General features: G+C 29.1%; 26 protein-coding genes and 1 pseudogene across 26 annotated transcripts; 18 read left to right on the top strand and 9 right to left on the bottom strand.

Annotated features, from left to right (window-relative positions):
- Window positions 1-4,157: 4,157 nt before the first annotated feature.
- Window positions 4,158-4,936, top strand: LOC128954789 (uncharacterized). The gene is made up of 2 exons (XM_054300388.1): window positions 4,158-4,263; window positions 4,339-4,936. The coding sequence occupies exons 1-2, from the start codon at window positions 4,218-4,220 to the stop codon at window positions 4,923-4,925; spliced, it is 633 nt and encodes a 210-aa protein (XP_054156363.1). The 5' UTR covers window positions 4,158-4,217; the 3' UTR covers window positions 4,926-4,936.
- Window positions 4,937-8,615: 3,679 nt separating this feature from the next.
- Window positions 8,616-11,149, top strand: LOC128954781 (kelch-like protein 10). The gene is made up of 6 exons (XM_054300381.1): window positions 8,616-9,302; window positions 9,378-9,681; window positions 9,747-9,946; window positions 10,036-10,508; window positions 10,594-10,724; window positions 10,796-11,149. The coding sequence occupies exons 1-6, from the start codon at window positions 8,700-8,702 to the stop codon at window positions 11,080-11,082; spliced, it is 1,998 nt and encodes a 665-aa protein (XP_054156356.1). The 5' UTR covers window positions 8,616-8,699; the 3' UTR covers window positions 11,083-11,149.
- A 2,569-nt stretch (window positions 11,150-13,718) lies between these two features.
- LOC128954704 (serine/threonine-protein kinase STK11-like) lies at window positions 13,719-15,261 on the top strand. The gene is made up of 2 exons (XM_054300301.1): window positions 13,719-14,640; window positions 14,742-15,261. Exons 1-2 carry the CDS (start codon window positions 13,772-13,774, stop codon window positions 15,259-15,261), a joined length of 1,389 nt encoding a protein of 462 aa, XP_054156276.1. The 5' UTR covers window positions 13,719-13,771.
- A 618-nt stretch (window positions 15,262-15,879) lies between these two features.
- LOC128954705 (uncharacterized) lies at window positions 15,880-18,810 on the bottom strand. Its single transcript, XM_054300302.1, has 6 exons — window positions 18,765-18,810; window positions 18,316-18,663; window positions 17,860-18,237; window positions 17,467-17,781; window positions 16,207-17,371; window positions 15,880-16,102 (listed from the first exon to the last, which is right to left on the bottom strand). The coding sequence occupies exons 2-6, from the start codon at window positions 18,518-18,520 to the stop codon at window positions 15,880-15,882; spliced, it is 2,286 nt and encodes a 761-aa protein (XP_054156277.1). The 5' UTR covers window positions 18,521-18,663; window positions 18,765-18,810.
- Window positions 18,811-21,001: 2,191 nt separating this feature from the next.
- Window positions 21,002-21,744, top strand: LOC128954788 (deoxynucleoside kinase-like). The gene has a single exon (XM_054300387.1). It carries the CDS (start codon window positions 21,045-21,047, stop codon window positions 21,699-21,701), a length of 657 nt encoding a protein of 218 aa, XP_054156362.1. The 5' UTR covers window positions 21,002-21,044; the 3' UTR covers window positions 21,702-21,744.
- Window positions 21,745-21,985: 241 nt separating this feature from the next.
- LOC128954706 (zinc finger protein 271-like) lies at window positions 21,986-23,857 on the top strand. The gene has a single exon (XM_054300304.1). It carries the CDS (start codon window positions 21,986-21,988, stop codon window positions 23,855-23,857), a length of 1,872 nt encoding a protein of 623 aa, XP_054156279.1.
- A 12,939-nt stretch (window positions 23,858-36,796) lies between these two features.
- Window positions 36,797-37,663, bottom strand: LOC128954707 (uncharacterized). The gene is made up of 3 exons (XM_054300305.1): window positions 37,238-37,663; window positions 36,907-37,173; window positions 36,797-36,853 (listed from the first exon to the last, which is right to left on the bottom strand). Exons 1-3 carry the CDS (start codon window positions 37,661-37,663, stop codon window positions 36,797-36,799), a joined length of 750 nt encoding a protein of 249 aa, XP_054156280.1.
- A 437-nt stretch (window positions 37,664-38,100) lies between these two features.
- On the top strand, window positions 38,101-39,957 carry LOC128954784 (serine protease HTRA1-like). The gene is made up of 4 exons (XM_054300384.1): window positions 38,101-38,881; window positions 39,009-39,046; window positions 39,449-39,675; window positions 39,740-39,957. The coding sequence occupies exons 1-4, from the start codon at window positions 38,326-38,328 to the stop codon at window positions 39,954-39,956; spliced, it is 1,038 nt and encodes a 345-aa protein (XP_054156359.1). The 5' UTR covers window positions 38,101-38,325; the 3' UTR covers window position 39,957.
- Window positions 39,958-40,928: 971 nt separating this feature from the next.
- LOC128954708 (serine protease HTRA1-like) lies at window positions 40,929-42,579 on the top strand. The gene is made up of 4 exons (XM_054300306.1): window positions 40,929-41,778; window positions 41,890-41,927; window positions 42,023-42,258; window positions 42,366-42,579. Exons 1-4 carry the CDS (start codon window positions 40,959-40,961, stop codon window positions 42,577-42,579), a joined length of 1,308 nt encoding a protein of 435 aa, XP_054156281.1. The 5' UTR covers window positions 40,929-40,958.
- Window positions 42,580-43,885: 1,306 nt separating this feature from the next.
- LOC128954709 (uncharacterized) lies at window positions 43,886-45,946 on the top strand. The gene is made up of 4 exons (XM_054300307.1): window positions 43,886-44,886; window positions 45,095-45,147; window positions 45,312-45,625; window positions 45,760-45,946. The coding sequence occupies exons 1-4, from the start codon at window positions 44,013-44,015 to the stop codon at window positions 45,944-45,946; spliced, it is 1,428 nt and encodes a 475-aa protein (XP_054156282.1). The 5' UTR covers window positions 43,886-44,012.
- Window positions 45,947-46,408: 462 nt separating this feature from the next.
- LOC128954710 (uncharacterized) lies at window positions 46,409-48,397 on the top strand. Its single transcript, XM_054300308.1, has 4 exons — window positions 46,409-47,355; window positions 47,489-47,541; window positions 47,698-48,023; window positions 48,211-48,397. Exons 1-4 carry the CDS (start codon window positions 46,503-46,505, stop codon window positions 48,395-48,397), a joined length of 1,419 nt encoding a protein of 472 aa, XP_054156283.1. The 5' UTR covers window positions 46,409-46,502.
- Window positions 48,398-48,861: 464 nt separating this feature from the next.
- LOC128954712 (serine protease HTRA1-like) lies at window positions 48,862-50,805 on the top strand. The gene is made up of 4 exons (XM_054300309.1): window positions 48,862-49,835; window positions 49,930-49,982; window positions 50,140-50,465; window positions 50,619-50,805. Exons 1-4 carry the CDS (start codon window positions 48,971-48,973, stop codon window positions 50,803-50,805), a joined length of 1,431 nt encoding a protein of 476 aa, XP_054156284.1. The 5' UTR covers window positions 48,862-48,970.
- Window positions 50,806-51,334: 529 nt separating this feature from the next.
- LOC128954713 (uncharacterized) lies at window positions 51,335-52,936 on the top strand. The gene is made up of 4 exons (XM_054300310.1): window positions 51,335-52,169; window positions 52,257-52,294; window positions 52,412-52,689; window positions 52,753-52,936. The coding sequence occupies exons 1-4, from the start codon at window positions 51,335-51,337 to the stop codon at window positions 52,934-52,936; spliced, it is 1,335 nt and encodes a 444-aa protein (XP_054156285.1).
- Window positions 52,937-53,544: 608 nt separating this feature from the next.
- On the top strand, window positions 53,545-55,249 carry LOC128954714 (serine protease HTRA1-like). The gene is made up of 4 exons (XM_054300311.1): window positions 53,545-54,353; window positions 54,506-54,543; window positions 54,630-54,892; window positions 55,063-55,249. The coding sequence occupies exons 1-4, from the start codon at window positions 53,588-53,590 to the stop codon at window positions 55,247-55,249; spliced, it is 1,254 nt and encodes a 417-aa protein (XP_054156286.1). The 5' UTR covers window positions 53,545-53,587.
- A 311-nt stretch (window positions 55,250-55,560) lies between these two features.
- On the top strand, window positions 55,561-57,174 carry LOC128954715 (serine protease HTRA1B-like). The gene is made up of 4 exons (XM_054300313.1): window positions 55,561-56,326; window positions 56,435-56,472; window positions 56,577-56,833; window positions 56,979-57,174. The coding sequence occupies exons 1-4, from the start codon at window positions 55,561-55,563 to the stop codon at window positions 57,172-57,174; spliced, it is 1,257 nt and encodes a 418-aa protein (XP_054156288.1).
- Window positions 57,175-58,928: 1,754 nt separating this feature from the next.
- On the top strand, window positions 58,929-60,200 carry LOC128954716 (stearoyl-CoA desaturase 5-like). Its single transcript, XM_054300314.1, has 3 exons — window positions 58,929-59,621; window positions 59,728-59,824; window positions 59,920-60,200. The coding sequence occupies exons 1-3, from the start codon at window positions 58,929-58,931 to the stop codon at window positions 60,198-60,200; spliced, it is 1,071 nt and encodes a 356-aa protein (XP_054156289.1).
- A 180-nt stretch (window positions 60,201-60,380) lies between these two features.
- Window positions 60,381-62,013, bottom strand: LOC128954717 (uncharacterized; annotated as a pseudogene).
- A 6,374-nt stretch (window positions 62,014-68,387) lies between these two features.
- On the top strand, window positions 68,388-69,931 carry LOC128954718 (uncharacterized). Its single transcript, XM_054300315.1, has 5 exons — window positions 68,388-68,622; window positions 68,723-69,158; window positions 69,264-69,301; window positions 69,385-69,614; window positions 69,739-69,931. The coding sequence occupies exons 1-5, from the start codon at window positions 68,404-68,406 to the stop codon at window positions 69,929-69,931; spliced, it is 1,116 nt and encodes a 371-aa protein (XP_054156290.1). The 5' UTR covers window positions 68,388-68,403.
- A 900-nt stretch (window positions 69,932-70,831) lies between these two features.
- Window positions 70,832-72,502, bottom strand: LOC128954719 (piggyBac transposable element-derived protein 4-like). The gene is made up of 4 exons (XM_054300316.1): window positions 72,316-72,502; window positions 71,845-72,240; window positions 71,505-71,663; window positions 70,832-71,109 (listed from the first exon to the last, which is right to left on the bottom strand). The coding sequence occupies exons 1-4, from the start codon at window positions 72,500-72,502 to the stop codon at window positions 70,832-70,834; spliced, it is 1,020 nt and encodes a 339-aa protein (XP_054156291.1).
- A 7,502-nt stretch (window positions 72,503-80,004) lies between these two features.
- LOC128954796 (uncharacterized) lies at window positions 80,005-80,997 on the bottom strand. Its single transcript, XM_054300396.1, has 2 exons — window positions 80,595-80,997; window positions 80,005-80,471 (listed from the first exon to the last, which is right to left on the bottom strand). Exons 1-2 carry the CDS (start codon window positions 80,829-80,831, stop codon window positions 80,076-80,078), a joined length of 633 nt encoding a protein of 210 aa, XP_054156371.1. The 5' UTR covers window positions 80,832-80,997; the 3' UTR covers window positions 80,005-80,075.
- A 949-nt stretch (window positions 80,998-81,946) lies between these two features.
- Window positions 81,947-82,935, bottom strand: LOC128954802 (uncharacterized). The gene is made up of 2 exons (XM_054300402.1): window positions 82,503-82,935; window positions 81,947-82,371 (listed from the first exon to the last, which is right to left on the bottom strand). The coding sequence occupies exons 1-2, from the start codon at window positions 82,737-82,739 to the stop codon at window positions 81,964-81,966; spliced, it is 645 nt and encodes a 214-aa protein (XP_054156377.1). The 5' UTR covers window positions 82,740-82,935; the 3' UTR covers window positions 81,947-81,963.
- Window positions 82,936-83,113: 178 nt separating this feature from the next.
- LOC128954720 (uncharacterized) lies at window positions 83,114-84,551 on the top strand. The gene is made up of 3 exons (XM_054300317.1): window positions 83,114-83,596; window positions 83,713-83,989; window positions 84,538-84,551. Exons 1-3 carry the CDS (start codon window positions 83,153-83,155, stop codon window positions 84,549-84,551), a joined length of 735 nt encoding a protein of 244 aa, XP_054156292.1. The 5' UTR covers window positions 83,114-83,152.
- A 2,766-nt stretch (window positions 84,552-87,317) lies between these two features.
- LOC128954721 (neuroglobin-like) lies at window positions 87,318-108,492 on the top strand. The gene is made up of 5 exons (XM_054300318.1): window positions 87,318-87,436; window positions 89,424-89,518; window positions 102,011-102,242; window positions 108,125-108,242; window positions 108,455-108,492. The coding sequence occupies exons 1-5, from the start codon at window positions 87,371-87,373 to the stop codon at window positions 108,490-108,492; spliced, it is 549 nt and encodes a 182-aa protein (XP_054156293.1). The 5' UTR covers window positions 87,318-87,370.
- A 1,356-nt stretch (window positions 108,493-109,848) lies between these two features.
- LOC128954723 (prolyl 4-hydroxylase subunit alpha-1-like) lies at window positions 109,849-111,673 on the bottom strand. The gene is made up of 3 exons (XM_054300319.1): window positions 111,277-111,673; window positions 110,780-111,204; window positions 109,849-110,682 (listed from the first exon to the last, which is right to left on the bottom strand). Exons 1-3 carry the CDS (start codon window positions 111,671-111,673, stop codon window positions 109,849-109,851), a joined length of 1,656 nt encoding a protein of 551 aa, XP_054156294.1.
- Window positions 111,674-114,839: 3,166 nt separating this feature from the next.
- On the bottom strand, window positions 114,840-116,158 carry LOC128954846 (protein phosphatase 2C 1-like). Its single transcript, XM_054300448.1, has one exon. It carries the CDS (start codon window positions 116,046-116,048, stop codon window positions 114,960-114,962), a length of 1,089 nt encoding a protein of 362 aa, XP_054156423.1. The 5' UTR covers window positions 116,049-116,158; the 3' UTR covers window positions 114,840-114,959.
- A 3,046-nt stretch (window positions 116,159-119,204) lies between these two features.
- LOC128954838 (zinc finger protein 39-like) lies at window positions 119,205-121,308 on the top strand. Its single transcript, XM_054300441.1, has 3 exons — window positions 119,205-119,815; window positions 119,875-120,480; window positions 120,545-121,308. The coding sequence occupies exons 1-3, from the start codon at window positions 119,425-119,427 to the stop codon at window positions 121,135-121,137; spliced, it is 1,590 nt and encodes a 529-aa protein (XP_054156416.1). The 5' UTR covers window positions 119,205-119,424; the 3' UTR covers window positions 121,138-121,308.
- A 1,019-nt stretch (window positions 121,309-122,327) lies between these two features.
- On the bottom strand, window positions 122,328-123,841 carry LOC128954848 (F-box/SPRY domain-containing protein 1-like). The gene is made up of 3 exons (XM_054300450.1): window positions 123,200-123,841; window positions 123,016-123,095; window positions 122,328-122,927 (listed from the first exon to the last, which is right to left on the bottom strand). Exons 1-3 carry the CDS (start codon window positions 123,666-123,668, stop codon window positions 122,565-122,567), a joined length of 912 nt encoding a protein of 303 aa, XP_054156425.1. The 5' UTR covers window positions 123,669-123,841; the 3' UTR covers window positions 122,328-122,564.
- Window positions 123,842-126,548: the final 2,707 nt, after the last annotated feature.

Below are 126,548 nucleotides of genomic sequence, written 5' to 3' on the forward strand. Positions count from 1 at the left end.
TCCAATCTGTTAGATCAGGCGCGCAATGCCATCGACACACTCAAGAAGAGCGGCAAATCTGAAYTAAAACAYGGACTCGAAAAAGCTATTGAATTGGCAAAGAGTATCAATGATAAACTTAAAGCACTTAATCCAACCACAGAAGTCGGTAAATCCATATTCAAAGGCGTGTCAGTCATAGCTTCAGAGGCTGTAGTCTGGTTGGAGTCGGAGCTGAAGAAAGTTCCGCCAATGGATGACATCAACGACGATATCAAAGATCTGGTTCTCAAACAAGTCAGTGATAGTATCGATCAAACGCGTAAAGCAATCGATGATTTGAAAAATCTGGTAAACCAGAGCTCATTAACGGACTCAAGAAGACTATTGCTTTCGTTCAGGACATTGAAAAACAATTACAAGACTTGAAGCCAACCACTAATATCGGTAAAGCATTGTTAGAAGGAATCCAAAAGTTGGCCACAATTGGTGAGAATGCTCTACAAAATGAATTGAAGAATATTCCTCCATTCGAAAGCCGATCYCTCGATGACGACGTCAAGAAGCAGATCTTAGCCCAGGTATCCAATCTGTTAGATCAGGCGCGCACTGCTATCGACACACTTAAGAAAAGCGGCAAATCTGAATTAAGACACGGACTCGAAAAAGCCATTGAATTGGCAAAGAGTATCAATGATAAACTCAAAGCTCTTAACCCAACCACAGAAGTCGGTAAATCAATATTCAAAGGCGTGTCAGTCATWGCTTCAGAGGCTGTAGTCTGGTTGGAATCGGAGCTCAAGAAAGTTCCGCCAATGGATGACATCAACGACGATATCAAAGACCTGGTACTCAAACAAGTCAGTGATAGTATCGATCAAACGCGTAAAGCAATCGATGATTTGAAAAAGTCTGGTAAACCAGAGCTCATTAACGGATTGAAGAAGACTATTGCTTTCGTTCAGGACATTGAAAAACAATTACAAGACTTGAAGCCAACCACTAATATCGGTAAAGCATTGTTAGAAGGAATCCAAAAGTTGGCCACAATTGGCGAGAATGCCCTACAAAATGAATTGAAGAAAATTCCTCCACAATAGACAACATTTGTTATCAATAATTATAAATTATTTGTACAATAAAATTGTACTTTAAATTCACTTTTTTATAATATAAATAAATAAAAACTGTTTTGTTAAATACAATTTACTAAATTTAAATTATGTAATAATTATTTAAAAGTAGTCAATAGATTGTAATATAAATCTTCATCCACTCGATAACAGTTCACAGTCTTAGGTCTCTTAAAAAAATAATTTCCTATGAATTCAATGTCTAATAAATCGTAAACATAAAAGCAAAACGCAATGCATTTTACTTATTTATTGAGAAATACTGGGTGTCTATTAGTAATTATTAGGCTATGATTTTGTATTATAAAAATTTTCAACATCATTATAAAATTTTATAAATTTAATCTAATTAGTAATAAATTAGTTTATAATAATAACAAAACATTGTTTTAATATAAAAACAGATTTTTTTTAATAAATATATAATTTAGATAATAAAAAGTATTAATTCCTGTAACTAGACTTTTAGTCATATTAGTTAGTTATATCTATAATATTTCATAAAACATGCTAGATAGTATATTGTATAAAAAATAAATCTATATGTACTGAAAATAAATGCTACTAAAAATAATAAATCTATAAAATCTATAATAAAAAATGTTATTAATCATAGTATAATTTAAGTACAAATGTAATAATGTATAGTATTTGATAACCTATTGATTGGAAATATATTGTACGTTGACTTTTGAGTTTTATATAAACTTTGAACAATTGATAAAATTAAATACATTTTATATAATACAATATAAAGTAATATTAATTTCAATTGTAAGGAATTAATTGATATAATTGACAGGTATTTTATTATCCATTTTATTTATATACAGTATAGTAATCGTTGTCTATAAAAATACTGTAAATTATATAAAAATCTCAACAATTATTTAGTTATAAATTATTTGAAATATTGAATTCAATTTATAAATATAATCAATAATAAAATGAAACTAATTGTATTAAAATTTGGTATCTTATTAATAATTTTTATTTATACTATGAATTATAAAAAAAAATAATAGTAATAAACTTTTTTTTAGTGATTTATGAAATTTTTAAAAATATTATTAATAAATAAAAAAAAATTAAATTCAAAATAATCTATTTTTTATTCATTATACAGTAGTATACATTATTTAATAATAAATACAAATATTTATTACATTATTTAAAAAAACAATTTACAAATAAAATAAAAAGTTATAATTTTTTAGACAATTATTTTTACAAATCAACTATAAAATACTAGTAAAAACTACARTATATAAAAATTTAAAGTTTCAAYATATAAATTATTTGAAAATATTGAATTCAATTTATAATCAATACTAAAAATTACTGTTATTTAAAATTATTAATAAAATACATTTTGTTATATTTATTCGAAAAAATTATTCAATATTTGATTTCTGATTTTAACTATAAGTTATATAGAAAATCATAATAATAAAACTTTTTGATTTAAAATGTTTTTATAGTGGTTTATGAATAAATTTAATTTAATTAATTATTTATTTTAAATATTGATGAATCAAAAAATTGTTAAATTCAAAAAATGTATTTTTATGTAATTTATGATACAGTATAAAATAATAAATAAAAATATTTTTTTTAATAACATTATTTGAAAATATTTTTTTCAAAATTATGATTACAATACAATGGCCAAATCACATACAACGATACCCGAGCTGTCCATCTCTACGGTTCCCAATACTATCGATAATTTCCGAGTCATCTCTTCAATCAGTCGTATGGCTCGTGAGCTCCACTTGTTTTTGTTGTCACATCTCTTGGTTTTTACTCMCTTAAGTCGGCACTCAAAACAAACAACGGTTGAACCATTGTTTTCTTYGGCAATTTAGTCGGTCATATACCGCAAGTTTCCCACTGACACCACATCGACATTAGATTAGTCGACTACCGGACGGTTATATCTGTCGTCGACATAAAAAAACGGAAAACGATTGGTAGTATCGCTGGCGATATAATGGTGGACACAATACAGCACCGACACCACTGTTGATAAATTACTGATTAAACTGTAGATTTAAAGCACAATTTACTTTACTTAATAATAATTTAATGTATTATTTTTTTTATTATTTCAAAAATATGTGTAAATTCCAACAACAAAATTATTATCTATATTAGAGACTGAAAACTGACCTGATTTTTCAGGTCAGGTCAGGTCGAAAATAGGCTCAGGTCAGGTCAATACGGGTCCGAATAAATATTTTGGTCAGGTAGGTCAGGTCCGAAAATTTTTCTTCATTATTTAAACGACAATTATTACAAAATATGACAATCAAACACAAAATTTATTAAATTATTATTTATAAAATATTTGTATAAATTAAACATAAAATATTACAAAAGATGATGGTTTTGATCTAATAAATAATAACATATTAACTTTATTAGAATCTAAGTTAGATCTACAATCAGTTATCGTTAATCCCGAGTAATTAAAGTTAATTTAGAGAAATTTGTTGCGGGTATAGAATAAATAAAATTGTTTTTTGATAAAATTATTTTCGGACCTACATAGTCAGGTCATATAGGTAAAAGGTAAATTTGTACCCTATGTTAGGTCAGGTCCGAGTCCGAGATTTTAGGTATCAGATCAGGTACGGGTCAGGTACGGGTCCGAAACTTTTCGCTCTCTAATCTATATTATTTTATCAATATTACAGTATTAATATTTATAGAAAATAGACTATTAATAATATAATATAATATTAATGTAAACTATAATAATAATATGTGATTTTTGAAACATATGTTTGACAGTAGATTAATGTTAAACACAATTTGTATTAAAAAAAACTTTACTCTTTGAACAATTGGTGAACTTTAAACTAAAGAGATAACAAAAAATCTAACAATTGTTAAGTAAGAACACAAGTATTATATAATAATTATATAGTTTTATTGATAATCTATTTAAGTATTTCAATATCAGTATTATTACTACTGTTTTACAGGTATTTGTTTGGGTATATAAAGAGTTGTAGTCTCAACACAAAAGTCATTGAATATATTGAATTCAATTCAAAAAGTCAATCATATAATTAAAAAAACAAATAAGAAATACTTAAAATGAAATTTCTAGTCTTCGGTGTCCTATTACTGACTGTTGCTTACGGTATGATATTTTATTGTAAACTATTTTACTGAATATATTTATTAACAAAAAAAATATTACTTAATATTTCTATAGTTTGTGAGTCGGCATCAATCGGAAGCCGATYTCTCGATGACGACGTCAAGAAACAGATCCTAACCCAGGTATCCAATCTGTTAGATCAGGCGCGCAATGCCATCGACACACTCAAGAAGAGCGGCAAATCTGAACTAAAACATGGACTCGAAAAAGCTATTGAATTGGCAAAGAGTATCAATGATAAACTTAAAGCACTTAATCCAACCACAGAAGTCGGTAAATCCATATTCAAAGGCGTGTCAGTCATAGCTCAGGAAGCAGTAGTCTGGTTGGAATCGGAGCTCAAGAAAGTTCCGCCAATGGATGACATCAACGACGATATCAAAGACCTGGTACTCAAACAAGTCAGCGATAGTATCGATCAAACGCGTAAAGCAATCGATGATTTGAAAAAGTCTGGTAAACCAGAGCTCATTAACGGATTGAAGAAGACTATTGCTTTCGTTCAGGACATTGAAAAACAATTACAAGACTTGAAGCCAACCACTAATATCGGTAAAGCATTGTTAGAAGGAATCCAAAAGTTGGCCACAATTGGCGAGAATGCCCTACAAAATGAATTGAAGAAAATTCCTCCACAATAGACAACATTTGTTATCAATAATTATAAATTATTTGTACAATAAAATTGTACTTTAAATTAGTTATTTATAAATATAAATAAAATAAATTTTTKTTAAATACTATTTACTAAAATTATTACAGTATTTTGTTAGTATTGATAAATATARTTTAACTAAAATCTAATAATTCATTAATTTAACGTTATTTTTAATATCATTTATAGTTTTACTTATTTAATAATTTGTATAAAATCTTTTATAGTACTTGAAATATACTTAAACTTATTAAWTATATTTAAACAACTAATATAAATTTATTTATTTATTGGTATATATTAATTTYTATTAACTAATTAATTAATCTCTATTATATTACAATATAATTTTGCTAATATAAATATTTTTGTTTAARATAATTATAATTATTTATATCAAAAATAATTTTAATTATAGAATTGAATGTCAAATRTTGAAAAATATTTATTTATAATAAAGTTTTTTTTTAATTAAATTTTACAAAACATAATAAATTCAAATAATTATAAAATGTTTAACAAACGAGTAATAAAATTTTGTGATAYAAACTGATTTTTCACAGTTTTTTTCAATAAATAAAAATAGATATAACATATAATTCTACTAATAATTATCAAATATTTGAAAATATTTTTTTCCTATAAATATAAGCTAAAAAATATATGTAATTGAGATTAATATATTAATTTTTATATTTATWTATAACTTTAATATACTGTATTTATATAAGTATTTATATAATATCTTMTATTTATAGTATTATCTAAAATATTGTAATACTATATTTTTAAATAATTTAAAAACTACAAAAATTAACAATAATTTAAATGTATTAATATTTTTAACAATATTAAAATAGTATTCATATTTTTTCAATTTTTATCCAAAGATAAATTGCTATAATTGCTAAACTGCTATAATTTTTAAAAATATTTATAAATATATATATTTATATTAACTATCRATTAAAACATTAATTTGTTGTCTTTATATTTGTCGTCTTCTTCATCATCATTGTCTGAATGCCATTCAAAGTCACCATTGGTTTCGTGATCAGCGCCTTCATAGTCGTCGGGCAATAGTTTGTGATAGAAATCTTCGCCCACACGATAACAGACAACTCTTTGGTCTGTCAAGAATTGAGCCGTAGATCTTAGAGTATGATTGTAGTCATAAAAAACTAAATCAGCGATAATGACACCCGAACTGTCCTTCTCTACGGTTCCCAATGTCATCGGAAACTCACGAATCAAGTCTTTAAACGATTGTATAGCTTTTGGACCCCACTCTGGACTATCGCCTCTCGGCTTTATCTTTGGCAGTCGGCATTCAAAACAAAACGACTGACCATTGTTTGCTCCGATAATTTCATCGGTCGATTGCCGCAAGTTGGCCAACGAAGACACCACTTCTACGTTACCGTAATCAACAACCAATACACGGACGCCTCTATCAGTGTTGGCGGACATAATTTGTTGAATACGACATCGACACCATTGTTGATGAATTGTTGAATAAACCAACAGTTGTTGGCCGGAACTGATGTCGTCGACAGTTAACGGCCGACTAATGTCTAGTGGACGTTGAATATGTCCATCAATTTCTGTCATCATTGATTGAAATGGTTGGTCATCGGACTTAAGTCGACAGTAAAAACGTTCGGGATTTTCGACATACATAATGACTACCGGTTCGGCGGACATATCCGACAATTGAAGCGTACGATTCACAAGTCTATTGTTGGACGACTCACGGCTTCCACTAGCGCTGGCCATTGTGTTGACMGAAGTTGACACAAATAAATTGAAAAATCAAATATTTATCACAAAAAAAAACAAAACAAAATCAAAATTATWACTATCGATAATAGTTAGCATCAATACTACTAAACTGAATGAATAATAATTCAATTGATTTCAATGTTTTATTGCATTTTTTTTGTTWGTTTGTTTGTTTTGTTAATTTCCAGTTAAATCTATGGGATTAGTAAAAACATAAAAGTATACCGCAATTTCATTACAATTATGAAAAAGTTTTATTACTAATAATCACAATTACTTAGGATATAAATAAGTTATTTTAACTMTTTTTTTTTGTTGATTAAATATATATTTAAATTATTTTTGTTTGTAGCTATTATTTTAAAACACCGACGGCTTCTTACGCTATATTATCGGACATCATTACAGTTAACTTATTGCCATTGAAATGCTTAGGGAAAGGGACGCCAATTGGCAATTGTTGTTATCATTGATATCCAATCGGATCCATCAGATTGATGGACAAAGACAACAACAACAGCGTCGTTGCCAATGATGACAACTATTCTGTAGATTTGGTTTTTTTAAAAATCTATTTACAATACATTATATTTGCCTGTCTTTTATAAGGCTAAGTCGACAACAACAACAACAAAAAAACTGATTTTATTTCTAAATTGGATAAAAAAAATTTCCTACAAATTAAAATAAAAAAGTTTTACGACAAATGTCTGGTTAGTCAAAACTTGGATGAGATTTAGATTAGATTTTATAGTAAACACAATATCCGTTTCATCATTAGTTTATCGAAGTTATAGACTGTCGGATATTATCACAAAATATTTATTTAAAAAAAACAAAACAATTTTCAGTTCAGTCAGCTATTTGTGAATTTTATTATTAAATAAAAAAATATATTTATACTAAATAAATAATTTAATATTTTAAACACAATATATAAATTTATCAACAATATTGAGAAAATATACAGTAATGTAATGATAAAATATTTTGTAATGCAGTTTATTGTACAAAATTATGATATAATAATATTTTTTTTAAATATAATAATTATTTTTTTTAGTTTACATTTATTAATAAATTTATAAATATAATACATATTGGTATATATATACACACATATTATAAATGATAACCAATGAATTAAACTAATAAAATTGAGATAAAATTATATACACTATATTTTATAGTTTTATAGTAAATAAACTTAAAAAACTGCTAATAAATTTAAACTATAATTATGATATACAGTACATATGTATGTGTTATAATAGACAGCATCTGACGCACAGGTATATGGCCAGTGCCGACACAATGAGTACAGCAAAAACAATGAGTGAACTAAACCAAAACGGAAAATGACATTTCCAGCTATGGTAGGTATAGTTGGAACAGTTATCAAATTCAATCTTTTTGTTGATATCATTGAACACTTTATCGACCATTTCGTAGTCCTTATCATCGCACGTGTCCTCTACTGACTCGACAATACAGTCGTTCAGATCCCAGGCCTTACAACAGAAAGACTTTTCTGCATTATTGCCGCTTTTCTTGCCGTTTGTTCGCCAAACCTGACGAACGGTTGTCACACACGATATGTAACGGGAGTTCATCTCCGATAAACCCAAACACGACTCTATGCCCACAATGTCGGCCATCGTATAGTAATAGTAGTGGTGGTTGTGGTCAACGATTACGACCAACATTAGTATAGATAATACAATTGACGACAAATTTAATACCATTTATTATGTTTGTTTGAAACTTGAATTCACAAAAATAATTGTTTTTTTTTTGCAATCATTTACTGTAAAAATTACTATTTAATGTTTAATGAATAAATAAATTGTTGGCACGTTTTTGATAAATAATTCAAATTTGATTTTTTAATTTTGTTTTTCATTATACAGAAAAAAACAGTTATAAAGTTTGTATTTATAACTGAATTTGATTTGAATTTAAACTGTAAATTTCAAACATGTCTTTGAATGAGTTGTCGTCGACTGATGAACAACCGTCCACTAGTGGTAACCAATTGACAGCACCGGTAGCCGATTCGCCCGATGCGACCACCACTGCGACAGCATTCGATTGGGATGTGTTTGCCGACAGAGGAAAAGCTTTGCGATACTTTCGGCAAACACGCGAAGCCATCGATGTAATGATAGTGACCAACGATGACGGCGAAGAGTGCGTCCATTTGCCAATTGTGTCGACATTGGGTCCACAGTTTACAAAGACTTTGGTGACGGCAATGAGTGACAGTAACGCCGAAACCGTACAACTGGACAATGGATCGGAAGTCAAGAAAATTGTTGTCAAAGATATGGACAAACAGGTCTTGAAGTCCATCATCGATATGACATACGAGTCGACACTTTGCGTCAGCGACGACACAGTTTGGCCACTGATTAGAGCTGCCATTGACTATGAAATGACTGATGTATTGGACGCCAGTCTCTTGTTTTTGGCCACAAGACTCGATATCGACAATTGTGTCCAATATTTTCATTTAGGTATTCAACACAACCACCGACTGTCAAACGCGTCATTCAATTTCATTAAAGCAAACTTCTGTGATGTAAATGACTGATTGAAATACTTCTTGTAATTGATTTAATTTGACAATCATTTCTCAATCAATTCATTTTCACAGGTGATCTACAAGTGTATGGATTTTCCAGAACTATCGGCCGACGAGTTGACAGTATTGATAGCCAGCGATGACCTGAATGTCAAATCCGAGCAAACCGTTTACGAAGCGATCATCCATTGGATCCAATGGTCAGCTAATGAACGAAGTGGTCATTTGTATCCATTGCTTAAAAATCTTCGTTACGCACGACTGGACATTGAATTTATCGAGAATACAGTGGCCAAGAATGGTCTTATCGTCGAAGATCAAGACAGTCAACAATTGGTCAACAAATTTGTCGACACTTTTCGTACATTTACTAAAAGTATTGCTTATAAAAAATTGTGTTTTAAAATTTAAAAACAAATTAATAATTGTTTTGTTGGACAGAGAAAGACGGTTACGGTCTGTATGTTGGCCTCCATCCCGATCCCATTAGGCCGCGCGTCCCGCACGAGATTGCCATAGTGTTTGGCGGCTGGCAGGAGGGCGTACCGTCAACTATGCTCGAAGTGTACGACATTAGGACTAACCGATGGTTTGACACAAAGATATCTCACAACAGCCCCCGCGCTTATCACGGAATGCAAGTACTGTAAACACTACCCGTCCTCTCAATGTTATCTAATTTTGTTGTTTTGTTTAACAAACTGTATAACCTGTTTATATACACTATAAGATAATCAATGGCCTGGTATACGTGATCGGCGGCACCGACGGTATCAACATTTTGAAGAGTGTCCAGTGTTTCGATACCATTACAAAGCGTTGGTATGACAGACAAGATATGAATGAAAAACGCTGTTATGTCAGTACGGTTGTAGTCGACGGTAATATCTATGCAATGGGCGGTCATAATGGCCAACATCGGATAAAATCGTGCGAGAAATACGATCCGCAGACCAAAGTGTGGACAAAAATTCAGGACATGAATATGTCTCGAAGCGACGGCTCGGCTACCGTATACATGGGTAAGATCTATATCGCCGGCGGACTCAACGACCAGATGATCGAAAGTTCGGTCGAGTTTTACGATTTGACGGCCAAGACGTGGTCACTAATTATGCCAATGATTACACCGCGAACTAGTCTCGGGTTTGTTGCTCTGGACGACGCTCTATACGCCATCGGCGGTAACAATGGATTTGAAAGGTATGTGATAGCTATCACTTAATAGATCTTTCAGTATATCACTTGTTTTTGTCTCTCTCTCTCTCTCTTTCATATATCACCACAGACTACAATCAGTGGAGAAGTACGACATCAAACTCAAGTCATGGCAAATGGTGGCCAATATGTTATCAAAGCGAAGTACATTTGCAACCGCTGTCATTGAGAACAGTATTTATGTCATCGGCGGTTATAATGGTATGAATCAATTTGTTAATATTTAAGAAAAATTAATTCAAATCTCTTATCAAATGTTAACGACATTTCAGGTCAGACACCCATCTGTTCGGTAGAGAAATACGATTCGTTGTCTCAGATTTGGACGCCGGCCCGAAGTCTGAATCACGACCGCAGCGGTCTAGCCGTATGTGTGGCCAGCGGACTGTCCACTGCCGTCGACTTTACGTTCATCGGACGCAATGAACTAAAACTTCGCAAACAACTCGACAGCAAAGACATCGACAACGGCGACGCTGACGACAAATGTGCAAACAGTGATAATATAGGAACCGATGGCCAGACAGACGAAGACAACATCACTTTTGGATCTGTTTGAGTGAATGCTATTGCACTTAACAGTCATATTATTATTATATCATATTATATCGTAGTATTAAATATATTGAAAAATATTGATTAGTTTTTTTTTATTATTAAAACTTATTAAAACTGTGTACTGATTGTATATATTATTAATTATAGATTTATTATACAGTATACACAAAAAAACTATATCAAAAACTTTATTTTTTGACAATAAATTAGCAAAAAAAAATAATTATTTAATTAATAAAAAAATAATTATTTAAAAACTTTATTAAAGATTTGTATAGCAATAATTGAATTCACTGAAAATTTTGCATAAATAATAATGCATAAGATATTGATACACCAATAACCTAAAAAATAGGTGAAATTATGAAAAATAGATTATTAAAAATAAAATAATTATATTAAATATTATATTTTTTTTAAATTAAAATGATTTTTACTTACCGATAGAAATAGTGATTTACTAATATTGAAAAAGTTTGACGCATTGAATGTTTGCTGATTTAATTGTATACTTAATATGGTATTAATCTAAAGTATTAGTTGTATGTGTTTTTTAATGTTAAATAAAAAATTGTAATAATAATTACTAAATAATTACATCAATTTTATAAAATAAAGTTTTAGTTTACACACAAACAAACAAACAGTACATATAATAAATACCTGAAATTGTTTGTTATAATTATCGGCCAATTTTGCGGACAACAACTCAAAGATTAATTTATTCTGTAAATTAAAAACAATTTATTACTTTTTTAAAGATATAATATTATATTTATATACAGTATATATAATAAAAATATTTTTGTTATTAATGTATAACAAATAAAAAACAACCAAAAAAAACACACCAAAAAACATTAGTTAATTTTAGTTAATATTAGTAATACTGTACCTTAAGATTCATGTTGTCGACAATAAGACACCACAAAAACATACGGATCACCGAAATGATCAATAGTGGCCACACGTTGAGCAATGCAAACGAGTTGTCCGCTAATGAAAGATTTTGAATGAAATAACTGAACGACACTATGAAGAATATGTTTAACGAAAAGGCGGCCAATAGACAGGGATTAAGCAATTGGTTAGCCCTATGGATCAGCTTCTGTATGCGAACAATACGACCGATTATGGCCGACATATCCAACTTGTGTTGGTGGTGCTGGTTGTCATTACTATTATCATCATCATCATCAGCAGCAGCAGCACCATCCGCGGCCAAATGCAGTTTGATGTCATCGGTTAGTTCATCGATAATTATACCGATATATAAGCTGATGTATACCAACAGGAAACCGGTAGAGTCTAACATAACTTCACCGAAACAATCTTCGATAATACGTATGACTGTCCAGGTGTCCAAGTGATCCAATTCAAAGATTACGGTCCGACCGAACATCAACACAATCGACACCAGTATATAGACGTAGATCAGCCGACGCTGACGTCTCAACGATTGCCGACTGACAACTGATTTATTCAATCGGCCAATCAGTTTGCCAATAGCCTCACCTCTTATACTGTAGACAATCGACTGGTAAATGTTGCTGACGTTAATGGCGACAAACATACTGTTCAGCAGATAATAGCTTAGCTGATTGGCAAATGCGTGTCTGGCGGTCGGACACGACACCAGACACGGTATGTTGACCAACGAGCACAGTATCCATACGAACAGGGCGTACAATATTAGCAATGATTTGCAACAGTTTGTTAGCCGCCGCCGCTGCTGCTGGACGTGTCCGCGCCCGTAGTTCATGTATACTATTCCGGCCATTCGGTGAAAGTTGACAACAATATTGAAGCCATCGTCGTCGTCGTCATCGGGATTGTTGGCCACAATTTTGTCGGGTTTTTTGACGACATTTTTCTCGATAGCATTCATCGTCTAAATTATTGCCTTTAATTAAAAAACAAGAATATTCTGTATAATAAAAACTATTCAATTGTATGCAAGTATTATATAATTAAAAATAATAATAAATAATATCAAATACAATTAACTTATTAACAGTTACATGTACTTACAGTATATTACAATTACTAAAATATCAATATTTAATAATAAAAAAATAATAATAAATCAATATTTTTTAATTGTATTTTTATCACAATGTTCACAATGTAAATATCATTAAAATCTATATAATGCTAGTTATAGCTATAGGTATAGTTAGCTAACGAAACTATTAAATGTAAATATTTGTTATTGTTTTTTTGCTGTATATTTAATATAAAGTATTTTTATAGTGCTATTAATATAAGTGCACAAAATAAACATTTTTAGTATTATATATATATATTTTTTAATTATATACCATAATTGATAATTGAATTAGTATTAAATATATTATATGGATAAATTACAATGTACAGTAAACGTAAAGTAAATAAAGTTTTATTATATTGTATACTGAATAAATATATACTGTATATATAAAGTTATATTATTAATATTGAAATAACTAAATAAAATATTTATAATAAAAATTAACTATAATTTAATAGAAAAATATAATTAAAATTACAATAATTAAAAATAGTGACACATAATTAATAATAAAAACACATTAATAACAACATATCTAATAATAAATATAATTATAACGGTTTATACAATGATTTAAAAAAAATTGAAATTAATTTTTGTTATTTTTTTGTTGAAACCAAATACAATTGAAAAAAATATGACAGAAAAAGACAGTAATGATAGCCATAAGACAACATCTGATGATAAAATCAATGATAGTTTGAATAATAATAATAAGATTAATAATAATGACAGCAATACTAATAATACTAATAATAGTAATGATAACAATAAAAGCAAAAACAATAGTAATAATAATAGTAATAATAATAATCAGTTATTTAGCGATTTGAACGACACTAATACACATATAGTTATCGACGAAGAAACGGGTGTCATATTTATCGATACTGACAAACAAGTTAAGTATAAAGAGTATAACGGTTATATCAAAGGCGAAGTGTTGGGTAAGGGAGCCTACGGTAAGGTCAGGGAGTTTGTCAATAAGCAGACACTGGTCAGGTGTGCGGCAAAGATATTCAAACTCGAATGGATCAGTGAAATCAAAAGACGTCGATATAAATCAAATATCGACGACTGTATCGATACGGAGATTGATTTGTGCGGAAAATTATGCCATAAAAATGTTATCAAATTTTTCGATGTTTTCAAACGAAACCGAAAACTCTATATATTTATGGAGTATTGTGTCGGTCCGCTCAGCGATCTGTTGCCATCAGTGGACGATTCATCAAATATGCCAAAGTTTAAGCCACTGCCCAAATGGCAATCGCATCAATATTTTTGCCAATTAATCGATGGACTCAAATATTTGCATAGCCGTGGTGTCTATCATAGGGATATCAAAGACGATAACTTGCTATTAGATAACTCGCATGTCATCAAAATTGTCGACTTTGGTGTCTGTTGTGTTGTGGATCCGTTTGCCGGGGACGACATGATTACCGGTTTGGAGGGTACGCTATGTTATATGGCACCGGAAGTCGACTCGGCTGTCCCGTACAGGTAGAGGACAAAGATATACATTATATTATGTAGTTGTCATTTAAATGTAAAAAAATAATTATTTTTTTTACAATATTTTGATTCAAAAAAAAACAAAACAGTGGTTCAAAAGCCGATATTTGGTCAGCCGGTGTCGTCTTGTATAAAATGATCACCGGATCCATACCACTGATAGACGGAATACCCGAATTTCCCGACTCGATTACCGAAGACAAACCGTTGCAACAGCTGTTTGTCGATATATTTCGCACCGATTTTCGCCAAAGAATTACCATTCGTGGCCTAAAAAATCATCCGTGGATTTGTTTGAAGCATCCGATCAACGATAATACAGCCGCGGGTAACGAACCTCGGGTAGAAATACCGCCGAAAACTAGCGGCGATATCTATCGTTGTTTGACTCTATTGGAAAGATTGCGGATCCGGTACGAGATGAATGTGACCGACATTGTGGCCAACGCTAAAGGACCAAACGTCCGATCAGATCGGGTACGCCAGAGACGTCGCCCGTCGCCTGATAGCCAACGACGTAGTGTAACACCATTGAGACGATTAATACGTTTAGGTTTGTGGACGACGACGACAGGTACTAATGAGGAGGTGGCGGAGGAAATGAAATAAATGTTTTTTTTTATATATTAATATATTTTGAATTTGTTGTTTTGTTGTTAATTAATATACAGTTAGATAATGACAATAATAATAATAATACAGTAGTTTTTTTTCTCAATGTTTCAGTTATTTATAAAGTTAAATGTTAAATAGTTTATTGAATCTTTATATTTATTTGGTGTATAATATTGTTTTGTAATAATTTAGTGTAAATATATATATTAATTTATTTATGTAATAATAAGATTTCATATTTATTTATATACTAAATTTATTTCGATCTCTAATTACGTAAGTATAATAAAATTAACTAATAATTTACAGATATTTTTATTATTATAAAATTTATTAAAATTAGTTTTTTTCTAAATTAATTAAATGGAGTTTTCTTTTTAATTTTACAAAACAAAAATATCATTATTTCAATAAATTGTGTATAAAATTGCATTTCCTAATGGAAATATAATTTATTTTATCTAATATTATAATTACATTAAATTTTGATTACATTTACTGATTATATAATTACAAATAAAATTTTGATAATAATTATATTAACAATAACTATACAGTAGTAATATTACAATAATTTTTTTTAATACAAAAAAATAATAAAATAATTTAAATCTAAAATTTAGTACTAATTTCCATATCCAGCAAATTTTGTTGAGATGATGACAAATAGGGATCAATACTACTATTAATATTACTATTACTACTACCACTACCTGTTGTATTACAGTAGGCTATGTTTCGTACCGACACTCTTGGCTCAGTTATCGCTACAGATCTATGATTATAGTTGTTGTTATCCATCATAGCTCGGGAGGTTTGGACCATAGTTTTAAGTCTATGCAAACAAATAATTCAAGTCAATCAATCAATCAATCAATTAAAACAATTAAAATTAATTAAATTACTGAATAAAAAAAAATTCTGAAAACAAATACTTACTTTAAAATCAATACAAATGCAAAAACCAACGAAAAGGCTAACAGTGCATTGAAAACGATACTCACAATCGCAAGTCTACTACCAGTGTTGTGGCCATTGTTTGCTGTTTTAGAGGAATAGTAGTCGAAACCATTGGATCTATCGTTTGTCGACAATGTGGCCGCAATTGTTTCGTCAGAATTTATTACTACATTTACTGGTAGACTATACGATGGGACAGTTGTCGCCGACAGACACCGATATGATTTTCCACTACTTGGCAAATATATGCCCTGGCAGTTGGCCGCCGCCGATCGGTACCTATTAACCGATCCTTCATCGACATCGGGCTGTAGTCGGATATCAATAATCTTAAATCCATTGAACTCGCGTCGGTCGATGTCGACAGTGTTGGCCATAAAATATTCTTGGCTATCAATAGTCGGATATCTGTGTATTTTGTAGGCTACCTGTGCTCTGTTTATCGACAGATTTACATCAGGTATTCTATACAATAGATATTCATTCATAAAATATAGATCGTTGTCTATTACCGACATCGCCAGTATTGGATCCAACAGTTCTCTGGATTTCAGATACAACTGTTCGTCGTTGCCGTCAAAGTCGATAGAGTATAGGCAATGGTCTTCAATGTCGACAAAGAAATACCGATCGAACTGATAGTCTATTGTCAAGTGAAAAGCGTGCCGTGAGTTTCGGTAGAAAATTGTCTGATTGTTGCCGTCCATCTGACTCTGGACAAGATTCGGGTCACGGCTGCCGACATTACTCCAGACAAGTACCGAACGTTTGGCATTGACCACCAAATCGCGTGGATTATCGCTTCTCAGCAGACAAACCGTGTACTGGTGTTTGGTGTTGTCGTCCAGCGACACGACGTTTATGGATTTAGGCTGTATGTCCAGCCAGTAGAGTAGGCCGTGTTGCCAGTCCAGTGCCAGACTAACTGGTCGCCGGCCCGGTTGGACATAGATTTCGGTAAACACTGTCGACTGGATACAGAAGCGTTGATGTTGTGGATCATACCAGACAATCAGCTCTCGTCTGAGATCATAGTCGACAAATCCCGATACTTGTTGGCCGCCAATAGACTGGGTTTCGATACGCGATGAATGAACTTTCAGTATTGCATTGTAGGCCGATATGAGAAACGTTATGTTGGGATCTAATGTTTTTTATTTAAAAAAAAAATCAGTAATTAGTTATACATTTCCCGCACTTAATTCCCATTTTCCTCTATATAACCCCTTTTTATAATACCTAATGATTTGGCTTTGTATGTAATTTTGAAGCCCCGATCGGTTAGCGATTGATCTGTTTTGAACTTCAAGCTCAGGGAGTTTGTCGACGACAACAAATTGGACGGCTTATGCGGACCGCTGTGACGTAACGGTGTATATGTGTCGATTGTCAACTGATCGTTATCTTCGGTACAAAAGTCATCAAATGTGAGGACAATTATGTGATCGATGGGCACAGTTATCTTCCAGTCGCACTGTATATTGTTAAAATAGTTTCCGGGATAACCGGGACTATAGATGACACCCTGGGTGTTGTTCAACTGTAGACCACATCCTAACCAAATAATAGCAATAATAATAAGGGCAGTTAGTTAGCTTTGAACACATTGGTATAAAATCTAATCTAACTAACCATGATCAATGGCCTCCCAGTGCAGTCTAATTGTAATGTTATAGATGGTGTTCATACGAAACGGTAGATACAGTTTGACGTCCGAATGAAATGTTACTAACATTTTATTGCTGGACGATATTACGTTAACACCGTCGCCGTAGGCTTGCATACCGTACCCGAACTTTGTATGATACAGTTGTCTATCCGATTCACTGTTACCGTCGTATATCCGAAATCTGTCCGGATATTTAACTTCTAGTGTTTCGATCAGCAATCGTATACTTTTGCCGTTGGGCACCGTTATGTTCCAGTGACACCCGATTGGTACTGTTTGTTCATCGGGTGTCCTCAATAGACTAATCTCACCTCTATTGCCAGTATATATACCGTTGCAACCTATGAACAGGAAAAAAATAACAATACTAAATACTGTATATTATTTAGTTTACATAATAATAATAATATAGCTCATACCTAATTTGACGGCCCGGTATCTCAACTTTACAGATATATTGCGGCCAAACCGATCGGATTCGGCAACAATTTTGACAAACACCGTATTTTTTGTCGACACAATATTTTTGATATCACGCGAACCGTAATGTTTGACCAACAGTTCACCCGACGATTCATCTTCGCCGTCGTAGACATAGTAGTTGTCATAGTATTTCATTTGCATTTCATCGGTTATCAACAGTATCTGTTGGTGCGGTGCCGGCACACGTATCAGCCAATGACATACCAGTCCGTCGATAGTTTCATTGCCCGACAATTGTAGATCAATGACACCCTCTTCGCTGTCCGTAAGCGTTGTGTTGCACTCTAATAGATAATAATAATAAAAATTAATTTTTTTTAATTATTTATTTATTTTAGTAGTAAATAGTTAATAAAATAGTTATAATTTTTTATGAGATAATTACTAATTGCTGTATTACAGTATACATTGTTAATGATAAATAAAATGATAATTAAAATAATTATGAATTTTAATGTCATTTTTAAAAATTTATTATATAATATAAATTCAACTTGGTATGTATTTATTTAATTAATATATTAATTTATTAAATAATTTTTTTTAATTACAAACAAAATAATAATAGCAAATAAAAACTAATTTATTTTTTTTTAAATTAAAATTGCAATAATAAAATAGTATATTATTTTTTTGTAAATATCAATATAAAGTTTTTTTTTGAATGAATAATATATCAAAATGACATTCAAAAAGTTGTTTACATAGAGTTTATTTAGATTTTATTTTAATGATGATATGATATAATCATAATATTGATATTAAAGTAGTTTCAAAAATAGTTTCTATTTTGAAATAAACTATTTTTACAAAAATAACTTCAGTATACACGCAATAGACATAACATTACGCAAACAGCATACCATTCCTTGAATGGTATGAATGTATGAAACCCCACCCGTACTGGTTGTCCAACAAAACTGTTTGACTCACAAGTTCCCGATCGAGTCGGTTGTTAACAGTGTATGAGTGAACATCAGAAAAGTGTTTTTATATCAGAATAAATGAATTTTAAAGACAAAAATATGTGTTTTCATTATTGATTTAATTTAAAATTAAATACAAATTTGATTGTTACTCCCGAACTGTTCTCAAGAGATAACAACAACAAAGAGTCGATCACTACTACCGAACTGTTCTCAAGAGATAACAACAACAAAGAGTCGATCACTACTACCGAACTGTTCTCAAGAGATAACAACAACAAAGAGTCGATCACTACTACCGAACTGTTCTCAAGAGATAACAACAACAAAGAGTCGATCACTACTACCGAACTGTTCTCAAGAGATAACAACAACAAAGAGTTGATCACTACTACCGAACTGTTCTCAAGAGATAACAACAACAAAGAGTTGATCACTACTACCGAACTGTTCTCAAGAGATAACAACAACAAAGAGTTGATCACTACTACCGAACTGTTCTCAAGAGATAACAACAACAAAGAGTCGATCACTACTACCGAACTGTTCTCAAGAGATAACAACAACAAAGAGTCGATCACTACTACCGAACTGTTCTCAAGAGATAACAACAACAAAGAGTCGATCACTACTACCGAACTGTTCTCAAGAGATAACAACAACAAAGAGTTGATCACTACTACCGAACTGTTCTCAAGAGATAACAACAACAAAGAGTTGATCACTACTACCGAACTGTTCTCAAGAGATAACAACAACAAAGAGTTGATCACTACTACCGAACTGTTCTCAAGAGATAACAACAACAAAGAGTTGATCACTACTACCGAACTGTTCTCAAGAGATAACAACAACAAAGAGTCGATCACTACTACCGAACTGTTCTCAAGAGATAACAAAGAGGCGGTCCTAACCGTTTACCACAAATTTAACCGTAAGCCTAAATTAACATTTTAACTAAAATAGTTCAATACCCTTGAAGTAGTGGTACGCTACCCCTTTCGGTAGCCAATTACCGAATATACCCCAAAGTAGTGGTACGCTATCCCTTTCGATAGCCAATTACCGATTATACCCAAAGTAGTGGTACGCTATCCCTTTCGATAGCCAATTACCGATTATACCCAATGTAGTGGTACGCTATCTCTTTCAATAGCCAATTACCAACTATACACAGTAGTGGTACGCTATCTCTTTCAATCGCCTCCCTAGACCGTTACATGAGATCAATTTTCAGAAGTGTGGGATATTAAACTCCCAAAAGCCCCACATTTGATTTATTTGTTTTAATTTAATTTTAATTTGAAATTTATATTTATTTAATTCAATTAAATGTATTTTGCTTATGTTTTGTCTTTTTATTTGCTTCCCTTGACTGACCCGGGCAGTTGTGCCTTGGGCCGGGTGCTTGATCCCGGTGGTCGAGGTGTTTCCAACACAATAACCCTATCCTTTTATTTTATGTTTCAATTTTTTTATCAATTCATTTACTAATTTTATAAACAAGTGTATGTAATCGTGAGTCACGAACGGCCGTAGTAACTCACTTTTGATTTACTTGTTAAACATTAAGTTAAAAACACTTGAGCATAATTGTCTCAATCGAAACTGACCATTCCATGATTTAATTTTAAAATCAATCAATTAAGTTATTTAACCGGTTTATTTCAATTATTTTACTATTTTAATTTAGTAATCTTTAGGGCCTAGTGGTATACCGTTGTTGATTTTGGGCTATAATGTATAAAACTATATTACTTGAGGGGAATATAGGGTCAGGAAAGACAACCTTTAGTCATTATTTGAAGCAATCTCAGATAGCGAACAGACTTTCAATACATAATGAACCTATAGAAAAGTGGAGGGACCTAAACGGCCTTAACTTATTAAAAGCCTACTATAGGAAACCTGATAAGAGAGCCTTTTTATTTGAAAGTTATGTTGCACTTACAATGATTGACCATCACAGAGCATTGCCTTGTGACGGGACAGACATTAAGGTTATGGAGAGATCGTATTTCTCCGCGATTCGCGTGTTCAAACCCACACTTGTTGATCAACACCTCATGTCTAACTATGAAAGTGAGGTATTCGATGCTATAGTTAATGAACAGTTATCTCAATATGCGGACGCCTTGAAATACGATCTGGTAGTTTATATCGAAACCCCTATAGATAAACTCACAAACAATATATATTGTCGAGCGCGGGCCGAGGAAAGTGGTTACATACGTGTCCCTTACCTCCTTGAGCTTAATCACTATTATAATCAATGGTTAGAAAACCTACCAGAGAATATACCGGTTATTAAGGTTATGAATAATTCAACAAGAAAACAATTAGAGTTAATGACCCCTACTTATGCCGAGTCCATTGTCAGAGCACTTGACATTTAAGAGGTTGTGGGTAGGCGACCCGTGTGACGGCACTGCTGGGCGTCCGCGTTACAACCTAAAAATGTTAGATGCAATTTGTAGGTAGTATTGTGTATGGTATTGTATGTCTGTGTGTGTATATGTAGTAACTGAATATGCTTAATTCTAAGGTATACTTAGGTGTTTTCGGTGAAGTCAAAGCCGGTCACCCGATGTTATACCTAATATTTTATGCTTTAATTATTTTATTTGCTAACATTTACCTATACACCAACTAACATAATCTTGATATTCAATAGTATACAATGTCGGGCCTATATGACGATAGTAGCTACAGTAGGGATTCATTGTCCAGTGTTGAAGAACTAATACGTGACAAATCAGAAAAGACAAACGTGATAACCTATATATTTACACCTAACGACCGACGTTGTCTAGAAGCCATCGAATGCGTGAGATGTAGAGGGAAATTTATTGAACCGGGTTTATATTACAAACATTTGGTCTACAAACACGATTTTAGCGCTTTCCAAGCACGCAAATTCATTGACGAAATGATACATCACGGTTTTGAACCACCAATAATCTGTAACAACTGCAATGAAGAATTCTATGATTACATAAAACTGCATAATCATCAAGTTGAAAGTAGACACTGCAATGATGAGCTAAATGTTATGAAATTACCGGACAAAAAAAGAATAAGCAGTCCCTTCTATAAAAACAAAGTTCCCATTGTCTGTCATCAGTCCAATACGACTGGCGGTAACACTTTGCTTCAAACATTTACGACTACTAAGTATAGCGGCGACAAGAATTGGCCAAAGCTAATCCAATCTTCTTTCACGTGCAAAGACGAAACCTGCAGCAAATTATTTCTTAATCTAAGAGAATTAAATCAACACGGCAAACTTGAGCACGGTGTTTGTCACAAATGTGATGAAACTTTTATAAATCAAGAAAAACTTGATCATCACCTGGTATATAAACACAATAGGGAACCTAAGTATCATTGCATTACAGGCTCATGTGAGCAAAGGTTTTGCTGGCAAAACGCATCGTTTAGACATCTCGACACTTACTCGGCTGACTGTATCCGTCAGCTCAACAACGGCAGGCCCAAATTACCACCTGATCCTTTAGTTGAACGGATTAAACGTTTGACAGAAAATAAAAATACACCCAAACAACAAGCAAAACCATTTTATTGTTTATTATGTGAAAGAAAGTTCTCAAGTGGCTACGATTTATACAATCACAAGAAAGCTATGCATAACCGAAAGCTCAAGTCGGCAAGGAAATGTGACCTATGCCCCGAATTTTTCACTGAAAAGGGAGATCTTGTTCTACACCGCCAACGTAATCACAAAATTAAATTTCGAAAATTTCCAAACTCATATAGATGTTGTGATTGCAACAAAGACTTCAGATCACCCAAAACATTACGCGATCACAAGGAAACTCATCATGGGTTGGATTTGTTTGATTGCATATATTGCGATGAAAAATTCAGTACAAAGGAAGATTTAGATTCACATAACATAATTTGTAAATCAGTCCGGATAAACCCCGAAACAATAACATTAGAAGATAGTGACACATCGCGTGAAACATTATTTCTTACGATGAACAACGGTCATAGATCCCCAGATTACTCTCCGGTGGAATTACAATTAATAAAATGTCAAAAAGAGGGTTGCGTCGAAAGCTTTTTAACTGATGAAGACTTGAACATACATGTTTATCTTCGACACCATCCTAGATATCCTTGTGTTATCTGTCATGCGAAATTCGAGTCGATCATCTCTTTAAACGAACATGAAAGACGACAACACGGAACTAATAATTTCGACTGCGTGTTTTGCATAAGATCTTTTGACTCCTTTAACGATTGGGAAAAACATAATAGTTCATGTAACCCATTGGCCAAAGACACCGACACCATAAGTCTTGATGATATAAGTGACTCGTCAATGACGCCATATGTCCCGACACCTTCACCACCTCTAATCACGAGATTTCGAGTTAACCAAGTTCGGACATTATCAAGTGTTAATACGTGTACCATTAAATGCGATCACTCAGGCTGTCCAATGATGTTTTCATCAATTAGAAAAATGGTGGAACATTTTAACACTCATAATTCGTCGTCTATTCAGTTGCCATTTACTGACTAAAACAATTACCTTTTTACTTGCTTATCGACATTAAACCCAGATGTAATACTGAATATTGAGTTTTTGTGCATGAATTAATGCTTTTCTTTGTTTCCACTTACCTACCCTACTAATAGATGTCGGATAACAAAAGCCAGAATATGGATATCTCGGACAGCGATAACGAAGGACAAGTCGATCCCGACGAACCGTTTATCCCAACACATAGAGGATCACGAATGATTCAAAAAAACAACAATAAGCTATATAGACGTGTCAAAGCCAGATTAGAAGCCATCGAGAATTATATTGCTGCAAACCCGAACCCGACTAATGGCGAACAAGGCAGAAGAATAGGAACGTTAAGAGAACAGTTGAGATTACATCTAAAAACGATAGCAGATTGTTCACATTACATCGAATTATATCAATTTGCAAGACCTGAAAAACGACCTGAGACATGGAAACATTACGACAAGTACAGAAGTTTAAAAAGACTCCAAGTTCGAAATCTGACTTCACTCGAACCACGGCTACGTCAGATTTGTCCCTTTAACACCGATCATTCTGCAATTATACAAAACACAAAATGTTTTATTTGTTTTAAAAAACGCTCAGTTAAATAATAAATTGTTTTAAAGCTGCTTATTTAAATAATTACTTTCTAACTAATGTATGATTTTATCAGTATAGTTAAAATAAATGTTTTATGCAAATTAATTAAATTGTTTTTTTTGTTGTGTGGATGTATGGACTCGGATATGAGAGGTCATTACAGTAAGCTTAATACAATAGTGGGAAGGTCTACCAAATAAATAGAATAAGATTTTGACTAGTTAGTTTAGAATAACGTTTAAATAAATAGATCAACAATTAATGTAGACTTTGATAATCAAAGCCCGCATTGATTTTATATTTACATTAGATGTCAAACCAAACAAAACAAATTATCAGCGAGATCGAAAAGATTTTTCCCGACTACCGTCAGATTAAAAGAGAAGTCACTAAAGAAAGAGAGAAAATTACTTACATCAGAAAAGAGTTATACCGACAGGTTGAAAAGGTTAAGAAAGGGAAACCAACATTCAATGTAGCCGTCAAACCTCAGTTTCCTGTAATTGTGTTTCCCAAACCTATTCAATTCAGATTTTCTGAATATTGGTTAACTACACTAACTAATTATTATATACAAGCTATAGAAAGATATAACGATTGTCGATTAAAATTAGAATACTATAAACACGAACTATCAAGAATAGCTGATTATCATGATATCAATTTAGACTCAATAATAATTGAATATGATAATCATTTTAGTATACCTGATAAAACAAATTGTAATGAATGTAGAAAATCGATATTCGTTTGTCGAACTCATATTAGACCGGAGGATACTATAAGTAGGCCGGAAGTTATAGACGAGGAGACACTTAAGATGTTGCCAGACATGTCTGCTGTTGCCGTAGATGTCGAGTCAGCCGAACTTATACCCAATAACGCGAAAAGGGGTAAACCAATCGCAATACGCGTAGCATTAATGTGTGAAGTGCCAAAAAAAGATAGAAAACATTTGAAGGGACGATCACACGTACCCGACTACAAACTGCTATATCATTCATTCTGGTCACCCCCGTCGACAGGTCGCATTAACTGTTGGAAACCAATAACTGGTTATAACTTCAGAGACTTAATGGAACATTCAGATCAGATGATGGTGCGATCACTGGCTAAAACAAATTTCCTTAAAATAATTCAAAACAAAATTTTAGTCACCTGCAATCATGAAAGCGACCTTAAAGCTTTAGAAATAAACCAATCTGAAATTAACTACAAGGACATACAAGACTATTATCGTCGACCAATGGACGCCGGCATTCAGTCAGTAAAATTGGAATGGCTAGCCAAATACATATTGGATACAGACATTCAAAACAACAAAGCAATTAAATCTCACAGTCCTGTAACTGATGCATGCGTTACCCTCCAACTCTATAAATTAATCCCGAGTGATCACTGGGTCGACCCGACTAGACAACCTTTGGGGATTACAATTAGATGCCCTGACTCTCCTCTAATAAGATTTTACGACAACTTTGAACCTGACTATGAACCCGATTGTTAGATTAACTTTACGCTACTTTATACTTTACAGTCAATGTTTTCGAAGATTATACTTTTACTGCTCTGCTTCACTCTCGCCAATGTTGTTTCACGAGGACCTCCCTCACTACCAAAATCATGGTCACGCAGAACTTTCGGCTCAGAAGATAAGAGTTTAAACCTCGACAGTTATATGATAGCGGAAGATTACAAAGACCATATACTATCTATGCACACGTGGTGTTATAACGAAACAAGGCATTTTATACGAGAGCCTTTCGATACGTATTTTTTAAACATAACTGGAGCTGATCTCGAAATATTGAGTTGTCCACCCACCCCGGTGGGCTGTGATGAATCCGTATATAAAACACACTGTAAGAAATGTATGGATGGTCTTGAAGTGATTATATATTTTAAGGCTTGGCGAATGTTGTTTCTCAAAGACGCTCAAATAACAGATAAGGAATTACGAGTTTATAACTTATTGGGTACTACTATAAGTACAGACCCGACTCTGTATAAAAGTGCAGCAATACTAACCATCTCCAAAACCGAATTTGGTCCGGAACCCGAAGCCGTATATTTATTAGAAAGTGACCCGAATAGATTCGATAAAACCAAAAATTTACAAAGACTTCAAAGCACTTTTTCATATGCATACACTGACGGTGATTATCTCGTAACCATGGATGATTTACCATTTGGTACCTACGATTTTGATCGATTCCCTAACGTAGGCGTGTACGATGAGATACACAAACAAAGATTTATCGAAAGTATAAAGCAAAGAAAAACCTCACGAAAACTCTTAACTAAACACTTAAACCAATCATTTATTCCCGAACAATTCAATAACGAATCGACAATAATAACAACAAAGGATGAACTACTTACTTATAACCCATCCTTTCTGAGTGAAGACTATGTTACCAAAGCAGGAATATTTGGAGTACAATTTATACGCAATGGAGTCGGATACGTCTTTGACTCAGTTTGGGATCACTTTATACGTGTCGAGCTACCGACTTTCAGACCTCAACTTATTAACACAGTTATGCCAACTGACTGTTTAGATTTTCTTGCATTACTTAATGACAACATTACTAAAAAGATATTTGACGAAAATTCGAAAGATCTGTATAAGCAGCTAAACGAAAGTTGTAACCAACTTGAAAATGAGGTTAAAAGCATAATGGAAACGACAATATTGACATTAAAGTCAGCTCATACACAATTTAAAGAAAGACAATTAATAAGGGTGCAGCGATTCGAACCGATAACAATGGCGGTTGTGGGTGCTGGGGTTGCGATTGCTTCCGGAATTGCATTCTTAGCCGGGTGGAATGTGAATCAGGATTCTGATATCAGGGAATTAGAAAACGACTTTAGAAAACTAAAAGGACAACTTGATCTAAACAAGCAAAACATCGAAATTTTGAGAGATAAACTAAAAGGGATAAATAATGTGTTGGACGAAAGTAATAGACTTCTAAATCAGAAGTTAGAAAGTTTGAAGACTACTACGGAGAATCAACTGAGGGCTCTCTCAGACTTTGTTGAAAGAGAGATTGATTTGCTTAATGAACAGCAATATCTATTAGTTCTACTCACTCACACAAATATGTTTAAAATTTTAAAATTAAACGCACTACAACAGCTATCATTGCTTATCATGGATATGTTTCAAAACTTTGAAAACATAATGGCAGATCTAAGAAGATCGGTTCTAAGTCATCAACTAATTCCTTGGACAAGTTTAAAACCGATACTTGATGGAATAAAAGAACATATACAATACACATATGAACTTGGAATCGATTATGAGGATTACCACCTATATTACGTTTTGCCCCTCGTAACTTATCGAATTGACTTGACTGAAAATGCCTTATATGTCCACCTACAAATACCTCTTCGGAAGCCAATCAAGCCAAATAAATTTGATATGGTATCGCTCCGTTCAACCGGATTTCCTTGCCATCAATCTATATGCGGCAATACAACCAAAGACAACAACAATCTAGTGGTCATAGATACCCCAATCAGCCTATGGCTAGTACATAATCAACGCCTACATAGAGAGACTTATAAAACTGACTTTGCGTGTAAAGCTACAGGTGCTAATGAAGTTTGTTTCACCTTTCAATCTCACACTCTTAGAATGCCCTCTGATTGCAGCCAGGCCCTGATGGACTGGTCTGCTTCATTAATTGTTCAAGAATGCAAACTCATGCAGCGAAATATAAAAACCTACTTACCTATTGCCATAACGAGCAATAAATTCATACTGCACTCAAAAATCATACCCAATTACGTATTAATTAACAAACGCGGGTTGGACACTGAAATAATAAACAGCGGATTTGCCGATGTCGTTACTATCCCTCCATTTAATGAAGTATTTATACCATCACTCAAACTAACACTTATAGGACCATATGATAAGGAAATGCGTTCGGAAAGCAACGAAACCATAAATACAGTAAATCAAGAGACAATTGATGACTTTGCAAAATACGCGTCTTTCACACCAGATCAGGATATTTTTTCGAAAATAAAAGGGAGGAAGCGAAATTTCCGTATCTTTGATCCAGATAGATACAAACTACAAGTTGAATTTGATAATTCTAAACTTACTGCAATTTCAAATTATTTAATGGAATCAACCAAAGAGCTGGAAGCGATGGTGATCGATATTGATGATAACTTTGTTTCACATGAAGAACACACCACATTCTACACCTATATAACCATAATTGCCGATTGTTTGAAAACTTTTGCGACTCTGATTGTGTTATTTGGAATAATGACATATACAAGGCCGTTTGGACGCATAGCTGGAACAGTGTTAATTATCCACAGCCGTCGAACTGATACGCTTTCTTTCGATAGTATAACTACATATGTTGGAAGCTTTGATCAACTTTCTATTCGTAATAACTTGTATAGTTATGTTAGGTCTATACGTAAAACTGGCCTACTTTAGGACAATACGGTTAGCATCTTATGAAGGACAGTGTACGGCACGCAGTACATCAAACAATTTTGCATTGGTTATCAGTCTCGAACATAAGGCCCATTATTTCAGATATAAGCTTTTTGAAACAATCAATTTAAGAATCCCGCTAATGAAAGGACTTAATAGCGAAAATTCAATAGTTGAAACTGATTTTGGACCGGATGTATGTCGTGTTGAAGTAGTAAACCTTTACAATCAATGGCTAATACGAAACAAACACCTGGAACTAGCCGAATTGGTTATGATAGTTGGGTTAGATAATTTGGGGAGAATTGTTAAGAAATACAACCTTAATGTCAAGTTACCCATTCACAGAATATCATGGCAACTACCTACAACAAATCAAATCAAACCTGACATAACCTGTCATACGATTTTGTGCGGACGATGTATCGTTAATGCGATACACGTCTAAGTCTATACACTCACTAATTAACCAATTATTTGCCTAGATGCTTAACCCCGACGCAATATTAGAAGAGTTATCAACTATCACCGCCGCCGCGCCTATGCCACACGCTATCGATTTAACAAGAGAATCAACAAGTAAAGAAATTCAGACTCCGCCACTGTATAATGATAAACCTATAAGATACACTAACCAATTCACGGACCTACACGGATTCAACCCACAGCAGACCGACTTGCCCACAGCTCCAACAATTTCTGACATAGACTTAACAAGATATCGGGCTCCTTATAGTCTTAATAAAAATAATTGTCCTCCCTATGATCCTTTCAACATTAAACGTTGGATTGAAAAATATGAAAACGAGACCGCGGGATATACCGACTATGATCGCCTTAACCACCTGTTTTATTGTTTTGATAAAACAGACTATTATGACTACTACTCAAAGCTAAAGAAATCTAATCTCTTAAATAACTGGCCGGAAGCAAAAGCCGTATTCCTCGCAAGACACACAGATCACTTCGAATGCAGTTTCGAACAGTTAGTTGACTTTAAGCAAACCAACAATGAAAGTGCAAAAAAATACATTATGGAGAAAGAAAGCATGATATCCTACTGTAGCCATCCTATACCAGATGAACTTGGCATTGAACTGATAAGAAAAGGCTTACTTTACCCTATCCGAAGCAAACTACCAACGCAAATAAACTCAATTGAAGAATTAATACAAGTCGTAGTCCCGATAGAAAGACAATGTCTAGAAGAAAAGCTTATTGGCCCCAATGCTATATCAAATATAGGTATAGACCACTCTCAAGAATTACAGACAATACGAATGGACTTACGACGGTTACGTAACGACTTGCGAAACGCTAGAACTTTTGGGGGAAGTTTGCAGAATACTATCCCCAAGACAGCCGGTAGCAATCAGAGACAAGATGTAGTACGACCATCGAACGTCGTGCGTGACACTCGAGGAAATATTCAATGTTGGAATTGCCACGAATATGGTCACATGTCAAATACCTGTACAAAAGACAAAAAGGAACCGGTATGTTACAGATGCAAAGAGGTGGGTCATAAATCCCCACAATGTCCACGAAGTAAACAGGGAAACTAGTCGCGAAGGTACAATCTGTAGGCGTTGTACCCCATCGAATTTATCGAAGTTCGCCTTCAAATACTTTACAAATTTATATAACAATTAACTCAGTTAAATATCTAACGCTTTTGGACACAGGCAGTGAGCGATCACTTATACCTATAGATACTGCACGCAACTCTAAATTACAAATTCACAAAACAAAAATTAACTATGTAGCTGAGATGATAGCCGGTCATAAACAAATCATTTCGTATTGGAGTCCATTGGTATTCACAATAGAAGAAGGCAAGAATATTTATCAATTTAATCAAGAGATGTTATTACATTTCGGTCAAAACGAAGAGATTCTGTTAGGAATGGACTTTATAAATAAACATATAGACATAATAAACCTTACAGAAGACGCACCAAAAATTACTTTTAAATTACCCGACCCTACTGATACCATGGATGTCAATGAGCTACTCACTATGTCGCCTTACTACAAACCTAGTGACAACTACACGCAAGACATCATTAGCTCAATGATGCTCACAATAACCGAAGAAAAAACAAAGTTAAAAATTATGAATATACATATGGATGACACTACAGATTATGAAATTGAAGAAAGAGATCTTATCGATTTACCTGAAGAAGTTGACATTGACAGCATGATAGACAAAACAAACGTCGATGAATTCAATCAAATGAAAGACTTCTTAATAACAAAAAGGCATTTCTTTGTCACCTCTTTAAAAGACATAGGCACGACCGACATTTTGGAGCATACTATTGAATTAACCACAGATGTGCCTTTCTATAGGAAACCGTATCACACAAATCTAATCAAGGCTGAATTTATCAAAAATCATGTGCAACAACTATTAAAAGAAGGATTAATTTGCGAGTCAAGAAGCTGTTATGCCGCCCCTGTAGTAGTAGCTTACAAGAAAAATGGAGACATGAGGTTTTGCATTGACTACCGAGAACTCAACACTGCAACCATTAAAGACCGCTTTCCGTTGCCACTTATAGACGATTTGTTGCATGCATTGGGTTCCAGTAATTATTACTCCAGTCTCGACCTATTTTCGGGATTTCATCAAATCAAAATAGCAGAAAAGGACAAACACAAAACTGCATTCATATGCAGCGAAGGATTTTACGAGTATAACGTCTTAAGTTTTGGTCTGTCCAACGCACCGGCTACTTTCGAAAGAATGATGCAGAAGGCTTTCGCTGGATACTTATTCAAATTTGTCCTAGTCTATTTAGACGACATAGTGGTTTACTCTAAGACTTTTGAAGAACATCTCAAGCACTTAGATCTTGCCTTTGACCGCCTCAAACAAGCAAATTTACGAGTTAATTCAAAGAAATGTCAATTCTTAGCAAAGAAATTACAGTACTTAGGATATATAGTAAGCATGGACGGTATCAGCCCTAACCCTACTAACGTCGAGAAGATAACAAATATGCCTGAACCAAAGACACTAAAACACGTGCGACGCTTCCTGGGATTATGTAATTATTATCGATGTTTGATTAAAGACTTCGCAAAGATAGCTAAACCAATAACGGATTTATTAAAAAAGACAATCGCTGCAAAGGTCATCAAAATTAATTGGACACATGAATGTGATATTGCATTTAATAAATTAAAAGAAAAATTATCTACCTACCCAGTTGTTGGTCATTATAAGCCTGATGAGCCAATAATCCTCTACACCGACGCTAGTAAATATTCTGCCGGATGGGTTCTACATCAATTACAGAACGGTATTGAAAGAGTATTATTATACGGAAGTTACAAATTTAGCCCGAGAGAACAGAACTATTGTGTCACGGATCAAGAGGCCCTAGCGCTAGTAAAAGGCATCAGAGCCGTACAACAATACATTAACAACGCCCCATTTACCGTTCGTGTAGATCATCATAGCCTATCTTTTCTCACAACAATGAAGAATCTTAACGGAAGACTCGGAAGATACGCTTTGGAAATACAACACTTAATCCCCAACTTACGCATAGAATATAAATCTGGGTCACTTCACAAGAACAGCGACTGTATGTCAAGACTTCCGATAATAGAACAAGAGTTAATCGATAGTAAAGCCATTAAGCCATCAAAAGCTAAATGTATTTCAATTGCACTGTGCAAGTCTAAGGAATGTATATTAAACGATATGGAGCGTGCAAGAGAGGAACTGATGCATTTTTCAGATATCAAATCGTTTGAGTATTTTGGGTGGGAATTCACTCTAAACAGTTTAACAAATGTCAAAACTGTTAAAATACACAATAATCAAATAACAGAGTCTAACGCTCAAGAATTAATAAACACCCGCGAAGAACAGCTAAAAGATCCTTGGACTCGGTCTCTCATCGAATCATTGGAAAGAAACGAATTAGAAACACAAAAAAGACATGTACTCATTGATGGATGCGTTTACCGAATATTCTATTTTGAGGGACACCCTGTTTATTTGTTTTGCCTACCGAAACACTTGAGAGAATTAGTTCTTTCCGATTTACACGGATCACTTACATCTGGACATATGGGAAGAGATCGTACTATGAGTGAAGTTTACCGTCGATTCTATTGGCCAGAAAGAAAGAAAATGTGGATAAATTCGTAAGGAGCTGTAATTGTTGCCAACGACGTAAACATGAGACAACATATCCGAGAGGATTACTACATTCAATCTCTATTGAACACCCAATGGACCTCATAGGCATGGATCTGGTCGGACCGTTACCCCGTAGCAATGACTATCGTTATCTCATTGTTGCCGTCGACTATGCTACACGATTTGTAATTCTGGGAAAAATCAAAGATAGGCAACCACAAGGAATAGCTGAGTTCTTTATAAAGCAAATTTGTTTAAGATTTGGTTGTCCAAGACGAATATTGACTGACCAAGCAAGGGAATTAATATCACAAGCAATGGAAGTAGTATTTCTAAGCTTTCAAACACAACACAGTCTATGTGCACCTTACAAGCCATCAACACAAGGACTAGTAGAGAGAACAAACAGGACAATAATAAACTCTCTCTCATTATATTGTCATAGCAATCAAGATAACTGGTCATCAGTCATTCCGTACATAGAGTTTGCCATTAACGCCTCCACCCAATCTTCTACGGGAAAATCACCATTTTATTTGATGCACGGTTTTCATGTTCGTAAACCTATAGATGTTGCCTTTGGTCTACCATTTGACCCCCCCAAACAAACAACTGGCGACTATTTAGCCGACGCCCGAGAAGTTGCTAGAGAGTTTCTAAAGTCAGCTCAGGACAAACAAAAATTCTATTACGATCAAAAACGAAGTCCACAATTTTTCGCTATCGGAGACACGGTTGGACGATACAAACTTTTACGACAAAAGGGGGTCAACACTAAAATGCAGTTAAAATATTTTGGACCGTATAAAGTGGTCAAAATACACGGTGACCCACCAAACAACTATACTATTGAAAGTCTTTCAGACCCAAGAGAAAGATCTAAAGTCCCCATAGAACAACTTAAATCATGGTATTTAAGAGAACCTATCGAAACAGAATATTTTGAAGAAAATAATAGCCCAAATAGCATAAAGCCCAGATTATGTAATCGATCGGGGACCGATCTCGAGGTCAGGATGCCAGTAAAGTAGTTTCAAAAATAGTTTCTATTTTGAAATAAACTATTTTTACAAAAATAACTTCAGTATACACGCAATAGACATAACATTACGCAAACAGCATACCATTCCTTGAATGGTATGAATGTATGAAACCCCACCCGTACTGGTTGTCCAACAAAACTGTTTGACTCACAAGTTCCCGATCGAGTCGGTTGTTAACAGTGTATGAGTGAACATCAGAAAAGTGTTTTTATATCAGAATAAATGAATTTTAAAGACAAAAATATGTGTTTTCATTATTGATTTAATTTAAAATTAAATACAAATTTGATTGTTACTCCCGAACTGTTCTCAAGAGATAACAACAACAAAGAGCCGATCACTACTCCCGAACTGTTCTCAAGAGATAACAACAACAAAGAGCCGATCACTACTACCGAACTGTTCTCAAGAGATAACAACAACAAAGAGCCGATCACTACTACCGAACTGTTCTCAAGAGATAACAACAACAAAGAGTTGATCACTACTACCGAACTGTTCTCAAGAGATAACAACAACAAAGAGTCGATCACTACTACCGAACTGTTCTCAAGAGATAACAACAACAAAGAGTCGATCACTACTACCGAACTGTTCTCAAGAGATAACAACAACAAAGAGTCGATCACTACTACCGAACTGTTCTCAAGAGATAACAACAACAAAGAGTCGATCACTACCACCGAACTGTTCTCAAGAGATAACAACAACAAAGAGTTGATCACTACTACCGAACTGTTCTCAAGAGATAACAACAACAAAGAGTTGATCACTACTACCGAACTGTTCTCAAGAGATAACAACAACAAAGAGTCGATCACTACTACCGAACTGTTCTCAAGAGATAACAAAGAGGCGGTCCTAACCGTTTACCACAAATTTAACCGTAAGCCTAAATTAACATTTTAACTAAAATAGTTCAATACCCTTGAAGTAGTGGTACGCTACCCCTTTCGGTAGCCAATTACCGAATATACCCCAAAGTAGTGGTACGCTATCCCTTTCGATAGCCAATTACCGATTATACCCAAAGTAGTGGTACGCTATCCCTTTCGATAGCCAATTACCGATTATACCCAATGTAGTGGTACGCTATCTCTTTCAATAGCCAATTACCAACTATACACAGTAGTGGTACGCTATCTCTTTCAATCGCCTCCCTAGACCGTTACAATATCTATTAGACATATACTGTATATGAAAAAAACGTATAAAATTTATTTTTAAAACACTGATATCTCAATCAATATTATAGTTATGTAAACAACAAAAAAAATGTTGTATATATATTATTATCAGTATAAAATTTTTAGTTTAAGTTTATCATGATAATAATTTTTGATTTAACATTTTTTTAAAAAAAATATAGATTATTACATATTTTTTTTAAATATTTGTTACAAAAATTTTCTATTGATATATGTGTTAATTGCTTAAAAATTACATTTACTAATACAATTAAAAAACCAATTTTTTTTATATATCATAAATATACAACTTTATTAGATAAGTAAATATAAAGTTTAATATACTGTATATTATTTATGTGTTTAGTTATCAATTTAAAAAAAACTAATAAACACTAGTTGAGTCAGTTAAACATTTAAAAAAAATATATTTTACATTTAATTTATAAATTAAAAAGCTTATTACAGTATTATGATATACTTTAGTATTAAAATGATTATATATAATAATACATATGTAAATTGTTTATTTTATATATATATATTTAATATGTGTTTTGTTTAAATGTTTAAATCTATTACCAAAAATAAATAAATATTTTAATTCAATATATAAATACACAGAAAATAGAAATATTATTTTATATTAAATTAAATTTCTGTTTACACTTTGATTATTTGACTTGACATTTTTTTTGGTAAAATTTAATAATTTATTTTTATTTTAAATATTATGTATAGATATTTTAATATATGTACAGTATTTTATCAAATTGTATTGAATAATAAATAATTATTTATTTATTTTTTTTTGTTAAAATAGTAATAAAGTTTTAATATTTAAATACATTTTTTTAGTTAAAAATAATAATTACAGGTAAATAATTTTTACAGAAAAGTCAATAACAACAACAAAAAATAAAAATAATATTTTTAAATTGAAAATATCTTACATCAAAAATAATAATAATAATTAATATTGAATTTTTCAAAATTGAGTCGACAGTCGTTTGCTAGACTTTGAAGACCTTTTTGAACTACCAGTCCTTTTTGAACTACCAGTCCTTTCGGATTTATTTGTTGACAAAATTATTGGATCATTGGATTGTCTTTTATAATATAATATGCAATCAATGGTCAACAAAATCATTGCAATTATCAATAATACTGTCAATACTATCAGTTCAATGTTTAAATTGTTTTCATCGGGTTTTTCTGGTAATACATCAATAAAACAATCCCTTAGAAGTGGTTTCAAGTTTTCAATTTTACACTAAATAAATAATTAAGTTAAATAAAATGATTATAATTATAATTATAATTATTAATAATTTCTATGATATTTAATAATAATAATTTACGGTTTCATTTAAATGGTGATCCTGTAGTTGCCAGCAATACATTGGCTGATTATTGATAAGAAAAATCAATAGATAATAATAATCGTTGCCATCGTCGGCAACATAGTCGACAATACTTTCAAGACGATTGTGTAGCCAAGGTATGAGCTGATCCAAGAATACCGGTGACCGACAACTGTTTTTATCACCAATCGGACATTGATTACAGCTTATAAATGACAAATTCACAACATATGTCAGCGGTTTGGCAAACTCTATGGCAATCAATTTCCGACATTTATCGTATTTATTGTAAACCATATGATATTTATATATTTTATCAAATGTCAATGTTTGGTAAACTCGTGGACTGATTAATATCATATTATCACTACTACTACTACTACTACTGCCACTACTATCAATATTGTAGTCCATGTAATATGTTTTTTGTTTTATATCATCGGAGGGATTATCGACAGCAATACAATCGATATTATAAGAGCCTTTGTTTGCCTATAATATTAAATATAATTAGGTTAATAATGGGATTACCACCCACCCCATCCACCCCACTCACCCCACTGATTGTAGTAGTATTAGATGTAATATCGCAATAGTATATGCTAGGCTTTTCTAACATTGTTCCCGAAACGCCTGTTAATGATAAACCAGAAAATCTATTGACAATCGGTTTGTCTATCGATTTGAATGTCGACTTATTTACCGATATAGTCATGTCCTGTCTATCGACCATCAAATGCCATTCATGTATAACCTTGTATTCACTAACTTTTGTATACAATACTAATCTACTTAAATGTTTGGTATGGTTGTCAACAGTTTCAATTGAATACCACTGTCTGTATATACGACTACCCAGGTATTCGCCATTAGGTGCAACCGATTTGCACACTGAACTGATTGAACAATTGATTTCATACAGTGATAATAATAGCTTAATCAGTATAACAGTTGATAATAGTTGTAGACAATTGATAAACATTTTTTGTTGTTGTATTAGTATTATTACCAATTGTTTTGATTAACTAATAACTTTTTTTTTTGAATATATATTTGAATTACTTTTGACACAAATAAAACAAATTGTAAAATAACTGAAAACAACAAATAATTTCCGTTATATAATAAACATGAAATTTTAACGATTTAATTTTGATTAATTAATTAATTGTTAGTTACATCTATTTAATCATTTAATATCAAATAAATATTAGAAACTAATTAACAATTAGTGATTTACGAGACAATTAGTTGAGACAACATCAACAAAATATATTAAACAAATTTGAATGAATTTAACATATATAATATATATACAGTATAATTGTTAAACATATAGTTGATCTTATATATATATATATATATATAGACAATAAATATTGTACATAAATGTCTGGGAAATCATTTAACTGGTGTTTAACTGGTTTACTAATAAAATCCTATCATTTGGTACAATATCATCGGCACATATGTCGACACCAATTGACGCCAACAACTAAAACAACAACAATTAGAAAATCATTGACATTACGGCCATTAACTGACTGGCATTTTGGCAAACTGTTTGACACCAACAGTCGTTGTTGTCGTTTTCGATGCGCCCATCAGTTGTCGACAACAATTGACCAGATTGTCGACAAATCCATGTCACAGATAGTGCAACTGTTAGTCCAACAGATCAGTGGTACCGGTTGTGTTGTCTACAATTATGACGGTATTGTGATTAGCTGTGCTCATGTAGTTGAAGACCAGCGCGACGCTATGGTATTGTTCGATCTGATTGGTTTTGGACAGGGATGGCGATGGGCACGGGTGCTCTATGTCGAGCCGTATAGCGATCTGGCAATTTTGCAGATCACTTATTGTATTAGTTTAGGCGATCAGCTGTCGAATGAATTAAATAATTTCGATATCTGTGCCGAAACTGTCGACTTTGGCGACAATATTGTCTGTTTAGGATATCCTGATATACACAGACTGTCAGTAACTACCGGTTATATAACTTGTCCGCAATCTGTACTATCCGATGAATTAAATGTATATGCACTGATGGCCAGTGGCCACATTGAACACCGAAGCGGTGCAACCTATGGTTATTCTGGTGGACCAGTTATCAATGAAAACGGACAGTTGGTTGGCATACATCACAGTTTATCCGAATTGTTTAGACTACGAGCCACTCCAAGCACTATAATTTACGGTAAACTACTACTACTACTACTACTAATACTACTATTAATAAATTATTTGTTTTTATATTTTATTTAAATTAACACTTATAATAACTACAATCAAACTACCTACCCCCACCCCCACACACATAAAAGAGTGTATGAATAATGGCATTCAATTCATTAATGAACAGGTATTTAAAAAGCACTTTTAGTTCAATAAAATATTAGTTTTCTTATTTTTAATATATATATATATATATATATATATATATATATATATATACACTAAACATTTTCAGAACAAACTCGGTACTTTTTTATTTATGTTACTTATGTTTTTTATGCTACATTTGATAATTATAAAAGATACCATATTGTCATGTGTTGTTTAAAAAAATGCGACATCATTTATGTAATTATATAATTATTTAATAGAGATATAGTTACACAAAAAACATATGTAATATACATAAAAAGGGCCCGAGTCTTCGGTAGATCATAATCCGTGTATATATATATATATATATATATATTTATACACATTTTTAAAATTAATTAATTTTAAACAAATATATATATATATTTCACTACAGCTGGCAATCAAACTTAACGATAAACATGATGTTAGTCGTAGGCATACATTTGATGGCCAACCGTTTGGACGCCAACTGGGACTTGAAATTTGTTGGTATAATTCAGCAAATATTAAGTACTATAAAAAACATATCCTTTTGGATGGACGCCGATTGCGATCAAGGCATGTCTACCTGAATGGAAACGGTATATTTGTTTATCAATTTTTCAACCATACACAGGGAAAGTAAGTTATTAATATAATTGTTTTTTTCTTCTCGTTTTTAATGGCATTGTTATTGTTTGTTTAGTAAATTATTAAAAGATTTTGACGTAATCATCAAAATCAATGACAGACCAGTCGAGTCTATTCATGATCTGAGTCGAGCACTGGTAATGATGGCCAGTAGTAGTGGTGGTGATAGCAGTGGTAACACTATCCGGTTGACTATCATTAGGAAAGGTAGAGATACTAAAGAAATCAGTATAAGTGGCCAACAAGTGATGAATGGTTTTAGTTTTATTTAATTTATATAATAAATGTAATTAAATAATTACATATATTTACTATTTTTATCTTGAAATTGAAATTTATATTTAAATAAGTTTTGTTATTATTAGTTGTATTCAAATGTAAAAATAATAAAAAGTATTTATTACAATATTAAATAAATTTTATAATCAAAACAATTATATTAAAACTATTGAAGTAACAACTCTGTAAATTAAAATTATGTAAAAGTTTTTTACTCAAATGTAAAAGTTATAAATTGTTTTTATAATTTTTTACATTTGAATGAAAACAGTTATATTAAAACTATTGAAGAAACAATTCTTTAAATTAAAATTATGTAAAAGTTTTTTTATTCAAATGTAAAAGTTATAAATAGTTTTTATAATTTTTACATTTTAATGAAAACAGTTATATTAAAACTATTGAAGAAACAATTCTTTAAATTAAAATTATGTAAAAGTTTTTTTTATTCAAATGTAAAAGTTATAAATTGTTTTTATAATTTTTACATTTGAATGAAAACACTTATATTAAAATTATTGTAGAAACAAATCGTTTAATTGAAAATTTAATCATTTTGGATAATAATTTTACATTTGAAAAAGTCCCATAGTCAAAAGAACTGTTTAAAGTTGTTTTAAGTTAACATTTGGTTGTTTATACAATGGGACTTTTTCAAATGCAAAAATTTTCAGTTTGTATTAAAATATAACAATACATTTTTAGATTTGAATTAAAATATGATTGTTGATGAAATGTGCACCCATACATATAGAACTATTATCTTAAAGTGTTATCTTGATGTAAACGCAAACAATTACTTTTAGCTCAATACAGTAGTATAATATTTAACTTTTAAATTCAAACATATAAGCTAACTATTATTTTTTTTAAAAAAAATCAAATCAATTTACTTTTATATAATTGAGTTTTTACATTTATAAAACTTTTTATTGTTGTTGAACATACTCTGTCATTATAGACTAATGTAATATACTGTACCCCAAAAAAAATAAATGTCATCACAAATGTTTAACTGGTGTTTAACTGGTTTACTAATAAAATCCTATCATTTAGTACAATATCATCGGCACATATGTCGACACCAATTGATGCCAACGACTAAAACAACAACAATAACAACAACATCCTTAACATTACTGTCATTAGTTAACTGTTTTAGCAAACTGTTTGACGTCATCACTAACAACAGTCACTACCGTTTCCGATGCGCCCATCAGTTGTCGACAATTGACCAGATTGTCGACAAATCCATGTCAAAGACAGTACAACTATTAGTCGATCAGTCCATTGGTACCGGTTGTGTTGTATCCAGTTATGACGGTTTTGTGGTTACCTGTGCTCATGTGGTTGAGGACCAGCGCGACGCTATAGTATTGTACGATCTGACTGGTTATGGACAGGGATGGCGATGGGCACGGGTTGTCTACCTGGAGCCGCATCATGATCTGGCACTACTGGAAATCAGTTACGATAGTACTATAGGGGATCAGCTCTGGAATAAACTAAATAATTTCGATATCTGTCGCGAAACTGTCAACTTTGGCGACAATATTGTCTGTTTAGGATATCCTATGGACGACCGACTGTCAATAGCTACCGGTTATATAGCTTGTCCTCAACGCGTACAACCAAACCATATGGGATATATTTATGTACCGATGGACTGTAGTGACCAAATTGAAAACCGAATCGGTTTAACCTACGGTTTTTCGGGCGGTCCAGTTATCAATGAAAACGGACAGTTGGTTGGCATACATCACAGTACTTTCAATTTGTTTAGACATCTGAGCACTTCATCGACTATAGTTCCTGGTTTTTACTACTAATTTAATACTAAATTAATACTATTAATAATAATATTTTTTTAATTATTACTTTTTTAAAAAAAACTATACCATAAATTCATTGTCTATTCCCGAATAGAGCTTATGATAAATGCTAACAATTTCAGTAGGAAACAGGTATTTGTAGAAAATTTAATAGAAATTATAATATTAATTATGTTTTTTTTATTATTTAATTTTTTTATTATATAAATTAATTTGTCTCTTATCAGAGAAAACTCATACATAACGGTAAACGAGATGTTAGTCGTAGACGTAGACGACATACATTTGATGGCCAACCGTTTGGACGCCAACTGGGACTTGAAATTTGTTGGTATAATTCAGCTAATATTAAATACTATAAAAAACATTGCCGTTTGGATGGACGCCGATTGCGATCAAGGAATGTCTACCTGAATGGAAACGGTATATTTGTTTATCAATTTTTCAACGATACTCAGGGAAAGTGAGTTTTTTAAAAAAAAAAACTAATTTTATAATATGTTTTTTATTTTAGTAATTTTTTTTTTATTAATTGCAAACTATTAACTGACTAAAAATTGTTTGTTTTAGTATATATTTACACGATTTTGACGTAATCATCAAAATCAATGGCAAACCAGTCGAGTCTATTGACGATCTAAGCCGAGCACTGGTAATGATTGCCAGTAGTAGTGATGGTGATAGCGATGGTGACACTATCCGGTTGACTATCATTAGGAATGGTAGGGATATAGAGATCAGTATAAGTGGCGAACAACTGATGAATGGTTTTAGTTTTATTTAATTTTATATAATATTTTTTTTATAAATTTATTTAATGTAGATGCTATCATTAATAATATAAAAATGTAATTTTATTTAGTGTTATTTTTTTTGATTGAGATTTATATTTAACTGTTTAGTGTTGTTATAATTTTTTTATTAAAATAAAATAGTGTATTAAAGTATCGTATGTATACTGTATAATCCCTATAAGTATTTAAGATTTTATATTTGAGATACTAATTACTGTATAAAAATTATTATTATATAATAACAAAACAACTTTGATGTTGTGTTAAATTTAAATGACAAATATATATGAAATACATTATATAATTTTTAGATAACATTATTAGCATTTGTGGCATTACTTACCTTAGAGGGCTTCGTTTTTTATATTGCTTTTAAATTATAATATAAAAGCATTAAACTTATTTTTATATTTGGGTTAGTTTGGGGGTGAGTGGGGTAGGGTGTGGGAGGTTAGGAAGTGGTAGTGGGGTGGGTGGAGTTAGATAGTAGTGTGTTTAAGTAGAGGTGGTTTGGAGTAATATTATGATTTATATATTTTTTAGTTTCTAATGTGAATAGTATTCACTGAATACAATCGAGTGATTTCGATTCATTTTGATTCAAAATTAAATTCAAATATAAAGCAAACCAGTTGAGAATGCTAGAAAGCATTTCCACACGAATTCCTAATCATAATTAAAAATTAAATTCAGTATGATAAAATAAAATCAACTAAAGTTATGTAGGGTATCAAACGATTTAGTATGACAAAATAAACAACTATAGTCATGTGGGGTATCAAATGATTCAGTATTACAAAATAAACTACTATTTTCCTAAAAAATAAACTTAAAAACGAAAAAAATAAAAAAATCAATATTCAAAAAAATTCAAAAAAAAATTCAAAAAAATTCAAAATTTTTTTAATTAATTTTTGGACACAATTTTCTTCAATTTCCTAAAAAATAAACTTAAATAAGAAAAAAAACAAAAAAAAATTCAAAAAAAAATTTGTAGCGGATAGTGGATTCGAACCTATGTCCTCGTGGGACAGACAGACCGACAGACCGACAGACCGACAGACCGACAGACCGACAGACCGACAGACCGACAGACCGACAGACCGACAGACCGACAGACCGACAGACCGACAGACGACAGACCGACAGACCGACACCGACCGACAGACCGACAGACCGACAGACCGACAGACCGACAGACCGACTTATAGAATGCATATACGTATTCCTTTCAGGAATTCGTGAAAACAATTTAGTGATTCACGAGTAATTTAGTCAACAAATAATTTTATTTTTTTAAAAAATTCAAATCAATTTATTGTTTAACTGAAAGATCTATAACTGTCTAAACATTTTGTTGTTGTAGTCGTTGATGAACATACTATACGATTATAGTCCAAAGTTTGGACCATACTTAACATAAATGTCTCGACAAATGTTTAACTGGTGTTTAACTGGTTTACTAATAAAATCCTATCATCATATGGTGCGATATGATCATCGGTGTCGATACCAATTGCTAACAACAACATCAACAACGATCACTTCATCATTACCATCACCACCATCACCACCACCACCACCACTACTACCAGTATTAGCTAATAGTTTTGGCAAACTGTTTGGCGCCATTACCACCACTACCACCACCGCCATCATCACCAGTCGTTTGCGATGCGCTCATCAGTTGACAATCGGCCAGATTTATAGAGAAGCACTGGATCAGACAGTGATTATACAACTGAATGGCTATACCGATATTCCAACGAACGGTACCGGTTGTGTTGTCTTCGTAGAGAACGGTCTGGTCCTTACCTGTAGTCATGTTGTAGATGATATGCGTCAGTCTACTCTATACTTTAATATGTTGAAAACTAATACAGCTGGCAGTCGTCTGGCTCGGGTAGTATATGTAGAGCCGTACCACGATCTGGCACTTGTGAAGATACAATACACCAGAACTACAACCGATATACTCAAAGAAGGGCTGATGGCCTACGATCTTCAAACTACACCAACCGTCGAGTTTGGCGACGATATTATCTGTTTTGGTTATCCCACGGATGTCAAACTGACAATGACCACCGGCTGTACAGCTTGTCCTCAGTGTATACAACACGGCTTCAGAGAATCAGATTATGTTCCGATGGCCAGTGGACACCATGAAAGCCGAAGCGGTGCAACCAGTGGTTTCTCTGGTGGTCCAGTAGTCAATTTAGACGGAGAATTGATTGGCATAACTCACAGTTACTTTGACTATATTAGAAAACGGTCCGCTTTACGTACTAGTATTTATGGTATTTATTTCAATACTACTACTACTACTACTACTACTACTACTACTACTACTACTACTACTACTACTACTACTACTACTACTACTACTACTACTACTACTACTACTACTACTACTACTACTACTACTACTACTACTACTACTACTACTACTACTAATACTACTCCTACTACTACTACTACTACTACTAATTTATTTTTATATCACAGCTCCAGATAACACAGGATTTATAAGAAATGCCTTAAAATACGAAAATGAAAAGGTATTTAACAGTAACAGTATTACCACCAAAAAAATATTAGTTATGTTTTCTGTTAAACTAGTATTTTAAAATATATATATATATATTTTTTAATCTGTTCGGAAAATGTATGGAAAATATGGCATATATTTAAATTTAGTTGTAATTTTTATTTTAATTGTCAGATTGATTACAAAAATAATCGTAAACTTTATTTGTGTCAAAGTAATACACTGGACAGTCCATTAGGTGGACATCAACCATCGAAACCAAAACAAACAAAAAAACAAAAAGGACCTAAAGTTCAGGTGACTGATGAAATCTGGAACCAACGGCGCCGTCGACGACTGCAAATAGAGGTTTGTTGGTACAGTCTATATCATCGCAACGATTTTATGATACGAACTTATATGACTGGCCATCCATTGCCGGCAGCCAATGTCTATCTAAGAGGATACGGTATATTTGTTTATCGATATTTCAACAAAAGAGAGGGAAAGTAAGTGTTTTTTTTATATATATATACAGTATTTTAAATATGAAATTTTATAAATGGTTTTTTTAAATTATAATTATTTATTTTTTATGGGGAGCATTAGTTTAATATTAAATTTTGTTTGTTTTGTTTTTCAGTGCCGACAGTCTAATGGATTTTGACGTAATCAGAGAAATCAATGGCAAATCTGTGGAGACTATTGACGACCTAAGCTTAGCACTGGTAGCCAACAATACTATCCGATTAGCTATTGTTAGGTCTGATCAACAATTGGATATCAATATTAGTAGCGAAGAATTGACGGGTAATTTTAATTATATTTAATTAATTAGCTATTTGTTTGGTTGTAATTTTTTGTTGTTGAACATTATATTATTATTCAACAAAAAAAGTTTTTATCTATTATTTATCAATTGATTTATATTTTAAAATAAATGTTGTTATATTTAAATAAAATAGTGTACCAATACTGTATATAAATTTTTATATAATCTATTAAATATTATTTAAGATTTTATAAATAGTTATTATATGATTAACAACTTTGATGTTTGTTTTTTTTATTGTTTTCAAATAAATTTTTTCAATTTAAATGACAAGTATATATGAAATACATTATATATTTTTTAGATAACATTATTAGCATTTGTTTTCAAATAAATTTTTTCAAAATTAAGATTAAATTAAATTCAAATATAAAGCAAAAAAACAAATTTAGTGATTCACGAGTCATTTAGTCAACAAATTATTATTATTTTTAAATTCAAATCAATTTACTTGAATTGTTTACCTGAAAGATATATAACTGTCTAAACATTTTGTTGTTGTAGTCGTTGATGAACATACTATACGATTATAGTCCAAACCATACTTAACATAAATGTCTCGACAAATGTTTAACTGGTGTTTAACTGGTTTACTAATAAAATCCTATCATCATATGGTGCGATATGATCATCGGTGTCGATACCAATTGACAGCAACACCAACAACAACCACTTCATCATTACCATCACCACCAGCACCACTACTGCCAGTATTAGCTAATAGTTTTGGCAAACTGTTTGGCGCCATCACCACCACCACCGCCATCATCACCAGTCGTTTGCGATGCGCTCATCAGTTGACAATCGGCGAGATTTATAGAGATTCATTAGCACAGACAGTGATTCTGGTAGGAAATGACTATTCCGATATTCCAATACACGGTACCGGTTGTGTTGTATTCGTAGCGGACGGCCTGGTCCTTACCTGTGCTCATGTAGTACAAGATTTGCGTCAGTCTACTCTATACTATAATAGGTTGCCAAATGTTTGGCCGGGAAGTCGTCTGGCTCGGGTACTATATGTAGAGCCACACCACGAACTGGCACTATTGAGGATACAATACTTAAGAACTACCAGCGATCAGCTCAAAGTAGATCTGGTGGCCTACGATCTCCAATTCACACCAGCCATCGATTTTGGCGACGATATTATCTGTTTAGGTTATCCCACGGATAACCAACTGACAGTGACCACCGGCTGTACAGCTTGTCCTCATTGTATACAATACGACAACAGAGAATCAAATTGTGTTCCGATGGCCAGTGGACACTATGAAAGCCGAAGCGGTGTAAGCCCTGGTTTCTCTGGTGGTCCAGTAGTCGATTTAGACGGAGAATTGATTGGAATAAATCATTGTGTATTTGAATATATTAGAATACGGGCCGCTTCTCGTACTAGTATTTATGGTATATATTTCAATACTACTACTACTACTACTACTACTACTACTACTACTACTACTACTACTACTACTACTACTACTACTACTACTACTACTACTACTACTACTACTACTACTAATTTATTTTTATATCATAGCGCCGGATAACACAGGATTTATAAAAAATGCCATAAAGTATGATAAGGAAAAGGTATTTAACAGTAACAGTATTACCACACAAAAAATATTAGTTATATTTTCTGTTTATTATGATTTTAAAATTAATTTTTTTAATCCGTCCGGAAAATGTACGGAAAATAAGCCATTAATTTATTTTTTTTGTTATTTTTATTTTTCTAATTGTCAGATTGATTACAAAAATAATCGTAAACTTTATATGAGTCAAAGTTATACACTGGACAGTCCATTTGGTGGACATCAACCATCACCACCACCACCGGCAAAAAAAACAACCAAAAAACAAAAAGGACCTAAAGTTCAGGTGACTGATGAAATCTGGAACCAACGGCGCCGTCGACGACTGCAAATAGAGGTTTGTTGGTTCAGTCCATTTCATAGTACCGATTATATGAGACACAGTTATATAACTGGCCATCCATTGCCGGCAGCCAATATCAATCTAAGAGAATACGGTATATTTGTTTATCGATATTTCAACAAAAGACAGGGAAAGTAAGTGTTTTATATATACTGTATATATAAATATACAGTAAACTAATATATATACTGTATATATATTAATATATATATAGAGTATTTTGAATATGAAATTTTATAAATGGTTTTTTAAAAAATTAATTATTTTACGTGGCATTAGTTTAATATTAAACATTTTGTTGTTGTTATTGTTGTTTTCCAGTGCCGCCACTCTAATGGATTTTGACCTAATCAGAGAAATCAATGGCAAAACTGTGGAGACTGTTGACGACCTAAGCCTAGCACTGGTAGCCAACAAGAATATCCGATTGACTATTGCTAGGTCTGGTCAACATTTGATTATCTATATTAGTAGCGAAGAATTGATGGGTAATTTTAATTATATTTAATTAAATAGTTTTTTGTTGTTGAACATTATATTATTATTCAAAAAAAAAATTGTTTATCAATTATTTATCAATTGATTTATATTTTAAAATAAATGTTGTTTTTATTTAAATAAAATAGTGTACCAATATTGTATATAAATTTTTATATAATCTCCATAATTATATAAGATTTTATAAATAGTTATAAAAAATTATTATTATATGATTAACAACTTTGATGTTTGTTTTTTTTTGTGTTAAATTTTATTACAAATAATAATAGTATTTAATATATTCATTATTATATTTTTATGATAATATTTGATTTTAACTAAATTAAAAAAAATACAATTATTAGAATTATTATTAAAAGTAAAATTAAAAATCACATTAGATATAAACAATTAGTGACTATTACGAGCCGATAGTCCATAAAAAACTAGTTTTTTTATTTAAATCAATTCACATTCAATGAAATATACTTGAATTGTTTAACTGAAAAATATATAACTATCTAAACATTTTGTTGTTGTTATTGTCGTTGTCGTTGATGAACATACTATACGATTATAGTCCAAACCATACTTAACATAAATGTCTCGACAAATGTTTAACTTGTGTTTAACTGGTTTACTAATAAAATCCTATCATCCTATGATGCCATATGATGATCGGTGTCGATACCAATTGCCAGCAACACCAACAACCACTTCATCAGTACCATCACCACCACCACCACTATTGCCAGTATTAGCTAATAGTTTTGGCAAACTGTTTGGCGCCATTACCACCACCACCACCACCACCATCGCCACCATCACCAGTCGTTTGCGATGCGCTCATCAGTTGACAATCGACGAGATTTATAGAGAATCATTGGCACAGACAGTCAATCTAGTAGTGAAAGGCTATTCCTGTAGTCCAATACGCGGTACCGGTTGTGTTGTCTTCGTAGAGAACGGTCTGGTCCTTACCTGTGCTCATGTCGTAGCAGATATGCGTCAGTCTAGTCTATACTATAATACGTTGCTAAATGTTTGGCCGGGTAGTCGTCGAGCTCGGGTACTATATGTTGAGCCGCACCACGATCTGGCACTTGTGAAGATACAATATACCAGAACTACCAACGATAAGCTCAAACAAGATCTGGTGGCCTACGATCTCCAATTCACACCAGCCATCGATTTTGGAGACGATATTATCTGTTTTGGTTATCCCACGGATAACCGCCTGACAGTGACCACCGGCTGTACAGCTTGTCCTCAGTGTATAGAATACAACAGAGAAGAAATTTATGTTCCGATGGCCAGTGGACACCATGAAAGCCGAAGCGGTGTAAGCTCTGGTTTCTCTGGCGGTCCAGTAGTCGATTTAGACGGAGAATTGATTGGCATTACTCACAGTCTATTACTCACAGAATCTATTAGAATACGATCCGCTTCTCGTACTAGTATTTATGGTATATATTTCAATACTACTACCACTACTACCACTACTACTACTACTACTACTACTACTACTAATAATAATAATAATTTATTTTTATATCACAGATCCAGATAACATAGGATTTATAAAAAATGCCATAAAGTATGATAAGGAAAAGGTATTTAACAGTAACAGTATTACCACACAAAAAATATTAGTTATATTTTCTGTTTATTATGATTTTAAAGTTAATTTTTTTTAATCCGTAAATCATAATGTATGGAAAATATGCCATTAATTTATTTTTTTGTTATTTTTATTTTTCTAATTGTCAGATTGATTACAAAAATAATCGTAAACTTTTTATGAGTCAAAGTTATACACTGGACAGTCCATTTGGTGGATATCAACCATCACCACCACCACCAGCAAAAAAAACAACCAAAAAACAAAAAGGACCTAAAGTTCAGGTGACTGATGAAATCTGGAACCAACGGCGCCGTCGACGACTGCAAATAGAGGTTTGTTGGTACAGTCCATCTCGTAGTACCGATTATATGAACTGCAGTTTAATGACTGGCCATCCATTGCCGGATGAAAATATCAATCTAAGAGAATACGGTATATTTGTTTATCGATATTTCAACAAAAGATATGGAAAGTAAGTGTTTTATATATATATATATATATATATATATATATATATATATATACAGTATTTTGAATATGAAATTTTATAAATGGTTTTTTTTAAAATCAATTTATTTTTTACGGGGCATTAGTTTAATATTAAAATTTTGTTGTTGTTTTCCAGTGACGACAGTCTATTGGATTTTGATATAATCAGAGAAATCAATGGCAAAATTGTGGAGACTATTGACGACCTAAGCCTAGCACTGGTAGCCAACAATACTATCCGATTGGCTATTGTTAGGTCTGATCAACAATTTGATATCAATATTAGTAGCGAAGAATTGACGGGTAATTTTAATTATATTTAATTAATTAGATTTTTGTTTGTTGAACATTATATTATTATTCAGAAAAAAAGTTTTTAGCTATTATTTATCAATTGATTTATATTTTAAAATAAATGTTGTTATTATTTGTTTTATTATTTAAATAAAATTGTGTATCAATAATGTATATAAATTTTTATATAATCTCCATAATTATATAAGATTTTATAAATAGTTATAAAATTTTTTTATTATATAATTAACAACTTTAATGTTTGTTTTTTTATTAATAAATTTTATTACATATGTATAATATTATTTAGTAAATTATATTCCTTATATGATACCATTTGATTTTAACTAAATTAAAAAAATTACAATTATTAGAGTAATTATTAAAAGTAAAATTATATACATTAGATATAAACAATTAGTGATTATTACGAGCCAATAGTCAATAAAAAAATGTGGTTTTTTTATTTAAATCAATTCACTTGAATTTTTTCTTATATATTGATATAAGTGTTTAAACTTTTTTATTGAACATATACTGTATATATAACTTACATAAATGTCTCGACAAACATACTACTGGTCTTTAACTGGTTTACTAATAAAATCCTATTATCCTATGTTGTCATATGATCATCGGTGTCGATACCAATTGCCAACAATAATAACAACAACAACAACAACAACAACCACTTTATCATTACTATCACAACCACTACTACTAGTATTAGCCGCTAACAGTCTTAGCAAACTGTTTGACGCCACTAACCGTCGTCTCCGATGCGCTCATCAGTTATCGACAATTGACCAGATTTTCAACGAATCACAATCAAAGATATTAAGATTGGATGTGATAGGCTCTTGTGGATATTTAGGTGGTACCGGTACTGTCATATTCAAGTCAGACGGTCTGGTGCTTACCTGTGCTCATATGGTGGAAGACATTCGTCAGGCTATTGCCTATTTTAATGATTTGCCAATTGTTTGGCAGGGAAGTCGTCGGGCTCGGGTACTATACGTCGAGCCATTTAACGATCTGGCATTATTGCAGATCATTTACGATGGTGCCTACGATCAGCTCAGGTATGTACTAAATCAGTTCGCTATCGGCCAGCAAACAGCCAATTTTGGCGACGATATTGTCTGTTTTGGTTATCCGACAGAACAACTGACAGTTACCGACGGCTATATAGCTTGTCCACAGTGTATACAATCCGACAACACGGGAACTACATGGGTTACGTTGGACAGTGGCCACAATGAACACCGAAGCGGTGCTTATTCCGGTTTCTCTGGCGGTCCGGTTCAAGATTTAGACGGACAACTGGTCGGCATATTTCACAGCTGTTGTGAAATTATTAGGCGACGGGCCACTCCATGTACTAAAATTCAAGGTAATAGTTCAATACTACTACTACTACTACTACTAAACAATTTTTTATAAATATAACAATTCACCCAACAATGTCTAACACACATAGAGTTTATGCAAAATGCCAGTACTTTCAATAGGGAACAGGTAGTTAACTGAAAATTTTATTATTGTATAATTTTAAGTTTATTTTTAAAATGTATTTGAAATATACCTAATATTTTTATGAATCTGTTGTTTGAAATATTTGTCTCAAAACAACAGAGACTAATCAAACATAATGGTAAACGTGATGTTTGTCAGCGAAATAGATTGGATGACCCAATTGGTGGACACCATCTCCATCACCACCACCAACAACAACAACAACACCAACTGCGCCGCCGACGGCTACAAATAGAGGTTTGTTGGTATAATTCAGCAAATAGTATCTATTATAGGATAGTTTGCGCTAGAGATGGTAGGCAATTGCGATCAAGGAATGTCTACCTGAATGGAAAGGGTATATTTGTTTATCAATTTTTCAACGATACTCAGGGAAAGTAAGTGTTTTGTTGTTGTTGTTGTTATCATTAGTTTAATATTAAATTTTTTTTATATAAAAGTGTTTCTCTAATAGAGTTTGACGCTATCATCAAAATCAATGGCAAACCTGTCGAGTCTATTGGCGACCTAAGCCGGGCACTGGCAATGAATACTACCGTACGGTTGACTATTGTTAGGTACGGTAAAGAAAAAGAGGTCGACGTTAATGGCGAACAATTGACGAATGATTTTAATTATATTTAATTTTTTTTTTTGATTTTATTTTTAGTTATAATTTTTTTTAACAGTAATTTTAGCTATTATTTTATCGATTAATTTGTTGTTTTGAATATTATAAATATAAGAGTAGTTGTATTAATTAATATAATTTAATAGTATATTTTAACAATTATTATTTTTATATATATATATTTAACAACTTATTGATTTAATTTAAATTTTATTATACAGAAGACAACATTAGTTAAAATAAAAATATTAATTATATTGTAGAAAATAATCATAATATAAAACAAACTTATATAATGCAAAAAAATATTCAACAAAAAAAACTAAAATAATTCAAATTATAATATAATTTATTAAAAAAACTAAACATTAGATAAATAAATATTTATTGTATGTTTTGATATTAATGTTAATTAATTCTATTAATTAAAATCTGAAATAAATTTTGATTTTATTGTATAAAAAATAGATAGATATTATATAATTTAATTGTATTTATAATTATAATTATGAAAATCTCGATAAGTATTCACACATATAATATGTAATTTTATAAACTCGAGATTATTAATAGTATAGAAAACATTAATTTAAAAAAAACACTAATTTTTAGAAAATTTTTATTAATTACTATAATTACTATTTAGTTAAACAAACTTTACAAATATGTCAGTCAGACATATCGCACGACTATTATGTTTATCTATTTTCAATTGCAGTGAATTGAAGTCATACCAACTGTTTAGTCATCATCATCGGTGTCGACATCATAACAACAACAACAACAGCCGTCTATCTATCATCCGATGTGCCCATCAGTTATCAATTGAAAAGATTGTCGACGAATATCAATCAAAAACAGTTAAAATATTTGTTGACAGTTATACCAACCGTGAGGGTCACGGAGTCGGCTGTGTGATTGACAGAAGCCGCGGACTAGTGGTCACCTGTGCTCATGTTGTCGAGGATATACATGAAGTGACTGTCGAATACAGACTGGCAGACCTAAAGTTAAGAGACGGCACCCGAACGGCACGGTTAGTGTATGTCGAACCGCAAAACGAGTTGGCGCTCATACAGATCCAGTACCAACCCTACGATAGATTACTGGCACTGAACGGACTAACCGATTATGGCTATAGTGCCGAGCGAACCAATTTTGGTGAAGAAATACTGTGTTTAGGTTATCCAGTGTCATGGGCATCAATAGTACCGATGACCGGCTGTATAATGTGTCCCAGAAGTTTGCAATCACAAAAATTATATGATAAATATCGGGAACCGGATACTGTCCACTGTGAACACATTAGCGGTTTGGTGGCCGGCTTTTCGGGCGGTCCGGTCATTGACGAAACTGGTCAGTTGGTCGGTGTTGTTCACTTGAAAACTGATTACTTTAAAAACTTTAGCATTACATCCACACAATTGTCGGGTATGTTATAGTTTTTTATATAACTGATAAAAAAAATTACTGTTTAAATCTAATACAGTGTTGAGAACTTGTATTGAGATTGACATTAAAATTAGTTATTTATTAAAAAATTAAATTTAATGTTAATTTATTTATATATATATTATATTTAGATTTTGTCACCAATGCTCAGGTGTTTCGTGAAAAACAGGTACCAAAACAGTTAGTCGATAATCATCCACAAAAAAACATATATATAAATAAATAAAAAATTTCTATAAACTTATTTATAATTAGTTGGATACCAGAAAAAGATGGGAATGGGTAAGGGATAAACAGATACATAAGCTGGTCACTGGTAATACTAGCCGTACCGGTCGTGTCAGTGGTGGTGGCGGTGGCGGCGGACAACTGGGCGTCGAAATCTGTTGGTATAATAAGCGACTGATTGATATGTATAGGACTTTATGGAAAACTGATAGTCGATTTGTTAATGTTTATCAACAATACAATCGAAACGGTATATTTGTCTATCAATTGTTCAACAAAACAAAGGGAAAGTTAGTTTTTTTGTTGATAATAATTTACATATAATATATATACAGTATTTTTAATATGAAATTTTCAAATGGTTTAAATTAATTATTCAATTTTTATGGGCATTATTTAAATGATGATTTAATAATTTTTTTGTTTAATGTTGTTTGTTTCCCTTCCTCCCTCCCCCCAGTGCCAGTCTACTGGATTTTGACGTAATCATCAAAATCAATGGCAAACCTGTTGAGTCTATTGACGACCTAAGCCGGGCACTGGTATCAATGGATACTGATATCCCGTTGACTATTATTAGGCGCTTTCAAGAAAAAGACATCACTATAAGTGGCGAACAATTGATTAATGATTTTAATTATATTTAGTTAATTTTTTTTAATAGTTATAATTTTATGACCATTAGATTATTATTTTTAAATTTTTTTAACTATTATTATTTGTCGATTGATTATTATAAGTATTATAAGTGTTGTTGTTATTATTATTATTACTTGTATTAAATAAAAATAGTGTACACAATCAATAAATATATATTATAGTTATTATTTTATTTTTGTAGACACGAGTTTATTAGTAGTATAAAAATTTATAATTTTTAGTAATTATAAAGTAATTTTTCAAATATTAAAATTTAATAAATATAATTTGTTGAATATATACTATAAGTATTACAAATATGTCGGTTAGACATATCGTACGGCAATTATCTTTATCTCTAATAAATTTTAATGAATTAAAGTCATACCAACTGTATAGTCATCATCATCGGTGTCGACACCATAACAACAACAACAACAGCCGTCTATCTATCATCCGATGTGCCCATCAGTTATCAATTGAAAAGATTGTCGACGAATATCAATCAAAAACAGTTAAAATATTTGTTGACAGTTATACCAACCGTGAGGGTCATGGAGTCGGCTGTGTGGTCGACAGAAGCCGCGGTCTAGTGGTCACCTGTGCTCACGTTGTCGACGATATACGTGAAGTGACTGTTGAATACAGACTGGCAGACCTAAAGTTAAGGGACGGCACCCGACCGGCACGGGTAGTGTATGTCGAACCGCAAAACGAGTTGGCGCTCATACAGATCCAGTACCAACCCTATGATAGGCTACTGGCGCTGAACGGACTAACCGATTATGGCTATAGTGCCGAACTAACAAATTTTGGTGAAGAAATACTGTGTTTAGGTTGTCCCATGTCGTGGGCGTCGATAGTACCGATGACCGGCTGTATAATGTGTCCCAGAAGTTTACAATCACAAAAATTATATGATAAATATCGGGAACCGGACAGTGTCCACTGTGAACATATTAGCGGTTTGGTGGCCGGCTTTTCCGGCGGTCCGGTCATTGACGAAACTGGTCAGTTGGTCGGTGTTGTTCACTTGAAAACTGATTACTTTAAAAACTTTAGCATTACATCCACACAATTGTCGGGTATGTTATAATGTTTTTTTTATGTAAATAATGTTCAAAATTGGTATTTATATTAAACTTTGTATTTTTATTTAATTTCAATATTATTTTTTGCTAATTTACTAATAGATTTTGTTGCCAATGCTCAGGTGTTTTGTGACAAACAGGTATCAGTTAATCAGCCAATCATTTAATAATACAGTATACTGTATGTGTATATATATATATAACTAATTAAAATATTTTATTTAAAAAAAAATAAAACTTTTAGTTGAATATCAAAAAAAGATGGCAATGGATAAGAGATAAACAGATGCATACACTGGTCAGTGGTAATGAGTATAACCATCCCGGCCGTGTCGGTGGCGGCAGCGGACAACTGGGCATCGAAATCAGTTGGTATAATAAGTCGCTGATGGATATGTATAAAAATTTATGGCAAAATGAGGGCCGATTTGTCTATATTTATCAACATTACAATGGAAATGGTTTAATAGTTTGGACAGTAGTTCACAGAACTAAAGAAAAGTAAGCAAAAAGTTTTTTATTTAAAAAAAAATTACATAATTATTGAATTAAATATTTTTTATGATTATTATTTAATTATGATTTTTTTGTTTTTCTTTTTGGTTTGTTTTCTCGTTTGACTTTTTTTATATATATAAAAAAATAGTTTTACTCTCAAAGAGTTTGATATAATTGTCAAAATCAATGGCAATACTATTTTATCAATTGATGACATCAATAGAGCACTGGTAGCCAATACTTCTAACAATACGGTTGTGTTGACAGTCTTCAGAAATGGTTTTAATATTGATTGTCCCGTAACTAAAACTCATCAATTGTTTGATGCAATTAATATTATTTAAATCATTTAACTAAATATATAATAATAATATATATGTTATTAGTATATAAAACAGAAAATTAAATTAATTAAATTTTTAAAAGAGATTTTTTTTTTATATAGATTTCATTATTTTTTGTTGATATTTTTTATTTAATAAATATAATAAATAGTAGTTAAATATAAAATCTATAAAATTAAAAATTAATTAATTAATCTAATGTATAGATACCGATAATAATAATCAGTACACATACACATAGGGGTCATTTCTCCTCGTTTTTAAGCTACAATTTTTCGAATTTGTTCAAAATTTTGGCCTTACCCCCCCCCTACCCCCTTTACTTAACCTGATTTTAGTATAATTTTTTTTTAAAAAAAAATATAAATTAACTTTAGATAACATTAGTTTTTTATTAAAAATATATTTTAAATGTTAAATTATTATTGTTGTTTATTATATAACTTAATTTAATATAATTGAATTTTTTTTTATAAAATTTCTAATTTTGTTTTTTTTTAAATTTATTGTATTTTTATTTTATTTTAATAAAAATGAGCTACATAGATATATATATATATATATAATGTCTTTTGTATTTTTTATGTACATTTGGTAATCCTATTTGTGATGTCACACTATTATCGGTAACTACACTATTACTTATTACACGAATTTCGGTCATAAATCTATTATTTGTTTTAAAAAAAAAAAAAATTATTATTAGTTTAAAAATATCACCGTTTATTTGGAGTGTGATGTGATATGCAAAGAAAAGTAATAAAAATTGAATTTAGTTATTTTTTTTAAAAACAACATTTGCAATAAAATCACGTTTTAGTTTTATTTATTTTTTTTTTTTAATTTAAAATCTAAAGTCTACTACATCATTATGGTATTATATTTATAGTTTTTTTTTAAATTAGTAATTATTATTATTAGAAATTAATTTAGTATTTGCAAATTAATAAAAAATGAATATTTAAACTAAACSATTATATGTTTTGTTTTTTTATATAATGTCTTAAATTYAATATATACAGTATATATATAATATTATAGACAAATAAAGTAATTATTATTAAAATTAATAGATTAATAAYYAAWAATTAATAATTATCTAGAAAAATTAAATTGAAAAATTATAAACTTATAATTTAATTAGTACACATTATATATTTAATTTATAATTTTAATAAATTTGTAGGMATAAAATWAWAATTAATTTATTATTAATTTATATTATAWAATATKATTTKATATAATTWCAATATATTTAAAACACATGCAATTATTATATTAATTATATTATATTAACTTTTTTTTCACAGAAAATAATTCATTCAAAACATATTCTTATTAATAAACATTTATAAAAATATCTATACATTTGTAATCTAATTTACAATCATATATATATATATATATATATATAATAAAACATATATATATATATGTGTGTGTGTGTGTACTTAGCTCTACAAATTTATTACAGTTTAATAATTATAAWATAACAAATTAAAATWKYAATTTAATTACTATTTAAACAGCCATCYATTCAATGTGCTAAATGTTTATTATTTTATTTATTTATTGATATTTTTTTGTTAAAAAATAATATAATATACTAAAAATATTATATTAGTTGCCAATAAAAAACATTATTATTATTAGTATTATYAATAAAATTTTGCTTAAACTAAAAGTTAAATATTATTTATTATTTTTTTTKAAAACTAATTAATTGAAAAAATTATTATTATTAATCAGAAAATATGTCGCAACAAAAAATCAAAGATATTGATGATAATGATAGTGAAAGTGTGACAAACAATAATAATAATAATAATAATCAAGAAATTGTTTGGTCAATGATTATAATCATATYAATTATCCTAATATCTGGACTGTACGGCCTGTCWATGCTATTGTATGCCAAATATCAGACCATTTTGTGGGGCTATTGTTACGGTTTGTTTGCCACGTTTGGCATACTGTGCGGTGCCCATCGACTCTGGTCGCACCGWAGCTAYCGGGCACACCCGACGCTACGYTGGCTTCTGATGTTTGGCGAGACAGCCGCCGCCCTACACGACATACACGACTGGTGTCTGATTCATCGTTTGCAYCACAAGTTTACCGATACTGATGGCGATCCGCATAACTCGAAACGTGGTTTTTTCTACGCCCATATGGGCTGGTTTCTGSTTACAGAGCACCGGCWGGTCAAGAAAAAGATTGAAACCATCGACATGACTGACCTGCTCAACGATCCARTAGTACAGTTTCAAACTAAATACTATACACCGTTAACAYTAATAATTTGGGGAATYATACCAACTATTATACCCATGTTTTTCTGGTCAGAGTCGCTGATGAATGCTTTTTGCATAAATATGGCCCGACATATAGTAACATTTAATCAGATAGTGCTTATCAACTCGTGGGCTCATACCTACGGYTCAAAAGTATATATACAAATATTTATTATTATTATTTTTGTAATCCAGTTGTTATATTTTATGATTAAATTAAAATTTAAWAATTAATTAATTTATTTGTTATTTTTAATAGCCTTACGACAAGAATATAGAGCCGCGTGAAAATCGWTCAGTCAATTACCTGACCTATGGTGAGGGCTATCATAACTATCACCATACCTTTCCATATGGTAATACAGTAGTATATATATATATATATATATACWGTATATACAGTTGTTTATAAAAATTACATTATATTTTAATTCAATCAATTATTGTCTAGACTACTCGGCCAGTGAATTGGGCTGGAAATCTAATTTCAATTTGAATACCGGTTTCATTGATCTGTGCGCCTATTTAGGACTGGCCTAYGATCTGAAACAGGCRTCCAATRATGCCATTGCTAATCGTAAACAAAGAACCGGTGATGAACTGATTGGAGGAAATGAYAAACTAATTATACAAAAGTATGATTATAGCAATCTATACGACAATTTTGTTGGCATAATTGTTGCTACCTGGCCACTGTGGTCAACATTTATAATWAGATCTATTGTTATGTGAAAATTATTAAATAGTTTAAAATTTATAGTTTCAATAACAGATATTTGTTATATATATATATATAWATAATCTGTAGAATTAATTATAATTTTTTAGGATAAAAYAATTATAATTTTTTAGGATAAAATAATTATATAAAATCTATAAATTATATATTTAAAAAAAATTATTAAACCAAGATTAAACTATTAGTTTTAATTWAATTGAATTTWATTTAATTAATAATATTWAAATTTATTATTATTATTATTATTATTATTACTATTCATTATWTATTTATTAACAACAAAACAATATYAAACAATATTAAAAGATCCSARCATTTGTTCCGTACTGACCGGTATTGTAAAATCCAAACCATTCCTGATTACTGTTACCTTGACTTTGCCATTACYGGCTACCAGTGCTCGGCTCAAGTCGTCCAATGTGTTGACATTTTGGCCATTAATTTTGACAATTATATCAAAATCTTGCAGAAATCGACTGAAAACAACAAACAAAAAATCAATAAATTAATTAAAATGATTAATTAAATCTATATTTAAGGAAAAATCAATTATTATTTTTTTTTWATCATTACATTCCTCCGTGCCAKATAATAATTGCCCAAATCAATATACCGTTCCCCCWATAGTACTGARCCGGTTTTGTAAATGWTTGGCCAGTTGTTTGACTATTGTCTACATAGATCYTAACATGTGATCGGCTATACCAACAAATTTCGATACCCAGATGCCGGTCGGCCAACGTATGACTCTCACTGAGATCCTCTTTCTCATTGTCTCTTATAATTGACTTAAATTTATATATAATATTTTGTTTTGATTGTTAATAATAATTATAATAATAATCATTTTTTAAACAAATTTTATTACATACCTGTTTCCTAAAAAACATAATACCATTATAGATGAACTCTAGATTACATAAAAATACATATAAATTTTTAATTTAAAAAACAAAACAAATTTAATTTAATTTGACAAATAATAATAATAATGGCTATAAAATTCATAGAAATACCTGTCAATTCAGTAGATGGTGTGTCACAATTTATGATACAGTCATAGGTACGGTGATGTATGCCAGCCAACTGTCCCAATTCGTCGACAACCGGACCGCCGGAAAAACCTCTGACCACACCGCTAATGTGTTCGCTGTGGACACTATAATCTGATCGATAACTATAGACGTTTTGCAAYTGTATAGCCCGGGGACATGTTATAGATAAGTTGATCGGTACTAATGTTGATCTCAGATGAGTATAACCCAAACAAACACATTGTTCGCCGAAATCAATAATATCGTCGTTAACCTTAAATTCGGTAAGTGTTTGGGCCAACTGGTCGTTCGGGTCGTAGCGTATCTGAATGAAYGATAGTTCGCGATGCGGCTCTACATAGACTACTGGCGCCCGTTTCATACCTAAGCTACCGTTTGCCAGTGTATAGATGACAGTGGCTTCCCGTATGTCGTCGACCGCATGGGCACAGCTGACTACATAGCCTTTGCTAGCGTTGATTATACAACCGGTTCCCATACTTGAACAGTCGTTATGGTCGACGATAAATATTTTTACTGTTTTTGTTAGACTACCGCTAAGAATCTGACCAATTGTTAACTGATGAGCACATCGTAGTAGACCAGTAGAGGACAGTAGTCTTAAGTAACGGTGGTTGCCATTGATGTTGTTGTTTTTGATACTATGATTTTTTGGCAAACGGTGTCCAAACCATTGATATCGCAATAGTTGATAGGATTTCCAAACAAAACAATTGATTAGCGATTGTCGTGTWATATATTGTAATAACATATTGTGTAATCAAAAAATAAAAATTAAAAAAATAACTAATAAATGTTTATAACTTAATCGTTAAATTTGATTTTTAATTTTAAGCAAACAAACAAACTAATCAATCAATTAATTATTTTTTTTAATTAAAATTTAAATCACAAGTAATTAATCTCGTTATTCAATATATACTTTCAAATTGTTTTTTATTATCTGTTAGCATAATATAGAAATAATAATTTATAGTACAGTATAATAAAAGTCCYTCAAATCTAAATAAATTTAATTTATATTAATWATTACTATATATTGAATAAATGATTTAACAAAATTTTGATAAGTAAAATAAAAATGTTAGTTCAATGCTTACCGGTAATTATTTGACATTTAAATAAGTTGTAATTGTATTAAATATGTAATAAATTAATTAAATTTGTAAATATAACATTGTTTTTACTGTAATATACTGTACTAATATTACATAATTATTACATAAATTTATGATATTTTTGTAAAAAATAATAATATTCATTTATCATTAAACAATATTAACTAAATTAAAATTAAATTTCAATATAAATATATTAATTTTGATTAATCAATTATTTAAGYTTATTTATGTAAAATTAATGAATATATAAAACTAATATTATAATATATTTCCGAAATAAAATTTTATAAATTAATAAATAAAATGTTTATATTTAAAATACAATATTCTTATAATTTTTTTAATATATAAATTGATTACAAATTATATGTTAGACATTAACAGAAATAATTAAAGAAAAATAAATTAATAATAATAACAACAATAAAAGCAATGAAAAAGTATTGGTTAACTAATGAATGGTTGGACGCATTGTTGGACTGTTTTTTGGTGGTCAGATCAGTGGTGGTGACGGCAGTATCGGCAGCTCCGGTATTATTACTACCACCACTACCAGTCGTTTTGGTCACTAATGAAACATTCGACTGGTTGTCATCAGCTGCCGATGTTTTTGTATCCGATCCGACATTTCTGGCCACAATCTCGCGAGTATCACACCGAAGAAACTTAAGTGTCGGCAACCAATCGCACGATGACTGTTGCCAACGATCGTTATTATCGGCAACAATCATAGGTATTACACAATAGAACGGGCCGTTGAATATCAACAGTTCGTGGCCCTTGTTTTCGGGACCAAATCGGGTGAATGCGGCCTCAAATTTAATTGTCTCACTGATGCCATGTTTGAGCAACTCTTTGTCGACACTGCTGGTCATCGGTCTGTCAAACTGATAGCCCAATTCAAAACTAAACCCAAATATCGATTGGTCACGAAAGACAAACTTTGTTCGTCTGTCCAGTGGATCGAAATACGAGGCAACAGTTTCKCTGGCCATYTGATTGCCGATGGTTTCATTGGTTGCCGATCCTATTGCCGATCGGTTATTTTTGTGCGGCATGTATACCAGATTACCCCATACTATTTCATAGGGTCTAAGATTACGGTAGGTCAGAAAATGASTGCTATTGAAATAGATACCGGTGCCCATAAACTCGGTAACCGAATCGTGAACCTGTACGGTAACTGCCGACTCGATTAAACCGATTAAATCCGARCCGAATAGTATCGACTGGTCATAAGGACCGTACAGTTTGTCCGGATTCAAGAGCCATACCTTTTCGGCTCGAAATATGGCTATCGATCCGTTCAATAGTTGAGTAATTGTCTCAATCACACCGTCTTTGCAGATATCGTTGTCTTCATTGTTGTCGCCGTCGTTGCTGTTGTCGCCGTCGTTTAATTTTGATGACCGAATTTCTGGTATCGGTTCCAGAAAACTTTGGTTAGCATTGATAGTGGTGTCATTTAAGACAACAGGTTTGTCATTATCATTGTCAGTACCATTGATACCCGAAATCAATGGCACAGTTGTTAGTAATAATAGGGTTAAAAGCAAATAACACATTAATGGCTTAATTCAAATTTTTTTTTGTCAAATAAATATTTATTTTAAAACAAATTTATCCATAAATGTAATAATAATATTAATAATATTAATTAAAGACAAAATATTAACAATAATTTTAATTTATTATATTAAGTGATAATAATAATCTCACGTTTTCTTAATTGAATAACATTTTTTTGAATAAATTTAATATTTGCCGTTAAATTTTGTCAAATATAGATTTACTAACAATTTGTTCACTTTAATAGTCAGWTATTTTTGTTTTGTTTATTGAATTAATATTAGTTAGTAATTGAATTATGAAATACTATTACTATTTGTTGATTWTTATCAATTTGTTGATAATAAGTRTCCCATCGAGTCTTATAAATGAATTAACAAATYTATATAAGTAAAATAAAAATGTTTGTTCAATACTARCCGGTAATTATTTAACATTTTAATAAGTTGTAATTGTATTAAATATCTAACAAATTAAATAAATTTGTAAATATAATATTGTTTTTTACTGTAATACTAATACTAATATACATAAATTTTCTGAAATTTTTGTAAAAAATAATAATATTCATCTATCATTAAACAATATTACTAAATTTAAAATTAATTTTCAATATAAAATATAGTAATTTTGATTAATCAATTATTTATGTTTATTGGCTGTTGTATAGTATAGCTGCCACTTGTTGTTCACGCGATTAATATTTAATACAATTTTAAAGTTAAATATACAAATATCGCGTTAATTACAATAGATTTTATTAAATATAAATATATTATTATGAAATAATATTTTACATTGCAAATTAATATATATATACCTGTATATACTGTAATTAAAATTACATTAAAGGGTTGTATAATTGTTTTATACAATCAATAAAAAAAATAAAATTATCTAAATTGTTGTGAAGTACGTGTCGGCGCCAAAGATATTCGGCTAAATGTAGATAAAGGTTATCTTGTGGTATACCCCCTCTTAAAAGATTGCGTTTCATAGCTCTCCATTGAGATTCAATGGTCTGTGTGTTTGCACCGGTATGTGAATTGACAAACTCTTTCGAATGATTCACAGTAAAATGGACAAAACCTAAAAATTAAAAAATTAATTAACTTAATAATATGTTTTATCTATCATTTATACCATTGTCTGTTAGTCTATAATATAGCCCAACAGTCAGACACAATAGTTGTCCCAATTTTTACATGCTTACGTATCAAAGGTAAAAGAGTGTCGGCATCTCTTTTATTTAGGGGACATATTTCTAAACGAAATCTACCTCCACGTCGACAATTAGCTCCTATTTGAATCTCAACTAAACCTAAAATCCACGTCCCATCAACTAGTCGACCTCTATTGTACTTTCTTTTACCAACTTTTGTTTCGTCAATTTCTACGACAACTCCTGAATTAAAAGTTATCAAAATATTATCATTATAATTAGGTTTAGGTTGCGGTCGGAACTCCAGGTTAGGTAACAGAGCAAACACTAATACACTATCAGTTTGGTATTACCATTATAATTAGGTTTAGGTTGCGGTCGGAACTCCAGGTTAGGTAACAGAGCAAACACTAATACACTATGAGTTTGGTATTACCATTATAATTAGGTTTAGGTTGCGGTCGGAACTCCAGGTTAGGTAACAGAGCAAACACTAATACACTATCAGTTTGGTATTTCCATTATAATTAGGTTTAGGTTGCGGTCGGAACTCCAGGTTAGGTAACAGAGCAAACACTAATACACTATCAGTTTGGTATTACCATTATAATTAGGTTTAGGTTGCGGTCGGAACTCCAGGTTAGGTAACAGAGCAAACACTAATACACTATCAGTTTGGTATTACCATTATAATTAGGTTTAGGTAACGTGCATAATTAAATATGTATCATATACTACCTTCTCCTCCTAAGAGATCAACTGATTGATATTTTTCGACCCAATCAAATACCACTTCTCGACAAAAGTTAAGCCAATCACTTATAGTGTTATGAGATGTTGTTTTAGTTAAATCACTTGTTTCTCGTTTAATGTCCTCATATTTTGTTGTGCCGACCGAAAACAGGTACGTCAAGATTATTATGTTTTCAATGCTAAACTTTGATCCAGAAAACCACGTATTATTCAAAGCACTTAGTCTATAATCATGAGGTTGTCCATGCTTTTGGTGGCACCGGTACGATAATTGTTTGACAATTATCTTCTACGAAAATAATTTTTTAATGTATTTTTTTGCAAATTAATTATTTACCATTTCGTTGTCACAAATGGGACACTTTTTAGTTGCTAATAATAAACCCATTGTTATACACCAGTTAATCATTGTCTCCTGTGAGACAAGTATTAGTCTAAATAATGTCTTTAGATTAATCATTTTGTTCACTAAATTTAAGTCATAGCTTTCAAAAGAAACATAACTTTCAAGAAAAACTTAACAAAGAAAATATTCTCTAATTTACAATAAAATTAATAGTAATTCACGAGACATTCATATATTTATCTTTAAAATTGTATTAAATATTAATCGCGTGAACAACAAGTGGCAGCTATACTATACAATACCCTGTTTATTTTTAAAAAAATTAATATTATAATATATTTCCGAAATAAAATTATATAAATTAATAAATACAATATTGATATTTAAAATACAATATTCTTATAATTTTTTTTCAACAAAAATTATAAATTCATTACAAATTATATGTTAGACATTAACAGAAATAATTAATGAAAAATAAATTATTAATAATAATAACAACAATAAAAGCAATGAAAAAGTATTGGTTAACTAATGAATGGTTAGACAACGCATTGTTGGACTGTTTTTTGGTGGTCAGATCAGTGATGGTGACGGCWGTAMCGGCAGCTCCGGTACCACCACTACCAGTCGTTTTGGTCACTAATGAATCATTTGACGGATTGTCATCAGATGCCAATGTTTTTGTATCCGATCCCATAATTCTGGGCACAATCTCGCGAGTATCGCACCGAAGAAACTTAAGTGTCGGCAACCAATCGCACGATGACTGTCGCCAAAGATCGTCGGAAACAGTCATAGGTATTACACAATAGGACGGGCCGTTGAATATCAACAGTTCGTGGCCCTTGTTTTCGGGACCAAATCGGGTGAATGCGGCCTCAAATTTAATTGTCTCACTGATGCCATATTTGAGCAACTCTTCGGCGACGCTGCTGGCCATCGGTCTGTCAAACTGATAGCCCAATTCAAAACTAAACCCAARTATCGATTGGTCACGAAAGACAAACTTTGTTCGTCTGCCCAGTGGATCGAAATACGAGGCAACAGTTTCTCTGGCCATCAGTTTGCCGATGGTTTCATTGTTTCCCGATCCTATTTCCGATCGGATATTTTTGTGCGGCATGTATACCAGATCACCCCATTCTATTTCATAGGGTCTGAGATTACGGTAGGTCAGAAAATGASTGCTATTGAAATAGATACCGGTGCCCATAAACTCGGTAACCGAATCGTGAACCTGTACGGTAACTGCCGACTCGATTAAACCGATTAAATCCGARCCGAATAGTATCGACTGGTCATACGGACCGTACAGTTTGTCCGGATTCAAGAGCCATACTTTTTCGGCACGAAATATGGCTATCGATCCGTTCAACAGTTGAGTAATTGTTTCAATCACACCGTCTTTGCAGATGTCGTTGTCTTCGTTATTGTTGTGGCCGTCGTTGTTGTTGTGGCCGTCGTTGTTGTTGTGGCCGTCGTTGTTGTTGTTGCCGTCGTTTAATTTTGATGACCGAATTTCTGGTATCGGTTCCAGAAAACTTTGGTTAGCATTGATAGTGGTGTCATTCAAGACAACAGGTTTGTCATTATCATTGTCAGTGACATTGATACCCGAAATCAATGGGACAGTTGTTAGTAATAATAATAGGTTTAACAGCAAATAACACATTAATGGCTTAATTCGATTTTTTTTGTCAAAAAAAATATTTATTTTAAAACAAATTTATCCATAAATGTRATAATAATAATAAAGCAAAAGACACAAAATATTAACAATAATTTTATTTTAATTCATTATATTAAGTGATAATAATAATAATAATCTCGCGTTTTCTTTATTGAATAACATTTTTTTTTTTAAATTTAATATTTTCCGTTGAATTTTTTCAAATATAGATTTACTAACAATTTGTTTACTTTAATAGTCATAAAACATAATTGAATTGAATTTTAAGTTTAGRGTAAAACAAAAATTAATTAATGATTAAGTTTAATGGTGTCATCAATTTCTATACGACTACTGGCCATCAATTTATATTCAATTAAGTGGTCAWATCATTGGTATGCAAATATCGACACATAATTTTATTTTTTAATAATTAATATTAGCCTACTTGTGCTAATCTATTTCATACCTGTGCTGTCCGTTCAAATCATTATTACAGTTGTCTTAGATATGCTCGGATGGCATCATCGTCATCGTCGTCGGATGAGTTGCCGACAACACCAGAAGCAGCTATTATGTCAAACTATCACCGAAATGTTTTCAAAATYAGATGCAAAGGTTATAGTGGTTCAATCACTGGCACCGGATGTTTAATTAACAAACAGTACGGCCTTTTAGTAACCAATATTCATATATGCAAAGACATTAGACAAGTGGAACTGGAGTATCATAATATGGTTGTCTATCTGTATAWTAMATTTGCACATAATATATATATAGCATGTATTTGATTRACATTATATAATAATTTAATATTATTATTGTTTTTTTCTACAGATCACATCAGATACCTGTGCCGATAGTGTATTGAAATTTAAAGGAMGAGTAGTATATGTCGAACCGCAATATGAYTTAGCACTTGTGAGGGTACAGTTTGAYAATAGTARCGATAAYAAWGATAATCAGCTGACTGRCCAGTTTGAATTGATCGATAAACTGCCCGATTTTGGCGACTGTCTGGTCTGTTTGGGACATCCCCTACCGGGAAACTATAGTATGACTGCCGGTATTGTTGGCTGTGGACACCGAAAGTTTGAAGCGATTAGTCAATTGTATTTTGCCGACAACCCGTTTGTAGGCCACACCTGTGGTACAGCTAATGGCTATTCTGGTGGACCGTTGATCGATGAAATGGGACGGTTAGCCGGTATACATCATTCCAGTTACGATCCAACTGGTAGTAGATGTGCAACACATGCGACAAAAGTTAATGGTTTGTTAACACATTTTTTTTTTGTTAATTTATATTTTTWAAAAACTAAAATATTTAGTAAATCATATATATTTTCATTAACTTTTAATTATTTTTTATGTCTAGAGTTTTACGAAACGGCAAAATGGTTTCACCAGAAAAAGGTAATAACTTATATATACATCCATACTGTCTATACAATTAAAAAAAAGTTAATTATTTAAAAAAAAACTTTATGTACTGATAGAGTAGGTATCAAAATGATAGGAAATGGCTGATTGAAAAACAGTCGGATTTGACGGACAGACTCAAGTTAGGYCTAGAGATCTATTGGTTCCGAAAATCGTTGGTCGAAAAATTCTGGTACCAAAAAATGGCCACAATTGAGGGCCGGGTATTCAATGTTAAATGTCAATTTGACGGACATATACTCRTATGGAATATATTGAAACCAATTGATAATAATGTTTTGGAAAAGTYAGTAATATTTWTTTAYTTATTTATTTTGTAAAATAATTATTTTTTTATAAATATWTTTTAWWATTATTTGTATATATAATCTAATATATAAATCATATACAATGCAATACTACTCTATTAGGGAAAGACTATTACAATTTGATATAATTATTACAATTAATGGCAATTTAGTTAAATCTGTCGATGACTTATACAATACGGTTGAATCAAATCCTTGGAAATCAATTGGATTGACTGTCTTCAGGAATAAGACTATAATTGATATAACATTAAATCCACAACAATTGCCATTAGAGTCGTTAGGATTTGCTTGAATCATAATTAACTATAAATTTAAATATCAMTACAACATAACTATACTGTATAATAGACATAACTGTGAACTTATTAAATCAATAATAATTTTTTTTTTTAAAATATATATTGATTATTTTTTCATTTTATTATTTAACGCTCTTGATCCTAACAAATATATCTATTTTTACCTTATGTTACTAAATTATTAAAGCCCGCGCTAGTGTTTTATTAATTAACCAATCAAATTAAAGCAAATTTTACTAATAATTAACGGTAAATTAAATATATTTAGACGTTTTTTATGGCATTTATTTTCAAACAAATTTATTTTCATTTTAAAATTAAAAATAATTAAAAAATCAATGTTTTTAAGTTATCATAAGACTCAAAGTATAATCGGGCTCTGAATTGACTATAAAACGACTTTAGTATAAGTTAAAATGTGTTCACTAATGTGTGCGAAATATATAGGAATTTGAGTCAATTTTTTGATATTATAGACACAATAATACGGATCCAATTGTTTCGTTTGTTTGGTGACAAAAACGTGTTGTTGTAAACTTTGCTATCATTTTCAACCATATATAGTATCAACGGGTGATTGACATTAATGTATAGTTTAATTGAATTGAGTTCAGTGGACATCACTATCGACTCAAAAGACGAATAGTCGAACTCGAAGTTGTAGCGAATATTTGTAAAAAAACTTCTTATTGTTGCCGCTGGTCACCCGAGATTGTCATGAATTTGCGGCAGTAATGACTCGACGGTCAAGTCATCTCTGGCCACATGAACTTTGCTGTTAAAGAGATTGTGATCAGTGCTTTCGTAATGTTTGATGAATTGAGTCAAATCAATAAGAGTTCCAAATTTGATCAAAAATTAAATCAAATGTTTCAATCAATTCATTTTCTGAGTTATTGTTTGTAGTGTTTGTGTTTGACTTTGAGTTTATAAACCACATAATTTCGTCGGCTATTGAATACCAGGTCTGTTTCAGAAACAAACTGTTTTTTTAGAATCAATTGAGCCGTATATCTGGAAACCCATTCTTCTTCGTAATAGTTTTTGTCTGTACTGTTGGCCAAAGTGGTTAATTCGAGTGCTGACAATCCGTACAATTGATTGTCACGAATCCAATTGATGGCATTGGATGTCTCGTCCGTATGAATACCAACAAAGTTGTCTAACTTTTCTTTAAGTGTTTGTTATGAATATTTGTTTCGTTTGTTTGGTAACGACGTATTATAAACTTTGATATCATTTTCAACAATATATAGTATCGGTGGGTAATTGACATTAATGTGAAGTTTAATTGAGTTGAGTTTAGTAAACATGACAATCGACTAAAAATATATGCTCTGGCCAAACAATGGGCGGCCGCGATTCCCAAAAGTTATTTAATATAAACTAATAAAATAAAAAAATTATAAATTATTTTAATAATTTTATTAAAAATATATTTATACCTATTTTGATAATTAACATGTAATTGAAAACATGTTCTATCCATCGACATAGCTTCTTTGCATAATGAATTTTTGCAATTTCCACACCAATATGTAGTTTGTGTTCTAATATGTTTCTTACGACACATGACGCAATCACGTTTAAGAGGTTTTGTGTCAATTTTTGTTAACGCCGAAGAACAACATGCATGTAATGAAATCGATTTCTCGCTTACTTGCAATAATCGTCGGGCCGTTAGATACTTGAAATCGCTTGAACTTATTGGTTTTGATGTCTTATCTTTATATACAATAAAAGAGTTATTGATGCTAACGCTGACAACCAAATGCCAGATGACTTGTGGCCAATACAATACTCTGTGAGGATATGAATGATAACTCAAGCGTTGATCATATCTGTCAATGCCACCCATAAATTTTTTGTAACTCGATAATATTTGGTGAATTTATTGTTACAAAACCAGTATCACTTTTTCTTGATCGACGCTGTATATTAACTTCCCCTTTGGTTAAATGTGTAGACAAAGCCAGAACTTGCTTGTTGTCATACCATGCCATACAACAAATCTTATCCTTTCTCATGTAAAAAGGTCCAGGTTGTTTGCGTGACAATTTAAGGGCAAATTTTTTAAAATTAAGTGGTAATCCTCTTCGGTTTTTTCTTAATGTTCCCGTTAAACTCATCCCGCGGTAAATCAATTCTTCGGCCAATTCAATACTTGTGTAATAATTGTCTGTATATATATCATGACCAGACATTTCACCCATACATTCAAGTAACTTCAAAACAATATCTTTTGTTGACGAAGTAGACTCATCACCACAATGACACAATAGGTTTAACATGTATCCGGTTTCTGATTCACATAATACGAAAAATTTTATCCCAAATTTGTGAGCTTTTGACGGTATATACTGTATGTGTTTCCAACGGCCTTTAAATGCTACCAACGATTCGTCAACGGATAACTCCTTTTTTGGTACATACAAATGTTGACTAACTTGTGTTATATGCGTTAAAAGCATTCGAACTTTGTAAATTTCATCGGATTTGTCACCAGTTTCTTCGTCACAAAAATGGAGACCTCGTTTAATAGCAAAATATCGATCTCGACTCATAGTTTTTTTTTATGAGATCAGATGAATAGAATCCCGAAGACCAGTGATCACGTTCACGTGGTATATGCTTTAGGCTAATAAGAATTTGAATACCTATGAAATGTCTTAATTCAGTCACATTTAAGTCAATGTTAGGGTTGCGTTTGTTTGTTAAATTCACAATAATTGTCAAAAAATTATCATCAAAAAATCTATCAAATATAAGTGTCGGATCAGTCGGTATGACAATTGTTGGTCCACAAGATTTGTCAAAATCTGGCATCCATTTGTTCTCTTCTTGTGTGTCAAATATCCACTGATTGTTTGGTTTTCGTTGTTTAAATTTTCATCATCACTATCATCAGTGTCACTATGATTTGTTTGCGTGAACTCGACATTAAAGCCATCATCGCTATCGTCATCAAACAGTAGCCCTAATTCGTCATTTATAGGATTCAAATCGGTCAACGATGGGAAGTCTTCACTGTGTATATTAAATTCATTTGATGTTGAATTGTTGGTCACATTGTTCTTAACCATCCCTACATATGGTTGTCGAGAAGAGGATGTGTTTTGGTTTATAAGCTATAAGTTATTGCAAAATAAACATACAATTAACACAAAATCACTTATAAATAATTACAAAGTCCATACACTGTTGGAATTGCTTCCTCCAAGTGTAGGAAACTCAGTCATGTCTAATGAAGGTGCGGGCGGACCACCAACTGAACCTCCAACCACACCAAAAGTATGCATTGAATTTCTATTACTCATTCCTAGTAGACTCGTATTGTTTGTGAAAGTGCCGCCACCGGTAATGTCTATGAGATCAGATATTCGGTTACGATTTGATATGAGTCGCGATGAAAATCCAGATAATGAATTGGGAGACTGTTGTGACTGTTGCGGCAGCGGTAGTGTCACTGGTCCTGTTGGCTGATCTACATTCTGGTCCAATGATGACAGTCCCGCAAAGTTATTATTGCTCTCTCTTCGTGTCGGAACAGAACCTATTAATGTCTGGCCATTGTTCAGTGGTCCGGTAGATGGACTTGACATTATGAATGTGATGAATAACGTATTACACAAATGGTTAAATCTTTGTTAATCTTCTCAATCAATAAGGAAATATCAGTCAATTTTTATGTTTTCAGACACCGTTATGAGTCATTTTTGTCGCTCAACAATGAATTGATTAGACAGATATGACACCTTTGAGTCCAATTCTTTGACACAATCAACCAGTTTTATCTTTTCTCGAGCAACAAACTCGGCTTTTGTCTTAAGATGTTTCTCAAAAACGAGACCTAAATTGATGATAAACTCGGGTTTTAATTGAGACAATGACTCGTATCCAATGAAAAACAATAGTTTGAATGTCGGCGGAAATGTAATAATATCTTCACTATCAGTCGGAGCGTCCGATTTGATCACAATCTTTGATGTGGTGCGATGTGAAGTCGTTAGTGGACACCGAGTAGGCCGAACTCTTACGTCGGCTATTGGTATGAGTGTTGATCTTGAGGTCGGCTTTACTTCTGTTTTGATAAGTTTCTGGATTTTAGCTCAAATGAGAGCCCATTAATGGTTATATAATCTTAACATTTGTGACACTTGTCTTAACACAAACACAATATATATTTAAAGCAAAATAGCAACAAATGTTTTTCTAAATCAATAATTAATTGATTTATTTACTAAATTAATAACAAAACTTTTACAACATTTTATACAATAATGTAATACAAAAAAGTTTTTATAATAGAATACAATTGTTATTGTTTTTACTATAATGCAATGCATTATGCAGTAACCATAAAGTACGTACAGTAAATAATACTGTTTAATAGTTAATTTAATTTAAATTATAATTCTGTCATATGATTGGCTATTTAGTTTTGTGCCGTCGGCACACTTTAGGATTCAAAGGTATACATTGTTTTGTGCCGACGGCACATATTGTTGTTAGCGCGTTAATGTATAAAAACGATAATTAAATACAATGTCTAGATTTTTCAATTAGTTTCAATTAGAAATAATATTTTTGAAATAAAAATACTATTAGTTATAATAAATTATTATTATATAGATATTACTAACAATTGTATAATTATGAAAAATTTATTATTAAAAATAAAAATTCMTAAAAAACCTATGAAATGCGAAATTAAATATAAAAATTCAAAAATAATAAAAACAAAAACAAATTATTTCATTTGCTTTTATCGTTTGTCAACAATTTTTGTCTGTATTCTTTGGTTATTGATTTTCATCGGCGATTTCGAAACATTGGCCACTAATTTGTTAGACTTCGGTAGCGTCGGCGGTGACTCAGATTTTCCCAATAGTGTATCGGACTTTGGCTCCGATTTGTCCGATTTTGTGGCCATATTAGATTCATTGGCCGACATACTGGACTTGGCATCTATGTCGAGATCTTCGGCACTGTGACCGCGTACAGATTTGTCGGCACTTGTGTCGCTTARGACACCGGCAACTATATACCAAATACCGAAAACTATAACACCGGCCAACAAACACGAACCCAACCARAATAGTGACGCCCAGAAYGACAGCTTGAGTCCAAAGTAGACAATAGCCAGCGTTRCCAATACGACTACCGCCAGCATAATGGCCAACACTGCAAATCGGCATAATGTGCACCCGTTGAACGGTTCTACTTCTTCATCCGTATCGATGTCGACTCTGGCACTGCCGCTGCCGCCGACCATCTTATGTTTGGCTTCGGCTTCCAGTTTCYTGAGTTTATATTTATAGATCCAATAGATCAGTGACGATATAASTAGTGTAATGGYAGCGCTTCCGAGGCCCGACATCAGCGACTGTAACAGTGTTTCGTGCGATTGTATAACAGAGACAGACATACAGATAGTGGCCAACAATGCAATCGAGAAAAAGATAAGCACTTGAAGATCGAGCCAACTGAGCGCCGGTACGGCAATATCTGGCTGTTTGTTGACCGATTCGTTTTGACCGGTTTTGGCCGCAAACAATTTTGGCCGATTTTTTATATACTGATTTACCGAACATTTTTGTATTAGTTTTCGGGCTTCTTTGTTACGTTTCGGGATTTCAACGACGGATACGGAGTAGAGATACAGTTCGGCTGAATCGCTGACCTGCGAATGATTGGCCCGAATATAGGTAATGACCGGCAGTGGCATCAATCGGCCCATAACTATGCGCATTGGCGACGATAGCGGATCGGGCAGTTTGCTGGTCGAAAATCGTACCTGATTGGCCACCGATTGGCGATTCGCGTCCAACAGTTCCAAGTCTACAGTGGTTTTTTCGATATTAAAATCACTCGAAGGACAGCCGACCATCACATCGATAATGTATTGGTAGGCAAACGTTTTGATTGAACACATGGACAACGCCACCTGGACTTCGGGCTCACCGGGCGGTTGTTCTCTGAGTTTTGTCCAGAAAATCCAGAAAGTCATCGACAACCAGACAACAAGTATGGCTATAATGACGATAAAACTCTGGATAAATCCCTGGGCTTTGCATCGACAGTATAGCTCTTTGCCGGCGATTTCAGTTTCGCATCGGAAGCTCAAATAGGAGGCGCCGTTATTATCGAAACAAAACACTAGATAACTATCCCGAAAACTAATTAGATTACTACTGTCATCAGCGGTCAGTTTGATGGTATCGTTTTTGCCGTACACGTTGCTGGTGTGCATCTCTTCATTATCTRTCACCTGATATACAGTTCCGTCGACTTTGACACTGACGGCATCAACTGATTTGTGGCCACCATTTCGTCGCCATCTCTTCAACGACGATCGTTTAGATCTTAACTCTTCATCGGTAATCGATGTCTGTTCATCTGATRCGACAGTTGCTATTGTTGTTGTTGTTGGACTCGTTATATTACTGGTCATCTCTACWRTTGTCACYATTGTTTCTGTGGTCTTATTASTTRTTTCAATGATATTAACAGTAGTTTCAGTKMTATTATCAGTTTCGGYGGTCTCAAGAGTTGTTTCATTGTTACCATCAGTTATCGCTGTGATATTACCAGTTATTACAGTRAKGACAACAGTGGTATCAGAGATTGTTTCAATAGTCTCACGAGTTGTTTCTGTGGTAATACYAGTTGTTTCATTGATATTACTAGTCTCTTGAKTTGTTTCTGTGGTAACATTAGCTGTTTCAGTGATTTCTTCTACTGTTGACGTGTCATTGYTAACGGAAGTTGGCTCTGGTTTCGTATGGTTTGATTCTTGAGTTTCTGTTGTCGTCATCGTTGGTGTTGTTGTGGTGTTGTTGTGGTCATCGTTGGTGTTGTTGTAGTTATCGATGGTGTTGTTGTAGTTTTAGTTACTGGAATCGGTGTAACAGAATCTGAACTTTTTTTATTCTTCACTATCAATCGTAACGATGAATCGGGAAACTGTTTTGCCAGAAACTGTCCGGTAATTGATCCTAACTGTACGTCTACTTTGTCAACAGTTTTCATCGATTCACGGATCTGTTGACTTAACGATGTAAAGACAAACACATGTGACGGTGTTTTGCTGACCGCCAAAAACGATAGCCGACTATCGGGACACAGTGTCAGTGAAAAACTGTCGCCTGATTTGCTATTGTCAATGATATTGGTTTTTATATCGATATTACTGGCCAAACACGACTGRCCATTACTATYACTACTACCGCCRMCGCCGCCGCACCAGACAATATGGGAACGGTATGTTAAAACTAGAAGTACTACTAACGGTACTATTACTGGCCATATARTTGTCACAATAAAATTGTTTGAAYTCATTTTTTTTAATATAAGAAAAAATAGATATATATAAAGACAATCAAATTACCGGTAAAATGTATGGTATTATTATTATTGACTTTAGTATAATTAAACGGTAAATCATAACCTAAAAAAAAAAAATAATAATAAATATAATTTGAATTTTAATAATAACATATTGTCAAAAATCATGCATTTTTTTTAAAAATAAATATAATTTACAATTACTGTAATATAATTCATGTGATAATTTTGATTGTTTGCGATATATTATAAAATACATTGATTTGGGTTCAATAAAAAATATTTTTATCAATAAATTATTAAATAATAAATTTTTAWACAAAACCACAACAACAGTTTATATTTAGTTTTTATAAATTAATTACTGGTTATTTAATATTACATATTTAATTTAATTTAATAAATTTAATATTATAACAAAATTAAAGTTATGAACAGTTTTATAAAAAAAATAAATTAAATTTTATAATAAGTTAATAATAAATAATAACAAATAATAGACTAAATACTAACTTAAATGTTAGATAATAATAGAAAATAATAGCGAAAATAGATTATAATAATTGTAACAAAATTTAAAATGTAAGCAAAAATAATGTRTTTTTTTAAAAAATGAAAAAAGTTTTCATTAATTAATTTTATATTCAGTTTAAGTTAAATAAAACAACTATTTTCTGACCGACAATTACGACGGTTTCTCTCTCTCTCTCTCTYTCTCTCTCTGGTCAACAACAACAACAAAATCGGTAATCAATCGATAGCCATATCACCGCTGGCAGTGGCGGTGGCGGCCGCAGAAGTGGCCATACGATTGGCTGTCGGCAGTGTATCGACAAACGTCTCGAACTGTTTGAGTTGACGGCAAAACTCGCGGGCTTTTGTCTCGTTCTGATGTTTGACGGCCACCGAKCGGTCAATCAGTCGATTAATTTGGCCAACAATTTGGCTTTCGTAGTGACGCGACTCGCGTAAGTATTGGTCACAATCGCGTAACAGTTCTTCCAGTTCGGGCAACAGTGACTCGAATGTCTGGACGACGTCGGTTGAGTTCGGCGGCTGAGCAGCTGATGTAGCCGTGACACCGATAGCCGCTGTGGTGGTGGTGGTGTTGGCCAGTATTGATTGTGGTGTTCGGGCGGCGGCGGCGGCAAAAGTACCGATAAGAGTATTAGCGGCGATCGGTGTGTTCGCGACGGCGGCGGCCGCTGTCCCGCCGATTGTCGAACAGGCAATTATCGAGAGGTCGTCGTTGTCATTGGTGGCCATATTGCCGTCGGCCGCGGCAATCGTTGGTTTGTTGTCCATCGGGTTATTATTATTATTATTATTCATTGTTTTTTATGTGTGTTTTTAATAATACAATTGCAATCAATTGATTGACTGATTTATTGATTGATAGAAACAAACAAAATATTTGTAAACAAATAGTAATAATAATAATAATAACTAATAATAGAAAACAATATTCAAAAAAAACAAAAAACAATCGAATCATATGTTATAATATAATTACGCAATAATTTTATTGCGTATACATATTGTTGATGTTGTGTCAAATGGGACCAAATTGTTTATTATTTTTTTATTGAACAATCAATAGTATACAAGTATTAAATATTTTAGGGAATATTATCGACGATTTTTTGGTACTATTTTTCACAAATATGTAAACCAATAGCCAATAAACAACAATTTTTTTTCAGTCCATTCATGGATTACGTAACGAATTGTTTTGTTTTTTATTTGAATTATTATTATTGTTGTCGTCGTTGACCACCAAAAGTGATTGAATTGTTAACACCCGTCGGGTGATTATCGCGGCCACCGTTATTATAGCCAGCCATTGGACGACGACAACGACGATATGACCAGTACTAGTGGCCACGTTTGGACCGGAGCCGCAGCCGCCGGTACCGTCGTCTCAAGCGTTGACAATACATACGATACGTTGTCCACCGAAAGTGGCGAATTGGTCGGCGAAATAGAGACAAAACGCCAGAAAGATAAACACTGGTCGACGAAAATAGGCGCCCAATTGGCCACCAAATTGGATACTATGGTCGACCAGTTCGAGCACGACCTGAAACGTGACTACATTGCCGATACGGTTGTTGGCCAACGATTGAATTGTTTTCAAGGACACTTGCTTGACCTGCGGGCCATTGAACGACAGTTTTTGGCTGTCGACCAATTGGTCGCACGACTTGCCGCCGGCCGACACAGTAGTAGTATTAGTAGTAGCGGTGGTATTGTTGGCGGTGTTAATGGTGGCGATTGTGATGTTGGTCAACAATAATTGGCTGATTGTCCCCTCGGGTGGGGTTTTTGTTTAAAGACAATTAATGTTTTTTTTTGTTTATTTAATTAAATTAAATTTTTGTTTTTTTTCTCGTTTATAAACATTTTATTTGTGTAACAATTTATTTCTAGTTAAACATTAACTTTATGTACACAAAAAAAAACAAAAATTATTTTCTTTAAAAACAATTTATTAGTTAATTAGTAAATTTAATTAAAATTTAATTACAAATGTTTTTCAGATTATAAATGTAATATTGAAATAACAATAATAATAACTAAAAATAAATGTAGTAATACAATATAATAACTAATAATAATAATAATTATATAATTTAAGCAAAGTTTGTGTAGTTTTTTTTGTTGAGATTTTTGATAAAAAGAAAAATTTGTTAAATTTTTTGTTGTTGTAAATAACTAATTGAATAAAAAATAAAATAATAATTAATATTGTATTTCACATTTCAGTCACAAAATGGTTCAGTCTATCCATCAATTGTCGTCGCAAAACCATTTGAAAACTACGGCTCCGGCCAACAGTACGGACAACAACAGTGTAGACACCGATTGTGGCACCAGTTTCGGCAAACGGGCGGCCGCTCCGTTCGGCTTTTGCGAACCCTGTGTTTGTGTGCCGGCCGGCGTTTGGCTACCATTACCGCCTCCTCCTCCTCCACCACTACCACTACCATCTGCTTCACCGCCTTCGGCGACCAGTATTTTGTCGTCAGGATTACACGGCAAATACTTTTTACAGTTGTCGGCCGTCGGTCGCAATTTTCGGCAGAATTCGGCGGTCGGATTGATGTTGGCATCTTTGCACGCTTCGTATGTGCCTTGGTAGTACTCGGCACTCGGAGAGACTGTCGTCTTAGTGCAAATCAATTGCTGATCAATTGAAAGAGAGAGAGAGAGAGAGAGAGAGAGAGAGAAATGGATTATTGGTATTCCCAGTCATTCCCAGGGATCAGCTGTTGTCGACAGTCAGGGTCGACACCCACTGATACTTACAAATTTAAAGTCAACACAAAGGCTTTCAATGGCCCGACAACAGGTAACATCTGTCATCTGTGACGTTCGTGAGCTAACCCCAAGCCATTTGTCGTCCAGACATTTGTTGGCCACTTTTCGTTCGGCTTTACAGTCTCCGTCGCCGCCGCCGCCAACAACTCCCGTAGTTTTCATTGCTATAGTAATCAGCAATAGGAGAAGATTATGGAGACATATAGTTTTCCGAGTGGTTTTCATCAGTGGTTTTGATTGTTTTGTTTCTTTTCTTTTTTTATTATTAATAATTATCACACAAACTAAAGAAATAGTATATGAGTTTCAATTGTTTGTCTTTTAAATTGAAGATCAATGGCAAAAAAAAATTGTGGCAAAAAAATCGTTAACTAAATCGTTAATTTTTTTTTGAATCAAATTCTTCACTATTGATATGATTGATATCTCGTGATAATTGAATTCAATTATTATTATTAATACAATTAATTGTTATCTTTATTTTTTTTTGTTTATAAATCACGCGATAATTTTTCACATTAATATCTATACATATTAGCGTAAAAAACAAAATTAATTAATTAAAACCGTTTTTTTCTCGTTATCAATGAAACGAAAATGTCTAACAAATCATCACTGACTGTCACTCTGGTGTTACCAACAATAATCCTATTGTCATTGTCATCGACGATAGTGTTGTTGGCGGACAATTCATTATCATCGTCAGCTGATGATGACGACACTAGTCTGACCACTACTACTACTACTGCGGCTATCGATGACGGCAACAGTACCAATATTGGCAACATAACAACTACCACTACGACTACCACCGAAAATCGGATGTAGTGGACACAAATAGTTCCGGCGGCGGCGGCTACTTATCGCCAATCAAGTGTTGTGGTATTTTGGAAAAAAAATTATTAGTTAATTAGTAAATTAATTAAATTTAATTACAAATGATTTCAAATTATAAATGTAATATTTAAATAACAATAATAATAACTAATAATAATAATTATTATTATATAATTTAAGCAAAGTTTGTGTAGTTTTTTTTTTGTTGAGATTTTGGATAAAAAGAAAATTTTTTGGGGATTCTATAGTGCAGCTCCCACTTGTTGGCACGCGATTATTATTTAATACAGTTTTAACGTTAAATTTATGAATCGCACGTGACCTAACCTAACCTAAACTAAATTAAAATACATATAAATATATGGAAATAATAATCGCGTGCTCAACAAGTGGGAGCTAYACTATAGAACAGCCAATTTTTTTTGTTGTTGTAAATAACTAATTGAATAAAAAATAAAATAATAATTAATATTGTATTTAACATTTCAGTCACAAAATGGTTGAGTCTATCCAACAAAATTCAATTATCGTCACAAAACCATTTGAAAACTACGGCTCCGGCCAACAGTACGGACAACAACAGTGTAGACACCGATTGTGGCACCAGTTTCGGCAAACGGGTGGCCGCTCCGTTCGGCTTTTGCGAATCCTGTGTTTGTGTGCCGGCCGGCGTTTGGCTACCATTACCGCCTCCTCCTCCTCCTCCTCCACCATCACCACTACCACTATCATCTGCTTCACCGCCTTCGGCGATCAGTATTTTGTCCTCAGGAAGACACGGCAAATACTTTTTACAGTTGTCGGCCGTCGGTCGTAATTTTCGACATAATTCGGCGGTCGGATTGATGTTGGCATCTCTGCACACTTCGTAGGTGTTTTGGTATTGGTTGGCAATCGGATAGATTGTCGTCTTATAGCACTTCATTTGCTGATCAATTGAAAGAGAGAGAGAGAGAGAGAGAGAGAGAGAGAGAGAGAAAAATGGATTATTGGTATTCCCAGTCATTCCCAGGGATTAGCTGTTGTCGACATTCAGTATCGACAACAGCTGATACTTACAAATTTATAGTCAATACAAGTGCTTTCAATGGCCCGACAACAGGTAACATCTGTCATCTCTGTTCGTGTGCTAACCCCAAGCCATTTGTTGTCCAGACATTTGTTGGCCACTTTTCGTTCGGCAAGACAGTCGCTGTCGTCGCCGCCGCCGCCAACAACTCCCGTAGTTTTTATTGCTATACTGATCAGCGATAGGAGAAGATTATGAAGACATATAGTTTGCCGAATAGTTTTCATCAGTGGTTTTGATTGTTTTGTTTCTTTTCTTTTTTTATTATTAATAATTATCACACAAACTAAAGAAATAGTATATGAGTTTTAATTGTTTGTCTTTTAAAATTGAAGATCAATGGTCAAAAAAATTGTGGCAAAAAAATCGTTAACTAATTTTTGAAATTATTTTTTTATTTGTTTGTTGAATCAAATTCTTCACTATTGATATGATTGATATCTCATGACAATTGAATTATTCAATTATTATTAATACAATTAATTGTTATATTTATTTTTTGTTTATAAATCACGCGATAATTTTTTCTTATTAATATCTATATCTATATATATATATATAATGATAATCTGATTCTTCAATAAAAAACAAAATTAATTAATTAAAACCGTTTTTTTCTCAGTTTATAAGTGAATCGAAAATGTCTAACAAATCATCACTGGCTGTCACTCTGGTGTTACCAACAATAATCCTATTGTCATCGGCGGTAGTGTTGTTGGCAGACAATTCATTATCATCATCAGCTGATGATGACGACACTAGTCTGACCACTACTACTACTACTATTATTGCGGCTATCGATGACGGCAACAGTACGGATATTGGCAATAGTACCGACATTGGCAACAGTACCGACATTGGCAACAGTACCGACATTGGCAACATAACTACTACCACTACCACTACGACTACCACCGAAAATCCATTGACAGTGTGTATTAGAGAGATAATGGGTCCAGTTCGTGACTGTGTCAATCACAAGTGGGATGTAGTGGACACAAATAGTTCCGGCGGCGGCGGCTACTTATTATCGCCAATCAAGTGTTGTGGTATGTTGGAAAGAATTTGTGTCGACCATAAATTAGTAAGTGATTTGATTGATATTGTTGTTGATGATGATGATGATGATGGTGGTGGTGGTGGTGGTGGTCATGATGATCATGATGATGATTGATTGATACCCCTATAATTGAATTTCAGGCACTTAAATGTGGGGCTCCGACCAGCAAACCCATTGATGTTGAATACCATGAAGCGTACGAAGAGTGCTCATCAGTGAGCATTACATTGACTGTTGATGGATGTCGTCAAATGTCGACAAATAACATAACCGACGATATTTGTCTCGAGTATATGCCGTGTTTAACCGATATCGTACTAACGCCGGCCCCGACTGGCACTACTACTACTAGTAGTAGTAGTAGTAGTAGCAGTTATCACCCGACAGGCGTACCATCGATTGGTATTCCCACCGATGGTAATACTAATAACAAAACAGATGGACCGATAAATTCAATAGTCCCGGTGCTCACAGATCACTGGTGTTTTGTGTATATTATATATACAACAATATATATGTCTCTTATTATTTAAGTTATTAATTATTTGAATATATATATATTAATTTATATACTGTATATATATTTCAATTATTATATCTGATTAGAGTTTTTATCAATTATTTTTTTGTTGGTATTTTAAAGTGTATTTTTTATATTAAATATTTTTTTTGTTATCTAATCTATTGAGTATAATATGTAAAAAATAGATACAGTGTGTAAATCTAAAGACCGACGATTTAAATGTTGAATAACTTAAAAAGTATAAAAGATATTTTAAACAAATAACGTTTCAAATAATAAGGAATAATTAGGGTTTATGAAAATAAAATTTAATAGGTTCCACCTCCTTCATAAATAAAAATATAGTCCATTTTGTTTACATGTAATTTAGATAAAAATGATAGAAAATAGAAAATCTGACCATGATAAATAATCTAATTTTTTTCTATTTTATTCCTTTTAGTGTCTATAGTGTAAGGAAAGTATACTTTAATTAATTTTTCATACCATCAATTAAAACCAAGACATTTATTAATTTAAAAAATTTAGATATTTTTGTATGTAATTATTGAAAATGTCTCCGCCTCCTTAAAATTTGAGGAGGTAAAATTTATCAAAACTTATTTTCATAAACCCTAATTATTCCTTATTATTTGAAACGTTATTTGTTTAAAATATCTTTTATATTTTTTTAAGTTATTAAACATTTAAATCGTCGGTCTTTAGATTTACACACTGTATATACTGTGTATAATTTATTTAATAAATATTTCCTATATTTATATATCGTATTTACCAAAAAATATATTGAATTATTAAAAAATATGATTTGATTTTTTTTTTAAATAATTCACATAATGTATTGAATATATTAGTTATAAATTCACTCATTTATATATTTTATATATACTGTACTGTATATATGTGTCGTCTAATATATTAAATGATTTTATTTGATGTCTACAACAAAAATATGTTTATTTTTAGTTTTAAATTTTATTTTCAGTAAATTAATTTGCAAATAAAAACTGCTTATTCAATAATTCAATTTCAATATACTCTACAGTAAATGGTTTATAATGAAATAAAAATATTTCTGGAAAAATATGTAATTTTTTTTCATTAATAATTCAGATATAAATTTTTAGATATGAATTGAAAAAGCTTATATTGATATCATATATAAAATCTATTTATATATATATATATATATATATATAAATTTTATTGAACTAAATAAATGAATAAATATTCAAACAATTTTCTATTTATTTTGCATTTAGTCAAACAGTTTTAGTATCATCTGTTATATACATTATTTTTTTTATCACTATATAATATGAAATATCAAAATACAAATTTGTTTTAATAAATATTTATTTTTCTTTAAATCCAAAATATTATAAAAATTTTATATTTTTTTATCTCATATTACAAGTTGTGTGTAAACTAGAGATCTGATTTTATTTTATTTTAGAAAATATAATATATTAACTGATATAATAATATTATCTTAATTATCTTAATAGTATTATAATTGTAAAATTATAATACAAAATGGAAAATATTAATTTCGATTATTAAAAAAAAATTACAATTATAAATGAGTTATTATAAATAATTTTAATATAAACCAATTAATTAAATTTACAACAACAACAACAAAACTAATACTAATACTAATACTACTAACAATAATATTTCTTATTTTTTTTAAGATCACAAGTATTTTAATAATTAAATTATATAATATATTAGTATATATTTAGTAGTTTAATAATAATATAGTTTTGGCTAATTAGCAATAAATAATAATAATTAGTATTATTTTTTTATCAAACATTTAAAATTACTATGATTACTAAATTGTTGAATTACTAAAAATTACTTATAAATTAATATATATAATTTTGTTGTTTTTGTTTTTTATATTATTATTATTAATGACAATATCATCTACTAAAACAATGTGTTCATGTATATTATTATTATTACTGTATATATACCGGTATTTTTTTTGTATAATCTATAAGGAAAGGGTAAAATGTTATATTACTACAATATATTATAGAGGAAAAGCACTGTTAGATAGTTGGCTATTAAAGTTGGGGAAAGAGAGAGAGAGAGAGCACAGTTAGATTTTTCGCATAGACTCACCAAAAAATGGTATAACATTTATGTCATAAAAGCTAAAGTAAAGGCAATTCTACACTTCAGTTGACTCTCAGTTAGTTTAAGGAGTAGTCTGTCTGTAAGTGTGTGTGAGAGTATGTGTTATGTGGTATATCTGAACTGTATATATATATATATAAATATCGGTGCGTTAAACATACAGTTTTCTATACACAATAGTCTAAAGTTATTATACTGTTATATATAAAAGTATTGGCAATGATTCACTTGTATGTGTGTTAAACGCATAACAAGAATATATATTAATAATATACAGAATATTCTTGTCTTATAACTTGTGTGAGACATACAGTATAAAACCATATCTCTTTATCTAACATACCGGTGCGCTATAGATAATATAGCGGTTTATACGATATATATTACATATATTGACATTTAATATTAACTTAAAGATAATATATTACTTTTATTAGCAGTATTATTAGTATTATTGCTGTTGTTATTAGTATTATTATTATTATTATTATTAAATATTTTGTGTTATATATTGATATATATATATATTATATACAGTATTTTCCAATAATATCTCTATATGAGTTATGCAATTATTATTTGTAGTTTATTAACTATTTGATATAATATGATAAAATTATTATTATTAATAATAATAATAACAAATACTGATAAATTATTGTTCAACTGTTCATCAATTATTTAATTAAAAATGTTTTTATATTAATTAAACTAATTACAGTAATGTAATGTATTTAATATTATAAAAATAAAATGACTTAAACCAGATATCATCATCATATACAGTATAGAAGTTGAATATAAAACTATAAATAATTATTACTAAATAATAATAATAATAATAAAATATAATAATAATTAATTATTTTATTAATAACATAACATTACTTAAATTATTATTAAATTTTATCATCCATAATAATCATTGATAAATTATTTAATAATAATAATAAATAATAATAAATAAATATATTATAATATAGTGCATAAACTATAGTAAGTTTATATTATAATAATTTAGTAAATCAGTCTATTATACTATTAATATATATTGTATTATTGATTGATTGGGCACCGGGAGTGTTATTTGAGTGCATTCAATCATCCAATTGATTTAATAAGCTATGGGTGCCATTCAAGGCAAACAATCAGTGCTTAAGGGTGTCATCAAAAATAGTGAACAAATATCAGTAAGTATTTAGTATTTGATTTATATTTGTTATATCAATATATATATCTATATATTTATTTAATATATAATGTTTAATATAATTTTTGAAAAATATTTTTCATGTATAAAATATTTTTTATATGTATATTTTTATTACTGACCTAAATTGTCAATAAATAAACATTAAAAAATTATATATATATTTACTTATTTATTTACACGATAAACAATATATATATATATATTTAAACTATATTGAGTTTAAACTCTATATTGAAACTATAAGCAAGTAACTTTAGAAAATTTTTAATAAATTTCCAAAAGAAAAATTCTAAAAATTATTTTTAAAAAAAAATAAATTTCTATATAAATTATAGTTTTGTTATGATATTATGGGTTTCACATTTAAATTGTCAAAATATTACCAAAATTAATTAATTATAAAAATAAAATTCAAATATTAAGAAAAAAATTATAAAATGTGTAATAATAAAATGCAGTAATTTTTTTTTGTAAATTTGTAAAAATACAAATAATAGTATTTAATTAATTTTAATCATTTTTGAGGTGTATTACAAAAAAAATTAATATTAACAAAATTAATATGGAAATATTTTTTTAGAAACTTTTTAATAATTTACTATATTTTTTACAATATTTTTTTTTTGTTTTTAGTAATTCTAATTCTAATCCCAATTCTAATATTAAGTTATATTTTATTAAAATTCATTATTGATTTTGTTTTTGTTTGTTTGTCAATATCAATATTAATAGCTTTTATTTTTATTTTTGTCTTAACGTTTGTGTGTTTAAATTAAATATTGTATACAATATACTTATCAGTATACAATATACTTACAGTATATTTTATATAAAATAATAATAATAAGCATTATAATGTTTTTTTGTTATTGTGTTTGATATTTTATATTAAATACACTACTATTCAATCTAATATAATCTTATTTATCAATATTTGATTTGATTTTAACATTAGTATTTATTCGTATATTTTAAATATATATATATATATATATATATTGGTGTATTTTAGTAATACTGTAAAGTTGTAATAATGTTATATAATAAATCATTTATATATTTTATTATAATCTCTCTCTCTCTCTCTCTCTCTCTCTCTCTGTATAAATAATTTTATTTGTTTTTATTTTTGTTGTTTATTTTGTCAAATTTTCAAATAATATTAATGTGGGAAGAGAAAATAAAATATTAATAAATATTAATAATTATTAGTTGTTTATATTATTATGTTTATCTAATTATTATACAGTACACTTATATTTTGTCAAATATTGACAAAATAATATTATTGGAAAATAGCATCAAAATATATTAATATATATAAAACAAATTGACAACAAAATGACAAAATTTCAATTTAGAGTCAACTAACAAATGTATTATCAATACAAATATATATACATATAATTGAGTTATATTTATGATAATATATAAAATTATTAATATTTTATTTAAAAAACACTTTTTTTATATATATATATAATTTATATATATTTGATAATATTAAATATCATTGTTAAAAATAGAAATCAATTATCAAGCACGCATATGATTCATAAAATTTTTATTTATCTATTTATAACTATAATATAAATTTGCAGTACAATAAAATATTATTTAGTTATTATTATACTAATTAATTTTTCAATCTAATATTTAGTACATATATATAAAAAAATTTCAAATTATAGAAAAAGCTATTAAGAATTTGTTATTATTATTATTATTTTTTATAATCATAATAATATTTTTTTAATAATAATATTAATTAATAGTAGTAGTAGTAGTAGACATATTTATATTTTTTATAGTATATTTTTAAAAAATGTAATTATAAATTTATTTTATATTTTTTCAATTATAAAATATAATAATTTAAATTTTAAAAAAATTATAGTATTAATAATAAATATTGAATTTGTTATTAATTTTATTTTTAAAAATTATTATTTTTAATCTTATAGTCATTTTTAACTGAACGTCAAAAACAATTGGTCAAAGAAAGCTGGACTATAGTGGCACAGGATTTGGTGGGCACCGGCACATGTGTTTTCAAACGGTATATATAATGCCTATACTAATACATTATATATATATATACATACAATCGTATAACATATATAATAATAACAACAAAAAATACTGTACATTCAATAGATTTATATATAAATTTTCTTTATATAAAGAAGTATTTCATTAATTATGTCCGAGCGGTTTTCTAAATAACTTTTGATCTGGTAGAGATGTTATTTCTGTAAAAAGTTTATAATTTAGTTATTTACGCGTGATAATAACCACTTTTCATTTTTAAATTTAAATCACGTGATCACATTTTTAACGGGATGTTTGCAAACCACTATGTCACAACCTAACCTATAAATGTTAGAATTATTTTTCAATAACATGTTTGTAAAGCTTAAATTGAAAATTTATGGGAAGAAAAAAAATATTGAAATTGGTCGAAGAATAAATTTTTTATGGTTTTTCAAACTTGTGGAAAAACACATTATATAAAATAGTCGAAAATAAAATTATGTTATTTATGGACAGTAGACACTTATTAGATAGAAATTTTAATACTATTGCTTATTATGAAAACAAAATTTTTTTATGTCGAATATTTTTTCAGATAATTAAATTACACTAAAAAACGCAACATTGTAATTCGATAATGTAATTTTTATTTAAATTTGATTATCTAAAAAAATATTCGACATAAAAAAATTTTGTTTTTAGAAAAAGTAATAGTATTAAAATCTTTATCTAATAATTTTCTACTATCCATAAATAACGTCATTTTATTTTCGAATATTTTATATAATGTGTTTTTCCACAAGTTCGAAAAAATATAGAAAATTTATTCTTCGACCAATTTCAAAAAAAAAAATTTTCCCATAAATTATTAATTTAAGCTTTACAAATTTGCTATAAAATTTTTATCCTATCATTTATAGGTTAGGTTTTTACATAGTGGTTTGCAAACATCCCGTTAAAAATGTGATCACGTGATTTAAATTTAAAAATGAAAAGTGGTTATTATCACGCGTAAATAACTAAATTATAAACTTTTTACAGAAATAATTTATCTCTACCAGATCAAAAGTTATTTAGAAAACCGCTCGGACATAATTAATGAAATACTTCTTTATATATATATATATATATATATATATCTAGAAAATTGCTCTCTTTATTAAAGCAGAGGCAAACAAAACAAAACAAAAAAATCTTTTACTTTTATTTTTTTTTATTTATCTTTATAGTAGGTTTAACTAAGACTCTCTCTCTCTTTCTCTCTCTCTCTCTCTCTCTCTCTCTCTCTCTCTTATAACTAATCACTCACTCACTCACTCACTCACTCATTCATTCACTCACACGCTTTTATTTTCATTGATCCTCAATCTTATATGAAAATGTTTGAGTAAAATATTATATATATATATAAATGACATTCACGTTATGATCAAATTGTATATCGAAATAAAAAGCTTTTTTCTTATTCATATAATTCATATATAAGTATTAAACAAATTTAGTTATTTTTTTCTATATCACTAAATAATACTAATAATAATAGAAAGAAATAATAATAATAATAATATTTTATTTTGTTAATGCATCTAATTTTAAAAACCTCATAAGTGTTAATATATTTTTATTCAATTTTATTTTATAATGTATATTTTATCACTTTGGAAATTTTATTATAACAAATTATTTATAATTTTTTTTAAATTTTTTTATCCTAATTGAATAAAATATATTTGAGTTTGAAAATTATTTATATTTTTGACACTATTATGTAAGTAATGTAAGTAAAAAAATAATAAACGAAAAAAAAACTATCAAAATCTAAGATTATTTTGTAATATTAATTATTTTCAAATGTATGAATCAAAATATAAAAAAACAGTAAAACTAATTACCGGTTTTACACTTATTAAAAATAAATTATAAAAATAACAATTAATATAACAATTAAAATATTGAATTTATTAATAGATTTATTTTTTAACATATAATTTATTACAGACGTTGTTATAAATAACTTTTTTTTTGGTTTATGTTTATCTGAATCTATCATTAGTTGGCACCCAATAATAATCACATTATGATTATTATTATTATGACTACAACAATAAATAGCACAAACATAAAAATATGATTATCATTATATTAATAATGGAAATATTAATATATAATATAAGTTGATTACTGTAATAAATTTTTTTAAAAATAGTTTAAATCATAGTCTAATTTGATTTTTTTAAAAATATTAATTTATATACTAATTTTATTTATATTTATATTGACAAAATCAATGTCATATTTAGTTGTAATGATAAACTTTTATGGAAACTTTCTATAAAATAATTATTATTAAAGAATATTCTATAATGAACTTTATTTTTTTTAAGCATGTATGTATAAACTTAGCAATATAACTTATTAATAGATATAATAATTTATACATATAAAAATAATTGTTAGCAACCAACAAAATGACTATACAAATAATCAGTATAACTATTATTGATTTTTTTTTGTTTAATGATAATGATTATCAATATGTGATAAACAAAATAATATTAATAATAATAATACTCCTACAATATGCACGATAAATGATCACTATATGCATACATTTATTGCCAATTTATTATATATTTATATTTATATATATATTCTGTAATAAACTGATATTTCCTACAAATCCTAAATATTAAGCAATCATTTTGTTTTATGTTATGTTTACATCTAACTAAAGTAATTGTTATAATAAATTAAATAAAAATAATTTTGTACCGTATGTTATATATAATACTTACAGTTAGTATAGTACTATTATACAATAAATACATGTACAGTACAATTATTATAGATGTTGTTAACTGTAAATGTGCTAAACTACTATAAAAACATTATTAGTATTATTATTATTATTATCGTATGTAAAGTACTTTACTTTACAATATCTAACTATACAGTTATTTATTGTACTGAATATATATATAAATTTATTTTAATCTACTTTAAAGTCAATCGACTTTTTTTTATTTCTTTTTATAACAACAAGTCATTTGTAATTCAAATATATCTATATATTTGTTGTTGATTTGCTCACTAATCATCAATTGAGTAAAAACTAAAACTTAACTAAATTTACTATTTATTTAATCTGTACTTTTACTATGTATGTGTGTGTATGTGTGTGTGTATGTGTATGTGTGTGTATGTGTGTGTATGTGTGTGTGTATGTGTGTGTATGTGTGTGTATGTGTGTGTATGTGTGTGTATGTGTATGTGTATGTGTGTGTATGTGTGTGTATGTGTGTGTATGTGTGTGTATGTGTGTGTATGTGTGTGTATGTGTGTGTGTATGTGTGTTTGTATGTGTGTGTGTATGTGTGTGTATGTATGTGTGTGTGTGTGTGTGTGTATGTGTGTGTATGTATGTTTATGTGTGTGTATGTGTGGTTTTTAAAAAATCAACTATTATATAACTATGTTATATTCATTATAATATATTAAAAATTTATAACTTGAAGTAATAAACTTTAAAAACTTTGCAATTAAATATTATAAACTTATTATAATTAATAGGTCATTATTATAATATCTATTACCTATTATTATTAAGTTATTTTCAAATTCAAATTACTATTTGTTAAAATATTATTATTATTATTAGTTTTGAATAGATTATAATCATTAGCAAACAACAACATAACTCCAAATTTACAGATAAAAAAACATTTCATTAAATTTTTCCAATAATATAAATCAAGTGAAGTAATGATAAATAGACTGACTATACATTAGTTCAGTATATTATAAATAATAACATATTAGTAAAAAATAAATGTTTAGTTAAAATCATCATTAAATATCAGTATTATTATTATTATTATTATTTGATGATAATCTTACTATTGGTCTACTATTAGTCTATAATAATAATAATAATACTATACAATAGTTAATATATTTGTTTAACATATGAATAGTATAATACATATATTTTTTTTCTCTTTACGATAATATATTAATAGTAAAATGCATAATATTATTAATACAGTATAATATTACATTATCATTGAGTTTATTTTTTGATGTTAAAATAATGATTTTTATTTTCTTGTTGTTTTAAATGCATATTTTGCTTACGGTGTATAATACAGTATTTTAAGATATAATTTATAGTATTAATAGTTATTACAACTATTTTTTTGTATAATACAGTACATTATTTTGAATATATACTGTAAAATACTTTACTGATATATATATATATACAGTATGTTATACATATATATATACAGTATGTAAAATATTTAGTTTTTATCAAAATAAAATTTTACATTATATTTAGCATTTTTTCCCAGTAGACTTAATTAACAAATATATATATATAATATATACATTTATTTATTAATTTCTATATATAAATTATATATATGCTTAAATGTATTTTTTTGTTATTAAATATTAGGCTAACATTATTAGCAATGAATTATCGTTTTTATAAATAAAATGATTTATACTGTAGATATATAAATAAAATATTTATTTATTTTTAAATATAAGAATTATTATTATTATGTTTATTAAAAAATTTTATATAAATATACTAATAAGTAATAAAATTAATTATTAAGTAAAAATAAGATTAAAAATATTTAAATTTTAAAAAATATATATATTTCCAACTTTATAATCAAATAGAAAATATAATTTAATTTCATAATCGTGATAATATTTTTTAATAAAAAAATTTACTAGTAGCTTATTATAAATAAAATTTTCAAGTTACTTTATTAAATCTAATAGATTAATGTCTTATGTTATTATAATAATTATTATTATAATGATAACAATCTCATTGTTTTAAACAATATTTTCAAATATATTATATTATACATAATTATTAAACTAAACTAAATGCTAAAATCTAGTGTCTAATGTTTTCTAAACTATTAAAAATAATAAAATTACATATTATTATTATAATAATATTATGGATTAACTAATATTAATAAACACATAAATCATCTCTCATTTTGTTGTTATATACGGTATATATATATATTAAATATATTTATTTTTATATTAGCTAAATAACAAATAGCACTGCTGTAAATAGATTATATAAATATAACTAAATAAATACATATTTAATAAATAAAATGCAATACAATAATAGTATACACTATTTGTATAGATACTAACACATAGCCAAAAAAAATTATGTCATATTTTTATGACAACACAATAATAATAATAATAACATTATTGGACAGTCAAATGAATCGCTTGAATTACATATATATATATTTAGTATATATTAAATATACAATATATTTATAAAGAGAAATATAAAAAACAGTTTTGTTTGTTTGTTTTTTTCATTGTTTTGTTGTTAGACATCAAACTACATAATAATAATAATGGTAATAATAATATATTTAACAAACAAAAAACATCATATTATTAATATTAATACTATTATTATTATTATTATTAATGTGTGAATATTTTATGATTTAATATTATATACCAGTGTATATTAAATATTATATTTGCTGTTATATTAGATTGTATAGCTTACTATATATATATAGTATTAATATTAATAATTTATTAAATACATAACATAAATATTATTTTTATCATTTATTAAAATAAATTAGCTTGTATGATTGTAAACAATAATTATAATAATAATAATATTATTATTATTAATAGAATAAATATTTAAATAACAATTAAAATGTTAATTAAAATTTATTATTATGGAAATTAAAAAACATCATCATTATTATTATAGGTTTACTAAAAAAAATGTTAATTTTAATTAATTTATATCAAATCATAATGTGAATCTACAATAGAAAAAACTATTATTAATAATTATTATTTTTTAAAAAATTAATAAACAATTAATATAATAATTAACTTTTTCAATATTATTATCATAAATTTTATTTGCATTTAAACAAGTAATTTATATAATTTTTAATTATTAAAATGGATTTTATGTGATAAGTGATAATTAATTAATTAATTAACTTTATAAAATAATAATTATTATTATAACTGTTTATATATTTATTAATTACATAATTAGTATTTATTTTATAATTGTTATATTAATCAAATAGTTTACTAATAAAGATTTATTTATAGTAGTAAATAAAATAAATATATTTAAACTGTAAAATAATATACAATTCTATATATTTTTTTTTATTTAATATTATTTACTATTATTAGATTTTCATAAGAAAATATATGTATTTTAAATAAGATTTTACTGATGAGTTGTTTTTTCAATTACTATTTATTTTTCTTTTGAACAAAATGTTTAATCTATTATTTTATATAACCGTATAGTACAGTAAATTATTTTTTATATAAAATAATATACCATATATTTAATTTAAAAAGAAAATGCAATCTTTGTTTTTTTTATAAAAAAAAACAATTCATGAATTTTCATTTACAAAATATATTTGTAATTTTACATTCAATTTTCACACACAACTAATATATGAAATAATAAGAAAAATCAATATAATATTACATTTACTGAATGAATGTGTGGGTGAGATATAAAGATAGATAGATAGAGATAAAGAAAGAGTGATAAAGATAGAGAAACATAAAGAGAGAGAGAGAGAGAGAGAGAGAGAGAGAGAGAAAGAGAAAGAGAAGAGAGAAAGAGAAAGAGAGAAAGATAGATAAATAGAAAGATAGATAAATAGAAAGAGAGAGAGAGAAAGAGAGAGAGAGAGAGAGAGAGAGAAGAGAGAGAGAAAGATAGATAAATAGAGAGAGAGAGAGAGAGAGAGAGAGAGAGAGAGAGAGAGAGAGAGAGAGAGAGAGAGAGAATACTAAAAATCTTATATTATAAGACATATTGCTTGATAAGTGTCATTCAAAATTAATTTTATCATTATTTAATCTCTCTCTCTCTCTCTCTCTCTTTCTCTAAGCACCAGTGTTGGCTGAAAAAAAATATTTGTATAATACAGTACTCGTATTATTACAGTATAATACATGGCCAATTTTGCATACAAACATGTAACATCTAGTTTGATATAACCAAAATTAGCCATGTTTTTAAAATTTAAAAATAGATTTAATATTAAATTTCTATTATATAAAAATTTATAATTCTTATAAYAATAATGCAAATTTTCTAGCAATTATATTTTAGTTTTTTAAATTGTATAATACAACCTTGTATTTTTCAACCCTGTTATGCACACTGCAATACTTATATACTCACTCAATCAATCATTTAATTATTTTTTTATTAATTTATTTACAATAATTTCTAAATAATGTTTTATAAAATAAACTAAAAATAGATAATAAATAATTATTAATTTCTATTATACACACTATTGTTTAGTAATTAATAATACTGTACTGTAGTTTATTTCCTAATTGAATATTTATATAAATATTTTTTTATGCTTTTAAAATCTTATACAGTATATTATATATATATTATTTTAGAAAATAATTTGACAATTAAAAATTCAATAATTTTAATATAAAAAATTTTATATGAATATAATAAAATTAGATAAAATTATTCATATAAAATTAATTATAAAATAAATATCAAAATATATGTAAACATAATATATATATATATAATTTTTTGCCTAATATTTTAAACAAATAAAATATTCTGTGTATGTTTAGTATTATATAAAATACTAAAATGATATATTAAAAATAGTATATTAAATATACGATTAGATAACAATAATAAATATTTATGTCAATATTATAATTTTTATGTTATTATAATATATGAATATTAATATAAAAATTTTTATTTATAAAAAAAAACTTACATAACAGTCATATTGCATAATAATATTTTCATTTATATATTGTAAAGGGAAAACTATTTATATTATCATAATATATATACATATGATATCATTATAACTTATATATATTTTTTTGTTATAATTTAATTTGAAAGATTATTGTATTATTATAAAAATTAATTCAAATATTTACTATTTTATACTTAAAATACTAAATATACTGTATGTAAATTGATTTATTTTTATTAAACAATTTCTATCAATTGACAAAAAAAAGTTTGCAATAGCTTTTATTTAATAAAATATTAACTTTAATATATTATTGTTATTATAATTTTTTGACATAAAAATCTCATGGGTAAAATTTTGTTATTTTTAAAAATATAGATTTAAACAAAAATAAATTATGACACTAGAGTATTAACAAATTTATGTAAATAATGTAATAAATTATAATTTTTAAAAATAAGATAATTTTATTATAAATTTACATTATTTATTGTTATTATTATTATTAAAATTCTAATTATTTAATGTTATTTTTTTAAATACTTGTTGTTAAAACAAAAATATATACTTATTTTTTATTTTACAAATTTTAATATATCCAGTATATTGTTTTAGCACAATTTTTCTATAATATAATCAATTTAAATATTTTTATATTTTATTAATAATGTTTTCAATAAACATTTAACAAAAATAAATTAATTATGTTAATAAAACATGTTAATTATTTTTTTTTTAAATATTTATATATTTTTTAAATAGTCTAAATATAACTAATAAATAGTATTATATAAATGTAATATTATTTTAATAAAAAAAACTTTAGTTTAATTATTGTTATATTTAATTTAGCATAATTTTTTTAATAATAGGATTTTTATATTTTTAAAATTAAATCATAAACTTAGTGCTTAAATAATAATAATTGTTTTCTAACTATTTATTATTTAAGTACACTTAAAAAATATAACATTAGTTTTTTATTATTATAATGTCTACTAAGTTATTAAGGTTAGATTAGTTTGGAGTAACTGTACTAACATTATTAAACACTTGTTACTAACATTTATTTTTTGTTGTATTCATTATTAACTATTAATAATCATCACAATTAAAAAAAATTACAATAAATGTTTATATAAAAGTTATTTTTTTAAATAAACAATGTTTAAGTACAATTATTATCTAACTTATTATTATTATTATACTTATATTTTTTTATTGTACAATTTACTAACTATATACATAATAATAATACTTTTATTTTCAATTCAAATAAAAAACTATGTCAATGCTATTAAGCAATTTCATCTATACTATAGATTCTATAGTATATTAGCTAAAAATATTTAATTGATTTTTAGAAAATAATAGCAAACAATAATTGTGGTTTTGAATAAATATACAACAAAAATACAAGTATTAACCATCAAATATATATATATATTCTATACTATACAGTATATACATATATATATATGTGTGTTATATAAATAATCAATTAATTGCGGCACCAAAATGAATGACATAATAAAATTTGTTATAACATAAACACTGTATAATTTCAATTAAACTATATGTTATAATACTGTACAGAATCTAACTATGTTTACAAATGTGTAGGTTTGTTATATATATATATATACTGTAATAATAATAACAATAATATTGATATTTGTTAAGTAGTCAACAAAAACTTTTATATTAGATTTTTATTTATATAAATTTATTGCTTATATATATAGTATATTGCTCTAATATATTATTATTATTATTATACAGTATATTGGAGACACTTTTCAATTAATGATTTCAATTTTATCATTTGAAATATAACTCTATGTTAAAAAAATAATAATWATTATATAAATATGCACTACAATTGTGTGTGTGTGTGTGTGTGTGTGTGTGTGTGTGTGTGTGTGTGTGTGTGTGTGTGTGTGTGTGTGTGTGTGTGTGTGTGTGTGTGTGTGTGTGTGTGTGTGTGTGTGTGTGTGTGTGTGTGTGTGTGTGTGTGTGTGTGTGTGTGTGTGTGTGTGTGTGTGTGTGTTTGTGTGTGTGTGTGTGTGTGTGTGTGTGTGTGTGTGTGTGTGTGTGTGTTTAAGTATATCATATATTACAATTATTAATTAAATTTTATATCATACATTTTTATAATTAATTTTTATTATTATTAGTATATTTTTATCCTTATTAAAGTGTTAAATAAATTTAGCATTAATTTTCTATTTAAGTAAAAAAAATGTTTACAAAATTTTTAATAAAATGTAAATAATTTATATATGTATTAACTATTAATATAACTAAATACTTGAAATAACAAAAATCTTATTTTATTATTTTTTTTGTTTAGTTTAATTAAATTTGTTATTTCAAACAAACTAAGCTATAAAAGATTTTTGTTTATTTATAAATATATTGAATATATACGGTATACTGTATATACTGATATATACAGTATTTTTTGAGGATATATTATAATCTTGCTTAAATAACTATTGTTTTATGCAATATGCAAGTTGGCAAAACATATATATATATACAGTATATATAGCTATAATCTATAGTAAACTTTTTATATATATATCTCTCAAGTTTATTATTTTTTTAGTTGTATTTTTTGTTTATTTTATTTGTATTTATATATCCATTAGAGAGAGAGAGAGAGAGAGAGAGAGAGAGAGAGAGAGAGAGAGAGAGAGAGAATAGCCATTGAGAATCGGATCAACAATAGTAATAATAATAATAATATTCTCATGGATTTTATCTAACTATCTATACATACATACAGACATATATATATATATATATACATAAATCTATATCAATATAAATAAATATGTCTTATATCTGATATCTTATTGGCTTCAAAAATACTAATGCATTTCTAATGTTTTGTTTTTTGTTTTCCTATATAATAATATAGACTGTACTGTATGTGTGTCTGTGTTTGAGAATCCTATCTTATATTTGAAATGAAATGAATATTATCTTATATTATTGAAAAAAAACTATTATTTATTTATTATTTTTTTCATCATTATTATCATTATTTTCAATACTATCTATTGTCAATATAGTCAACTAATAATAACAATAATAATAATTAAAAAAAATCATATGCAAAAATCTTTATATAAGAGAGAGTATAGATATTTGTAAATTATTAATATCTAGTATTAATATACTGTATATAATACTGTATATATATATATATATATATATATACTATATATCATGCAATATATATAATAGTATTTTATTAATAGTAATATATTAAACGAATATGTATTTTATTGAAATACAGTATAACTCAATAACAAAAGCGATATATAGAGTATACAAATAATACAAACTATATAAATATGAAAAATTTATTAATAATAAATTGAGGCAAATATGTTATTATTATTATTATTATTATTACAGTTTTTTGTTATAATAATACTGTACATACAAATATATAGTACAGTCAGTATATTTGATTTAATAAAAATGTTTTTAATGTGCTATGAAATCCTATGTGTGTTTTATATGAATTTATTATATATATATATATATATGTATGTATGTATATATATACAGTATATGTATATAATATATAAATAAACATTATTATGTAGACTATAAAAATTTACACCAATTTTTATATCATATGTCAACATAAAAATTGTATTAATCTCTCTCTTTCTTTCAAATGYTTTTATATAATAAAATATTGTATAGTATTATGATATACAGTATATACAGTATTTTTAGCAATTTTACAGAAATTTTATTAAATATATACAATAAATATATTTTTATATTTAGAAATAATTTCACATTCTTGTATGACATAAACATTTTACAATTTATAATACTATACACTGTATATATATATATATATTATTTTATATTATATTATTACTGTATATTTTGAATTTAAAAAGCAAGAATATTATTTTATCATATATTTTATACTTATTTTTATATAAATAACTGTATCACTATGTAAACTGCACATAAAGTATCTAAATATGGCATATTATTTAAGCGCTTATGTAGCTTATTAAACAGTATATATTAAACAATATATATCTAGGTAATATAATAAAAAAAATTATCATATAGTTAACTTTATAAATTTATAGTTTATTGAATTAAATAAAGTTTTAGAATTGAAATTCAATAATTAAAAAAATAATTTTATAAAACTAAATAATAGAATTATTTACTGATTTTGTATATAATTATATTAATTTAGCTTAAATAATTAATTATTTATTTATTTATAGTTAAAAATTTAAAAAAATCTTGATTATGTAGTAATTTTTATAAAAAATTATACGTTTATTAACTAATATCAAATTATGTATTATTTTTTAAACAAACATTTAAAAAGGATATTTTCAATAGAATCTATAATATTAAAATGTAAATTATAATAAAATCATATATATATATATATATATAATAATAATAATGAAACAAATAATAGAAATTATTATCTTTAAAAAAAATATTTATTTTTTTCAAAAAAATAGTTATATCAATTTATTACTTAATATAATATAATAAGATTTAAAAATAATAAACTTTATAAATAAAATAATACTAATTAATAATTTTATTTATTATTCTRTGTCTCTATTATATATGATATATATATATATAAAATTATCTCTTTTTTATCAAAAAAAAAATTTCAGTCTAATAACAAAATATCCGGAACTGTCAAAGTTGTTCAAAAAGTTTATGACACTTCGCGATGATGGCAAATATGATTGGGATTTGGATGGACTTCAACGACACGCCAATCTAGTAATGCAGGGCTTGGAGGCGGCCATCGATAATCTGGATGACAGTCGTGTACTATCGCTTATACTCAACGATTTGGGCCGAAAACATGCCAGATATCAGGTCCAGGAGGACATGTTTGATGTAAGAGTTTTTATTTTTTATAAAAAAAATTATTATTGTTATTGTAAATAATTTTGATTTTTTTATATACTTTATTGATTAAGAAAATTATAATTTATTTATATCAATGTATATATATTTATATTTTTGTCTATACTTATATTTTTGTCATATATTGTATATATATATATAAATATAAATTTATATGAATACAGTACAATATTTATCTAAAAAATTATTATTAGGTTATTATTTGTATTATTTATAAAAATTATTTTTATTATTATTATTATTTTCTATTTACTATTTACAATATTTGCTATATTATTGATCATATTACATGAATAATAATAATAATATTAATAATAAAAATGATAATAAAACTAATCATACAAATAACTTATAAATATAGTATACTGTATGAAATAAAAATATTAGGTTACACAAATAAAACTCAATAAAATAAATCTGTATAGTATATCATATATTGAAGTTATTTTGAAGTTATTAGTTTTAGTCATATTATATATATTTGTTGGTGTTGTTGTTGTATATTTCAATATTATAGTTAATAATAAAAATTATTATATTTACGGTATATCATATAAAATATCATATTAAAGTATAATACAGTTAAGTTTTGATTTTAGAAAATTGATATAATTCAATAAAAAAAATATTTAATATAATTGAAAACATAAAACTTAATAATAAAATAATTGAAAAGCTTTTAATAATTTTTTTTATATATTATATTTTTTATTTTAAATAACTCATATGTGCTTAAAGTACAGTATATCGATATTTGATATAAATATATAGATTTGTGTGTATGTGGTATGTGTGTGTGTGTGTGTGTGTGTGTGTGTGTGTGTGTGTGTATGTGTGTGTGTGTGTGTGTGTGTGTGTGTGTATGTATGTGTGTGTGTGTGTGTGTATGTATGTGTGTGTATGTGTGTGTGTGTGTATTCATGTGTGATATATAATAAAAAGATAGGCATTTATTGATAGAGTAATACATAAAAATGTTATATAAAAAAGATTTTTATTTTTTTCTGTGTGTGAATTGTCTAAACAAGATATATATAATCGATTGGTTTTGTCCGTGTATTCAATAAAATACTTATATTTGTAGTAAATATAATAATAATAATAATAATAACAGACTTGAGTTTTATTTAGTTTTTTATTGAGTCTCTCTCTCTCTCTCTCTCTCTCTCTCTCTCTCTCTCTCTCTCTCTTTCAATATATAAACTATAGTAAAACTGTTTTGTAGATATTTTGTGCCAAAATTTTATCATACAATATGTAATACCGTAATAAAGACATTTCTATAGCTTTAATACAAAAAAATCTTTCTTTTTTTATTTTAAAAATAAATTTGTTATGATATTGCAAATAATAAAATAGATAAACAAACAAACAAACAAATGCACAGTAATTATACTTTATATACATTATATATAACATAAGTTATCTATTTATTACTTAAACTGGTCAAYACTTTAGATTTTTAAAGTAAAAAATTTTTACTATAAATATATTTGTATAGTTTGTAAAATTTTAACTTAAAAAACATTAAATATTTTTATATCAATTTTATAATTTAATTTTTATTAGTTTTTCTCTGCAATTGTTATATGTAATGTTTTTTTTAAAGTTTTATCCATAATATCAATGAGACAATCAATTAGTTTTAATGTTTAAAAATAAGTATTTACAATAAAATAATTATATATATATATAATAAAATTTATATATTTTACATTATAAATTGGTATACGATTAGTTGTATATTTATTAGTAATAATTATTATAATAAAATTGGAAAAAATTATTTTAACTTTTTAAAGTTAAATTTAGTTTAGTTTATTTATTTGTTTTTTGAAGGTATTCAATAACCAAATTATAATAATAAACATAGTTTTTATAGAGATTTTACAAAAAAATTTAATATTATAATATTTAAATTTTTTGTCTATAACATGTAAAAAATTATTTTGCATTTTTATGTTTAAAAACTTACAGTTATTGTCATTTAAATTGCTATAAAACTTAATGTATTTCTAAAAAATATATAAATATAAAACTTTATATTTCTATAGAATTTTTATAACAATATTACTGTATATATGACATATAAAGCATGAATTATTTATAAAATGTTATTATTTTTCAAAAATAAAGTCTAATTTTGATAAATAAATATAACATATATTTATACAAAAATAAATTTTTATATATTTGTTTTATATATTATATTAAATAACTATATTTAATTTCTATTATATGATATACTGTATATGTGTAATAAATATTAAAAATTATATATATATATATTAAATATATAATTGTTTCTAGAAACTGAGTTTTTTATTTATAATATAAAATTTAAATATAAAAAACCTAATTATATTTTATTCAAATTTTATGTTTAGAAAATGTTAATTTTTTAAAACTAGTATTAATAAAAATTTTAATATATAATTATTTATATATTTAATAAATTATAAATTAGACTATTTTTTAAACATATATTAGAAAATTATTAATTTATTATATACAGTGAATAAATTACTAAATATTAAATATATAGTTTTATTTTTTTTAAAAAATTATTTAAGGTTTTTAAAAATTACAAAAAATTAATATAAATTTATTATTTTTGAATAAATAAACACAATTTGTCATAATTATTAAATTTATTAATAAATAAAATAACAACATCTATAATACATGTACTGAAATAAATTGTTTATTTTAAATTCAAATAAAATATACATTAAATTTAAAGTAAGTTTTATATATACAGTAGATTAATATATAATAATAATTACTTAATACTGTAATATCATTAATAAGTGTATGATAACAAAAAAATATGAATTAATAAAATATCTAGTAATTAGTTATTCACATTACTTGATGTACTAAAATTAATATGAATTTTCTAAATGAAAGTAATAATAATAATAATAATAATAATAACACACAAAATAAATAAACTAACAAACATAACACAAAATAGTTACAAAACATTAACTTTTTTACTTTATAAGTACCGTATTATTAATATTAACCAATAATTATTGATGTACTCTACAGTATATCTAATATTTATACATTATATACAGTATTCATCAAAATAATACTAATAATAATAAAAAGTTTGTTTGAACTAACAAATTGCAACAAATAAAACTATACTCATATATACTGTATTATGTAATGACAATAAATTATATATATATATATAACAAATATCTATMTATTAATAAAGCAATAGATTGTAATTGGATGTACAATATATAATAACTGTATGATAATGATAATGAAAATAATAATAAAAACAATTTCAATTAAGACATTTTATATACAGTTTATCTTAAGAAAATACAAAAACAAAACAAAAATAACAATAAAATAATATTAATGACTATAACAACAATAATAATACTAAGTTTTATAAATACAATATAATATATATATATTTATCTAAAAATTTCTATAATAAAGACATTATTTGTAATTATTATTTTATTCTTGTGTTTTATTGCTTTTTTCATATAATTAGTGACTGAGTGAGTGAGTGAGTGAGTGAGTGAGTGAGTGAGTGAGTGAGTGAGTGAGTGAGTGTGTGTGTGTGAGAGAGAGAGAGAGAAGTTTTTCAATATTATAATATAAGAAATTGTGTTAAAATAATTAGTAATCTCTCTCTCTCTCTCTCTCTCTCTCTCTCTCTCTCTCTCTCTCTCTCTCTCTCTCTCTTTAAATACAATATAAATATTTCTCATTTAATTTCTATTATATTTTAAATGGTATTATCTCTAAGATATAATACTTCACATTACATTATACAGTAGTACAAGTGGGTCGGGTATTAAAAATTAATTTATATAAAACTTAATTCCTTTCAATTACACAAWACACTTGAAATAGGATTAAATGAATACCCAATGTGTCTGTCATCAGCAAACTATTATAATACATAAAACTACTGGTGCTCTCCAACACATACTTTAAATAGTTTAATAATAATAATAATAATATTTTTATTTAAAATAACTAACAATTTTTTTTGTTTTTTTWWWATAATGAATTTCATTAGACAATTGACAATTTAATAGACAATTTTTTTTTAATAAATCAAAAATTTATAAATTCATAYGTAAATTAAAATATTATAAATATATATTTTTTTATAAAAAAAATTCACTGCAAAAAAAACTCACTAAAACAGAGAAAATTATGATTATTTATATTAATAGCTAATCCATTATAAATCTTACTTTATTTTTGTGGGTTAATCTCATAAAACACAGACAAACATACACACAGAATCCAAAAGCAAAAAAAAATAATTATAATTATTATTTTTTGTGTGTCTGTGTGTATGTTTAAAAATAATCTTTAAGTAAATATTTTTTTTAATTATGACTATTGATATATAATTTTTTTTTTCATATATATAAGTGTAAAATAATTAATTAAAATATTAGTTAAATAAATCKATCATGAATTTGTGTTTTTGACTGTTAATAACAATCAATCTAAATGTTGTTTTGAAATGAAAAAAAAATTATTTACTAATTTATTGAATATAWATWWTGTTTAGAAATAATTAAAATATATAATTTGTATAATTTTATTTAATAGAAATTAATGATATTTAATAGAAATTTAATATTATATTTTCTATGAAATTACATTATATAATTTATACATATTATAATATATCATCAATTAKTTAGTTAAACGAAAATAAAATATCTKTAATTTGATAAATACATGTAATTATATTATATACASAGTATTTTCTTATTATGTGTTATTTAATCAATCATCAAAAAAATAATAATTTCAATACTTTTAAATATTGATATATTAAAAAGCAAATAACAAATATTTAGCAAACAATTTTTGTTTGTTTGTTGAATGAATAATTATTGTATAATCTATATTTTTAATATAAAAATAAATACATAAAAATATATCATTATCATCATCAAACAACAATATATCACTGGATATAATTAATACACTTCAAAACACACACACACACACTGACAGCAAGTTTTAAATTATTATCAATTATTTTTATTAAACAAAAAAAATATTATTAATTATTAWWWAWTTTTAAAAAACAGTTTAATTAATTAATTAATTATTACTATATTATTTTATTAGTTTTATTATTATATTTTATAGTAAAYATTATCTTTTTGTTTTTAAAAAAAATAATGTTTTCACCTATTATAAGATAAATAACATTTTTTTGAAAACAAAATATAACTTAAATTTTGCGTTACGAAAAACGCCAAATGTTTTTTTTGTTTCATTAGTTTTATTATTTTATTTAATAATAGTGTTTAAATTATTTCAAAAAAATAATAATATTTTTTAACAATAATAAAGTTTATTATTTTTTGTAGTAAACTATATTTATTTTATATTAGTTTTCATTTTCAATCACTCACTTATATATACAATATATATATATATATATATATATATATATATATATATTATATACAGTGTGTCTATTAATAAATAATTGTTTTTAGGGCTGAACTCCATAAAGTAATATATCATTTCTACTGTATATTACTATTAATATACTGTATATCTACAATATACCCCCCAATATATCTATTAGCTATCATTGTACTATATATCATAGGCTATCAATAATTTATTGTTATAAGTTATCAATTATTACAGTATTATTACTATTATTTTCTTATAAAATATTAAATACTATTACACACACACACACCAAATGTATAACACGTTTACAATTTTCAAATATTGTTTTTTTGTTTGTTATTAGTTAGCAATTAATAATAAATTTTTATGTTTTTTATTGTTGGTTTGTTTATCAATTTTGTCAATTTTTTTCTCAGAAACTATGGGATGCGTTACGGTTTGGCCTAAAGCAAGCACTGGGAGATCAGTTCAATCGCGAGATGTCCGACGCATGGTTTGCCGTATTTAAGTTCATATCGCGACAAATTATTACAGGTATTTAGAAAAATAAATGATTAAATTAAAATTTTAAAATTTATATTTTGTTTAGTATTTATATTAAGCAAATACTAAATACTAAATTATAATTAATAATTTTTTTTGTTGAGATAAATAAAAATATAATTTTTATAAAAAATGTTAATATATTTTGTTATTTTATAATTAATAATAATAATAATAATTTTTGTTATAATTTAATTTTACAGGTATGAGACAACAGAGATCAATATCCAATCATATTTGATTGATAGACAAATTTTTTGTATTAATTAAATATTAATTTTTATTTATTATTATAATTATTAATTGTTAAACACACACAAAAATACATACAAATCATATAATAATAAAATATATTTTTGAATTTGTCAATTATGTTTTTATAAAAAAATACATATAAATTTCATATTATTAAATAGATATAATTACTAGTATATTATATATATATATAGTTATTATAATTTAAATATAATAATAATTATTATTGTTATAGATTATGTAACTGTTTTATTTGCATGCTAAATTATGTATTAAACTTATGTATAAATATATTTTTAGATAGTATCTTGATGTTTTATCTTATAATTTTAATTTCTATAAAAATTTCTATATATTTTTATTATTTATAAAATTTTCTATTTATCATATAATTTCAATTATGATATAAAAATTACATAACATATGTATTCGTAATATTTATAAACTATATTTGTATTTATAAATTTGACAACAACAATGTTACCATTAAAAAAACAATGTAATTTTGATAAAATATAATATACAGTATATAAAAAGATATACTACTGTATATATAATAATCAATCTCATATATATTTATATATACAGTATTATATTATATAAATACTGTAATTTCTAAAAATAAAATTTATTACAATAAAAATAATACATATTGTGTTTACGCTATCATAACTATAAAGTGAAAATGTTTTGATTTTGAAAAATATTTATTTAGACAATAACTTGTTATATTGTAATATATATATATATATTATTTTATTTTATATAATTGAAGTGATATAATAATAAAATAATTGTTTTTCACTTCTAAAAAAACATTATAATTTATATTTATCATTATTTCTCGGTATATTATATATATATATATATAATTTTATTGTCAAATAAATTTATTTCTGTTTCATTTAATTTTTATATAATTACAAAATAGATATATTATGTAAGTTAAAAAATTTAAAGTGTATTAATTTCAAACAAAAAAATTTGTGAAATATTATTTTTAACAAACAAAAAAATATTAATTATAATTTATACAATTATTTCCCACATAAAAAATTGTGTATAATAATTTGTTAAATTAAATTAATTTTGAGATTAAATTTTTTAAAAAAATTTGTAATTGTGTGTTACAATATTGGAAATAAACAAAATTATTTTATATACTTAAAAATATCTAATTATTTTTTTTAAAAAAAACTTTATTTATTATAACAAAATTTTTAGGGAGTAATCATAATAATACTAATAATAATAAATCGTAAATTATAAAATAAACCAACTGTTATATAAAACTATTAAATAAGTTATTTTAATTTTAAAAAATTAATTTAATAATAATCTGTCAATCAATACCGTTATTATTATTAATATAATTATAGTATTTGCTATACTTTTTCGGACACTGAAACCTTGAAGATACCTGTCCTCCTCTAGTGGACACCAATTTGGTGGCCACCCATTTCTGGCCTAACAAAACAGGACACTGGCCGTGAACTGTTTTCGGGTCGTCGGCGTTATTCTGTAGCAGACTGTACCAGACCAGTGCCGATCCCGGTGCCGGATGTACTGTTACGTTAAGCGCTGGAAATACTATATCACCTCCCAGTTCAACATCGCTAAGCCATGTTAGCCATGTCAGCAAATTTTTCGATGTCCAATGATGATGATGATGTAGGTCACTGTCGTGATGTTGACGATAATAACCACCGGCGCCATACCTGATCACATCGATTGGCTCGCCAGACGATACACCGACACCCGTAATGGTGGCCAGTCGTCKAGATAWYTGACCGAACACTGGATGATCAGTGTCGATGTGCGTCGATCTCAGTGTCCAGCGATGTACTGCWGCGTCGGGTTTGTCGGCGACGGTTGACGACTGCCGGTCCAGCTCTTGACGGGCAATACTTTTRACAGTTTCCGACTCCGTTGGCGAAAGAAATCCGTGRATTAGCCAAATGTATGGCTTTTTATGTATGACTTCCACTTTGACACGTGTCAGCCGCAGTGATGGTATGACAGCTGTGTTCAGATGATAGCATCGCAATCGGGAACTGTATTTCTGGGACAGATATCTTTCTTCGCGACACAACTGTTCAAAYGCTTCGTTATCTGTCGGCGATTGTTCGCTAATTGTTTGGTCATTGATTGGCGGTTTGTCGGTTGTCATCATTGTCTGAGATAATTGATTTTTTTTAAAAGAGGACAAGTAGTTTAAGCAATAATAGCAAACACACATCCAATAGTCATCAAACAAAACTATAGTCACCAACCTTTTGATAGTCAACTGCTATATTGTCAACAGTTTTTTGGGGAATCAGTTTCGTCACTAATCTCATCAATGGTGTCATCAAAGAGTTGCTATTGATTTCGCGTTTATGATAAACATACGAAACAAACGACACGATTTCACTTATCTGTTGGTCATTGATATCGATATATTGGTTATAGTTTTTCGGATCGTCCAGCCGTTTGATGGCCTCAGTGCACCATTCGATCGAGTGCTGATAGTCGCCGGCCCGAAATGTCCGACTGGCCATCAGATAGCAGTCGTAGGCGTCCATCTCGAGGGCCGAGTCCGAGTGGCGCCAAACACTGTCGTCCAGCGATCGGCTTTTGTAGTCGAGAACACCGTTTGCCAACACTTTTGTCTGCAATTTATAATAGTATTGAAGTCGACCGATACCGTCGGCGGCCTCTGGATTAGTGTCCAAACAAACAAAACAAACAAATAGATTATCATTTTTATCATTGATTTCTGAATTAATACCATTTAAGTGTTGGTCAGTGATTACAGTCATATCTCTGGATAATACTTTGTCGTATAACTGTATGGATGTCYTGCTTAGGACCAGTTGGTCAATATGTGGCCACTCGACGGCCATCCGTTTGACTGACGCGTACACATCCAGCGGATGTCCCAAATAGGACTCCTTATCTATCAATCCGTTTTCATTCAATATTGTCAATCGTTGCCACAAATCCCGTAACTGTTGAATACGGTATTCCTCTGCCGACAAATAGTCGTCCAGTGCTGACAGCCATTGCTGTTCAGAGTCTAACAGCCGCTCTAAACGGCCGACAGTGTCGGCACTAAAACACCTGACAAATGGTATATTAGTWGTTAGCAWACAATATAATAATATTATTAACAATAAGTTGGCCATAATTTTTTAGGACATGTATTTTGATTTTATATATATATATATATATATATATAAAGTTTTAATATAATTTTAATAAAATTTGAACAAAAAAATTATTTATATTTGTATCTACAAAACAACGTGTATTTAAAAAAATAAATAAAACATTTTTTTTAATTAATAATATATAATGTATATAATGTAAGTTATAAATGATAAATGATATGTTAATATTAGAATATTATTAATATTACAAAAAATTTTTTGCTTAATTAAAAATAAAAATATGATATGCTCTATATTTATTTGTAAAATTAATTTGAGTAATAATAAAATTAATATAGAAATTAATAAAACTTATATAAAATATAAAACAATTATTATTATTTTTTTGTTAATACTGCAAAAAAAATTATCAAGTTAGACTATAGCTAAATTTTTTGGCAAAAAATGCATTTTATTAAAATATAATTTAATTAATTAATTAATTGAATAGTTAGTTGTTTTATTTGACTGTATATTGATTGGATTCTGGCCAATATCTAATTGAATAAGTAATAGTGAATATGATATGGATACACCAATAACCTAAATAGGTAGCAACAAAAATAATTTATATAATAATATTAGATTATTATTTAGTTAGTAGTATTATTATTATTATCATAAATAAAATTAATTATTAATTACCGATAAAAACAGCGACTTATTAATGTTGAAAAAGTTGGACGCATTAAATGTTTGCTGATTTTGCTGTATACTCATTATAGCATTTATCTATCATAAGTTTTATATTATATACTATTAGTTATTTTTTATCAAATAATATATTAGTAGAATAATATATATTACTAAATAATACTAAAATTATATAATAAACTATTTTTTAAAAAATACTATATAATTTATATTATAATATTGACTATACAATAATTGTATACAACAAAAATCAAAATATAATGTATTATTATTATTAATAATAATTTTTATTGTATATAAAAATATTTATCAATTACTTTGAGTCTATCGTCTAAATTTTTCGGTACAATTGTCGATATTATCCTAAATGTTTCGGTATTCTATGGGTAATACACACACAAAAATTAATTAATTATTTATTTTTTATTTTGTAAATATATATATAGTTTATTAAATATATATTAACTAACCATTTCATTCATAATATCGACGGACAGACACCAGGAAAACATACGTACAATAACTACCGTAAGGTTAGACCAAATCAATTGTAGCGAAACTTTTGAATTGTAAGTCCAAAGACTTTTTAGTAAAAATGTAAACCAAATGATGAAGAATATGTTGAAACAGAAGATCAATAGTAGACATGGATTAAGCAATCGATTGGCTTCTTTGATCAGTGACTGGAGTTTTGCCGTACGGCTAAATAGTTGATCAAATGGTGGCCAGTGGTGGTCGTCGTTGTCGTCGTTGACAATAAGGACATTGCGATTGTTGGTGTTGTTGGTGGTAGTGGTGGTAGTGGTGGTGGTAATGACAATGGACTTCAACAACGATTTGTTCATTTTGTCAATAATACAGATGAAATATACGGCAAAATAGATCAATAGGAAACCGTTGGTCTCGCTGATGGCCATAGCGCACAGTGAAGCCCATTCGCTGACCAGTAGCCACCAGGACAGTTGGGTTTTAATGTTAAATATCATATTTTTGATGGCAAACACTGCCGCCAATAGCAGCAAAAGTCCGAACTGTAGAGACCTGAGTTTCAGGACATCCGTCCGATCGATATCGTATCCGTTTAGCTGATCTACCAGTGCCTGTAGTTGGCGACCTCTACAAGTGTACAGTAGGGCCGCATAGACATCGTAGATGGACATAAATATTAGGGTAGCGAAAAATATTTGATAGGTATAGATACTTTGAAAGTCATTGGGTGTGACATAACAGTCCACCAAACAGGGTATGTGTGTGGCAATTATGAGTATCCACATACATATTGCGTATACTGTCCATAGTATACCTGTCCATTGCTGGTAGTGGTGTCCGTATCCGACAAACGCTATACCGGCCACACGGGTATAGCCAATCCAGTAGTCAAACCAAGTGTTATCCGTTTTGTTAATTGATTTTATAGTATTATTATTATTACTATTACTATTATTATCAATATTATTAGTATTACTATTATTTATACGATTGTTTGGCATATTATTTAGTAATTTGTTTTTAACAAATATTTATATCAAAGTAACATATATTAATTTAGTTATATTATTAATTATAATATTATTTTAATTTAGATTTAATAATTTATAATAAAAAATATATTTTTTTTATTTTAATAATTGTATAATATGTAGTGTTGTGGTTAGCAATTGATAACTGATTATATAAAATTAATAATATTGATAATATAAGAAATATATAATTATTATATTATAATATATTTAATGTTTACTAAATATGAACAAAATTAAGAGCTTTTTATTATTGATTGACTAATAAACTAAAATAATAATATATTTTAATAATAATAATTTTTTTTTCTTATTTACATTAGTTTATTATTTGGATTGACTAGTTTTACTGGTCTAGTAATGTAAACATTAATACAATTATTTAGCATAAAATAAATTGCAATATTAATTAATTGCATAATTGTGTAAATATCAAGTGTTTAGGCAAACAATTATTTTATTATACTGTACTTTATAAATACAATTTAATAAATAAACTTTATTTATTAGAAAATTTATTTAAAATTTACAATATATGATACATTTATATATTTTTTGTAAAAATCTGTAAAACATAAATTATATACTAATTTTAAAATAATTATTTTACATTTGTTTAAATTGATTTTTATAGGATATATTAGTTAGTTTTATTTTAAATGTATATATATTTGTATTCATATTTGTTTTATATTATAAATGTTATCTAATAATCTGCTTATATTGTTATTATTATACAAAAATTGCATAAATTTTTGACAAATTATTTATTAATAGCTATAAATATATAATACAATATAATAATTATATAAAGACAAATGCAGTATTAATTATTAAACATTAAGTTTTATGAATTATTAATAGTTAATATTGTTATTAAATTTTCAAGTATTAGTCCAATGAATACAATGAATATTACAGTAGTTATCTATTTATTAATATTTATTAACTTTTCTTTTTTTAAAAAACAAAATCTGATTAAATGACTGTTGAATTTGTGTGTTAAATACAGTACTACTACTATTACTACTACTATATTAGTGCCGATCGATTGTACAGTTTTTATATACAGTAGAGATAAAGTAGAGTTACTTTTGGTTCCCTTGAAATTGTGATCCTTGAAAATTGGTTGACTGTCTGGGCTGACCACCCGGTTGTACAAATACTACTGATTCTTTGCTATTGGTTCTCTTGATGGCCGTATTGGTGGTAGTGTTTGGCTTCTGTACTTGATTTGTATTAATCAGATTTGGTTCAAATTTGACGATCAGAAACGTCATGTTGTCTTTACCAGCGATTCCATGGATAGGCATAGCTGTTGTCGGCAATATCTGTTTGAATACTTCTTCGCATATTTTTGACAATCGTTTGACTCTTGGTATTCGTTTGTTGACATAACCAATAAGTTCTTCATTGGCCACACTATTCCAGATGCCATCGCATATAAGTACCATTAGATTGTCATTGGATGTCAACTGTTCTGTCTTGATGTCGGGTAAAGCAATGATCATCTGTTCCTTCTTTGATAGTTCAGTGTTATGTTTGTAGTGATGGTCACCAAAAGCGCGCGAAACGTTTACACCGCCATTAATGCGACCGCAAATCACTTGTCCGCCGGCGTTCTCGATGCGATTTTTTTCGTCAGTATTTTCCGGTTTGTGGTCACTGGACAGTGGATATGATCTGCCATTTCGTGATAGTATACACCGAGAATCGCCTAAATTGGCCGCATATGCGATGCCATCTTTAATTAGTACAACAATAGCCGTACAACCACTGGCCACTGCCGGTGCATTTTTTCGGTCGATGGGCACCTGTGAGTACTGTTTTCTCATTTTAATCAATTGATTCATAGTATCGTCCTGAAGAAGTTGGTCATCAAATTGCTGGAATGCTTCCTGAAGTGCCGATTCGTATTTGCCTTCTTTGTAGTTCTTATTCTTTAACAACATATTTGGTAAGAGTTTTGACGCCAATTGTGCCACTTCTGCGCCATTATGTCCGTCGAAAACAGCCCACAGACTGGCGTTTTTGTCAAACTTTGGCAAACATATGTGTGCGTCCTCTTGAGTGGATCGCCAGCCCTGTACTGATGACGCGCCGTACGATATGTTGGGTCCCTTTCCATCTTCAGATTCAGGCCTTGATATACATTGTTTGAGATATGTTTCGCCCATTGCTTTGGTTTGACCACTAATTTTGGTTTAAATGACAATCTCTTAGTAAAGTATTTTTTCCAGTTATTAGTTGGTCTTTAATACGATTATCTCTTTTGACTATAATTTTTGAATATAAATTTGAATTATTTGTTAGACTATTAATTGTTGTCACGATTTTAAAACAAAGTTTTTAAGATTAAAATTACGCGAATTTTAATTAAAATTTATTTTTATTTTCACGAGATTTTCAAATTTAAATTTAAATTCACAACGAATTTAATCAAATCTATGATAATTAACGGTTTTTTTCATAAGAAATTAACGGTTAAACCTCTTGAGTTACCACTTCTTAAGATAATTTGAGACAAAATTTACTAAAAAATATTTTGTTTTAACATTTGGTAACGAAATTAAATAAAAAATTGAATTTAATTTTTTATAGCATTTTATTTGAAATATAAATAATAGAAAAAATTTTGACAAAAATCTATTTCATTGAATCTTTGAATTGAAATCTGAGACACACTTCGTCTTCTTCTTCTCTCTTCATTCACTGTCTTCGCTGTGTTTTCGGCTTCTTCTTCGTCTGCGACGGTGACCACCCTTTCGGCCACCAGATCGCGATCGGCCTCTTTTGGATCGGGAACGCCTTCTGCGTCTTCCGCCTCCCGAATGCCTTCTGCGACGTCTGGTCTCGACTACCTCTCCTCCTGAGCCTCCAGACGGAAGTGTCTTCTTCTCTTCAGACTCGACATCGATAGCAATGGTTTTCATATTTTATTTTCAGTTGATTTGAGAATTTTGTTAATAAGAAATAAAACAAAAAAAAAATGATTTTCAATTCAACTGAAACTTTTGCTTTTTATACGAAACACAACAATAGTATCGATGTCTCGCATATCTCTCTCTCTCTCTTTCTCTCGAAAAAACATTTGTTGTATTAATTAAAAAAATAAAATAATTATAATTGTATTGTTGCGCGAAATTTTTAGTAATAAAATTTTGAATAACTCGTACCAAATATTCATCAATTGATTGATAAGTTGTGTATCTTTGTCTGTGTGTGTTTGATATCAGATCCATTGATACCAGTGATGTCAAAGGGCAACAGTCCCAGCAATGAAAGCCTGAACGCCGAGTCATCAAATCCGACGCCAATGTCGGAGTCGACTAAAAAATTGTTTGCAAAGTTTGACGTCAATATCGGTAAAGTCATCCGTAAGGGACAGTACGGCGCTATATATGAGGGAGAGTTTGGCTCAAAGTTTGACTACAAAGTGTTTAACACTAAGTTTGAGTGCAATGTCTGTCAGATGAAAAACCCGCCGAATAAAAGCCAAAGATTTGCCATCAAATATGTTGACATTGTTTTGCGTAAGAAATTACAGGTAACAGACGTCATGGACGCCGTCGACAGAGACATAAACGCATTGATGGCTATCGATCACAAAGGAGTGGTCAAACTGTACTTTGCCATTGCAATGGACAACAAGAATCTGTGGCTTCTATTTATGCAACTCTCCGACGGAAATCTTCAGACGTTTATGAAAAGAAAACGAAAACTAAAGGAAATGATCGACGAATTAGTGACCAAACAGTGGTTCAAAAGTCTTTCAGAAACACTGGACTATTTGCAGAGGAAGCGCATCAGTCACGGACACATCAAGGCTTCAAATGTACTGATATTTGGCAAACAAGACGACAAAATTCAACTCAAACTCACAGACTTTGTGTTCGCAAAAATCGAAAGACTGGGCGAACTCAGCGAAGAACTCAAACAAATACTAAACGATCGGTTGGACGACGACATCATCGATATGTCGTTTCTGTTCAATGATTTGCTGTCTATCACCCAATTTGCCAAACAAGACACACAACGATTGGCCAATGAAACCGTTCACCAGATGATGGTTGCATCGGATGCACCACAAGAAGTGTTGAAAAAATTTATGTCATCTGATTATCTCAAATAAAAAAAAATTCAATAAATATTTGTTTGCAAACTAATTATTAAACTGTTTATTAACAAAAAAAAAATAAATTAAATTAAAACAATTTAGTCATAAAAATTATTAGTTTAACTAAATATAATTAATAATTAGTAATAAATTAATTACTAAATAAATAAATGATTGAATAATAATTACAATTATTATTTGCAAACTATTTGTTTAACACAAAATTTTCCAGTTATCGATTCATTAATAAATTTTATTTAAAAACCTTATTTGCATTATTTAGATAAAATAATTAAACTTTTTATTTATAGTATTTTTAATATACAATATTATTGTAGTTATTAAATACAGTATAAAAATGAATGAATAAATAAATATATATTCTCTAAGTTATGAAAATAACACAAAAATAGTTACTCCCTCTCTCTCTCTCTCTCTCTCTCTCTCTCTCTCTCTCTCTCTCTCTCTCTCTCTCTCTCTCTCTCTCTCTCTCTCTCTCTCTCTCTCTCTCTCTCTCTCTTTCTAGAAATATATATATATATATATATTAATATTCATTATTTTAATAAATTTTAGTAATAAATTTTAGTAGTATCTTAAATAAAATTAACTAAAAATTATTAATTGTTTGTTAACCAATAAAATAAATTTAAAAAAAACATTTTAGTTACAAAATTATTAGTTTAAGGATAAATATAAAATAATAAGTTTTAATTGCATGGATGTATTTCTTGCTATTATTATTATTAATTTTAATAAAAATTTTTAACTAACTACTACTACAGTACTACTAAATAGTAGAAATTACAACAAATATTATTAAACAACAAAAATATTGTAACAAATTTTTTTTGTCATAAATAAATAAATAATTTTTTTTGACTACTTTTTTAATTATATTGCAAAAAATCAATGCATATTAAATTTGTTTATTAAATCAAATAAATTAATAAATAAATCAATTAAATTATTCATTTATTTTGTGACAATAGTTACAAATTATTATTATATTAAAATAAAAACTTTATATATGATATTAAATAATTTATATTTAAATATTCACCAAAAAAAATAGCAGTGAAATAGCAGTACAGTTAATACCAACAACAAAACAAAACATAGTTTATGTTATGCATTGTGTTTACACTACACTATAATATTAATACATAGACATACATAACGAGTAATACATATCAAACTGTATTATACAATAGTAGGCATTCATAGCATTCAATTCAATCATTCATAAAAAAAAAATAAAACATTCAATCATTACATTAGAGTCTATTGTGTTGTCAACTAATCAATTGATTAGTTAGTATTAAACAGTATATGATATAAGATATACAGTGATTGTAATCAATCAATCACTACTACTCCAACACATAGTATCGGGTGTCCACTATAGTGGCCACACACACACAAAACAGGCGTTAATGACCGCTACCGTGGCTACAGTCGTGGCTGGCCAGCAATCATCAACATCGACGTCGTCATCGTCATCATCATCATCATCGGTGGTCAATAACAACATCAACAACGATATGCTATCGGAGTTGAGACTAGAAAACAGCCGTCTGTACGATGACCTATGTCTGGAGCAACAACTGAATCAACTATTGGACGCCATTCGTAACTATTCGCTAATATTGATCAACAGCTGCCACTGTAATCCCAATCAAGAAATCTGGGAAAAGTTGAACCAATTGAACAACGAATATAAGTGTCTGAGGACACGAAAACTTGCCGACGATGGCGGCGGCGGCAGTGACCAACACAGCGGCGGTGGAGGAGGAGGAGGAGGAGGATCTGATCATACATTCGGTGGTAAGATATGATTAGATGAGTGTATTTTTGTGACATTTTAATAACCAATTTATAACCAGATATATTGTGTAACACGAGTGGTGGTGGCGGCGGCGGCAAACAACCGCACAACACCACAGTTGGTCTTATGGCCACCGATCCGGTCACCCGACAGACGACAACGGCGGCGGCGGCATCAATGGTAACCTGTGTGGACTGTCAGCAACAGTTCGATTCGGTGGTCGATCTGGACGTTCACCGCACAGCTGTCCACAAGACAAGTGTTCATCAGCCGTGTGTCTGCCAGGAGTGTCATCAGATGCTGGACAGCGAAGAACTATTATCCATACATTTGATTCAGAATCACTTTGTCTGCGACATCAAAACCGAAGACTCTAACGAAGACAAATCCGAGACACTGTACGCTAATAGTGCAACAGTGGCCGTCATCGATGCCTATCATAATCAACATCATCATCATAATCATCACCACCACCAACAACAACAACACCACCAGAATATGCCATTCCCGGCGCACACTACAGGTGTCGGGGCCGGCGGTAGCAGTGGTTACGATCCGACCAGCGGTGAACGTATACCAGAAAATCGTAGCGCATTTCTTAGTCAATTGAATCTTGTGTCGAGTCTCGACCAAAACAACAGGAATAGTTGCGGCGAAAATTATGGTATGAATGGTTTAATAAAAAATATAAATGATTTAAATTATCCTCTCATTTGATTTGGGATCAGGTATGCGTCGGCTAAGAGATAGGCCACCAAAGAAGGTAGCCATACGTAGGTCAAGCAATACTACGACAACCCGAAGATTGATAAATGTCGGCACAAATAATGGTTTGTTTGGCGGCGACAACAATCGTGACATTATTCCTGAGTTCAAATGCGACGAATGTGTACCGAATCAATGGTTTAATCACGAAAGGGAACTGGAGAAGCATATGAACAAACAGCACAAAAAGTTGAAACCGTTTGCCTGTAATGTCTGTACCGATACGTTCTTTGCCCGACTGTCCCTACTCTATCATATGTCCCAAAAACATAAGATACTGGCCTTCGAGTGCCAGTATTGCGATTACAAAACCCGTACCAAACATCATCTGACTCAGCATATGGTTCGCCATTCGGATGTCCGGCCGTACGAGTGTAGTGTCAAAGGTTGCGAACTCAAGTTCAAACGCAAAGATATGCTTACCAGACACGAGGCCTGCCATAAAAAGCGAGGACGAAGTAGACCGTCGAAGAATCGAAACAACAACAACAACAATGCCGCCGACGGACTACTTGTTGGCCATTCATCTCATCAAAGAATCGACATAATTGTCTAGAAAATAGTCTATAAAATTACCGGTAATATCGTTGTTGTTGTTGGAACTATTAGAGATACCTATCGGTAACTGGCCGTTATTTTCCGACTTACCGGTATAAACAATAGTTTACCTCATTATATAAACACAAAATATTAATTAATTAAAATTATTAACTATTTATATATTTAATTGTTATTATTATTATTATTATTGTTTCCTGTATTAACCCAATTAATAACTATTAAATGTTTATGCTTAGTATATAATCTGTATTATTAACAAAAAAAACATTATATATACGGTTATTATTATTTACGGTATTATTATTATTATTAACAAATTGTTAAAAAAAAAATCTGTCAATAATAGATTCAATATTATAATAATAATTTATATATCAATTAAATGACTTGTTATACAGTATACAGTATATATAACACTATATTACCACTCACTATAAGTTTATAAATTGTAAAATATTAATATTCATTAATAAATTCATTAATTAACTAATTGATTATTTCTCTATGCAATATATTACATCTATTGAATTATTATATCTAAAATAATTATTATTTTAATTTTTTTTTTAAATAAGAGAAATAAAATATATGTTTAATACCTGTAGTCATGTACCGTAGTATCAATTATTTAAATTATCAGTAATTATTAATACACTAACTAACAAAGTTATAATATTTAGTTTAAAAAAACAATTTTAATTACCTGCAGATAAATATTTTTTAAAAATAATTATTTGTTTTTAAATGTAAATATCTTATAATTATCGATTCCTGTAATAAAATATAATTTTAGGATAAAATTTTCAAAAATAATCATACAAAGTTAATTCAAATAAAATTATCAATTTATTATTTATAAATTATTAAAATTTATTTCAGACATTTTATCCAAAAAAAAATTTCAATTACCGGTTTATTTTAATGAGTATCACAAATAAAAAATCAATTGTACCGTAAGTATAACATAGAGTATATCTTATATAAATGACTTATAAATCAATGACTAGACGTTACATTAAAATAAATAAATAAAACATTAAATAAATTAATTAAACAATTATCCCATATTACATAAATATAGGATATTAAATAAATTAAAAAATCACAAATATAACATAAAATAATTACCGTATATTAATTATTATATAATTACCGGTAAGTTATGAGATGCTAATTATGTTACCGTAAATATAATGCAAAAGAGTATTACAACAAAATTGTTTTATACTGTATTATACTGATAATTATATTACCAAATAATGTACAATAAAGATAGTGGTATAGAAATTGTCAATTCAATCAAATTGAATATTACCGGTAAAATCTATAGAGACCCAGAGAGTACTATAAAATTTTTAGTAACTACCGGTGCTTAGATGTGTATGACTAGGTTTTGAGGTGTGTGTGTGTGTATTGTATGTGCTAACCGTCGTAGGGATAGCCGAGATAAACCATTGATACTTCGGTATTGCCGTAGACAGCACTTACCGACGGATAGAGCGGTTTGTTGGGCAGTCCGCGAAAGGCGACACCAAGAAACTCGTAGTTGCGTTCAAAAGACAGTGTCGAATCGTCGCAGTCGAGTATCACCCGAAGTCGTTCGCCAGTTTGATATTTGGGCGCATTGTTCAGCAACGGATAGTTGCCGTGACAGTCGCCGTTGTGTATGAGATTGTTGTCGACAAGATTCCAGCCCCAACTGTCCGCATTGGAGCCCAACAGTGCCACATAGCCGGCACTCTGGACGGGAGCGTCTTTGGTGGCAATGCCTACGACGGCCACTGTCTGTATTCGCGGAGAAAATTAAACGGTTGACTATTGATTCGGGAGTAGTGGGGGGGGGAAAGTAAATGTTTAAGTATACGATACATACCCCGAGCGGTCCCTCCCACCAGACCTCCCAACTGTGTCGGCCAACCAGAAAACCGGCTTTGCCTTTGGCCGCATCGGTACCTATAAGACAACAACAACAACAACAAAAATCAATAAATACATAATTGTCACTACAATTTGATGACCACAACACCTAAACAACTACAGTAGTGGACAATACATACTCTGGGCGACAGGATTTCGGTGAAGTGTAAAACCGTTTGGTTTGATATAGACATTACGCGAACAGTCGTTTGAATCCCAGGCATAGAAATAGGCCCGCAGTTTGGCCTTATATGATGACAGCGATGATAAAACATCGCTTTTCAGTATCTGTTTGGATAGTTTGTTCAGACAGTGAACCCGCCAGACATCCGACCGATCGTCACGTATGGTTTGATACCATTTACGGCAGACCAACATACAGGACAATAGATCCCGTTGGGGAACGTGCGAGAAGATCAACTCGTAGACATTGCCGGGCAAATAATCCCAGCGGACAGCGGTAACGGTTGCGGCAGAGGTTACCGATGACTGTGTTGACGGTGACGGCGATACAGTCGACGTAGTAGTAGTGGTCAGTGTGGCAACCGATGGCGCCGATGCGGTTACCGGCGATACACAGCTGTCGATGGCGTACAGAGTCATCATCATTAGCGGCGGCGKCGGCGGTGACCAACAACTTCGGTAAAATCGGTAAACATCTCGTGCGGGTCGCGGGTCTATCTGTGACCAGTCATTACATTGTTATTATGTGTTTCATTCAGTCAATCAATGAAAACAAATGTTTTTTGTTTTTGTTTGTAAATCCAATACAAACAATACTATCGAATAAATAATAGATTTTTATTTTAAAAATAAATAAATATTAAAAACAATAATAACAACAAAAATAGCAGTTATTATCAATACTGTACTGTAATAATCAATAAAAACAATCAATATATTACGTCAAGTATAATATTATCCCCCATTTTTTATAGATATTACTAATAAACTGTATAATACTTTATATATAATATATATGAAATGCAATGAAAATTCAAACGTAATTTATGGACCAAAAAAATACTATTATAACCGATAAAAAAGTCATATCATATGGCATTTAAAAGACAACTAAATAAAACATTTCTAATGTAATGTTAATACAGTATTACAACAAATTGTATTATATATGATAGTAATAAACAGTACATTAAAAATCAATGCAACAATAAATGCATTACAATGTGTTGTTAAATAAATTTTTTTCAAAAAAAATGATAATTAGTATTAAATAATAAATTAAATAATAATTATTATTACATATATATGTGTGGTTAGGTGTGTCCATRAAATAAATTAGTGATTAACTAACTAAACATTAACTATATATTAATATACATATCTGTATAACACGTGTGTGTGTGTGTATACAGTATAGCATCGGAAACAAACCAAACACCGACAGCAAAATACTGTATTAAAAAAAAAATGGTAATAAAATTTTTGCTAACATTCGGCGCCGGTATCTATACAGGTGTATACCTGAGCCAGAACTATGATGTACCAAATGTTTGGGAACCCCGGGAACTGTTTGATCGGACAAAAGGTTTTCTTAACCGAAATGAACGACAAGTATCGCAAAACTGATACTACAGACAGTAGTAGTAGTAGTAATAATAAAACGGACAAATAGTTTTGGTCGGCAGTGGGGGTGTGGGGAGGGGGTAGTCGTGTTTCCGATAATGACTGTCCTTACGCCCTTTCCCCCCCCCTCCCGTGTGGACGGATTTTGTGTTCTTGTTTGTGGAAAACCAAATATGATATTTTATTTTTTTTTGATGATATTATTAATTATTTAATTAAAATACTGTAATACAAACAAACTTCAAACTAAATTTTAGTTTTTTTTAATTATTGTAAATTATATGATAATGATAATAATAATATTTTTTTAGTAATTTATACTAGTATAATTTTAAATACCATATTATTATTTCTAATTTATAGTAAATACTGTAAAAAAAATTTTAGATAATCTAGTACTTTTTTTAAAAAAAAATAAATAAATTTAATGTAAAAATTTAGGGTAATTACTTAAATGTAAAGTATATTTATGAAATAATATTGTAATAAATTATATATCACACAATATGTATTAGTCAAGTATACCTAATAAAAATTGATAAATTTTATGTATATATATATATATAATATTAATATAGATAATAATTAAATTCAGTTTATAATCTAAGTTAAATAAAAAATTATAAATTTATTAATAAAATATTATTAGTAATAATAATTTATTATTAATAAAATATTATTAGTAATAATAATTTATTACTATTAATTTGTTTCAAAGTTTATGTTTTGTTTTTTCAATAAACTTATTATTATCGTAATATTTATAATTTAAACTTATTATTATTATTGTAGGCTAATCCGGAGTTTACGCACATTAAAAAAAATTGATTTTTTTCAACAGATAATAGTTAATTATGACCTAAAAAACATATATCCATCAAAATTATTAAACCTAAAACCTAATAAAACCTAACCTAAATAAGCTCTCATAACATAATTCTACACTAATTATAAATAAATTAATATTAAACAAACATAAAGCGCGTGAACAAAATTAACATTTATAATATTGCTAATAAAATAGTATTGTTGTAATTTCTTTATAATACTTTTAAAAACAACTAGTTGTCCACGCGGAACATATAACCATCTAATTTTATAGAATTTATAAATTAATTGAACCACAATAATAATGATTTTTAAACATAAATCCAATATATGAATGTTATTTAACGTGACAAACACTGATTAATAACCCCAGTACTATATAGATTAGGTTAGGTTACCATTGAAAATTATGTTATAGCGGTTATATATATATATAAGGTTAGGTAACGGACAAACACTATTCCGTAACCCAAGTACTGTATAAATTAGGTTAGGTTACCATTGAAAATTAGGTTAGGTTGCGGTTCGAACACCAGGTTAGGTAACGGACAAACACTGATTCTGTAACCCAAGTACTGTATAAATTAGGATAGGTTAATTGAAAATTAGGTTATTATTTCGTAACCCAAGTACTGTATAAATTAAGGTTACCATTGAAAATTAGGTTAGGTTTCGAACACCAGGTTTAACGCGAGAAACACTGATTCCGTATCCCCAGTACTATATAGATTAGGTTAGGTTACCATTAAATATTAGATTAAGTTGCGAAGACATTGACACTAATTCATATATACATACAAACATTTTAAAATTATATAGTCGTATAGATAATAATATAAAACTATTGTTTTATTATACAGTGATTGATAACAATATTCATGCGCTTTATGTTTTTTTAATATTAATTTATTTATAATTAGTATAGAATTATGTTATTCAGGTATTTAGGTTAGGTTTTAGTTAGGTTTTAGGTGTTTCCGCGCAATAATTTTGATGGATATATGTTTTTAAGATCATAATTAACTATTATCTGTTGAAAAAAATCAACATTTTTTAATGTGCGTAAACTCCGGA

This window comes from Oppia nitens, unplaced genomic scaffold (assembly GCF_028296485.1).
Source record: "Oppia nitens isolate AA-2021 unplaced genomic scaffold, nextdenovo-longstitch-racon4-pilon3 scaffold29_pilon_pilon_pilon, whole genome shotgun sequence".
Taxonomy (NCBI): Eukaryota; Metazoa; Arthropoda; class Arachnida; order Sarcoptiformes; family Oppiidae; genus Oppia; species Oppia nitens.

Coding starts and splice junctions, on each gene's coding strand:
- LOC128954781 (XM_054300381.1), top strand. CDS start 8,700: ATGTCTTTGAATGAGTTGTCGTCGACTGATGAACAACCGTCCACTAGT. Junction 9,947..10,035: donor GCGCTTATCACGGAATGCAA/GTACTGTAAACA, acceptor ATACACTATAAG/ATAATCAATGGCCTGGTATA. Junction 10,509..10,593: donor GGTAACAATGGATTTGAAAG/GTATGTGATAGC, acceptor ATATCACCACAG/ACTACAATCAGTGGAGAAGT.
- LOC128954704 (XM_054300301.1), top strand. CDS start 13,772: ATGACAGAAAAAGACAGTAATGATAGCCATAAGACAACATCTGATGAT. Junction 14,641..14,741: donor GACTCGGCTGTCCCGTACAG/GTAGAGGACAAA, acceptor AAAACAAAACAG/TGGTTCAAAAGCCGATATTT.
- LOC128954705 (XM_054300302.1), bottom strand. CDS start 18,520: ATGCAAATGAAATACTATGACAACTACTATGTCTACGACGGCGAAGAT. Junction 17,782..17,859: donor CTGGGAGGCCATTGATCATG/GTTAGTTAGATT, acceptor TTATTTGGTTAG/GATGTGGTCTACAGTTGAAC. Junction 17,372..17,466: donor ATACAAAGCCAAATCATTAG/GTATTATAAAAA, acceptor AAAAAACATTAG/ATCCCAACATAACGTTTCTC.
- LOC128954788 (XM_054300387.1), top strand. CDS start 21,045: ATGTATAAAACTATATTACTTGAGGGGAATATAGGGTCAGGAAAGACA.
- LOC128954706 (XM_054300304.1), top strand. CDS start 21,986: ATGTCGGGCCTATATGACGATAGTAGCTACAGTAGGGATTCATTGTCC.
- LOC128954707 (XM_054300305.1), bottom strand. CDS start 37,663: ATGTTTATCAATTGTCTACAACTATTATCAACTGTTATACTGATTAAG. Junction 37,174..37,237: donor ATACTACTACAATCAGTGGG/GTGAGTGGGGTG, acceptor TTAATATTATAG/GCAAACAAAGGCTCTTATAA. Junction 36,854..36,906: donor CCAAACCGCTGACATATGTT/GTGAATTTGTCA, acceptor TGATAAAAACAG/TTGTCGGTCACCGGTATTCT.
- LOC128954784 (XM_054300384.1), top strand. CDS start 38,326: ATGTCACAGATAGTGCAACTGTTAGTCCAACAGATCAGTGGTACCGGT. Junction 38,882..39,008: donor TCCAAGCACTATAATTTACG/GTAAACTACTAC, acceptor CACACATAAAAG/AGTGTATGAATAATGGCATT. Junction 39,676..39,739: donor TTCAACCATACACAGGGAAA/GTAAGTTATTAA, acceptor TTGTTTGTTTAG/TAAATTATTAAAAGATTTTG.
- LOC128954708 (XM_054300306.1), top strand. CDS start 40,959: ATGTCATCACAAATGTTTAACTGGTGTTTAACTGGTTTACTAATAAAA. Junction 41,779..41,889: donor TTCATCGACTATAGTTCCTG/GTTTTTACTACT, acceptor ATTCCCGAATAG/AGCTTATGATAAATGCTAAC. Junction 41,928..42,022: donor ACAATTTCAGTAGGAAACAG/GTATTTGTAGAA, acceptor GTCTCTTATCAG/AGAAAACTCATACATAACGG.
- LOC128954709 (XM_054300307.1), top strand. CDS start 44,013: ATGTCTCGACAAATGTTTAACTGGTGTTTAACTGGTTTACTAATAAAA. Junction 44,887..45,094: donor TTTACGTACTAGTATTTATG/GTATTTATTTCA, acceptor TTTATATCACAG/CTCCAGATAACACAGGATTT. Junction 45,626..45,759: donor TTCAACAAAAGAGAGGGAAA/GTAAGTGTTTTT, acceptor TTTGTTTTTCAG/TGCCGACAGTCTAATGGATT.
- LOC128954710 (XM_054300308.1), top strand. CDS start 46,503: ATGTCTCGACAAATGTTTAACTGGTGTTTAACTGGTTTACTAATAAAA. Junction 47,356..47,488: donor TTCTCGTACTAGTATTTATG/GTATATATTTCA, acceptor TTTATATCATAG/CGCCGGATAACACAGGATTT. Junction 48,024..48,210: donor TTCAACAAAAGACAGGGAAA/GTAAGTGTTTTA, acceptor GTTGTTTTCCAG/TGCCGCCACTCTAATGGATT.
- LOC128954712 (XM_054300309.1), top strand. CDS start 48,971: ATGTCTCGACAAATGTTTAACTTGTGTTTAACTGGTTTACTAATAAAA. Junction 49,983..50,139: donor TAAAGTATGATAAGGAAAAG/GTATTTAACAGT, acceptor TCTAATTGTCAG/ATTGATTACAAAAATAATCG. Junction 50,466..50,618: donor TTCAACAAAAGATATGGAAA/GTAAGTGTTTTA, acceptor GTTGTTTTCCAG/TGACGACAGTCTATTGGATT.
- LOC128954713 (XM_054300310.1), top strand. CDS start 51,335: ATGTCTCGACAAACATACTACTGGTCTTTAACTGGTTTACTAATAAAA. Junction 52,170..52,256: donor TCCATGTACTAAAATTCAAG/GTAATAGTTCAA, acceptor TAACACACATAG/AGTTTATGCAAAATGCCAGT. Junction 52,295..52,411: donor GTACTTTCAATAGGGAACAG/GTAGTTAACTGA, acceptor TCAAAACAACAG/AGACTAATCAAACATAATGG.
- LOC128954714 (XM_054300311.1), top strand. CDS start 53,588: ATGTCAGTCAGACATATCGCACGACTATTATGTTTATCTATTTTCAAT. Junction 54,354..54,505: donor TACATCCACACAATTGTCGG/GTATGTTATAGT, acceptor TATTATATTTAG/ATTTTGTCACCAATGCTCAG. Junction 54,893..55,062: donor TTCAACAAAACAAAGGGAAA/GTTAGTTTTTTT, acceptor CCCTCCCCCCAG/TGCCAGTCTACTGGATTTTG.
- LOC128954715 (XM_054300313.1), top strand. CDS start 55,561: ATGTCGGTTAGACATATCGTACGGCAATTATCTTTATCTCTAATAAAT. Junction 56,473..56,576: donor AGGTGTTTTGTGACAAACAG/GTATCAGTTAAT, acceptor TAAAACTTTTAG/TTGAATATCAAAAAAAGATG. Junction 56,834..56,978: donor GTTCACAGAACTAAAGAAAA/GTAAGCAAAAAG, acceptor ATAAAAAAATAG/TTTTACTCTCAAAGAGTTTG.
- LOC128954719 (XM_054300316.1), bottom strand. CDS start 72,502: ATGAGTCGAGATCGATATTTTGCTATTAAACGAGGTCTCCATTTTTGT. Junction 72,241..72,315: donor GTTGGTAGCATTTAAAGGCC/GTTGGAAACACA, acceptor TATGTGAATCAG/AAACCGGATACATGTTAAAC. Junction 71,664..71,844: donor ATCAAGAAAAAGTGATACTG/GTTTTGTAACAA, acceptor TTGTATATAAAG/ATAAGACATCAAAACCAATA.
- LOC128954796 (XM_054300396.1), bottom strand. CDS start 80,831: ATGAAAACCACTCGGAAAACTATATGTCTCCATAATCTTCTCCTATTG. Junction 80,472..80,594: donor TTTGTGTTGACTTTAAATTT/GTAAGTATCAGT, acceptor TCAATTGATCAG/CAATTGATTTGCACTAAGAC.
- LOC128954802 (XM_054300402.1), bottom strand. CDS start 82,739: ATGAAAACTATTCGGCAAACTATATGTCTTCATAATCTTCTCCTATCG. Junction 82,372..82,502: donor CTTGTATTGACTATAAATTT/GTAAGTATCAGC, acceptor TCAATTGATCAG/CAAATGAAGTGCTATAAGAC.
- LOC128954720 (XM_054300317.1), top strand. CDS start 83,153: ATGTCTAACAAATCATCACTGGCTGTCACTCTGGTGTTACCAACAATA. Junction 83,597..83,712: donor TTTGTGTCGACCATAAATTA/GTAAGTGATTTG, acceptor ATTGAATTTCAG/GCACTTAAATGTGGGGCTCC.
- LOC128954721 (XM_054300318.1), top strand. CDS start 87,371: ATGGGTGCCATTCAAGGCAAACAATCAGTGCTTAAGGGTGTCATCAAA. Junction 87,437..89,423: donor AAAATAGTGAACAAATATCA/GTAAGTATTTAG, acceptor TTAATCTTATAG/TCATTTTTAACTGAACGTCA. Junction 102,243..108,124: donor TCCAGGAGGACATGTTTGAT/GTAAGAGTTTTT, acceptor TTTTTTTCTCAG/AAACTATGGGATGCGTTACG.
- LOC128954846 (XM_054300448.1), bottom strand. CDS start 116,048: ATGGGCGAAACATATCTCAAACAATGTATATCAAGGCCTGAATCTGAA.
- LOC128954838 (XM_054300441.1), top strand. CDS start 119,425: ATGACCGCTACCGTGGCTACAGTCGTGGCTGGCCAGCAATCATCAACA. Junction 119,816..119,874: donor ATCTGATCATACATTCGGTG/GTAAGATATGAT, acceptor ATTTATAACCAG/ATATATTGTGTAACACGAGT. Junction 120,481..120,544: donor TAGTTGCGGCGAAAATTATG/GTATGAATGGTT, acceptor ATTTGGGATCAG/GTATGCGTCGGCTAAGAGAT.
- LOC128954848 (XM_054300450.1), bottom strand. CDS start 123,668: ATGATGATGACTCTGTACGCCATCGACAGCTGTGTATCGCCGGTAACC. Junction 123,096..123,199: donor CCGAAATCCTGTCGCCCAGA/GTATGTATTGTC, acceptor GTTGTCTTATAG/GTACCGATGCGGCCAAAGGC. Junction 122,928..123,015: donor GGTGGGAGGGACCGCTCGGG/GTATGTATCGTA, acceptor CCGCGAATACAG/ACAGTGGCCGTCGTAGGCAT.